Below are 144,179 nucleotides of genomic sequence, written 5' to 3'. Positions count from 1 at the left end.
ATGGGCTCAAGGGATTTAATCCACGGCCCAAGGTCACCCAGAGGGTAAACAGAGGCTTGGATATGAATGCACATTTTATAAATTGGGATTCCTGGAAAGCCATCCCTGGGGCAAGCACTTTCCCAAGCAACGGGTAATTTTATTTGGAAGGTGATTCCAGGAAGTTGGAGGGAAAAGAGAGCGGAGAGAACGAGGCAGGGAAGATGGAAAGGACCTTCAAAGCTGGAGTTAGCGCGTGGTTACCGCTGTGGGCATTAGGGCCTCCAGCCAGCTGGGGATCGCTGAGGAAGCCCGCCCACCGCACCAAGATTCAGAGGCTGGGGAATGTCTCACCGACCCCGTGGGATGACGGCTGTCACCAGGGGTGTCATTTCGTCTGCATGCAGCAAAACAGACTCTGGGGGTGCAGGTGAAAGTCCCCGCATGCTGGAAAATGTCAGTATGCTAGGGCTGCTGCACAGCTGCTGGCAGGCTGTGGTGAGGCCATGGGGTGTGGGGCAGGACATCCACGTCGTCTGCCACACCAGCTCTGTGTCTCTTGCTTCACCCTGTCTGCATCAAACGCTCCTTCCCAGATGGTCATGTACCCAATTCAAACCGTCAAACGTCAGAATGTCAAGCCCTATATAAGGGTGTGGTTTTCAAAGAGGCATCCTGCACCTGTAACGTCAGCATCACCTGGGAACTTGTTAGAAATGCAGAGTCTCGGGACATCCCCCTGGAGCCCTGTAATCTGGGTTTTACCTAGCCCTGCAGATGATTCGGATGCACACTGAAGTTTGAGAACTACTGGTAGAGGTCTCAGGTTTCCCACAGGAACTTGCACTCAAAGACAGCAACTTAGCAACTTTTATGAAGATATGAAACTCTTTTTAGTAAAAAGAAAAAGAGGAAGGAAGGAAAGGAGGCACTACTGATGGTTATTAATTTTTTCTTTTCTTTCTTTCTTTCTTTTTTCTTTTTTATTTTTTGGTGGCTGGATAGTATGGGGATCTGAATCCTTGACCCTGGTGTTATAAGCACCCACTCAAACCGAGTGAGTGATGGTTATTAAATTACAAATGGGGCCCCGGGACTCAAAAAGCATATAATCTAGTCCATCAGTCAAGGTATAAAACAGTTCAAAATCACAGGGGATATATGATGATGCTGGGCATGTATAGCAAGTTCCTAATGGGCATCCAGACAAGAGGAGTTACAGGGCTCTGAGGAGAGAGGCGCCCTTGAGGGCTGGAAAGTAGCAGAAGATATCCTGGGAAAATGCCACCTCAGCTTTGTCTGTCTGGGAACTCCAAGATGGGAGGCAGCAGGACATCAAGTTTGGAAAAAGGGGACACCAGTGTGGCTAAAACACAGTGTATATGAGAGGCATGGAAGAGCTCACTTACAAGTTCTAAGTGCCAGGCTTACTCTAAAGTTCTATTACCTACCAAGATCACTTTAGAAGTTGTAAGTAACAAGTGCTCTTTTTCATACCAGGGAGCCATCAACACAGAATCAAAAGCTGGTAAAGTTCTCAATCCCCTTGCATGATAAGTACTTAATGTATCTAAAGAAAAATGACGATCAGACTTTGTTCTTTCCTCTTCACGCCCACGTTACCTGGTAATCTGAAAAAACAGGCTTCAGAATGTTGGGGCGACCATCCATTTAGATGCAAATGAAGTTCCTCCTCAGGTGTAAGCCTGGGGCGCCCTCGAGAGGCTTAATGAAATATGTTCATTGAAGAATCTGAGTTTTAAATTTGGTCTGCACAAAGGAATCACCTGCAGACCTTCAAAAACTGTTGCTGGATACCACATGTATAGGTTAATATTTAATCAGTCTTCACTGTGGGCATCAGCGTTTTAAAAATATTTCCCAGATTTATAAACATTCTTGAAATAGGGTAGTGTTAGCCCTCCAATTTTGTTTTTCCTTTTCAGCGTTTGGGCTGTTGTCTTTTACATTTCCACCTGATCTTAGAATCAGTTTATCAATTTTCTTTAATAAATGCCTGCTGGGGTTTCAACTGGGATTGCATTGCATCTGTAGGTAATTTGGAGAGAACTAATAACACTACTGACTCTTCTGACCCATGAAAATGGTGTATGTCTCCTCTGATTTAGATCTTCTTACATTTACCCTGGCGAAGCTTTATAGTTTTTAATGTACAGATCTTGAAAGAACTAGACCCCTCACACCAACAAGCTGGTGCAAATGTAAAAGGTTACAACAACTTTAGGAAAGTTTGGCGGTTTCTTAAAAAGCTAAACATGCATCTATCATAGGACCCAACCGTTCCCTCCTAGGTATTTACCCAAGAGAAATGAAAGCATACACGCACATAAAGACTGGCCCACGAATGTCCCTAGCAACTTTGGGGCACATAAGTAATCCAGCTGCCCAGATGATCCTTTATTGCCTTTCTTCCCCTTGCTGTCACCTCCCAAACCAACCACTCTTGTGAAAATTCTTGACTTGGGGTCTGCTTGTGAGGAAACCCAATTTAAGAGAAACCGAAAGCAAAAGTAATGAGTATAAAATCATTGCCCTTTATTAGCTGAAAAAGAGCTTCTCTTTTTCTTTTTTTCAAAATAACTTGATGTATAGTAGGACAGATGGTGAGAGCTTAAAGGTTGGTGTGCCTGCTAGTGCCAAGCTGCAGAAGGGAGGACAAAGGCAGTGTTCCTTCCTAACAAAGGAAGAGCCCTTATTGATCCAGGAAGAGGGGAGATGAGGACAGAAATGAGAGCCAAAGGAGGAGGGGAAAAGAGCAGGCAAAGCAGAAGACAGCTGGGGTCAGGTCGGGGAGGACTGGCAAAGCCAAATGGCATTGCCTGCGGTTCCCTTGCAAGGTGTTTCTATCACTGTCCTCCTCTAACTCCTCTTAAATGTCCCATACAGTGCACGATGCTCCTCAGTGCTCTGGGCAGGCCACATTCTGGTGCAATTCAAAGGAGGTCTTGTTTCAAAGGAGTTTCGCTCATCCTAGGGCAGAACAGTCTAGAAGTATGGGAAGAAAGGCTGAAGGCTGAGGAGACCCCATGAATGTAAGCCTCCAGAAATTTTTAGACAGTTGTTTAGATTGGGTGGGTGTTGAACAGCGACCAGTTATGGCCATTGATGGTGGAGCTAGTTTACCTGGATCTGATCTCTGGAAGGCAGTGTAGAAGAGACCGTGATCAATGAGCTATGCGAGAGCATGACACTTCCTTCTCCATTACAGGCAAATCTATATGAGATAGGGGGGAGTATGAGTCATGCAGAGCAAGGCTGGGGATATTGATCCGGGCAAGGCACAGGGATTCCCTTAAGGAAGGCAGAGAAAAGAAAATCTGGATGGAAAAAATAGTGAACTCGAGTCAGCACCGCAAAAGGAATTCACATTCAGGACAGGAAACAAAGAAAAAGGTCAGAAAAGGAAATGGCTCTGCTCCAGATCTGAGTCTCGGTATAGTGATATATATCACTACGTTTCCTATTTCATAGCAACTGTAAGTTAGAAGGACGGGTTATCTTCGAGGGTGCTGATGTGAATATGAAAGGGAAATACACCTGTTTTAAAGCATTGCTAATGGACCTAGATGATTAGGAATGGAGACCTCACAAAATTTAGCCCTTGATAATCACAATAATATTCCAGGCGATTGAGCACTACGTCTTTGAAATGACTTGGTTTCTCAGAACAGATTTTCCAAGAAACAAACTACATGAATACATGATATAATTTTTCACAATACTAGAGAATTGGCACTCTAATTATAACGTGGCTATAGGGTTGTGAAGTATTTCACAGAGAACTACTTCTGTGAATTCAGCAAGAGAAATGGAGTTTTTGTCAGCACCACGCTCAGCCAGTGAGCAAACCGGCCATCCCTATATAGGATCGGAACCCATGGCCTTGGTGTTATCAGCACCGCACTCTACCGAGTGAGCCACGGGCCGGCCTGCTAGAGAAATGGAGTTTTTGAACCATGGAAGGCATACACTTGGCCAGGAGTCTGGGCCAAGTCTCACAGTAACTTGAAGGTCACAGTAAGGAATTTTTCTCTTCTTTAGAGAACAAGGAGAGAGTGGAAGGGTTTCCTTTGGGAAAAGGCCTGGCTTCATTTGCAGCTGGAAACTCAGGGATGCTGTCCAGCCTGGAAGGCAGATGCAGAAGGGCCAGCAGCATTTGCTGTATAGGCAGTGCCAATAAACGGTGCTTGCTTCCTCTCTGCCACACTGGGACTATCCTCTCTCTTGTTTCTGTTCTTTCCCTTTCTGAGTCTGATCACAAGTTCTTTGGGGGGGCTTTAGTAAGACTTAGAGATGAACTTCTGCTCTGTTATCTCCTACCGCACCATCGACTCAGGTAGAAAATTCTGCACATGTGTTAGTGGCGGCATCTCCTGGTAAAATGTGGTATTGAATGGTTTGTTCCCTAAAAATAGCAGTTCTCCATTGCTTTGCTCATAGATCTGTCTACAGTGTTAAAAATTATGGAGGTCCCCAAAAAACTTTGTGCATGTGGACCATACTGTCAATATTTATAATACTATCAACTTGGGTTGAGAAAATGTTACTATTAATTTATGTATTAAAATGAAATAATAAACCCACTACATATTAACATAAATAATATATTTTTGTGAACAGTAACACTGTTTTAAAAACAATAAAATTAGCGAGAAAAATTGCATTGTTTTAAATTTTTGCATATCTATTATATAGGGATTTTTTAAAAGACATCTGAATTCTCATATCTGCTTCTGTATTCAATCTATTTAAATATGTTGTTTTGCCTAAATGCCCATCAATAGATGAGCAGAAAAAAACTGTGGTATATATACACAAAGGAATACTATTTGGCTGTAAAACTATATAAAATCCTATCATTTGCAGCAACTCAGATGGAACTGGAAACCATCATGTTAGGTGAAGTAAATCAAGCACAGAAAGACAAATACTGCATGAACTCACTCATATGTGGAATCTGAAAAGTTGTTTTCATAGAATTAGAAAGTAAAATAATGGTTACCAGAGCCAGGAAGGGAGGGGGAGAGGAGAAGTGATGGACTAATGGGTACAAAACTATGCTGTCTTTCCTAAGTGAATCATGTGCAGTATATGTATGTATTGAAACAACACACTGTACCCCACAAATATGTACAAGTAATTGTTAAAATTAAAAAGTCAAAGTAAAAACAATTAAAAAATAAATATGTTGCTTTGGTTGACATGTATGAAGAAAATCCAGCCTCACACAGGTATATAGACTTTTCAAATACCTTAGACCCTCCATATCTGCAGCTCCCACACCTGGGAATTCAACCAACTGGGAATCAGAAATATTTGCGGCAAAAGCACTGTGTCTACGCCAAACATGTACTGACTTTGTTTTCTAGTCATTACTTCCTAAACAATACAGTATAACACTTTTTACATAGCATTTACATTATATTACGTATTATAAGTAATCTAGAGATGATTTAAAGTATACTGGAGGATGTGCATAGGTTATATGTGGATACTAAACCATTTTAAAACAGGGACTTGAGCATACACGTATTTTGGTACTCGTGGGAAGTCCTGGAATCAATTCCCCCCACACACCAAGGGACAACTGTAATTATGGATATTCTTCTTTGATACTACATCAAAACTTGATAAGTGAACGTTTCTTGATGTTTAGTTGCACCGTGAAATCTGTAAACATGTTGGACGGAGTGGGACTGAAGCCATGTGAGGACCTAAAATCACGTGAGCTGCAGGCAAATTGTAAAAGGACACAGTTTTTTTCTTTGGCATGCATTTCTCTGAGTTCCTTTTTTTCCCATGGTTATTTGATATTTTGAACCTTGGTTATGGAGCAAGATGGCATTATTTACACGAATGTAAAGTTGTTTTCCAGCCAGCCTGGAGCTGCAGACTTGTAGACCCTGGGAAGTCAAGGAAGACATCAACAAACTATGCTGATTCCAGCCCTCCAGCAGGACCATGAGATAACAGCAAGGACAGTAGCAGAAACCAGACAGAGTCTTGGTGAGACTGCACCTGAGACCTTGCAGGAAGCCCTCACTGCTCAAGACCCCCCTCCTCTTGTTTTTCATTTCCCATATTCCATTCCCTCATCCCCCTCTTTAAAAACCGCTCAGTAAATCTGAGTCTTGGAGATGGCTTTAGTCTGGCCTTCCTCCTTCACATTTACTGGAGAGGTGGGTTAGCCCAACATCTCTCTGCAGATCACTGGCATTCCTGAATAAAAGCTGACTTCCATTTCCACCAACGTTGGACTTTTGAGTGGTTTATTTCCAAAGAGCAGCAGGCAGCTGGACCTGTGTGCCTAGTAACAAGCATGTCAGTGAACCTTTCCTTCTCTGTTAGGTTAAAATCCATTGGTCTCTCTTGCACTTGGAATAGATCTTTACTAATGCATGGTTTTGTAACATCACCCTTTGGGCACTTGGAAAATTCCGGCTACTGAGGTATGTAGACCTCCCAAGTGTAAACATATTACACAGCAATTAGAAAAAAAAATTGATTTAGTAATTTCACCACCAAGCTCTTCAGAAAAGTCTTTAACTTGAGAAATGTCAAGCTCATTATGAATAGAAGTTTCCTAAAAGTCTAATTTTTGCTTAAAAGCTTAAATTTTATCCTTGACAAGTACCAAGTGGTTTCCTTTGAAATGGCAGATTCAGTTTGGTGATTTTTGAGAAAATGCCCAATACCCACATCTAGAAAACCTTACTTTAACTGTCAATTGTTATTTCCAATAAAAAGGGCATTTCATGAAAAACTGACTAGATCACTTACTAATCACTCACTACTCAAACAATCTTTGTTTTCCCTCTGGACAAACGTGATACCTTGGTGTGCACAGAGGTGCTCTGTGCCAACTTCCGATTTCATCATGCAGAAAATTAAAAAGACATGCACGTAAGGACCATTACTTAATACAATTAATATCTTTTCCTGCTTCTTCAAGGACATTCTTCAGTGAAACTGACATTTTAAAAACACAATCAAGACATTTTAATGAAGAATTCTCCATACTCTTGATTGTTGTTAAAACCGCTAGAGTCTGGTGTAAGAACAGAACCACTCTGTATATTTTAAGCAGGAAGGGTATTTAATACAGGTGCTTACAGAGTCTGTGCAGGGACTAAAGGAGGAACTTCTAGGTTGGGCTTCCAGGATCGTCCACTGTTGAAACATTGCAGAACTGACGTGCCAGGGGAACTGCCTCCTCAGAGACCACCCCTGGAGTTCTCCCCAAACCTAGAAGCCACTGGTGTCTATGCTGCTGGGAAATGGGAAAGTCTACTGGAAAGATACTGCAGAATCTCCTTGCTTAACAACGGAGACAGCCAAAACGTTTGCAGGAGGAAGACCTTCACTTCACTCCTGTGATCCAAACGTCATGCGAGTCCATATAATTGGCAACACCTAAGTTGTATTCAGAACTACAATAGCAAAGAAGTCAGGAAAATACAGTGTTGGTTTTCTAACCTCTGAAACTTAAAGGTGAAATAAAGGCTGAGGAAGCCAAATTATTGTTCTAGAGGTACTCAATAGAAATTTGTTCACAAAAGACACTGGTAACAAATGGTAGATTATTTATTGCTTTTTCTCCAAATGATGGAAAATCCTGCTAAATAATAGAGAGGGAGTTTTCTCTTTTATACTTTTAACCACTGATTTTGAGAAAATCATGCCAACTGTATGCAACCTAGACAGAATAGCATGTGATATGACATGTAGGTGGGGATGTCATTCCCAGGGAGACCTGGCTTGACCCTGACAAGAAACCAGGACCTTTGTCTGGGCATCCCTGGAAGGGCATAGTAGAAAAACCAGTCATGTTCTAGCACGTCTGTTAAAATCCCCGCCTTCTAGCCTACTTTTAAGCCAACAGTTCTCAAAACTTGCTATTGCGTTAAAAATGTGGGTTAAAATATGTAGAGTCCTGAGCCTATTTTGATTTTGTATGTCTAAGATAGACATCTTGATTGATTGATTGATTGATTGATTGATTTTTTGGTGGCTGGTCAGTATGAGGATTCGAATCCTTGACCTTGGTGTTATAACACCATGCTCTAACCAACTGAGCTAAGCAGACTATCTGAGGTCTTGATTCAGTATGTCTAAGGTAAAGTCTAGAATTGCTTTAACATTTATCTTTTTTTAAATTTTTGGTTTTTTATTTATTCGTTTACTTAACAGTTTACCTCAGAAGATTCTGATGCAGCCCGTTCATTGATCACAGTGTGAGAAACACTGTTTTAAGACACCAGGTCCTGATCCTGCTAATTCAGACCGGCGTGGAAGACAATTTCTTCTGGTGCAAGAGAGTCTTCTCTCCCTTTGTGACCAGTTAGCTCTGCCTCTCAGTGGAGTGACGCCGACTGATCTTCCATCATTTTAAAGCTAAAGAAGTCATTTCCCACCAAAGTCCAGCTAAAATTCGTATACTGTTTTCCCAGTTTATCTTAAAATTATTACTGCTTTTCTTAGTTTTGTTTTCACAATTATTTTGGGCTGGATTTTATTTAGGTATATAAGATAAAGCAAGATCTAACTTTTTTCCCCTATGCTATTTCATTGTTGATTTGGGATGTTTCTTTTATCTTATTTTGAACATTTTAAAATTTTTTAGGATCTCCTTCAAGACTCATTATTTTGTTTCATTAATCTGTTTGTCAGGTTTTCATCCAGTGAAATACTATTTTAATTTTTGTAGCTATTCATTTTAGTTTTATATTAGGAGGAGCGCATTTATTTAGTTTTATATTAGGAGTATTCTCACTGTTCTGTCTCTTTAAAAATTTTCTGGTTGTTTTTACCAATTACTGTTTTGTTCCTCCCAGAGGAACTTGTGGAGTAAATCTATATTAATTTTTCCTTCTCTTTATTTATTCTTTTAAATTAGGCAAAGCAGACTTCTCAGACTCTTTATTACTTTCTTCCCCTTACTTAGGATAACTACTCATGACATATCTAATAAGTCAATTTCTTTTAAAACTATGTTCAAAAGTCACATTTTCTCAAAAAGGACTGACTTTCTCTCATGCCTCTCAATCTCTCTAAATTTTTCTCACCTTGACTTTGAATAAGGGCAATAAAAAACCCTCAAAACTTAAGAGTTTTTAAGAAATGAATTTTTGGTAATTGTATTTATCTCTCTTTTATTCTCTAAAAACAAGCTATCCATTTTGTCTTCAGTACAACAAATGGAATCTATAATTATCTTCACAACACCATTTAGATCGTGCCTTCTCTGCCCCATATTGACACTGCTTAAGTATTCAAGTATGGTTTTGTATGCCGTCACCACAATCACCAAACACTTTTTAAATCAGTCCACAACCCCTAAATCACCCACAAGCTAAGAAAATTGCAAGAAAACAAATCGAAAGGTGTGCAAGTTGAGCCGGGCCATTTACATCGTTTGTTCATACACCTAAGTAATGTGCAGAGATGCAGTGATGCCTTTTGGAGTGTTTGTTTAGTTCCCAAACTTATGCTGTTTGTAGCACGCAAAGCCTTAACTATCACCACCACTCTGTAGCCATAGGTGTTTGGGTTTGGGTTTACCAGTGAAGCCAAACTGGGCCAATAAGATCGTATCTCTTGTAAGACTTTGGAGGAGTAATTCCAAGATACCATGAATCCCTGGTGATGATCTGATCACTAAGCTGTGCCATTTTCACCATTATCCATAAACGCTCAAAGTCAGAGGGGAAAAAATGTCCACAGAGAAATGATAATAAAGTAGGAAGTCCGAGAACTGGAGATGAGAGGGATGGAGGGAGAAGCAGAGTGCGAGTTAGGTGGCTTGTTCTTGGTGGGCCTCCATCTCTGGCCCTCTCACACCTGCCTGCCTGTCTTCCTGAAAGCCATGTAACAGGTTGTAATTTTCACTTATCCTCTTTGTGCTGTCCACCTGGGAGACAAGAAGAATGCAAATTAAAACTCATGATTTAATAAGATTCCCTAAAGTAACTCAAAACTCCCCTATCAACTTCAAGTGTGTTCATTCGTCATACTCTACTGACATAAAATATAATATTTGAACTAGGAGGGATGCAAGATAGCTGACTAGAAGGAGACACTGCTCGTCTCTCCCACAAGGACAGAGAGTACATCGAAAGTGCAACTAACATTTGGACGAGAAAAACGAAAGGAGAAGGAACACATCGAGGGAGTAATGGAGACTTAGGTGAGTGCAGAGACTCAAGATAGTTGCAAAGAGAATGGAAAAATTCTCCTTGGCCAACACTGCACCATCCTGCACTCCAGAGTGGCAGGGACTCAGGAGGGGTTTCTGACTGTGGGCGCGTGAACAGACCTGCAACCCAGCCCATGAGAGACTCTGAGCCACCCCTGTAGCTGTGCATTCAGTGTCAGGAAACTGGGCACGAGCACCTGTGTTGGCCTGGGGCAGGACACCCCACCCCCACCCCCTGGGTCCCAGAGTGCTGCAGCAAGCTTGGGACCAGGATTACCCTTGGTTTCGGCCCATGCCCTGGAAACAGACAATTCAACGTAGTGAGAGTGTCACCTTCAGGATGGAGGGTGTCAGTGCATGCTCCCTGCAGACCCAGAAGGCACCTTTTTCAGGCCTGGTGCCATGGCCAGTGACCCTGTCTACATTGGCAGGATGCACATACAATACATCTGTGAGGAGGGGGGAGAAGACACACGCTTATCTCAGGTACAGCCTCTGTAGCCAGACACCTGGCACAGAGAACTCCTGCTGGCACATGCATCCGAACTGAACCAGGGAAGGGCACATGCTAATCTATTCTTACCCCACAAGCCCCAGACTTCTGCAGCAGTTACGGATTTGAGATCAGCCCCCAAACCCGAGACCATATCACTCTGTCCCCAACAGAGGTCTCACTCCCATGAGGCTTCATCATTGCACCAGGTGGTCCACACCCATAGCCACATGGTTCCTACACCCTGGGAACAGGTGGTCCAGTACAGCGAGGGTGTCACCCTTAGAATGGATGGGGCTGGCATGCACACTCTCCAGAGTCAGAAAACTGCGTAATCAAACCATCTTGCCGCTACTGGCAACCCCACCTTCACTGGTGAACTGTCCTTGCATTTTGTGCAGCCATGAAGAATTAGTGCAGGACTCACACACACTTCTCAGGCACAGGCAAACACCTGCTGCCCCTGCCCCCAGCTGGTCACCTCAGCAAGGGGGCTTCAGAGGGATCCAGCATTTCTTTTGGGGGCACAGAAGCCTACCCACAACACTAGCATCCCCATGCAGGTCAGCCCACCCCAGCTGAGAAGATCCAGAGTGTCCCAGTAATGCTCTTAGAATCACAGGAGCCTGTCTGCAACCACACCAAACTCACCCAGAGTTGTCACTCCAGCTGAACAGCTACAGAAGGCCCCAGCATCCCTCTTGGAGGCAAAGGATTCCACCCAAAACTGCTAACACATCACCCAGAGTACCTCACTTCAACAGAGGTGTTGCAGACCACCCCAGTGTCCCTCCTGAGAGTATAGGGTCCCCCAAACAAATTCAGTAACCCCAATGAGCATAGCTCACTTGAACAGCAAAGCTATAGAGTACTCAACTCCTCCCCTGAGGGTACAGGGCACTGCACAAAGCCCCAGGGACACCATTAAGTCACCCACTCTAGCTGAGGGGCTGCTGAGCAACCCCCATTATCTCCCTCAAATCCTGTGGTCCTAACCTGACCCCTCAGGATCTCCACCCAGGGTCATCCATTTAAGCTGAAGAGCTTCAGACCACTCCAGAGCACTTATCAGGGCCACAGGTCAGTAGCAACAGTGCCAGCAAGTCCACTCAGGATCACTTACCTCAGCTAGGGAGTGACAGGGCATCAAGGCACTTCTCCTCAAGAACCTGAGATCTCACCCATGATCTCAGTGACCCAACCTACTGTCACTCACTTCCGCAATGAACTACTGTGTGCCCCTGTGCCTTGGCCACAGAGGCACTCACACAAACTCCAACATTGAATATGGCCCAAAGTAACCACAAAGAGACTATGCTACTGAGTATACCCAGAACCAAAACTAAAACACCTCACTCAGTGGTCAATATAAAACACATCTACAGATAGGAGTTTCTTTTCTCAAAAGCCACTCCAAAGTAATAGAAGAAGGTAAACTGCTCCACCAGATGACTGGACATCAATGTAGGGCAACTAGAAATACAAGAAAACAGAAAAATATGACACCACCAAAGGAACAAAATAATTCTCAAGTATCAAACCCCATACAGCAAGAAACCTTAAATGACTGAAAAGGAATTCTGAGAAACAATCTTAAGGAAACTCAATGACATACAAGAAGACTAAGCTAGACAACACAATGAAATGAAAAGCACAATCCAGGATGTAAAGGAAGAAATTCACAAAGAGATAAAAACCTTTGAAAAGAATGTAGAGGAACTCATGGAACTGAAGAATTCATTCCATGAAATACAAAAATACAATATTGAGCAAGCAGAAGAAAAATTTTCTGACATCAAAGATAGGCTTTTTGAAATAACCTAGGCAGACAATAAAAAATTTTTAAAAATTAATGAAGAAAACCTATGAGAGCTGTCAGACAACCTTAAGCATACAAACATCCGAATTATGGGTGTTCCAGAAGAGGAGGAGAAGAATAAGCATGTAAAGCTTGTTTAATGAAATAATAGCAGAAAACATTCCAAGTATTAGGAAAGATATGAATTTCCAGATGCAAGAGGCTTAAATATCCCCAATCAGATTCAATCCAAAAGGGTCCTCTCTAGACACATTATAATCAAACTGTCAAAAGTCAAAGACAAAGAGAGAATCCTAAAAAGTGTCAAGTCATCTACAAGGAAGCCCCCATCAGAATAGCAACAGGTTTCTCAACAGAAACCTTACAGGCCAGAAAAAAATAGGATGATATATTCAAATAACAGAAAGAAAAAATCTGAGAGCCAAGAAAACTAGATTCAGCAAGGCTATTCTTCAGAAATGAAGGGGAAAGCATATATTTCTCAGATAAATAAAAATTGTGGGAGGTCACCACCACATGATTAGCCCTATAAGAAATCCTAAAGGGAATCCTGCATCTGGAATCCAAAAAATAACAATCAACATCATGAATAAACATGATAGAACAAACATCACTGGTAGAGAAAATACACAATTGAGAAAGAGAAAGAAACCATACCTTACCACTTCAAAAAACCAACAAACACTGAAGAAAAACAATAAAATGGAAAGAAAGGAATGAAAGATATTTAATACAACCAAACAAAAATTGATAAAATCCCAGGAGTAAGACAATACCTTTCCCTAAATGTAAGTGGTTGAATTCCTCACTCCAAAGACATAGACTGGCTGAATGGATTAAAAATAAGACTTGATTATATGATGTCTACAACTAACCCACCTCACCTGTAAAGAGTCACATAGACTAATAATGAGGGGATGAAAAAAGATATACCATGTAAATGGAAACCAAAACCAGGCAGGAGTAGTTATTCTTATATTGGATAAAATAGACTTTAAACCAAAAACAATAAAAAGAAACAAAGAAGGTCATTATATAAAGTTGAAGGGATCTATCCAGCAAGAGGATATAACAATCATAAATATATACACACTACACACCCAACATTGGAGCACCTAGATATATAAATCAAACACTGTTAGACCTAAAGTAAGAGATAGAACCCAACACAATAATAATTGAGGACCTGAATGCTTCACTCATAATATTGGACAGATCATCTAGGCAACAAATCAACAAAGAAAGACAGGATTTAAACTATATGTTAGCCCAATCAGACTCGGCAGTTATCTACAGAATATTTCATCCAACAACTACAGAATATACATTTTTCTCATCAGCACATGGAACATACATACTCCGGGATAGACCACATAGTAGGTCACAAATAAGTCTCAACTAATTCTTATTTCTTAAATTTACTTTTTAAATACCTTTAAAGCACATTCTCACTTTTTCTTTTTTCTTTTTTTACACCTGGCTGGTTTGTGGAACCGAACCCTTAACCTTAGAGTTACAAGGCTGTGCTCTAACCAACCAAGCCAATTCTCAAACAATTTTTAAAAATTGAAATCATTCCAAGTATCTTTTCAGATAAAAACAGATTAAAACTAGAAATCAACAACAAGCAAAACTTTGGAAACTACACAAATACATGGAAATAAACAATATGCTCCTGAATGACCTATGGGTCAAAGAAGAAATTAAACAGGAAATCAAAAATTTTCTTGAAAATGATGAAAATAAAGACACATCATGCCAAAACCTATGGGATACTACAAATACAGAACTAAGAAGGAAATTTATTGCAATAAATGTTTTCATCAAAAGAATAGAAAGATTTCAATAAACAACCTAATGCTACACCCCAAAGAAATAGAAAAACAAGGACAATCCAACCCCCAAATTAGTAGATGGAAAGAAATATTTAAGATCAGAGCAGAACTAAATGAAGTAGAGACCAAGAAGCAATGCAAAACTTAAATTAAACAAAAAGTTGTTTTTTAGAGAAGATAAACAAAACAAACAAACCATTAACAAGTCAAAGTGAAAAAAGAGAGAAGACTCAGATAACAAGAATCAGAAATGAAAAAGGAGACATTACAACAAATGCCACGGAAATACAAAGGAGTATTGGAAACTATTATGAACAACTTTATGCCAACAAATTTGAAAACATGGAGGAAATGGATAAATTTCTGGAAACATACAAATTACCAAGACTGAACAAAGAAGAAATAGAAAACTTGAACAGACCAGTAACAAGCAATGAGATTGAAGGAGTAATCAGCAGTCTCCCAATGAAAGCAAGCCCAGTACCACATGGCTTCACTGGTGAAACTATTCTAAAAAATTGGAGCATAGGCTGTTCTTTCAAAATACCAAAACCAGACAATAATACAACAACAAAAATTACAGGTCAATATCCTAGATGAACATAGATGTAAAAATCCTCAATAAAATATTAGCTAACAGAATACAACAGCACATCAAAAAGATTATATATACATCATGACCAAGTGGGATTCATCCCAGGGATGCAAGGATGGTTCAATATACAGAAGTCAATAAATGTGATATACCACATTAACAAAATCAAAGACAAAAACCATATGATGATCTCCATAGATACAGAAAATTGTCAAAATTCAACTTCCCTTCAGGATAAAGACTCATAAAAAATTACATGTAGAAGGAAGGTGTCTCAACACAATAAAAGCCATATATGACAAACCCACCACCAATACCATCCTGAATGGGGAAAGGCTGAAAGCCTTTTCCTTAAGGACAAAACCAAGACAAGGATATCTACTCTTATCACTCCTATTTAACACAGTATTGGAAGGAAGTACTAGCCAGAGTAATCAGGCAAGAGAAAGAAATAAAAGCATCCAGATAGAAAAAGATGAAGTGAAATTGTCCCTGTTTGCAGATGATATAACACTATATATAGAAAAATCCAAAGACTGCAAAAAAACTTCTTAGAGCTTATAAACAATTTCAGTAAAGTTACAGGATACAAAATTGACATGCAAAAATCAGCAGAATTTTTATACTCTAATAACAAACTAGGGAAAAAATCAAATACCCAGCCATCAATTTAATCAAGGAGGTGAAAGATTTCTACAATGAGAACTACAAATCACTGCTGAAAGAAATTAAAGAGGACACAAAAAGGTGGAAAGACATTCTGTGCCCTTGGATTAGAAGAATTAACATTGTGAAAATGTCAGTACTACTGAAAGCAACCTACAGATTCAATGTAATGCTTATGAAAATACCAATGGCATTCTTCACAGAAATAGAAAAAACAATCCTAACATTCATATGGAATAACAAAAGACCTCAAATAGCCAAAGCAATCCTGAGCAAAAGAAAAATAGAGCCAGAGGCAAAATACTACCTGATTGCCAAATTATACTTCAAAGAGATAGTAACAAAAACAGCATGGTACTAGCATAAAACCAGACACTTGGACCAATGAAACAGAGTAGAGAATGCAGAAATCAACACGCTTACTTACAGCCAATTGATCTTTGACAAAGACACCAAGAATATGCATTGGGGAAAAGACTGACTCTTCAATGGTGCTGAGAAAAGTGGACATCTATATGTAGAAGAATGAAACTAGACCCATACTTCTTGCCATGTACCAGAATAACCTCAAAATGTATTAAAGGTTTATATAAATATAAGACCTGAAACTATGAAATTCCTAAATGAAAACATACAGGAAACACTTCAGGAAGTAGGATTAGACAAAGATTTTAAGAACGATATCCCAAAAGCACAGGCAACATAGGAAAAAATAAACAAGATTATATCAAGCTAAAAAGCTTCTGCACAGCAAAAGAAACAATTAACAGAGCAATTAGAAAACCTCCAGAATGGGAGAAAATATCTGCAAACTATGCATCTGACAAGAGATTAATATCCAGAATATACAAGGAACTCAAACAATTTAACAGTGAAAAAATAAGCAACCTAATTTAAAAATGGGCAAAGGAGCTAAACAGCCATTTCTTAAAGGAAGATATACAAATGGACAACAGACACATGAAAAAATGTTCAACATCACTAAGCATCAGGGAAATGAAAATCAAAACTGCATTGAGATGTCATCACACACCTGTTAGATTGGCCATTACCAAGAGGACAGATAATAACAAATGCTGGTGAGGATGCAGAGGAACCTTCCTGCACTGTTGGTGGGACTGTAAATTAGTTCAGCGATTATGGAAAACAGTGTGGAGGTTCCTCAAACAACTATGGATAGAACTGCCATATGATCCAGCAATCCCACTGCCGGTACACACACAAAGGAATGAAAATCTTCATGGCGAAGGGACACCTGCACTCATCTTCATCGCAGCTCTATTTACAATAGCTGAGAATTGGAACCAACCTAAATGTCCATTGATGGATGACTGGATAAGGAAAATGTGGTACCTATACACAATGGTATACTACTCAGCCATAAAAAGAGTGAAATTCTGCCATTTGCAGCAACATGGATGAACTCAGAGAAGACTATGTTGTGTGAAAAAAGCCAGGCACTGAAAGGACACCACATGTCCTCAGTCATAAGTGGGAGCCAAAAAAGAAATAAAGAAATAAGGAAACAAAAAACCACAATAATACATGGAACTTTCAGAACAGAACTGTGGTTACCACAGGTGGGAAAAAGGGAGGGGGAGGAAGGTTAGGGAGAAATTGGGTCATGGACACAAGGAATAATATGTTTTGTAATGATGTATATGCTAACAACCTTGATTTGATCATCTCATATTGCACACAAATACTGATAGTCAACTCTGTACCCCACAAATATGTATAATCAATTATGTTTCGATGAAACAAAGAAATATATCAACTAATGTGTCAGCCTTATTTACAACCTGATTCAAAAAAAATCTGTAAAACATTTTATGAGATAATTGGGCAAATGTGAACACTGGATACTTACTGATGCAGTAATTTGGAACTGTAAAATTTTAGGTGTGGTAATGATATTACTGTAATTATTTGTAAAGGTGTTCTTATTTAGGGGAGTAACATTTAAAAATATAAGAGAAGCAATGATAGGATATCTGGTATTTTCCTTAAAACAATCCAAGGCGGAGAAGGTGGAGTTATAGAAGAAGGTTCACACCTTGTATTTGGCTTTTATTTCTCAACTCATAACACTCCTCCCTTTTTTAATGAAATTGATTTAGTGGTGAATTTGGTCATTTTCCCTGTAGAATGTTCCACAACCTGGATTCAAGTGATTTTTTCATCATGTTGTCTTTTAATTTGTTTTCCTGTCTTCTGTATGTCTTGCAAATGCGAGATAGCTCTAGATGCTGGATTAGATTTAGGTTCAGTTTTTCGTGTGGTGCTTTCGTGGGTGGTGCTGTGCGCTTCCTCTCGCTGTCTATTCCTGTTGACAGACATAGCATCTGTCATCCCACTTTTAATGATACTTACTGATGTGTGGATTCAGGTGATATCAACTAGGTTTTCAATTCGTGTGAAACTGTTTACAGTATTCCATAAATCTTTCCATAAAATATATATATAATATACGTATATAACTAAAACACATATACTATAATAATCATTGAAATCTAACATGAATGAATTCCCAACAAATCAATTGTTTCAAGAGCTATCTCCAACAGCCAACAAAATTTGGTTAAACATACCATGAACAGTTATACCTTCATGCTTAAAGTTTTAATGTAGTTTTTATTTTGGTTTACAAAATAATACATGAACCTGGCTAAAATCTGAAGGAACAGAGAAGTCAAACTGAAAATCAACAGTCTCCTGCCCACCCCTTCCCACTCTACATCCCACTGTAAGAATCAATAACCTTCAATCATTTATTTTCTTAGTCCAACAGTGATTACCTCCATATCTTTAATTAAAGTGATTATGTCACTTTCTTGATTCATCATTGTTGGGAAAAATTACTGCTGGAACAGAAAATAACCCTCTGTCAGCAGTGGGCAAGCTCAGACCAAAGAAAGAGGCAGATGACTCCACGTTGGTAAGTAGTCAAAGGTTTATTCAGGGGGAACTTACAGATGAGGTAGATCTCTGAACTTGCAATGCACACCTGTCTTACCTTTCATACAAAGAAAGAAAACAGAAGGGGAAGGTGGCGGGGGGGAAGGTCACTGATGATGTGTTAAACCATCTGGCTGCCTTTTAAATCCATTTACTCTCTGCTTAAAGAGATGGTTTAAGTTCCCTACAATCTGGTCAACATTCCTAAGGAGAGGGGGAAATGTTGCAACTAGTAGCAGTTTGTTGTAAGGGTATGTAAATGCAACTGGTGCTTGTCTGTTGATTTTGTATCCTTCAAATTTGCTGAATTTGTTTATTACTAACAGGTTTTTGGCTTGGGTTTTTTGGGGTTTTTTTGGCTTTTTCTGGTGGAATTTTTAGGGTTTTTCTTTTCTTTCTTTCTTTTTTTTTTGTTTCTTTTTGTGACTGGTAAGGGGATCGCAACCCTTGGCTTGCTGTCACCCACACCGCGCTCAGCCAGTGAGCGCACCTGCCATCCCTATATAGGATCCGAACCCACAGCAGGAGTGCCGCTGCACTCCCAGTGCCGCACTCTCCTGAGTGAGCCACGGGGTCGGCCCAGGGTTTTTCTACATGTAAGATCACATCATGTGCAAACAGAGATAATTTTACTTTTTCTTTTCTGAGTTGAATGTCTTTTATTTCTTTTTCTTTCCTAATTGCTCTGGCTAGAATTTCTAATACTACATTGAATAGGAGTGGCAAGAGTGGACATCCTTGCCTTGTTCCTGATGAGGAAAAATTTTTCATTTTTTGCTATTGAGTATGATGTTAGCCATGGGATTTTCATATATGGTCTTTATTATGTTGAGGTAATGTATGATCTTTATTATGTTAAGGTAATTTCCTTCTATTCCTAGTTTGTTGAGAATTTTTATCAATAGAGGATTTTGAATTCTATCAGATGATTTTTCTGTGTTTATTGAGATGATGATGTGATTTTTATCCTACATTTTGTTTATTTGGTGCATCCCATTGTTTGATTTTCATGTATTGAGTCATCCTTCCATCCCAGGGGTAACTCCCAGTTGGTCATGGTTTATGATCCTTTTAACATACTGTTAGGTTTGGTTTACTAGTATTTTATTAAAAATTTTTGCATTTATATTCATCAGGGACATTGGCCTGTAGTTTTCTTTTCTTACAGTGTCTTGTCTGGTTTTGGCACCAGGGTAATGCTGGCCTCATAAAATGAGTTTGGAAGTATTGACTCCTCTTCAATTTTCTGGAAGACTTTGAGAAGGATTGGTGTTCATTCTTTTTTATTTTTCCTTCATTTTGTTTTTATTATAGCATGTTTGCTTAATTTACAGCAAGCAGAAAATAAGCTGTGTCTTTTTTTATCCAAACATTGGTGTTTTAAAGGTTGTACACAATATTTGTTAAAAAGAACATATAAAAATACCTTTTTAGAAGCTTCTATAAGAAAGAAAATACACAGTTTAACCCTAAAACTTTCCTCTTTGCTAGAACTGCAAACTACTGCTATAGTTTCAAATAGACTTTTCATTGTTTAAACCAGAAAAATCTAAAAAAAAAACTAAAGAAATGTGCATATAAATGATTGCATAGCAGAACATGAACACTAACTGCAAACAGCAAAGAAATGAAAGTTAGAAATATTATCAAATATATAAAGTCTAAAATCAATCCTTTAAACACATTCTACAAACGGTATTTATAAACCATCTTTTTTATTAAAACTAAAAATGTTTATTAATTTTTATTTCAAGCTAGATAAAGGCCACACATACAGACTTTCTAAAGTACATTGTTATATGCTATGTACAGACAGAATAAAAAAACCAAGTTCAAAGCAATTCATGTTCATATTATCCATGAAAAAAATTAATCCAAGAATGTGAGTTTGATAGAACAAAACAAAACAAACAAAAAACAAAAAATTCAAGAAATAACAACAATAACAACACAAAAAGGGTCTTCAAATCATGGGGGCACCTGAACTTTAGAAAATTATTTTACTTATGGTACTCAGAGACTAGGGCCTGTACTAACTTAAAATCTGTGTATATTCTTCAGTGAGGCTCTGATACTTACAAAATATAATTCAGACTGTTCTTTTTAAAAATATCAAAAAAAAATAGTGGAAATGCTGGAAATATTGGAAGGTTCAGACTGGCAGTATAGCAGCCCATTTTTTTAAAAATCTTATTTTTATACTTAATTTTGCTAAAATACATGTAAAATAAAGTTTACCATCTTACCCATTTTTTTGTATTTGTAAAATAATTTTTTTGACAAATGTTGGGTTTTTTTACAGACTAATAAAATTGAAAAACTATAGGTAAATATTATTTTTAAAATTATACATTTGTATTATATAACATATATACTATATAAAATTATAGTAATCAGATAGTGTAGAGCTAGCACTGAGATGAATAAATAGACCTAGTAGAACTACATAAAATGACCCTTGTCTTTTGCATACTTATAAGTGACAAAGATTACACTGCAGAAAAGTAGAAAAATGACACTCTACTGAAAGCTGATGGGACAATGATGTACCTGTGTGCCAAAAAAAAAAAAAAGAGTTCTTTTTTACCTCACACCACAGAATAAATCATTTCCTTTTACATACCTAAATATAAAAACAAACTATAAAACATACATAAGTTGTTATAGAAAACGGAATTATTTCTTTAAAAGTTACACGAAGCAATATGTAAAAAGAAAATAGTCATATATCGAACTCTTCACACTGTGCTGGGTGTGTGTGGAGGGGCAGATGAATTTTTGATAAACTATCTTTTTGTTCTTTACAGGCAAGGCCTAGATTACTAAAACCAAAATGAAAAAAGTAATCCTCTAGAAGGAAACAACAATATTTCTTACTTATATATGCAAGCAAGCAATCTGAGATTTTTAAGTTGCTAGCTTTTTATTCTGAAATGAGACTGGATATGTCAAGTCACTTTTATTGCTTCCAAAATGATCTTGTTTTGGATGGAAGGTTCATCCTGGGGGAAAGAAGGACAGGGAAATGAAATAAGTATAAAGAGCTTGTCTTCTGGGAGAGAAAGAGTGAACACATAATAGTCTTGTTCGGGACTAGGTGTGATTATTATTTTATTTTAATTTAGGAATAAGAAAATATTTATTTTTATTTGCTTGGAATTAATACTCTGTGCTGGATTGACAAAATGTCTGCAATTCTTTTGCCCTCCCTGCACCCACACCCTTTGCAATGGGACTTTGCAACTCCTCCCATTGTGAGGAGATTATTTACACATACGATGGAATGTGCCAGAAAGGTCTGCAGGCCAGTTCCCAGCCTAAGCCGCAGGAGACTCAGAGCATTTCTACTCATGCTCTTGGAAGCCTGCCTCCACCATGGGCACACACCTGGGATAGCCTGCTGGAGCATGAGGGGCCATGTGGAGCAGAGCAAAGTTAACCCAGTAATCCCAGATCAGGCCCCAGACATGAGAAAGAACCCACCCAAGATCAGCAGAGCCACTACCTGACCCCCCTTACCACAAATGATGGAGCGCAGCCAAGATTACCCAGCCAACCTGCAGGCTGGTGGATTCAATGTGTGCATACTAAATAAGACACTAAGCTTTGGTGTGGCATGTTAAACAGAAATAACTAAATCACATGCCCCATGAATACAAAATCTATGAATTAAAATGTATTGATAACCAGAAAGAAGATAAATCATCATTAAATGCTAATGATATAATTGCAGAGATGGATAACCAAAGAAAATCATCTGAAAAACTATTTTGGACAAGAAGAGAAATCAGTGCAGTGGCTGAATAAGCACAAAATCTACACTTTCGACAACCGAGTGGAAAATGTAATGGAATAGCCTATTTGTAATGGAAAAAAAAATGTAATGGAAACTACCTAGGAAATAAACTTAATAAGAAATAAGCAAAATATAGATGAAGAAATATTTTAAAGCCTTCTGAGAACTATAATGAAGACCTAAGTAAACACAAAGAAATGATAAATGTTTTGAGGTGATGGGGAAAAAAGAAAGATCTAAGTAAGTCAAAAGTGTAATGCTTGATATTGTAAATATTTAGTTTTCTCCAAATTGATATGATATTTAATGTATTCCCAATTCAAAGTTTCAACATGACGTTTTAGTTAGTACACAAGCCAACTTAAAAGTCTGCTTAGAAACATAAACATGGAAGAGCCAGCACACTTCTGTAGAAGAAGGGGAACGAGGAGACAAGAGGTATTAAATGCTGTAAAGATGGTGGGGGCTGTGGCCACACAGCTGTTCCTGTCTTGCTCCCAGGAGACCCCCCCTGACCAGCACACCAGAGGTGGAGCAGAACCAAGGCCAGGAAGAGAACCACATAGAGCATTTGATCATGGCAGATGGTCAAGTCAGTTGGTGAAAGATGATTATTCTGCAAATGGGGCTGATAGAACCAGACAGTCATCTGCCAAGCAAATGAATGCACAGTTCATTCCCCAGTCGTTCCTTCCAACTGCACAAATTCCACAGGGGGCCAGCAGGTACAAGGGACACTTCTGAACACTATGACCGCCAGGACAACCATCGCTCTGGACGCTCTGGACCCTGATGACGCATCCAGGGAAACTTGGCTATGTTGGGAGAGGGTGCTGGATGCCCCATTAGGGCGGGCATTCGGGGAGTTCTGCTGAGGGAGGCCCATGTGACTTCCAGGCTGTGAGGCAGAGTCCCGTGTGTCTGTTCCCAGATTGGCACGATGGCTTTGAGGTGCTTACGAGGGATGTGGGAAGCAGCAGGCTTGCATAAAGGGCATTCCTGTACACTGCTGGCAGGAGTATAAACCAGGGAAGCATGAACAGAAGCTGTGAATGCGGGCTTTCTTTTCAGTCTGCTCCTTAATTTTTAGGCTGCTGGGAGCCACTGGAGACTCGGTGGAGGCTGCAGTTGTGGTGACACTGGCTGTGGTAGGTGGGGAGAGGCCAGAGTGGATGCCGCATGAGCCATCAGGATGTCACATGAGTCCAGATGGAGCCAAGGAAGAGCTGCTGGGAGATGGCCATGGGAATGCAGTTCAGGGTAAGAGAATTTTATTCATCATTCATGCATTTGTGTGTTCATGCATTCATTCATTCAATGTGTTTTTGAGTGATGAGTTTGTGCTAGCCCCTGGGGATGCAGCTGTGAATAAAACAAAGACCTGCCCCATGCACTTCCATGCCAGTAGTCTTGGAGAGGTGTTCTGAATGACCCAAGGGGACCTGGTGATTGGGCACAAGGGATGAGCAAGAGGAAAGAAGCAAGGCTCAGCCATTCCTTCCACATCCATAGCCACACGAAGTGTCCGCAAAATGATAACAACATCAACAATACCAGCAATGTCTGTGTTAGCCACAGGATCAGAATAGGAGGGGACTGGTAAGAGCTCCTTATCAGAACAGCCAGTTCTAGGGACTTGAGAAGAGAAGCTCCTGATCACAGAACCAGCAGAAACCAGTTGAGACCAGACCCACCAAGTTCTGGGGCTAACATACTGAACTTGGAGTGAACTTTGCTCATTACAGTACTAAATGCTCCACTGGGGTGGGGGGTTACTGATCTCCGTAATATGTGTGCATGAGCAAGCATGGAGATGAACTGTGCCTGTGTGTGCTGACCTCAGTAAACTAATGCATGTTCGTGTTCACCCTCAGTGTGAGAAGTGCAACCCTCCCATTGGGGAGACGCTGCTTTGGGAGCAATTCCTGCTGTACTCCTTGCCTGTGACAAGTCACGAGCCTTCCTTCCTATCCAGAATTCTGGTCTTGGTTGCATTTGTTGATTGAGCTCACTGAGAAATGGACCCATTGAGTCTGGTAACATTTGTTGAATACTGTTTAAGCTCTCTCCCTGAATTATCTCTTTTAATTATTATGACCACCCTGTGGATGAGAACTACTTCATACCCATTTTATGAGTGAGAAGACTGAGGCACACTGAATGTAAGTAACTGTCCCATAGCCACCCAATTGGTAAGTGGTGGAGCCAGACATGAGGCCAGACAGTCTGACTTTGCTGTCCCAAGGGACTTAAACGTCAGGTACCAGAGCCAGACCCAGAAAGCAATAAAGGGAAGACAGCCTTGCATGCTTTGATGGAAGTATGACCAGAGGAGTGACATCCACATCAGCCTGGGCAGCGGGGTGGGCCAAGCAACCAGTGATCTCCTGGAGGAGACCACTTTTGAGCAGATTCCAGGAAGACAAGTCACTGTTAACAAAGTGAAAAATAGGGGAAGAATATTCATCCGAGTGGAGTCCCCCACCTAGACTGAGCTAAGGCCGGGGTGCTGGAGACCTGGGCATTAGGGCAGCTGGAAGCCTGAGACCCCTGTAAATGTTGGGCCCGCTTTGTTGGAGAGAAGAGGCCACGTGCTCTAGGGAAGGTGAAGAAGGGGAGTCCCTGGCTGAGAGCTTGGCCGCTCCTCTGGCCCCAGACACACAAAACAAACCCAGACAAATCCAAGTCCCTCAGGAACCTGCAGCCTCCTTCAAGGGCTCAGGGACCCTCCCTTCTGCAAAGAGTCCTAATAAACATGCCTTTCTCATCCTCACCATAATTCAGTGAGATACATTTGTGTTCCTGGAAGATGGGTGGCCCGGGAAACCACCTGACTGATTTCCCACATTTGTCCCCTCTGAGCCCGGGGAGTTTTAACAGTTCTACTTGGCTGCAGAGAGCAGTGTTCATGGGATGTGAAGGCTGAGGATACAAACCAAGCTGTATTTCACTCTCAAGGAGATGCATTTGCCTGAACTACGGGGAACCATGGAGAAGCATTAGCAGGACAGGAACATTCATCGATTGCAACGAGAGAACTTACAAAATCACTAGAATTAAAGAGTGGGTGAGAATTTTAGAGACCAGCTGGTTGAGCTTCCTCAGCACGTTCACCTATCTGAGTTGGCAGTTTGGTGGCCAAGTAATATCTTCCAGCAGAGCCACTCCAAGCCTGTGGCTGCAGGAGCATTAGGCAAGTCCACGTAACCTTGCAGCTGAGTATCCAGTCTTTCTGACAGCTACAAATTATGATCCCTTCCATTTTAAATCTCAACATCTTAAAATATTACACCCATAGATGGATGTCTCTTAGCAATAAACCTGTTGTTCCATGGTGCCAGTGAAGAGTCCATGGTGAGGGTGGAACTGAGACTTGCATGGAAGACTGAGGGGAACTTGGCGGCTGACTTTTGGGCTTTCAAGAGACAGAATATGGACCCCCAGAGGGGTGGTGAAAGGAAAGGGAAGAAATGAGTCTCTTTGGGGCTTGAGGAGTTTCAGTTCATAGTGGACTTTCGAACAAAATTGCAGCAACCAGTTAGAAATATAGATCATACATCAAAATAGGGACCTGGAATGAAAGTATATGGGGGTCACTTCTACAGAAGCGTCAAATGTGGCCAAATTGCTAGTAGCTGAGAGTGTAGAAAAGGGGTTCTTAATAAAGGGTTCATGCCAAGGGATCGGATCCAGGGATCTGTAACCATGCTTAAGTTATATGCAACATTTTAGGTAAATGTTATTGAATGTTAAAATGGAATTTTTACATTACACACCTTTCTCATAGGGGGTCCTTGCATCTGCCAGAATAAGGGAAGGAATACAAGATCAAAAGGACAGGGAGGATGTGGCATTCTGCACACTGCCAGCCTGCCCCCGCAGGGCCAGGAAGGTAGGTGGGTGGCAGGAAGAGACTGACCAAGAGAAGCCCTGTGAGTGCATCCAGGTGGAGGACCAGCCACCTCCATCTCCTGGACAGGCCTCTTTGATTCTGCCTTCTTGCCTTGTGGCCTGGGAACTGAGGGGGCTGGTCAGGTGTGGTTGAGGTGACCAGGAAAAAAGCAGATGGGCTGTGCACTGAGGATGGAAAGGAACATTGCCAGATCTGCACAGCAGTCAGCACACACGGGAGACACTCCACGATCAACCCCCAGGGGTGTTAACAAGAGGCCCCCAACCCTGACCCCCATCCTGCCCCGCCAAGTGCTGGATGCTTACATATTATTTCTTGTCTTACAACATCTCAGTAAGAGAGGTATAACACATGTGTCTATGTCATGAACACTCTAAAACAGACAATAGAAAAACTTTCAGATTGCTCAGACCATTTTACAGAGCACTTACTATGTGCCAGATTCTGTTTCAACTAGCAGCAGTGGGTGGCCATGAAAATCAGAGATGAAAAATAGTGGCTTAAACACACAAGACTTTATTTTCTTCTATAAAAGAATTTTGGATGGCAACATAGGGCTGGCATTGTGAATCCAAAAAATGATGAGGACACAAAGCACCAGGCTTCTTCCATCTTTCTCTCTCTCATCCCCAGAGCTGGCTTCCATCCTCAAGGTTACTTCATGTTCGAACATACCTGCTGGAGCTGCAGCCATCAGGTCCTCATTCCCAGTAGCAGAAAAGGCAAAAATGACTCCTCCTAGCTGAGTCAGCTCTTTACAGGGCAAATTCCCACATGTCTGAAACAAGAATTTCACTTGTATCTTGGTCATGTGGCCACTCTCAGCTTTAAGGAAGGCAGGGAAATGCAGTCTTTATTGCAGGTAGTCCCACACCCAAACAAAAAGTGCGGTTCTCTTACCGAGGAAGAAGAGAATGAGCAGGCTCTGCTGCTGGCCCTTACTCAATCACCAGAGCAACCCACCGAGAACAGCTCTGCTGTCCCACTTACAGCTGCCCCAGTGCCCCGGGGGTGCAGTGGCCAAGCAGGCCTTACAGCAGGCCCAGTGATGCCCAGCTTCCACTTTGCCATCATACCCGCATAAAAATTGAGAGCACCCTAGATGCACAGACAGGAGGCCAAGACAGAGCCCTTCCACAATGTGCCCTCCATCAACCTCCACAGGGCTCCAGGAGAGACCCCTGAAGTCAATGTAGCTCGCTCCTGGGGTCCCTCCTCGCCTTCCCACTCCTCTCCCCTGCTTTGTGAGTTCTCTCACCTGGATAAAGGCAGAGGGTCTCTCCTAAAATGATTTCGATGGGGAGTGGGGGTTGAAGGTACAACTGTCAGATCCCTTATACTTCCTGTAGGAAAGGTTCTCACCCATGAAGGGGACTTCTAAGGTCAGCAGAGATGTGTGGCCTAGGAAGACCTTTGGTGATGACTCTGCCTTTTTGTTGTTTTGAAAGAATGCAAAGAAACTGTCCCATGCGAAGGTGCAGGTGAGGGTAGCTGGTGTCTGAGGGTGCTGTGAATCTGTGAGTTTCAGTGTGAGTGTGGGCGTTTGTGTGGGCAGGGGTGTGGGCGTATGTCTCTGTGTGTGGCATGTCGGTGTGTAGGTGTGTGTCTGTGTGTTCTGGTGTGAGTGTGGATATGAGGGGGACTGTGAGTGTCTGTGAAGGAAGGCCTGGGGGGTGTTAGGAAAGAGACCCTCGTTTCCTTGTTACTGGCCTCCCCTAGGAAGCACGTGGAAAAATCTGGCTGATCATTAATGGAAAAACTTGAAACAAGCATCTGGCCCTTCCAGGTACCTCTTACCTGCACTCACTTGCATCGCCTCCTGGGTTCCCACACACAGGAACCATCACTACCTGTCTCTACATTGCATCTTTCCAGATAGCACCGTGAAGGACTTTATAGTAATAACATATGACTGCACTGAGCTGACGTCGCACTCTGCATGCTACCAGACAGGAGCGCCAGCCTCTGCCACCCGCAACTGCCTCCTGCTCCACTTGGACAGCAAGGTCAGGGGCTCTTGTAGGGTCTTACCTTTAGGAGACCAGAGTCACCAGCCAGTCTCTGTGCCTCATGCTTGAAGGTGCACAGCCTTTGCCCTGCTTTTTCACCTCCTCTTCCTCCAAAACATCTATGAATGAGATGTGCTCACTCTGGGATTTGCTGACACTCAGGTGTCATCAGCTTTCAGAGGTAACACTCTCTCACTCCACACTTTTCTGCCTGGTCCCCCAGCTCCTCTGTGCTCTGGGGAAAGGCCATCCTAGGGCTGGCCTTCAGGAGCCAGGTGAAGGGGCAGAGGCTTCCTGTGCAGACAGTCCCTCCACAAGCTCACCTGTTCATGCTCCACTTCCTAGGACCCAATAGTCTCCGTATCTCCATCAGTTCCTGTCCCCCAGACCTTCTGTGGTCCCTGCTCAGGGGAGCAGCTCAGTGGACAGAAGCCCCTGGCCTGGCTTCCAGCAAGATAATGCTGGGTCCACAGGAGACTGTGTGGTGCTGGGGGTGCAGCCCCAAAGAGAAGATGTGTGTGTGTGTGTATGTGTGTGTGTGCGTGCGTGTGTGTGTGTGTGCGCGCGCGCCCCTCGATCTTATGCAAAAAGAAAAAGAAAGTGGGAGTGAGCTTGCCAATCACTGCAAAGTCCCCCCCCCTCATGTTCAGCTGTGGGTAAAGGCGGAGGACGGGAGCTGCGCGTGTCCACTACAGGCTGCTCTGAGACCCAGCCAGGGCAGGTAGGCTCAGTGTGATCCAACCAGCCCCAGGAGGCCAGGGGAGGGCTCTTAGCATTCCTTCCCAGCTGAGGGATGATGGCCAGACCCTGGAAGGCTCTACAGCTCCTGCTGGCCCTGATGGCCCTTACCTACCAAACAAGGAAGAAAACCTTTATCCGTGTCCAGGAAGTGTCTGCAGTGGAAACCTATGCAGCGGACACCTTGCGGTTTGTCACTGATGAGTATAATGGGGAAAGTGATGACGACTACAACTTCAGGATCCTCTGAGTCCTGAAAATCCTGAAGAAGGTCAGTGTGGCTCCCCTCCTCTCTCCTCGCCATTCCGCTATGCCAGGGGACCTCTGGAACTCAGGGGAAGTTCCCACTTTCACTCAGGGGAAGTTCCCACTGCCAGGAAATTTGGCCTCACTTAGTCTGAGGTGGGCATTTTAGGAGAAGCATAAATTTTCTAGAGTGGATGAAGTTAGGTCACTTAATACCAGGAATCAGCAAATTACATCCCAATGGCCAAATCTACCTGCTGTCCACTTTTGCAAGCAGTGGTATAGGAACCCGGTCCTACCATTTGGTATGTATTGTCTGTGGCCGCTTGCATGTTATGATGGCAGAGTTGAGTCATTGCAACAGAGACCCTATGGCCCACAAGCCCAAAACATTTGCTCCCTAGCCCTTTACAGAAAAAGTTTACAGACCCCTACCCCAAGCAATTAGCATCATTTGTGTTATCTGAGGAATGGGTTTGCATATGGATCATATTTCTAGTGGTGTCTTTGAATGACAATGAGGCATGAGGTCAGATAGGGGAGAGAGGAGCCTACCAACCTGTCCAGGACTGAGTCCTTGCCCTTGGGCACGGTGTAAAGTGATCCTGTGCACAGAAGCTCCAGAGAAGGGAGCAGAGGTCATTCTACAGCTCCCTGCCACTCACTGCCCACAGATAATGGATCATTTGGAGTATCACATCGACGTGGAGTTGCAGTGGACCACCTGCAAAAAGCTGGAGATGAAGGAATGTGTCTTACAGAAAGGAGAGCTTTACAAAGTACTGAGTAAAAAGCGCATTATCTTAATGGGTTTTTTCTGGGCTTTTAGGATGAGGTGGGGTAGACTTATTTGGGATTTGTTCAAACTCACTTGAAGAGAATGTGTGGATAATACCTCTCACCTTGGAGAGGAAAAGTGAAGGTGAGAGTGGCCGATGCCTTGCTCTTTTTAGCAAGTAGGTGAATTCACAAATGTGGAATCCATGAATATAAGGAATGTCTGTATTTTCAAAGCCGGTTACTACAATGCAGAGTGAGTTTGTGGAGACTTAGTTCTTCTGGACGGATTAGGAAGAGCTGCGAGCACCACACCCTAAATAAGCCAGGGGCTGCCCAGTCCAGGGAGGGGAAAACCCTCTCGCTTTTCAGGACAGACCTGAACATCTCCACAAGAGACAGATTTGATGCAATTCAAATAATGCCACAGTGGGAAAGTTGCATAAATTTAACGCAGTCAACTACTGACTATTAACAGTTAATTACAAAGACATTTAGCAACACACAAAACATGTATTTCATAAACAAAACATACAAACTACAAATATACAAGGGGTCTTCAAAAAGTTTACGGAAAGATTTGTATTATCTCTTAATTCCATTTTCCATGAAAAATTTAAAAGTACCCTCGTACACCCTAATTATATCTACATATTTGTAACTTTGATGGGTAAAAGTTAGATAAAAACACATACACATAAAATAAAATCTGTTTCTTTGGGTGGATACAATTACAGATGAATGTCTTTTTTTCCTAAAGTTTCTTTCAAGTAACATTAAATACTAACGTGAAAGGAAGTCAAAGAGCATGTGAGAAATAAATCATTTTTCTCTTTAAGCAATTATGTCTGCAGCTCAGAACCATAACTTTGAGGCCTTTATTAAACACAGATGAGGAAGGTCTTAGAATATATTATATAAATAAAAGTCATCATCTTTATTTTATGCTCATTTGCTGTAATTAAAAGCACCAAGTTTATTTCAAAATTTGTTGCAGGCTTTCATATCAACTAATGAAAAGAATAACATTAACTATTGACAATAATTTGAATAATGTGTATTTTCTCATAAGCATTTATTTTAACTTACCATTTTTTGTGTTTCACCTAACAGATATTTGTGTATATTCAATTTTACCTTTTTTGGTCTAAATTCTATGGAATAATTTCTTAAGGAAATGTTAAGTAATATTTAAAAAGCTGCATTTGGGAATATTTGCAGAAATTTTGACACAGTGTGGAATGTCACCCTCCCAACACAAACACACATAAAAAATAATGTTTCAAAAAGTTTTATAAAACTTTAGAAAAAATACCTATCTAATCATTTTTCTGAAATTTGCCATTCAAATGCTCTTGGGTTTTTGCAAGTTCATATGGAAAATAAAAAGAATCACTGTAAACAGAACAATTAAATTCTGTTCTTAAAGCTGCACAACCCCATCCAGACCAATGGAGGACATTTGTTTCCATTATTGCATTACTTTAATGATTTTCCATAAAGAGCCTTCTGGAACGGACTCTTTTCTTCCCTGCCTTCTACAGCAGAGCACCCTGCTTCAGAAGTGATCTGGCCTTATCTGGAGGCCTCTGAGCCACTCTTACGTTGCAGGCAGGACCGAGGCTGAGGTGTCATTGGAAGAGGCAGCAGAAGGCCCCAGAAAGGCCCCTTGGAGCAGCGGGGCCAGGTGAGGTGAGGGAAACTCCTCAGCCTGGGAACTCCAGCTTTTCAACTTTGTCAACGCAACCAGAGTGGACCAAGGTGGGAACTGACTCCCTCTAACCTGACTGTGATGGTTTTAAACGTCTGCAAATCCTTTGAGACCTTTCCCATCAAGAGATGGCGTTTAATTCCCCTCCCCTTAAATGTGGGTGAGCCATGTGAATTTGCTTCAGTGAAAGAGAAGTGACGCCCCATAACTCTCAAGACTAGATCATAAGAGGTGTTCTGACTCTGCCTGGTGCTCTCTCTCCCCTTCTGTAAACACATGCAGGGGACCACACCTTTTTTCCCACATTGGCCATTTTCTGACCCTATCTCTCATAGAGTTGGGAGTTCTCCAATAGCTTCCGCCCTGTCTTTGTGGACCATCTCTCAGGGTGGGTGGGTGGATTTATAACATCTTAGTCTAGATTCCTGTGTGTTGATTCAGTCTGTGTCCGTGTGTCCACCCCAGTCTGCACATAGGGAGTGGCCCGCAGGTTCTGTTCAGTTCTGCCTTATTCTGAGTGCGGGCTCCTCCTTTCCCGCTTCATCTTCTCAGAAACTGCCTGAAGTCCTTTTCCTCTTTTCTCCAGAGCTGCTGAAAGATAAGGCATGTATCAGGCAGTTCTGTCTAGAACTCTGTGCATTGATAGAAATGTTCTATATCTGTGCAGTCCAATATGGTAGCTGTCAGCAACGTGTGGCTATTGAGCACTCGAAATGTGGCTGGTGTAACTAGGAAACAAAATTTTATGTGTCATTTAATGTTATTTATTTTAAATTTAAATGGCCACATATAGCTAGTGGCCTCATGCTGGACAGCACAGGCTCAGGTGATGGATCCTTTGGATCTTCTCCAGGTGAACAGCTCCTTCTCTAGGTGCTTCCGCTCTTTTCCTGGCCCACAGCAGGTGGGTGGTTCCCCTTTTCTTTCCCTCCTGCTTCAAGGATTCCTCATCCGTCTCTACCAGGCCTTATTCTGTGAGATTTGTCCCTCTGCCCTGCCCCTTCCCCTCCCCTAGCCTCTGGGAGAAGAAAACATTTGGATTGAAGTTTTTCTCCTGCTTTGGTGTAGACTGAAGGAAGGGTGGAAGTGCCTGCAGGTTTCCCATGAAAAAGAAGAGAATGAGAGAATTAACCAGAAACAACCAAAAATGTCAAGATATACCCCTGCCACCCTTAACTGCAACTCCTAGTTTAGAGGAGGCAGGCCATTCCAGCTTCCTTTCAGCTGACTACAGATTTGAGAATTCAGAATTGTTGTTTGCTTTAGAATGGGGGTAAAGAGTTATGTTAGGGTTCTCCAGAGAGACAGAACCAATAGAATATATAGAGAGAGATAGAAGAGGGGATTTATTAGGGGAATTGGCTCATGCGATATGGAAGCTGAGAAGTCCCATGACTAGCCATCTGCAACCTGGAGACCCTAGCGTGCTTGCAGTGTGGCTCAGTCCAAGTCCAAAGGCCTCAGAACCCAGGGGGGGTGAGGGGTGGGCAGCAATAGTGTAAGTCCTATAGTCCAAAAGCCGGAGAGCCTGGAGTTCTGATGTCAAGGACAAGAGAAGGAGAGTATGTCCCAACTCCAGGAGAGAGAAAGAAAAATGCCTTTTTGTTCTATTCAGGCTCCCAGCTGGTTGGATGGTGCTTGCCCACACTGAGGGTAGATTTTCTCCACTCAATCCACTGACTTACACCCTAACCTCCTCTGGAAACACCCTGACAGACACACCCAGAAATAATTCTTTACCAGTTCTTTAGGTATTTCTTCATCCAGTCAAGTTGACATCTAAAATTAACCATCATAAGAGTTTTTAAACAATTGTACACTTTCTAGACCCCAACTCCAGGAGATCCTCATACCAAAAGTGAGTGATCTAGGAATCAGTATTTCTTAAACATCTCTTAGAGCTTCTGCATTGAACCAGGCATGGGAGTGTTATAGACGTCGGGAGAAAATCGCCCTTGGAGACTGATATAGAAAAAAGAGAAAAAGATTTTTATTTGCAGCGGCTGGGGCCGCACCAGCCAATTCAGGGTGCGGCGGGGGTGGGGGGGGGGAGGTCGCCTTTGTTCTCGGTTTTTAAAGCTGCAAGCGCGGCAACTCTGTCCCGACCCCCTGCGCTGGGAGTTAGTAACCAATTCAAACAAGCTAACAGTACATAAGCTAATTTGCAGTTAGCGGACCTCCTCCCATCCCATCCCCACTTTCCCGCCTAACTTTTACATAACGGAGGGGCTATCTTAAGTGGCCTCGGTCCTGGTCCGGAAAGAGGGCATTATACGTCAGGAGCTGCTTTAATTGACACACAGTTGCACTTAGGAGCTTTTGAGTTGGCCCTATTCCATTACATCCCTGTAGACTGCCTTGCTTTTCAAATGCTTATACCCACTTTTTGCACTTTTTCTCTCTTCACTTCTGCATTTACTGCCGCCTCCAATTTCCTGCCTCCTTCTTCCCCCATACTTCTCCAAAAGCTAACAAATCAGCTTTCTTTCTTTCCTTTTTTTTTTTTTTTTTTTTTTTTTTGCTGGCTTGCTGGTACAGGGATCAAACCCCGGACCTTGGTGTTATCAGCACCACACTCTATCCAACTGAGCTAAACCGCCAGCATTCAAATCAGCTTTTTGAGGTTAGAAAAATGCATGTAGTAAATAAACTGCATGAACAGCTAAAATTTCCTTCTATCTCTACAGCGTCCTGCCATGTATGAATCTGTGACATGTGCTTTAGTAACCTTTACTAGGTGCCTGGCTCCTGTTGCCTTGCTTTCTAAAGACAGGCTCCATTTTCTTAGATAAGTTTTAGGCGCCAGTGCCCACAGTTGTTTTAAATTGTCACAAATTCTTATCTGTCAGTGATTCTCATATTTGCCTCACCACCTTTAGTATTGCCAAGTGTAAATGGTCTAGACATTGTATTAAAAAATAACTCTCTCTGGGACAGGCCTGGAATTCGCGGGCACAGGATTGCATCTATCTACGGATACTTCTAGGAGATTAGAAGTCTTCCTGGCAGGCAGGAATTTTGTCCCAGGAGATCTACCCGCTATTATATGCCAGCATTATGCAAAGGATGCGTTTTCAATGGCTCACATCCATTAAATAGAATTCAGTCAATTTAGAATGGATTATGCATACATTGCATTTACAGAACTCTTTTATAATCAACGAAGAGAGGACCAACAGAAAGTTGCAGTTTGGGCAGACTTAAAACTAACCCTTAATTATATTGGGGAAGATGATACATTCTTAAACATCTTGCTGTAGGAGATAAAAATGGGTCTTTCTGCTAGCTGTTGCTCCTTTTTTGGTGGGTGGCATCGATCATATGATGCCATTGCTTTCTGTGGCTGCATTAGATTCCCTTTCGCAGAACTTGCAAGTAGGTTGAGCATTCCAAGCTGCTGTTCCTTGTTCCTTCACCCATCCCACTTCCACGTCAGTCGTGTTGAGCAGGAATTCCTGGTGCTGCGTACTTTAGGTGAGCTTTACTAGAAGCCACGGGCCTTTTTCTATTTCCGCACACTTAAAAGATTAAGGTCCACCTCGGCGCAGGACCCTCCGATGGGTCACGCTCCTCGCGCCGCAGCCCCGGGAGCCAGCATTCTGCAAGCTGAGCTCACACACGGCCCGGCTCTGCGGCCTTCTGGGAAGTGTAGTCGACAATTCCCTCATCCCCGCCGCCACGGCAGCGCCCCAGACTACGAATCCCGACAGGCCCTGCGCGCTGCGCCTGCGCACCCTTGCCTGCGGGGGAGGCAAAGGCGCCCGGGGCTCGTCGCTGCCAGCTCTGGAGGCTGTGGCGGCGGCTGTGGCAGGCAACATGGACAACGCCGGTGAGGAGCGCGAGGTGGTGCCGCTGATGGCGGAGGCCGAGGAGCGAGTCAAGGCTACCCAGTCCTTCCTCCGAGGGCTGTTTGGGTGAGCGCCATACCGCGCGCGCCCTGGTGGGGGCGCGGGGAGGGGTCTCCGTACCGGGCCCCCTTCCCGCTGCTGACCCCGGGAATCCCCCACGCACCGCCTGGGTCCCCCGAACCTCCCAGAGGCCGTCAGCCTTCGGCATCCCCCTGGTCCCTCAAACGCCCCAGGGACCCTCAGCCCCCGTTCGTCTCCCGCAGATCCTCCTAGATCTCTCAGAGCTCCCCCGGATCACCCTCAACGCGTTTAGGGGCCCCAAGCGCCTTCCGGGGATCCCCTAGAGCCCCCAGCGACCCCTGGATCCCCCAGAATGCCCAGGACCCCTCAGCCCCCGCTCGCCCTCCAGAGTTTGCAACACGCCCCCCTGCTATCCCCAGAACCTCGCAGGGGTGCTCAGCCCACACACGCACCAGAGAACCCGTAGGGCCCCCAGAACCCTCCACACGCCTCTTGAAATCCCCGCAATGCCCAGGATCCCCTCAGCCCCCGCGCGCCCTCCAGAGTCCCCCAGGACCCCCGAAGCCCCTCGGCTCGGCGCTGGCCCCGCGTCGGCGCAGCGGTCCCACGGCGTCGCTGGTCTGCGGGGCGCGGCAGCTCGGGGTGTGCGTGGGTCCCCCGCCGTGGCGAGTAGGACTTACTCTTTCTCCACGTAGGAGCCCGCATAGCTTGGGAAGAGTCGGGGCCGGCCTGGGGACCCGCCCCCGCGCCTGGAGGGGCATCTGGGGGCGTCCCGCCGGGCGGTGGGTCCCGTGGGGCGCGGACGGCCGCGGCGCGGGTTCTAGCGGCCGGGTGTCCCTTGGCCTCGCCAAGCGCCTTGAGCCGAGTAGACATTTAGTAAATACTCGTTGGGTCGGCCTGGTATTTTTTCTTCGCCAGAGATGGGTTTATAGCCAGGGCCTCCTGTTTAAATCCGCGTCTTTTGGGAATCCCGTTAATTTCCTGTAATTCTTCCATGCTCTCCTAGAGAAGGTTTTAAATTCGGAGCTCTCAAGAAGCAGAGCCTGTACTGACAGCTCCTGATGGAGTTCTGGGCTGTTGAGTATGTGAATGATTCAGCTATTTAGGACGAGAGAGGCAGAAATTGCGTGTGCGTGTTTTGTTTCATTTTTTCCTTTTGAAAGTGAACGATCCTTCACTATCACCCAGACCAGATTTTCAGTCTTGAGAAAGATTAGTGATAACATATTTAACTGCTGCATTACTAGACAATTTTATTCCTGTATAAATTCAGTTTGTACTCAGTTCAGAAAACAAACGTAATGAGCTTGTTTGCCAACTTCATTCTTTTGGCTATAAATTATAATACTTTCGTGTTATTAATACATCTCCATGAAATGCTTAAGGGCAAGTTTCATGCGGTGTACTGTAGCGTGGACCGCAAAGATGCATAAAAGTAAGGGTCCCTGTTCTCAAGAACCTCTCAGAGGGCATTTATCTCAGCTGGTTTCTAAATTTCTCATGTGATATGTAGCCTGAAGATAGAATAATGAATTATAAATTTTGTTTCCCCTTTAAGTTAGGACAGTACATAAGGAGCAGTACTTAAAACTTGATGCTAACACCAAACAATAACTCCTTTCTCTGATTCATGGAACGTTTAAAATTAATTCATATAAAATTTAGTATCGTAGCACCTTGTGCCAGGAGGTGATCTTAATGTCACAGTGAATTTCAAGTCAGGAAGTGCTTTCCTGGGAGAGCGTTTGCAACTGGCAGAGGATAAAGCATGACTGCACTTGATGCTTGCCTTAGGTGAACACTCCTTTTGGTGAAGGGGTGTTTTGTTGTTGTTTTTAGGAAACTAGCACAGATCTTGAGCCTATAATCCTAAAAAGATTTTGAAGATCATTTTTTAAAGAAACTTCTCTCTTTCCATTGCCTGTGTCATTGACGGGTTATACGGGAAGACTTTCACCTTCACCATTCACTCTCGGTTTGCACAGAAGTCATTGAGTGTTAGGTCTAACCTGCGTACAGCGGGATACAGTCAGTTTATTATGCAAGCTCTAGGACCTGGACTAAGTTACTTAGCTTCTCTGTGCCTCAGTTTCCTGTACTGTAAAACGAGGATAATAATAGTACAAGTCCATTTCATAATTTGTGTGGGTTCATTGAATTTACATTTGTAAAACATTGAGAACTATGGATGTTGAATATGATGTTTATGAGATATTAATTAGCATATTTGTAAAAATTGTCATCTCCAATTATTTATCAAGAAGCAGACAGCCAGACAGATTAAGTAACTTTTCCATGATTTCAGAGCCAAAGACCTTTTGAACTGATCCTTGGTCTTTTAATGAGATAAAATATCTGAAAGAGCTTTTAACCAGCTAAAGTACCCTGCAGGTGTTATTTATACTATGAGGCCTGTGTTATTTCCAGTAATACTTGGCTTTGGGAAAGTTTGGGGGAAGGAAAGTACTGAGTTATGTGAGTTTTAATAATATTACATAATTATTCGAAGCCCAAAACCAGACCTAGTTCTCTGTGAGCTACAATTGGAAGACTACAATTTTGCATCAATTTTAGATGTTTAAAATCCTGCTTTATAGGTAGCATCACCTTTCTGGACTGGAATATATGTTACTCCACCTTCCCTCCCCCTCATTTTTGTTCCTAATTGTCTACATGTTATCATTTATTTGAAACACAGTGTAGTCCATTTTCATATTTGACTCCTGGATTAACATAACACAAAATTAACAAAACACACAAACCAACATGAGTATTATCAGAGTTCACATATTTAGGAACTGATCAGCTAGTGCTTGAAAGGGGACAGGAGATGCCATTTCGAGGATGTGGCAGCCATTAAAAGGTGCTTGGCATATTGCAGATATTTCATATCACAGCCATTCTCAATATCCCAACTGCAAATTAAAGCCTATCATGAGCTCACCTCCTCCTTCAAGCAGCATTTATCCGCCACCCGCTGGTTTTGTGGCAATACTGTATTCTCAGTACTATTCTACGTCTCTTGCTTTTTTGTTGCTTTCAGTAAAATTAGATGAAAATATGCGTGTATATTCACAAGAAAGCATCAGTCAAATATTTCTTCTGCGGGTAAGGGACAGATCCCATGCCTTGTCAGGCAAAGTGTCAGTGTTCCCTCCGTACAGTCCTCCCCGCAAAGGAGCTGACAAGAGAGGCAAGCATTGCAAGAAACCACTGTTGCTGCTGTTCTGTTTTTCTGCTGCACTGCCGGTTAGTGAAATAGTGATACATTTTCGTAGTTGCGGAGTTAAATTAAACCTTACTTTTTCTGAAGAGCATAGTACACTATAATAAAACTACTACCAAAAGAGTTGTATTGTCACTTATTTCATTGCCAGAGATGAGCTATCAAATTTTGTAGTTAATTTCAAATTCTAATGTAGAATCTTAATGAACTGCTAATATGATCTTAAACTGGCCTGAGTGTGACAGATAGTTTAGAATTGTGAAGGCCTGTTACTGTTCTTTCCATCTTGTTGCTAGGAGACCACAGATGGGGACAACCTGCACAATGTACATCGAAGAAAGTGGTGTTTAAGAATGACAGCGGAGAGATGTTCTTGGTAGTAGTTAATGCTGTCTTCCCTTGCTTTTCAGTGTTCTTCAATCTTAGAATTATAAATCTGGCAGTGTCAATGCAAAATTAATGAAAGACCCTGTTGGGTTATTTTGAAATAATCATGAATGTATAATTTATTAGCTATTTGTGAAAATTGAGAATATTTCTTAAGCATTGTCAGCTGTTAATGTCAGTACTCTACACTCACATTTATTTCAACAAAAATTGTGTTTTAAGTTTTGCTAAAATATGATTGGGCCCATGTGATAGATTTTGTAAAGCTTTTAGCTCTTATTTCAGTTACAGTTGATATTCAAATGCAGATTGAACTTTAAAAAATCATTAAGCTCAGATTTACTTATAGAGACAGATGGTATAGTGTAAGAAATCTATATGTTTATTTCTTATAATAATGTAAGAAATAGGGTAATCTATATATTGGGTCATTATTTTTATATACAGTTGGCCCCCCATAGCTGCGGGTTCAGCATCTGTGGATTCAACCAATTGGGGATCAAAAATATTCTAAATCAAAGAAAATAAAAAATAATATAAATATTAAGAATGCAGTATAACAACTATTTATGTAGCATTTACATTGTATCAGATATTGTGAGTAATCAAGAGATGATGTAAAGTGTACAGAAAAATGTACATAGGTTATATGCAAGTACTACACTCCTTTTTATAAGGGACTTGAACGTCTGTGGATTTTGGTATCCACTGGGGGCTGGGGAGGGTGGTATCCTAAAACCAATCTCCTGAGGATACCAAGGGGCAACTGTGTTATACATGTTACTAAGAAATATAATAGTAATAAAAAAAGAAATGTATTAGAAGACCAAGTATAGGCTCTAGTTTTGTCGTTTACTAGTTTAGTGATCATAGTCAAATAAATCATACTTTGTTTTTTAAGCTTTCAAATGGGCAGAGGGACAGAATCTACTTTTCAGGGTTGTAAGAGTTGAACGAGGTGTCAGAATGCTTATTCAGCTGCACAGAGCTATATTACTGTTGTTATAATCATTTAGTTTTCTAGTTTTAGGTCAAGTTACAGTTTGGGTATCAAATGATAAACCATTACCAGATTCGCCTTTTTCTGTTTGTATTTTTTCAGTATTCACCATATATTCTCTCATTCTTTGAGACCTGTGAGGTGCAGAGTTTCTTAGAAGAGGTAGGGAGGACCTGGTGGTAGTGTGTGGCTCCCTGGGAGGCTGTCCTATTGTGTTGCTATGGCCCAAGACCTCACCCAGCTTGTGGCATGAAGTCGGTACTGGGTGGCTAATTGGTAGAGAGAACAAATATACAAATGCTGGGGTTTTTTTTCCTCTTACTTTTATCTGGTTTTCAGGAGCAAAGGTGTGCCAAGCGAAGGGGAGTTCATGTCACTTTCTTTTATGTTTTATTTAAATATTTGTTTATAAACATAGTAGCTACTCATGGTAGAAAAATGCAGAGTACAGAGTGGTTTTAGTTGAAAACTAGAATTCTCTCTGAGTCTTCCCTCTCCTTAATCCCCAGAAGTAACCACTTTAAAAAAAATTTTATTTATTGAATCAAAATTGATTACACATATTTTGGGGGTTCAACATTGAGATATGTTGATCAAATCAATATTGCTAGCATATATATTGTTACAAATCATAATTATTCATATGCCCCTTATCCAATCTCTCCCTATCTCCCTCCCCCATCCCCTCTCTAATTACCCTAGATTTCTGCCCCTGTCGTCTGCAAGACATGAGGGCCCGTTCCTCTGAGTGGCCCCTGCTGTCACATTGTTCCACCGCGGTGTCCTGTAAATACAGTTGTGACCCACGACGGTGGTCTTACTTCTTCCTTTTCTTGTGTATGAGTTTGCACTTGGGAAGATGGTTTGGAATTGGGACACCACTCTCTGGAGCGGAGAAGTGTGTGGTGAGTTTTATTCATTGCACTGGTTTTGCGGAATTGCCCCTTTCCTCATGTGAGAGCACCCAGTCACAGATCCCACGTAGGAGCCCGCTAACTACTTTGGGTGACTCAGACTCACAAGTCATGTCCTTATATTAAAGCAGCATTGTTAGGAGCCACATGTAGGGCTGTGTATTTGCTCAGGATGGAAGTGAAGAAGGATCGCTTCCTCTCTTTGTGTTCTGCAAGACGTAGGCCAAACTTTGGAACTAGGGAGGAGGTCCAGGGAAAGAACGTGAAGCTGGAGGGACTTAGAAAGTTCAAGCAATGGTCAGGGTCGGTAGCAAAGAAGGACCATGAGTGATAACGAATTTCTTCTTAGATGCCTTTGCTGTGATTTCCATATTTTTCACATCGGACTTGTAATACTGTTAAAAGCAGGAAAAAAATTAAAAACATATAGTGAAAACTAATCTGTTGAACAGAACACAAAGCAGGCAGCAGAGCAGTTTTAGGAACTGTGTGCAAGAATATGTGTATATTACAGGAAGATGCTCAGGCGGTTAGGGAAGCAGGCTACTTTCCCATGCTGTACCTTTTCTGATTTACACATCATCTATTAATGGTTTAAAATATTAGAGATCGAACTGGTCTATATTGGCAAGAATAAGGAGGACGTGTGTGTTTATATAAAGTTCAGATTCAATACAAATTAGAGAATACTGTATAGGGTTTTTTTTTTTCAGAATGAGAAAATAACCCTCTTCAGAGAACTTGAACTTCAGATAATATTTGACACCATCAAAGCAGAGAAAGAACACTTTATAGAAGTTAGGATTTAAAAAAATTTTTAATTTAGGAGTTTATATAAACTTGAGGGAAACTATTTCACTGACATATTTACCCCATACAGTGCGATTTGCAGGGCTGCTTAGAGGTGGGTGAATTGACACGGTCATTTGCTAGCATATTATAATTCTCTTAGTCCTTTGTTCTAAATCCTTATGAGCAATTGGTAAAGTTCATAAGTATCTAGAGCCTCTCCTTTTATGGTGAGTGGCTTTAGATACTGGTTGGTGGATGGTTTTTTGTTTTTTGTTTTTAAAGATGGCACATGTAGCATTTGAGACGTGGGGCATGAGAGGGGTCCTCCTTAGCACATTCTTTCTGATTTGCACACTTACCTTTGGATCTTACCATGAACAGGTGGCTGCTAGATATCTCTCTTCTTCCCTGGGTGAGAAGGAAAGTCCAAGGCTTCCAGATGGGCTGCTCTGTGGCTGAACCAGCCCTTAGGGACCCAGGTGGCCCCACTTTTGTGTGCCGCATCACGTTGGTCATAAGGCTACCTCACTCACATCTCCAGGGAGAGGGAGTTTGGCTTCCGTGGCTCTCTTAAGAACGAGGAGTAACACTGGTGCCTCCAGCCAGGCCAGGTGATTTGGGAGATGGCCTCCCCCACCCCATGTGTGGCAGGCGCAGCTTGCCTGCTTCTGCTGCCTGGGGGCAGGATGGCATGGGGGCTCAGGGAGGAGAGGTTGTGGGTGCCTGGTCGGTGGAGGGCATGTGGGAGCATCACCACACAAGCAGCATGCCACCTCTACCATGTGTGGCTCATGCACTGGTGGTGGTGCTGTCAGTAGTGGAGCCCAGGTCTCTGCATTTTGTTTTTAAATTTTGAATGAGCGTTCACTGTGTGAAGAAGTAAATGACCATGCTGGTGTGCTCTCCTGTCATTAGCCCAAGCCATTCTCACACTGTCCTCCCACTATCACAGCTGCCTCTATTCTCCTGCTAATTTGGATTTTACTAGAACCTGAGCTTTCTCAATGAGTATTCAAAACAGTAGCCTAGGATTCAGCTCACAAAACGTCAAAACATGCTTTGTGTATTTCAGACAGGACAAGAGGAAAAGCAATAGTAAACCATCCTATTTTAGCAATGACTTTTAAGGTTTTTTTAATGCCTCATTATCAGAAACATGCCAGGGATTCCATTTGTAAATATTCATTAATAATAATACACCCTCTGTATTTTTGATATGTTTTAAATTATTTGCTGTACTCACACATATTCACACAGCTACTTCTGTGCTCCAGGTCTGAGCAGACAAAAGAGTGAGCATCCTGAGAAAGGCTCCAGCGAGGCAGTCCTGTTCATGCTTGGGGTCCCCACTCCAGACCGCTCTGCTCTGCTCCATCCTCCGCTGCCACCGGGGCAGTTGCACTGTCGTCCGTGCCGCTGCCTCACCCTCGTCTCCACCACTCCCACCTTGGCCCTGTTACTGCCCGGCAGCCGCACTCTCATCCCCGCCGCCCCTGCACTCTCATCCGTGCTGCTGGATAGAACCAGAGATAAAATAAAATCACAATGGAGCTCAGAGTCAGCAGGCCAACATTCCAGTCAGTTCAAACACAGCAATATCTCCAAGTGCTAAGACACACCCATGAGGACAGAAAGGATCATCTTACCCCAGTTATCAACTAGACAGAAAATAACAAATGCTGGTGAGGATGAGGAGAAAAGGGAAACCACCTACATCATTGCTGGATATGTAATTTGGTACAGCCATTGTGGAAAGCAGTCTGAAGGTTCCTCAGAATACTAAAAGTGGATCTACCTTACAAAACAGCTATCACACTACTGGGTGTATAATCAAAGGAAATAAAATTGATATGCCAAAAAAACACCTGCACTCCCTCATTCATCACAACGCTATTCACAATAGCCAAAAGATGGAATCACCTAAATGCCCATCAGCAGATGAATGGATTAAGAAACTGGTATATATACACAATGGTATATGTACACTATTCAGCTATAAAAGGAAATGATATCCTATCACATGCAGCAACATGGATGAAACTGGAAACCATCAGGTTAAGTAAGGTATGTCAGGCATAGAAAGACAAGTACCACATGATTTCACTTATATATGGAATCTAAAAAAACAAAAGTGGTTCTCATAGAAGTAGAGAGTAGAATAATGATTACCAGGGGCCAGGAGGGGAGGGGAGAGGAGAATTGGTAGACTAACAGGTACAAAAGTATGCTGTGTACCCTAAGTGAATCATTGTTCAGTATATGCACGTACTGAAACAACACACTGTATGCCACAAAAATAAGTATAAAAATTTTAAAAAGAAATAATGTGAATGAAAAGATAATCAGATCATTGTCATTGTCATTTCAGAATATAGTTCTATTTACTGAAGTGGAGCAGAGAGTGCAATTTCATCTCTCTTGCTGTATTTATGCTTTAGAATGAGCATATGAAAACCCATTGAAAACAAGCAGTAGATAAATGATTCTGAAATATGCAAAAAAACCTATGTAAAAGATATCATACAGCATTGCTAATTCAGAATGTAGTTAAATTTACTAAAATAAAGCATCACAAAGAGCATCTTTCATCTATCTAGTTATATTCTTCCTTTTGAATGAGTATATTAAAACATTGAAAGAGCATTAAAAAAAAAGTTTCAGAAATATGGAAATAAAACTTATGTAAACAATAATCAGACATCATTCCCAATTAATACTATAGTTCACTGAAAGCAGCAGCATGGAGTACATCTTTCATCTAGTTGTATTTCTGCTTTTGTTTATTGTTTTTTGTTTGTTTTTGGTGTTTTTGTTAGTTTGGTTTTAGTTAGTTTGGTTTTTTTTCTTTTGGCAGCTGGCCAGGAAGAGGATATGAACCTGTGACTTTGGTGTTGCCATCACCATGCTCTCCCAGATGAGCTAACTAGCCTATTTCTGCTTTTGAATAAGTTTATGAAAACCCGTTGAAAAGAAGCATTGAATAAATGGTTCGGAAATATGCAAATAAAAACCTACTTTAACAATAATTAGACATCATTTCTAATTCAGACCACAGTTTAATTCATGAAAAGGAAACAGCACACAGTGCATCTTTCATCTATCTTGCATTATTTTTGCTTTTGAAGTATATGAAAACACATTGAGTACAAGCATTGGATAAATTGTTCAAAAATATAGGAATAAAACCTATGTAGAAAATAATCAGACATTGTTTTACAATTGAGATTATAATACTTTAATTCACTGAAATGAAGCAGCACAGAATGCATTTTTCATCTATCTTCCAGCATTTCTGCTTTTGAATAGGTATGTGGAAGCCCACTGAAAATGACCATTGGATATATAGTTCTGAAACAGAATAAAACCTATGTAAAACCTATGTAAAAGATAATCAGACATCATTGCCACACTGAAATGTAGTTTATTTCACGGAAATAAAGCAGCAAGAGTGCATCTTTTGTCTATCTTGCTTTATTTTTGGTTTTGAATGAGTATAAGAAAACACATTGAAAACAAGCTATGGATGAATGGTTCAGAAATATGCAAATAAAAACTATGTAAAAAATAATCAGATATCATTTTCAGTTAAAACTATAGTTTAATTCACTGAAACAAGGCAGCACAGAGTGTATCTTAGATCAATCCTCCTGTATTTCTGTTTTTGAACAAGTATGTGAAAAACCATTGAAAATGATCATGGGATAAATGGTCCAGATATATGTGAATAAAATACATGTAAAAGAAAATCAGATATCATTGCCAATTCAGAATATACTTGATTCAGTGAAATGAAGTAGCACAGGGTGCGTATTTCATCTACCTTTATTTCTGGTTTTGAATGAATATAATTAAACACATTAAAAACGAGCATTAAATAAATTATTCAAAACTATGAAAATAAATCCTTTGTAAAAATAATCAGGCATTGTTGCAAATTCAGAATGTAGTTTAATTCACTGAAATAAAGCAGCACAGAGTATATCTTTTACCTGCCTTGCTATATTTCTGCTTTTGAACCAGAATACAAAAACTCATTGAAAATGAGCACTAATTAGTGGCTCAGAAATATGGGAATAAAAATGGATGGAAATGATAACCAGACATCGTTTTCAATTCAAACCATAGTTTAATTCAGAGAAGTGAAGCACCACAGAGTGCATTTTTTTATCTATCTTGCTGTATTTATGCTTTTGATTGAGTATGTGAAAAATGTTGAACATGAGCATTGAATAAATGGTTAAGGAATATGCAGACAAAACCAATTTTTAAAATAATCAGATATTGTTTTCAATTTAAACTATAGTATAACTCACTGCAATGAAGCAGCACAGAGTGCATCTTTTCTCTCTCTTGCTATATTTCTACTTTTGAATGAGTAAATGAAAACCCATTAAAAACAGGCATTAGAAAAATGATTCAGAAATATGCAAATAAAACCTGTGTAAAAGATAATGAGACATCATTGCCACAAGAACATTTAGTTTATTTCACTGACCTGAAGCAGCACAGAGTGCTTCTTTTATCTATCTTGGTGTGTTTCTGCTTTTGTACGACTATATAAAACCTTAATTGTAAATGACTATTGGATAAATTGTTCAGAAACATGGAATAAATCCTAAGTAAAAGATAATCAGACATCATTTTCAATTCAGACTACAGATTTTTTTCATTAATTTTTGTTTAAAAACATTGATTTACATATTTATAGTTATAAATATGTAAATATGTATAGAGTTATATTTCAATACTTATTCAATGTGGAAATTAGCATTTTCATCATTGGGAAACAATCATTTTGTGATGTGCACATTTGATCTCTTTTCTAGTCATTTGATAACACTCAATAAATCATCATTAATATATAGATTCCTGGGTTGACTGTACGCCAGTACAGTTTATTTAATCTATCTAGCTGTAATTTTATATCCATTAAACAGCCTCTCACTTCCCTCCCCTTTCCACCTCTAGTAACCACAGTTTTTCTCTCTCCTTTTAACAGTTCAACTTGTAACTATTGCTGTTAATTGTTTTTGCTGTTTTGTTCTTTTCTTTACCTGCCTCATATGAGTGAGAACATGTGGTATTACTCTTTCTATGCCTGGCTTATTGCACTTAACACAATTTTCTACAAGTTTATTCATGCTGCTGGAATGGTAGAATTTCATTCTTTTTATGGCTGAGTAGCATTCCATTGTGTATATATACCACATTTTTTATCCAATTGTCTGTTGATGGACATTTAGGTTGGTTCCATAGCTTGGCAGTTGTAAATAGAACTGCAGTAAGCAAGGAGTGCAGGTATCCCTTTGACATGATGATTTCCGTTCCTTTAGGTATGTACCCAGTAGTGGCATTGCTGGATGGTGTGGTAGTTCTGTCTGTAGTTGTTTGAGAGACATCCATACTGTTTTCCACAATGGCTGTATTAATTTACAGTTCCACCAACAGTGTACAAGCCTCTCTTTTCTCCACATCCTTACCAGCATTTATTTTGTCTTTTTGCTAATGGTCTTACTGAGGTTTGATTCTGTCTCAATATGGTTTTGATTTGGATTATCCTGATGATTACAGATGTTGAGTATTTTTTCATGTACCTGTTGGTAATTTGTACGTATTCTTTGAGAAATTTCTTTTCAGCTCCCATGCCCATTTTTAATTGGGTTATTTGGGTTTTTTTAAATTATTGAATTGTTAGAATTTCTTGTATATTCTGTATATAAGTCCCTTGTCGGATATGTAGCTTGCAAATGTTTTCTTCTATTCTGCAGGTGGTTACTTTCCTCTGCTTATTTTCTTTGTTGTGCAGAAGCTTTTTAGTTTGATAAAATCACATATATTGATTCTTGCTTTTGTTGCTTGTGCTTTTTCAGTTTACTCATAAAATCTTTGCTGAGTCCTACATCTTGAAGCATTTCCCCTGTATTTTCTTCAGGAAGTTTCTTAGTTTCAGGTCTTACATTAAAGTCTTTAATCCATTTTGAGTTAACTTTTGTATGTGGTGAATGATAGGGAGCTAGTTTCATCCTACTATACACAGATATCTAGTTCTGCCAGCACCATTTATTGAAGAGGGTATTCTTTCCCCAACATATGTTTTTCAGCACCTTTGTCAAATATCAGTTGGCTGTAAGTACATGGATTTATTTCTGTATTCTCTATTCTACTCCATTGAGAAGAATATGTCAGTGCTGTGCCATTTTGGATACTATAGCTTTGTAGTCTATTTTGAAGTCAGGTAGTGTAATGCCTCCCACTTTATTCTCTATGCTCAGGATTGCTTTGGCTACTTGAGGTCTTTTGTTTTTCCATATGAATGTTAGATTGCTTTGGGTAGTATGGACATTTTCACAATATTCATTCTACCAATTCAAGAGCATGGAATGTCTTTCCACTTTTTTGTGTCCTCTTTAATTTCTTTCATCAGCATTTTGTAGTTTTCATTGTAGAGATCTTTCATCTCCTTGGTTAGATTTATTCCTACAAATTTTATTTCTTTGGTGACTATTGTAAATGTGATTGCTTTCTTGATTTCTTTTTCTGCTAGTTTATTGTTGTTATATAAAAACCCTACTGATACTTGTATATTGATTTTGTATCCTGCAACTTTACTGAATTTGTCAGTGCTACGAGTTTTTTTCATTTTGGCTTTTTTTTTTTTTTTTTTTTGGTGGAGTCTAGGTTTTTCCATATGTAAGATTATGTCATCTGCAAAGGACAATTTGACTTTCTCATTTCCAATTTGAATGCCCTCCTTTCTCTTGCCTAATTGCTCTGACTAGAACATCCAGTACTATGTTAAATAGGAATGGTGAGAGTGGGCATCCTTGTCTTGTTATGGTTCTTAGAGGAAAAGCTTTCAACTTTTTACTGTTCAGGATGTTAGCTGTGGGTTTGTCATATGTGGATTTTATTGTGTTGAGATACTTTCCTCCTATACCTAATTTCTTGAAAGTTTTTATAATGAAGCAATGTTAAATTGTATCAAAAGTGTTTTCTCCATCCGTTGAGATAATCATATGGTTTTTGTCCTTCATTTTGTTAATGTTGTGTATCACATTTATTGATTGCATATGTTGAGCCATACTTGCATTCCCAGGATGAATCCCACTTGATCATGATGTATATTCTTTTCAATGTGCTGTTGGATTCTGTGTGCTAGTACTTTGTTGAGAATGTTTTCATTTAAGTTCATCAGAGATATTTGCCTGTAGTTTTCTTTTTTTCTTTGTCATTGTCTGGTTTTCATATCAGGGTGATACTGGCTTCATAGAGTTTGGGAGAATACCCTCTGCCTGATTTTTTTTTTTTGAATAGTTTGAGAAGGATTGAGAGTAAATCTTATTTAAAAGTTTGGTAGAATTCAGCAGTGAAACTGTTTTGTCCTGGAATTTTCTTTGTTGGGAGATCACTGATTACTGATTTAATATCATCAGTCATTATTGGTCTGCTCTGGGTATTTATTCCTGTTTCAGTTTTGGTGGTTTGTTTGTGTCCAGAAATTTATCCATTTCCTGTAGATTTTCAAATTTCTTAGTGTATTCTTGTTCATAATAGTCTTTAATGGTCCTTTGCATTTCTGTGGAATCAGTTGTAATGTCTCCATTTTCATTTCTGATTTTTGTTATTTAGGTCTTCTCTTTTTCTTGGTTAGTCTAGCTAGTGGTTTGCAAATTTTGTTTACCTTCTCAAAAAATCAACTTTTAAATCAATTCCTTGTATCTTTTTTGTTTGTTTTTTGTCTCTATTTCATTTGTTTCTGCTCTGATGTTTATTATTTCTTTTTGTGTTCTAATTTCAGAGTTGAATTGATCTTGCTTTCCTAGTTCCTTGAGGTGCAGCATTAGGTTTTAATTTGAGATGTTTCAGTTTTTATGATACAAGCACTTATTGCAATAAACTTCCCTATTAGTACTACTTTTGCAGTTTGCATAGGTTTTGGTATGATGTGCTTCTATTTTCATTTTTATTTTCGAGAAATTTTTTGATTTCCTGCTTTATTTCTTCTTTGATTCATTGGTCATTCAGGAGCATGTTGTTTAATTTCCACATACTTGTATATTTTCCAAAGTTTCAATGATTATTAATTTCTAGTATTGTTCCGTTATGGCCTGAAAAATAGTTGACATGATTTCAGTCTTTTTAAATGTGTTGAGACATGATTTGTGGCCTAACTTGTGGTCTGTTCTACAGGATGATTTATGTGCTGAAGAGAATAACATATTCTGCATTTGTTGGATGAAATGTTTTGTACATATCTATGAAGTCCCTTTAGTCTAAAGTGCTGTGTCTAAAGTGCAATTTAAGTCCAATGTTTCCCTTCTAATTTTTTTTAGCTAGTTTATCTAGCTAGTGCTGAGAGTGGGGTTTTGAAGTCCTCAAATAATCATTGCATTGCAGTCCATCTCTCCATTTAGATCCAGTAATAACTGCTTTATATACCTGGGTGCTCTGATGTTTGGTGCATATATATTTATGATTGCTATAAATCTAGACTAGTTGATCCCTTTATCATTATATAGTGTCGTTCTTTGTCTCTTTTATAGTTTTTGGTCTAAAGTCTCTTTTATCCAATATAAATATATCTATTCTTGCTTGTTTTTGGTTTCTATTTCCATGCAGTATCTTTTTCTGTCTCCTTTTAGTCTTTGTGTCTTTACTGGGGTAGTAAGGTTATTTCAGGCAACATATAGTTGGGTCTAGTTTTTTAGTCCATTCAGCCTGTCTATATCTTTTAAGTGAGGAATTTAACCCATTTACATTCAGTGTTGTTACTGAAAGGTATTGTCTTCTGCCATTTTATTAATAATTTTATGGTTGCTTTATATTTTGGTTGTTCCTTTCATTTCCTTTTATTGTTTGTCTTTCATGTTTGATGTTTGTCATAATGATCAGATATATTTCCTTTCTCTTTTTCATTTAAATATCTACTCTAATAGTGGGTTTTATTCTTTCTCATGAATTTATGATGGTAGTTATCACTTTTGTGATTCCAGATGTAGGACTCCTTTGAGGATTTCTTGTAAGGCCTGTCTTGTGGTGTTGAGTTTCTGCAGTTTTTGTTTGTTGGGGCAAGACACTATTTCTCTTTTATTCCTGAAAGGTAGCTTTGCTGGGTATAGTATTCTTGGCTGGCAGTTATTTTTCTTTCAGCACTTTTAATATATCATCCCCCTCTCTCCTAGCCTATAAAGTTTCTGTCAAGAAGTCTACTGTTAATATGATGGGGATTCCCTTTGGGGTGACTTAATGCTTTTCTCTTGTTTTTAGAGTTCTCTCTTTGACTTTGACTTTTCACAGTTTGGATATAGCCTGCTCAGGGAGGATCTTTTTGGGGATGGATCCATCTGGAAATCTTTGAGCCTCTTGGATCTGGAAGACCATATCTCTCCCAAGACTTAGAAAGTTTTCAGTTGGGTAGTTCCAGTCAAGATGGCGGAGTAGACGGTTCCTAGTGTTGCTCTCTCCCACAAAGCGACCAACTTGCAACTATTAAAAAGCAACAACAGGAGACATGAGATCAGCACCAGAATAGGCAGGAGCTGCACACCATGGGACCTCAGTTCAGGCCAGTGTCTGCTGCTCAGAGAGGCCTGAGAGCTGTGGGACACACATGCCCCAAGACAGCTGAGCTGGAAAAGGCAGGCACTGTGAGACCTCCAGCCCAGGTCAGTCCTCACTGCTTAGAGAGACTTAAGAGCCTCTGGGCTCACACGCCCTGAGACAACCGTGCCAGAAAAGGCAGGAACTGCAGGACCTCCAGCCCAGGTCAATCCCTGCCACTTGGAGAGACTTAAGAGCCTCTGGGCCCACACCTCCTGAGACAGCTGTGCTGGAAAAGACAGGCATCATGAGACCCCCAGCCTAGGCTAGTTCCTGCTGCCCAGAATTGGCAGTCTCCAGGATCCAAGCCAGACATCAGGGTGAAACGAGTGGACTATGATACCCCCTGCCACAATGACATAACACCAAAGGAAAGATAACAGAAATATGAATAATCAAGAAAGTACATCACCACCAAAGGAAAATAATAACTCTCAAGCTCTAGATCCTATAGAACAGGAAGTGTTGAAATGACTGACGAGGAATTTAGAGAAACAATTCTAAGGAAACTGAGATACAAGAAAACTCAGACAACATAATGAAATAAGAAAAAATATACAGGATCTGAAAGGAATGTACAAAGAAATCAATGCCTTGAAAAAGAATGCAGCAGAGCTTGTGAAGCTGAAGGATTCATTCAACAAAATAAAAAATACAACAGAGAGTCTAACCAGCAGGCTGGAAGAAGCAGAAGAGAGAATTTCTGTTGTTGAAGATAGGCAGTTTGAATTAACACAGGCAGACCAGAAAAAAGAATTTAAAAAATCGAAGAAAATCTAAGAGAGATAACAACCTTAAGTGCTCAAATATCTGAATCATTGCTATTCCAGAAGGGGAGGAAAAAGGAAATGGCATTGAAAACATATTCAATGAAATAATAAAAACTTCCCAGGCATAGGGAAAGTCACAGATCCAGGAGGCCCAAAGATTCCCAAACATATTCAACCCAAAAAGGTCCTCTCCAAGATGTAATAGTCAAACTGGCAAAACTCCAAGACAAATAGAGAATCTTAAAAGTTGCAAGAGAGAAGTGGCAAGTCACCTATAAGGGAGCCCCAATCAGAATAACATCAGACTTTTCATCAGAAACCCTAAAAGCCAGAAAAGAATGGGATGATATATTCAAAATACTAAAGGACAAAAATTGCCAGCCAAGAATACTGTACCCAGCAAGGCTATCCTTCCAAAATAAAGGGCAAATAGTATATTTCTCAGACAAACAAAAACTGCGGGAGTTCACTACCACATAACCAGCCTTACAAGAAATTCTAAAGGAAGTACTGGGTTTGATACCTCAAAAGCAACCATCCCTGCCATGAATACTCAAGAAAGAATAAACTTACCAGCAAAACAAAAATACTAACAATAAAGAAAAAACATAGTTTATCTACCACTACCATAAACCAACAAATACAAAAGAAAAAGAGAAAAATAGGAAGAAAGGAACAAAAGGTACTTAAGACATCTAAACAAAAATCAATAAAATGCTGGGAGTAAACCAACACCTTTCAATAGTAACTCTAAATGTAAAGGGATTAAATTCCCTGCTCAAAAGACACAGACTGACTGACTGGATTAAAAAGATGGCACCAACAGTATGCTGCCTTCAAGAGACTCACTTGCCCTGTAAAGACACACGTAAACTAAGAGTGAAAGGATGGAAAAAGATATATCATGCAAATAGAAATGGAAAACGAGCTGGAATAGCTATTCTTATATAAGATAAAATAGACTTCAAAGCAAAAACCATAAAAAGAGATAAAGAAGGCCACTATATAATGATAAAAGGATCTATCTGTCAAGAAGACATAACAATCATATATATATATGCACCCAATGTCAGAGCAGCCAGATTTATAAAGCATACACTATTAGATCTAAAGAATGAAATAGACATTAACACCATAATAGCAGGGGACCTGAACACCCCACTCTTAACATTGGACAGATCATCTAGGTAAAATATTAATAGAGAAACACAAGATCTAAACAACACTTTAGACCAATTGGTCTTGGCGGATAGCTACAGAACATTCCACCCAACAACCTCAGAATATTCATTCTTCTCATCAGTACATGGAACATTCTCCAGGATAGACCACATGTTAGGTCACAAAGCAAGTCTCAACAAATTTTAAAAAAATGGAATTATTCCATGTATTTTTTCCAGTCACAATGGATTAAAATTAGAAGTCAATAACAAATGAAACTCCAGAAACTATACAAACACATGGAAATTAAACAACATTCTACTTAATGACATATGGGTCCAAGAAGAAATTAAACAGGAAATCAGAAAATTTCTTGAAACTAATGAAAATAATGACACATCATACCAAAACCTGTGGTATACAGCAAAAGCAGTATGAAGAGAGAAATTTATCGCATTAAATGCTTACTTCAGAAGAATGGAAAGATGGCAAATAAACAACCTAACACTTTACCTTAAAGATGTAGAAAAACAAGAACAATCCAAACCCTAAGTTAGTAGATGGAAATAAATAATTAAGATTAGAGCAGAACTAAATGAAATAGAAACCCAAAAAATAGTACAAAAGATCAATGAAACAAAAAGTTGGTTTTTTGAAAAGATAAATAAAATCAACAAACCTTTAGCAAGGCTAACTAAGAAAAAAAGAGAGAAGACCCAAATAACAAAAATTAGAAATGAAAAAGGTAATATTACAACTGACACCTCAGAAATTCAAGAAATCATTAGAGACTACTATAAACATCTATATGCCAACAAATTTGAAAATCTGTAGGAAATGGATAAATTTCTGGACACATACAAACTACCAAAACTGAGGCAAGAAGATATGGAAAATCTGAACAGACCAATAACAATAAGAGATTGAAACTGTTATCAGAAGGCTCCCAGCAAAGAAAAGCCCAGGACTGGAGGGTTCACTGCAGAGTTCTAACAAACCTTCAAAGAGGAACTGATACCAATTCTCTACAGACTGTTCCAAAAGATTGAAACGGAGGCCATTCTCCCAAACTCATTCTATGAGGCAATCATCACTCTGATATCAAAACCAAAGATACATCAAAAATAGAAAACTACAGGCCAATATCCTTGATGAATATAGATGCAAAAATCCTCAACAAAATACTGGGTTGAACAGAATACAGCAACACATATGCAAAATTATACACCATGATCAAGTGGGATTCATTCCAGGGTCAACATATGGAAATCAATAAATGTGATACACCACATCAATAAAAACAAAGACAAAAACCATATGATCATCTCTATAGATGCTGAAAATGCATCTGACAAAATTCAACATTCTTTCATGATAAAGACTCTACAAGTTAGGTATAGATGGAAAGTATCTCAACACAATTAAAGGCATAGATGATAAGCCCCCTGCTAATATCATTCTGAGCATGGAAAAGCTGAAAGCTTTTCCCTTAAGAACAGGAACTAGACAAGGATGCCCACTCTCACCCCTCCTGTTCAACATAGTGTTGGAAGTACTAGCCAGAGCAACCAGAGAAGAGAAGGTAATAAAGGGCATCCAGATTGGAAAAGATGAAGTCAAACTGTGCCTGTTTGTGGATGATATGATCCTATACATTGAACAGCCTAAAGCCTTTACAAAAAAACTCCTGGAGTTGATAAGTGATTTTTGCAAAGGTGCAGGTTACAAAATCAACACACAAAAATCAGTAGCATTTCTATCTTCCAACAGTGAACACACAGAAAAAGAAATCAAGAAAGCTATCCCATTTACGATAGCCACCAAAATTAAAAAAACAAACAAACCAACAAACAAAAACTTAGGAATAAAGTTAACTAAGGATGTGAAAATCTCTACAAAGAGAACACTACAAACCACTGTTGAGAGAAATTAAAGAGGACACAAGAAGATGGAAAGATATCCCATGCTCTTGGATTGGAAGAATTAACGTTGTGAAAATGTCCATATTACCCAAAGTGATCTACAGATTCAGTGCAATCCCCACCAAAATTCCAATGACATTTTTCTCAGAAATGGAAAAAACTGTCCAAACATTTATATGGAATAACAGAAGACCATGCATAGCCAAAGCAATTCTGAGCAAAGAAAAAATAAATAAAGCTGGAGACATAACACTACCTGACTTTAAGCTATATTACAAAGCTATAATAATCAACACAGCATGTTACTGGCATAAAAACAGACACACAGATCAATGGAGTGGAATAGAGAACACAGAAATCAACCCATACACCTACAACCATCTGATCTTTGACAAAGGCAGCAAGTGCACACACTGGGGAAGAGACTGCCTCTTCAACAAATGGTGCTGGGAAAACTGGATATTCATATGTAGAAGAATGAAACTAGACCCATACCTCTCACCATATACGAAAATCAACTCAAAATGGATTAAAGAGTTAAATATACATCCTGAAACAATAAAACTCATTAAAGAAAACATAGGGGAAACACTCCAGGAAGTAGGAGTGGGTACAGACTTCATGAATAGAACTCCAAAAGCACAGGCAACTAAAGATAAAATAAACAAATGGGATGATATCAAACTAACAAGCTTCTGCACAGCAAAAGAAACAGAGTGAAAAGACAACCAACAGAGTGAGAGAAAATATTTGCAAAATATGCATCATTAATTAATATCATCAGAATTAATATCCAGAATACAAAAGGAAGTCAAACAACTTTACAACAAAAAGCCAAATAACCCAATTAAAAAATGGGCACAGGAGCTGAATAGGCATTTCTCAAAGTAAGATATACAGTTGGCCAACAGACATGTGAAAAAATGCTCAACATCACTCAGCATTCGGGAAATGCTAATCAAGACCACTTTGAGATACCAACTCACTCCAGTCAGGATGACTAATATCCAAAAGACTGAGAATGATAAGTGCCGGAGATGTTGTGGAGAAAAAGGTACTCTCATACACTGTTGGTGGAACTGCAAAATGGTGCAGCCTTTATGGAAAATGGTATGGAGTTTCCTCAAACAATTACAGATAGATCTACTGTATGACCCAGCTATTCCACTGTTGGGCATATACCCTGATGAATTGAAATTATTATTTCAAGGAGATACCTGTTTATTATGTTTGTTTATGTTTCTTGCAGCACTATTTACAATAGCCAAGAGTTGGAACCAGCCCAAATGTCCATCATCAGATGAGTGGATAAGGAAACTGATATATCTCCACAATGGAATAGTACTCTCCTATAAAGAATGAAATACTGCCATTCGCAACAACATGGATGGACTTAGAGAAAATTAAGTGAAACAAGTTAGGCACAGAAAGAGAAATACCACATGTTCTCACTTATTTGTGGGAGCTAAAAATAAATAAATAAACAGAAACAAATATGGGGGGGAAGAAGACACAACAGTCACAACAATTCATTGAACTTTTTAACACAAGTAAACAGATATGATGTGGGGGAGCAGGGAGAGAGGGAGGGGGAAGAGAAATGCATAAAGTGTCATGAAAATCGACTACAATGTATATTGAGAAGTTAAAATATAAAAAAAAAGTTTTCAGTTATTATTTCATTAAATAGGTTTTCAATGCATTTTCCTTTCTCTTCCCCTTCATGATACAAATGTTTGTATGTTCTAGTTTGTCTAATAGATCCCATATTCTTAATTTTTTAATTCCTTTTTTAAAAAAATCCAACTGGTCAATTCAAAAAGCTTGTTTTCAAGTTTATAAATTCTTTCTTATTCTTCTTCGAGCCTGTTGCTTAAGCCCTTGGCTGTATTTTTTATTTCATTAAATGAATTCTTCGGTTCCAGGATTTCTTCTTCATTCTTTTTTATATGTCTCTTTGCTGAATTTCTCTTCCATGTCTTGGAATGTTTTTCTGTCTTCATTGTGAATTCTATCTATATTTTCTTCCATCATCATGTTGAGTTTAAAATTGGTTTTTGAAATTTCTTTTCAAGCATTTCATAAGTTTCCTGTTGTTTAGGGTCTGGTAATTGAGAATTATTGTCTTCCTTTGGTGGTGTCATGTTTTCTTGTTTTTTCATGCTTCTCATATCTCTGCATTGATGTCTGGACATCTGGTGGCAGCAGTCCCTTCTAATTTTTCATGTACTTTTTCAAGGGAGAAACTCTTTTCTATAGAAGTGTCCTATATTGACAGTCAGGTTGGGCACTTTAAGTCTGGTTCTTGTTGAGTGTGGTAGTGTGGTCATTGTGTGACTTCTTCAGCTGTATTTAATCTTAGAGTTGTCTGTGGGTGCCTTCATGCCCTAGGCAGTGGAGCCCTTTGTTAACAGTTTAATTCACTGAAATGAGCAGTGAAGAGTACATCTTTTATATATCTTGCTGTATTTTTTGTTTGTTTGTTTTTTGAGTGAATATATGAAAGTATATAAAAACCAATTGAAAATGAACTTTGGATAAATGGTTCCAAAATATGGGAATAAAACCTATTTTAAAATAATAAGACATCATTTCCAATTTAGACTATAGTTTAATTCACTGAAATGAATCGGCAGAGTTTATTTTTCATCAATCTTGGTGTATTTTTGCTTTTTAACAGGTACTTGAAACCCCATTGAAAGTGACCACTGGATATTTAGAAATATAGAGAATATATGTATAGAAAACATATATAAATATGCAAATGAAACCTATGAAAAAAATAACATTTTTGCCATCTTCAAATGTAATTTATCTTACCAAAATGAAGGATCTACATCTATCCTGCTTTATTTTTGCTTTTGAACAAGTATATGAAAACCGTTTGAAAATGAGAATTAGATAAATGGTTCAGAAATATGGAAGAAAGCCTATGGAAATGATAATCAGACACCATTTTCAATTCAGACTATAGTTTAATTCACCAAAGTGAAGCAGCAGAGAGTGCATCTTTCATCTACCTTGCTTAATTTCTGCTTTTGAATGAGTATAAGAAAACTCATTGAAAATGAGCATTGGATAAATGGTTAGGAAATATGCAAATAAAACCTATGTAAAAGATAGCTGAACATTTTTGCTAATTTAGACTATAGTTGAATTCAGTGAAATGAAGCAGCACAGAGTTAATTTGTTTTTTTTTTTTTTTTTTTTTTTTAAAGATGACTGGTAAGGAGATCTTAACCCTTGACTTGGTGTTGTCAGCACCACGCTCAGCCTGTGAGCGAACCGGCCATCTGTATATGGGATCCGAACCCGGGGCCTTGGTGTTATCAGCACCGCACTCTCCCGAGTGAGCCACGGGCCGGCCCAGCACAGAGTTAATTTGGACCTTGTCCTTGAACTTGATCTTAACTTTAATGTTAATCCTGACTTTGACATTCAGCTTGAAATTTCTTGGAACTAGTCTTAGCCTTGAACTTGACCTAGACCTTGAAACTCAGATTGAATTTTACTTTGATCTTGACTTTGGCACTGGTTCATATTAACTTTTTGTTTCTGAGAAACATCCATATGATATATAGCCCAAATACTTATGACATTGACACCTACCTTTAAATTTGCCTTTACCTTACCTTGATTTAGACCCACATCCTGTCCAAGACAATTATTGTCCCAGACCATGTCTAGTCTAAATATAAACTTGATTTTTAACCTTGATCTTAACATTGAACTGAAATTGACTTTGACTTTGTTATTGAATTTGAACTTTTCCACAACCTTATCCATAACTCGGACCCACCTCCTGTCCACCACTATCGACTCTGTCAACTCCTGAATGTGAACTTGAAATTTACCTCAAAATTGACTTTAAACTTTGCCTAGATTTTGACACTTGACTTTAATCACATACTTAATCTTGACTGGTTCTGAATGACAGTCTGTCCCTTTTGTACTGATCAAGTCTTTGAACACAAACTTGACCTTGATCTTGAATATGACCTTAACCTGACAATGAACTTCATATTGACCTTAACCTCAGTGCTGGTTTAGACCCTCATCTAGTCCTGACTATTATCCAGATAATATCTAATCCTGTGGTTTTGATCTTGATCATGACCTCAACCATGACTCATTCCTATTTCTTGGTCCTATCATCCAAAACATGTCCAGCCATGATTGTGAGCTTAAATATACTCCTGGTCTTGGAATTGACTTTGACCTTGAATTTGCTACTAATGTTGAATTTGGTATTGACTTATACCATGATTCAAACTCTCATTCTCTTCCTGCCTATTGTCCAGACCATATCTAGATCAGACTTGATGACCTTGGCTTTGGCTTTGACCAAAAAATTGAGCTTTCCATTCATCCTGATTTAGACACTTCTTAACACTATCATCCAGAGCAAGTATAGCCTTGAATGTGAAGTTTAATTGGATCTTAACCTTAGACATACATTTATATTCACCTTGACCATGATTTAAACCCATTTTTCTGCTCTTATTAAGACCCAAGAGATGGTTTCAACAGATATTGACTTTAATTTCATAGCAAGATTCATTCCAGATGAGGTACTCAGCTCCAGAACTGGGTTTATACTTATCTCAGCCTCAAGTGTGGATGACCACCCCAGCACTGAAGCTGGATTCCTGTCTGCAGCAGTATTCATCCCTGTGAAGAACATTTGGGTTTATCCCTGACAATGCCCTATGATGCTATCACCTATGATGACCTTACCCCCATAGAAAAATGCTTCCCCAATGTTGACCTCAGCCTTAAATCAGGGATCATCCTATAGCTAGGTTCATCTCTGAGGATGACCTCAGACCTACACTGTGATACCTTCAATTTTAAAGCTGTGTTCAGTCCTGATTACCTCATCCCCACAGAAAAATTCAGCCCAGGCTGATGATCTCAGCCTGGCAGAAAAATTCATTCCAGAAATTGACCTAGTTCTAGCAGGATGATGTACTCACCCAAGGTACTGAATTCATCTCCACTGTGGAATTCAGCCTCACAGAAGTATTCACCCATAATGATAACCTCAGCCCTGTAGTTGAATTCATCCCAGATGTTGATTTCATTCCTGAAGAAGGATCCATCCTGATGATTTTAGTCCCCATTCCTATTTCTTTTTTTTTTTTTTTTTTTTCTTTTTCGTGACCGGCACTCAGCCAGTGAGTGTACCGGCCATTCCTATATAGGATCCGAACCCGCGGCCGCTGGGAGCGTCGCCGCGCTCCCAGCGCAGCACCCTCCCGAGTGCGCCACAGGCTCGGCCCCCCCATTCCTATTTCTATCCTTAGCCCTAGCTCTTGCCCTGGTCCTAACCCATCTAATGCTATTTTAGAATCATTTTTTCTCATGAGAATGAGTTAGGTCTCTGTCACTTGCAAACAGAAGGGTCCTGAGAAATAAAAAACATCAGGCAGGAAATATCTACACTAGGACATAGTCTCTGGAGGGTTTTTCTTATGCAAAATGCCTTTAGTTTCAAAAAAGGGATTTGATTTCTAGAAACTTTGTTGGTCCCTATGGGATCCAGGCACCAGAGACACCAAATCTCTGAAGAGAAAAACCAAGAAATCTCTGCCAAGGAAACCCTTCTATTTAGTGGCATGGAGGCCACTGAATAAAATTCAATGTGGTAGTCATAATGAACCCTCATAGTGGAGTGGAAAGCAATCTGATCTGGCAGGCAGATTGCACTGTATAGTCTCAGTTCTCCCACAATTCCCACACTACTCAAGTTCCTTCCTTAGAGAGTAAAACTTACTGAAATACTCAATATTTTCATTAAAGTCTAGCTCACTCCTTGCATTAGTCCATTTTCTGCTGCTTGTAACAGAATACCTGAAACTGTGTAATTTATAAGAAAATAAAATGTATTTCTTACAGTCTTGGAGGCTGGGAAGTCCAAGACCCAGGGGGAACCTCTGGTGAGGGTTTTCTTGGAGGGAACTCTCTACACAGTCCTGTGGTGATGCAGGTAGTCACATGGCAAGGGCTGTGTGAAAGTGCTTTATAACAGGCTCACTTGCTCTCCTTATAGTCACCAGTCCACACCCATGATAACCCATTAAACCACTACTCCGTGAATAGATTAATCCATTCACAACAGCATAGTCCTCATGATCCAATCACCTCTCAAAGGCCCCACCTTTCAACACTGCCACATTGGCAATCAAGCTCCCACATGAGCTTTTGAGGGGACCAACATTCAGACCATAGCACTCCTCATCCCCACACCAATTTGCCTCTTGTCCCCTGTAAGTCTTCCATCACAAAGACTCCCTTGTCCCTAAATCCAGTAGACATCTTTAAGTCCTTATGGATCTCTATTAACATTAGACACTAATGATTACTTTCTCCTTCCCTAAGGTCTCTTAGAATACAATATTCCCTGTTTTTTTTTTTTTTTTCCCTTCTCTCTCTTGTGGTTTTTTTCTCTACCTCTACACTGTAGGATTATTGTTCTCTAACTGGTCATTCAGTGTTGCAGGAACTCATGCTTCAGTCCTGGGCCCTCTACTTTGCCTCCTGTTTACCTATAATAAAGTTCTTCTACCTGAATGCTCTACTTCCTACCCTCTCCCTCACCCCCAGACTTCTTCAATCAATTCATTATTAACTCTTAGTCATCCTTGGATCTCAGCCTCAATGTCATTTCCTGATGAAAAATCTTTCCTGAATACCCGTCTTGGTCTGATTCCTTTACTGCATGCATACCTTGGGTCTGAGCCAGACCGCCTAAGTTCAAATCCAAGCTCCACCACTCACTACCTGTAGAACCTGGGAAAGTTAAGAAAACTTGTAATGTCTCAGTCTCCTTTATAAATAGGGATGATAATAGGATCTACTGCATCAGGTTGTTATGTGGTTGTTAGAGTTTACACAGTAAAATGCTTAGAACATGACCAGACACACAGTAAGTGCTCGATCAATCTTAGATCTCATTATTATATGCTTCTACAGCACCACATGCTTGTCTTTTGCAGGATTTATCAGAGCTAGAAATTTAATCCTTGTTTGTGTGGTGTTGATTATTGATTGTCTCCCTCAGTAGATACTCGGGAGAGGGATGATGAGTGCTTTGTCCACAGCTGTATCCCTGGTATCTAGCCTGGGGCTTGGCACATAGTTGTGCTGGATATTCTCCACTTGCCCCTCCAGATCCATCCCCACCTTCACCTGGTCCTGTGCCCCAGGAGGCTGGGACCTCTATGAGCCATCAACTGGTTCCCCAATCATTGAACTTCTGGTTGGGTTTGGCCAATGGGAGACACTGGCAGATGAAAGCAGGGGACAGAGTATGAGGTTGGCGTATTTATTCTCCTGGCTCTCTCTGCAAGACCACAAGCTGGTGGTAGCTGTGTTTCTTTACTAGAGACCAGGGCTCATCTCAGGCAACCCCAATCCCAACCATTCTCCAGGTCAGGTGAAGGCCTGATGCTAACAGCCTGCTCACTGTGCCCGGCCCCAGGGTGCTTCACCCTTCCTATTGCTCCCATGTACCTGTAACTGTCCCTCCCTTAAACACTGCTCAATTACTCCAGTTAGTGTGCAGTTCTTTCCTTCTGGGACAGACTGATATAAGAGGTTCTATATCAATATTTGTTGAATGTTTTGCCACATAAAGGTAATCATCCTCAGACCAAACCATGGCTAAAGTTGTTATGATGAGTTCATAAGAAATAGGAAGTAAACATACTTAAAAAAAAAAGTTCTGGAGCAGTGGTTCTCACACACTGAGTGTGCATGAGAGTCACCTGGAGGGGTGGCTAAATCCTCCTGATGGACTCCACCCAAAAATATGCTGATCCAGCAGGCCTGGGGTGGGGGTGGGGTCAACAGTTTGCATTTCTAATAAGTTTCCCAGTGACTTGATGTTTCCAGGCTAGGGACCACACTTTGAGAAACACTGCACTGGAGAAATACCAGAGGTTTTTGTTACTTATAGACCCCATGTCTCATGGTTGCATTAACTATTTTCAAAGACAAGAAAGGCCAAGTGCAATATAACCTATGTTTTATTTTATACCTCTCTGATCATTGAAATCTAAACAGAGGTTTTTTGCTAATAATGAAAAAGAAAAAGAAAAAGCAATGACAACATTAAATGCTGGGAACAGATGAGGGGTGGGCAAGGCCCCATCCTGGGAGGGCTGCACACACTCACAGGGTGCACCACCAAAGTGGTCGACAAGGCTGGGACCTTGTGAAGACAGCAGTTAAGCCACAGCTTGAGAGTCCCAAGGCTTGGGGACAGAAAGGACCTCCTTCTTGCTTCACCCCAATCCAGGCTGCATGGCACGAACCAGAGCAAACACACCCTGCAAGGCATGCTGGCCTGGCACACAGACACACATTCATGCCCAGGCACACATACAAGCCACACTCCTGACTTCAGGGCTCCATCACTGGCTCAGAAACCAAATCCGGAATTGAGATGTGTGCCAGTCTCCTTAGCAGATGTACAGAAGGCCACTGCAGAGGCAGGTATCAACCAACCCAAGGAAGGCAACCCAGCAAGGCAGAAACTGTTCTGTGCCCCTCTGGCATGAGGGAAAATTCTATTGAGCAACTGGAGCTGGCCAGGCCCAGTCAGGGAGGTCCAGTCACTAGTTCTGAGACACCATCCAGCTCTGCTTTGCTCCTCAGTAACCAGTCCATGAGGAAGCAGAGTGCCAGAAGGCCAGTCCCTAGCAGGTCCCCCAGCCCTGTGAGGTAGGGGATGCAGTGGTTGTCAGGATCCAGAGCCTGGTGCCAAGTCAGCCGAACCATCACTTCTGCCAGGTACAGTAGGATTGTCACCTGTCATAAGAGCAAGCAGACATGAAAGAAGACCAAGTCAGGCAGCCAAGCACAACCAAGAAACACGTTGAGTTTCAAGGGCAGATAGCAAGGTGGACATATCAACCCCAGCCAGTCCCCTTCCTCCATCTTCTCTTGGGGTCTGTCATTCAGGTCTTAGCTCACGCAAGTGGCTAGAGAAGCCAACCCTCATCTGCACTTTCCGAGCTTCCTATCCTGTGGTCAGGCCCTGCTCCTGACATCCTGAAGTGCCAGACTGACCTGCTGCCACTCCCCAGCTGTGATCCTCTGTGCGGAACCAGACTCCATTCCTTGGAACTTGCTGGGACTTCCATTTGGGTTTACTTGAGGCCCTCTCCTTTGGAGCTTTGGACGGTTAGCACTTACTGAAGCTGCCATGGGGTAGTCCACACAGCCCCAGTCAGGTCTCATGGCTCCTCGGTCCCTTACCCAGGCTGACCCCAGCCCCTTCCTTCTCCCTAGCTGGAGCCATACACTGCCACTGCCGCTCAGGACAGTTTCTTGGCCAACCCCATGCCTACCTTTCAGGGTCAGGAACATGCTGCAATTGCAAATGCCATAAAGTTGGGGAGCTTAGAAAATGCTAGTCCCTAGTATGGCACTACCTTCACGGAATTGCCCACCAGTGCCCAGAGTTCTCCTTGCAGAAGTCCCTGGCCCACTGGGAGCATCAGCCAGCTGAAGTCTTGGCAGGTAGACTGCTGAATACCATCAAAGCAGGCACAGCTTAATCTCCTCCACCACTGTCCTCATCGCCATCCAGCCCTGACCAAAGTCCATGCATGACTTTCAGCAGCACCCCAGCAGGGGCCCCTGGTCCCCACCCACCCACCATCTGTGAGGCAGTGCACTGCTAAATGCACTCACCAGCCTGCTCCATGGGGACACACTGCATCCTGAGGGCTGCTTCTCTGATCCTCTAATGATGAGTGTGCATTGTGCAGTGCACAGTGTCCAACATGCAGCATACAGTTTGTAGCATGCTCTGTGTGGTGTCTAGTGTGCAGTGTGCAGTGCATAGTGCAACGTGTGCAGAGTGTAGCATGCAGCATGTAGCATGTCATGTGCAGTGTGTAGCATGTAATGTCTAGGAAGAATTGTGTAGCATACAGTGCATATTGTGAGGTGCACAATGTGTAAAGTGCAATGTTTAGAGTTCAGTGTATAGTTTGCAGCATGCAGTGCGTAGTGTGCAGTGTCTAGAGTGTAGTGCATAGTGTGAGTGTCCAGCGCATAGTGCAAGGCGTGGGAAGCATGTAGCATGGTGTGTACTGTATAGTCTGTGGTATGCATCGTGCAGTGTATACTGTGTGGTGTCTACCATGCACTGTGCAGTGTGAGGTGTACAATATGTACTGTGAAATGCACATTGTGCAATTTGAGGTGTGAGGTTTCTAGTGTGTACTGAAGTGCAGTGTATAATGTGCTATGTGAAGTGCATAGTTTGTAGAGTGAAGTGCATAGTGTGTAGTATCTAGTGTGTAGTGTGAGGTGCAAGGTGTCTAGTGTGTAGTATCTAGTGTGAGATGTGCAGTGTAGTGTGAGGTGTGCAGTGTCTAGCATGCATTGTGTAGTGAAGTGTGCAGTGCATAGTATGCAGTGTGTAGTGTGCAGTGAGTTGTGCAGAGTGTAGTGTGAGGTGTACAGAGTCTAGAGTGCAGCATATGTAGTGTGAGTGCACAATGTGTAGTATGATGCATGCAATGTGTAGTGTGGAGTATGTAGTGTCTAGCTTGCAGTGTCTAGCATCCAGTGTGAGGTGTGCAGTGTCTAGCGTGCAGTGAGTTGTGCAGTGTCTAGCATGCAGTATATAGTTTGCATCATGAAGTGTGTGTAACATGCACAATGCAGTATGCAGTGTGTGGCATGCAGTGGCCTCTGTGTCTGGAACATGCCCTTGGGATTGAATATGTTGAATAAGCTGACTCAACTCCCAGAAAAAGTGAGCCTTGCATGTCCAAGAACACCCACCCCACCCCAGCCCACTCAGCATCTCACCAAGGATGGGGGACGGAGCTTGCTGCCTGAGTACCCAGCACCTGCTGCTCTCCTGCCGCTGCAGTCATCCTTACCTGGATCAGGCCTGCGAGCAGATAGAGCACCACGAAGGTCTTGCTGTCTGTGACTGACTGACCTTCCACCAGGTGGATGACATAGAAAAAAGTCAGATGACCTGGGACCACCAGAAAGAGCAGGACTCGGGCTGAGATGGAATTGATTTCTGGAAGAAACAGATGAAGAAGGTTGTGTGACCTGCCTGGCAGGAGAGGCCACCTTGGCATGTGGCAGTCAACAGCGAGGCATCTACGTTCACCTATCCATTGATTCAACAAGTTTTACTGAGCACCCACTATGTAGCAGCCACGTTCTAACAGATGGGGAGAGAATCCTGCCCCTTCCTTCATGGAGCTGACATTTCAGGGAAGAGAGACAGACGACAATCAAGTAAGCAGAAACAAACCCAAAAGGTCATGTCAAACTCTGACTAGTAATATGAAAAAAATTAGCCAGGGTAACAACAAAGTGTGAAGTGAGTATTAGTGGAGATGAGCTCCTGGAGATGAGAAGACCTCTCGAGGAGAAGACATTTATGCTGAGGTCTGACTGTGGGGGAGAGAATTCTGGACAGAGGAAAGAGAATGTGCAAGGGGCTTAAGGTGGAAGAACTTGGGACTGTTGAGGAACATTCCCACACTCCACTCAGGTGTGGAGACAGTAGTCTAGGGAGAGCAGTATACTCACGGGGGGCTTCAGGCAAGCCTCTGGGACGCTGTCAGCACATCTGTGATGTATTAGTGAGCCCCAAGTTTTCCTTAGGCTCCCACACTCTGTGAGTTCGAGACTTTGCAGTGACTCACCCTGCCCCAACCATAAACACTTCTTAATACTATAACATGTGAATGCAACTGACTTCTCAAACTGAAATAGTTCCAATGAAAAGTAAATCTCCATTTGCCTCTGAGTATTTCACCAAAATTATAAGGAAAAGGAGGAAAAAGAATATGTAGCTTAGAAGCTAAAAAGTCTACCATAATTAATAAAAAGATCCTTTAAAAAAAAAAAAACTTTAAAAGGAAGAAGCGAACTATTGGAGGATGCTACTATTGGCAGAGGGCATGAAAACTCAAGAAAATCTATAGAGAAACTATATAAACAATAAGATTCAGTAAAATGTTTCAGTGCATAAATAACATAGAAATACAGTAAGAAAACATAATGGGCGGTCCACTTCTGGACAAGATGGGGAAGACACACTTGTTCCCATTTCTCCCACTAAGTCCAACCAAATAGCCTGGACATTACATATAAAATAAATAAATAAGATCCTAAAAAGTGGGGGTAAAAGGCAGGCTTAGCTAGGAAACTTGTGGCATAATGAACAACATGGCGGTGAGTTCCCTGAATATTTTTATTTTTATTTTTTTTTTGTCTCTTCTATCCCAGATAGATGTCAGCAACCCAGAAATGTCAATAGGAGTAGACAAGAAAGACTCCATAAAGTATGCTCCCTTTATTCAAGGTCTAGGAAGGGGGCAGCCCAGCACAGTAAAGAACTTTTACACAATAATTGCTCTACTCTAGCCAGACACCATAGGAGAAACGGCAGCCCTGCTCCCATCAGCAAAGGCCAAATGGGAAGCTCAGATCTCCACCTTCATCCAGGTGTAATGTGGTACCCCCCAGTGGCTGAGGTGCTGTAAGAGAAGGCCAAGTGGGGAGCCAGGACTTTTATCCTGTGCAGTGGTAATGAGGTCCACAGCTGTCAGTGAAGCTGTGTGGGGAGCAGTAATGAGGCACCCCTCCCCCTCCCAGCCAGGGTGCTGTAGATGAGGCCAAGTCAGGAACCTGGACGCTTGCCCTGCCCAGCAGTAAGGAAACAGTGTATTCCCTTTCCTGCAATGGAGCAGTGTCAGAGGAGTCTAGCTAAAACAGAAGAGTTTCAAAAAAAAGGTCCAGAGTCTCAAAACATAATACCCAAAATGTCCAGATTCAATCTAAAAATTACTTGTAACATCAAGAGCCAGAACAGTCTCATCTGGGACGAAAACAGATGACCAACAGACACCAAACTGAGGTGATGCAGTAGTTAGTATTTCTTGAAAACAATTTTAATGAAGCCATTAAAAAATGCTTCCACAAGCAATTACAAACACACTTGTAATGAAAATATAAAAAGTGTCAGCAAAGAAACAGAAGATACAAAGAACCAAAGAAATTTTAGAACTAAATAAAAAAAACACCCAATAACTCAATGGGTAGACTCAACAGTAGAATAGAGAGAACAGTGGGAAGAGTCAGTGAATTTGAAGAAAAAATGATAGAAAATAGTTTTCTAAAGAGAGAGAAAGTACACGGAAAAAAAATTGAAGAGCTTCAAGGACTTTGGGGACTTGACAGAGTTTGGATGTGTTGTCCCCCCAAAACTCATGTGGAGATCTGATCCCCAATGGGGCAGTGTTGGGAGCTGTTTGAGTCATGGGGGTGGATCCCTCATGAATGAATTAATGCTCTCTTCAGGGTGTGGGGGTGAGTGAGTTCTCACTTTATTAGTTCCCAAAAGAGCTGGTTGTTTATAGGACCCTGGCACCTCCCCACCTCTCTCTTGCTTCCTCTTGCCATGTGATCTGCTTGTACTTGCCAGCTGCCTGCTGTTTTCTGTCATGAGTAGAAGCAGCTTCAGGCACACACCAGATGAGGCTATCCCAGAATCATGAGCCAAATAAATCTCTATTCTTTATAAATTACCCAGTTTCAGGTCTTCTATTATAGGGAACACAAAAACAGACTAATACAGGACTATAACAAAAGATCTAACATTCATGTCATTAAGGAAAGGAGAAAGATAATGGGGCTGAAAAAGTATGTGAAGAAATAATGGCTTAAAATTTTCCAGTTTTGGCAAAAGACATAAATCTATCCAAGGAGCTTAGCAAACTGCAAATAGGATACCCCTAAGAAATCTACATCAATACACCTCATAATCCAACTTCTAAAAACTAAAGGAGAAGTCCTGAAATAAGCAAGACACAAATAACACCATACCTATACAGCAAAAACAGTTCAAATGACAGCAGATTTCTTATCAGAAACTATGGAGGTCAGAAGGAAATGGCACATTTTTCAACTATTGGGAACAACTATCCTGAATTTTATAGTCAATGAAATTATCTCTCACAAATATGCCAGCAAACTCATCCTAAAAGATGGCTAAAGGCAATTCTTAAAACAGAAAGGAAATGACCCTAGAAATTATAATAAGAGAAAAGATCCAATTTTTAAAAGTAACAAAAAGATAAAACACCTCCAATGGCTTCCAGTGGCTCTCAGGATAAATCCAGTCTCCTTCCTGAAGCAGCCAGGCTCTATAGGATCACCTCCTTCCTACCTCTCTCTCTTCCTTCATCCCCTCATGCCCAGTATGCTCAGGTCTCACTGGACGAAATTCCACTCTTCAAAGTTGCCAAGCTCCTTGCTGCCTCTGGGCCTTTGCTCAGGCTGTTCCCTCTGTCTTGAACATTCCTCCTCCCCACCAAGCCCTGCTCATCCTCAGAGAGAAGCTGTGCATCCCCAGCCTGTGATCTCTCTCATCCTTTTTCACTGTGCCCTGTGCTTCTGCCCTTTGGAACAAGTTACCATTTGTAATTATGTGCTCATTTGTTCTGTGTTTATCTGCTCTTCTAGACTGTCTACTTGAGAGGGCAAGAAACCAGCTGTCTCTGTTTTGGCCCTGTCACCTGAAACCTAGGACCTGGTAGACATTCAACAATACTTGGGGAATGAAAGACTGAATGAAAAGCAGGGCTGGGGAGTCAGGTCTCTGTGAGAAGGAGCTGGGACCTTGAAGGTGATCTGTGCTGAGCTCATCACTGGCCTCAGGCATCCATTGCTACAAATACCACATTCTAATGACATCAATTTTTACTTGTTTAAAAAAATGATCACGTGGCCTCTGAAAGACACCAGACCCACCTGAGGTGCAGAAAATGGAACATGGGTTAGGCCAGAATTTTTTCATCCAGAGGGGTAGGACCCCAGGCATGCTCCAAATGTGCAGGTAGGTGGAGATGCGGCTGGTCTGAATGGCCACCAGATTGCCACCAATACCTGCAAGGAGGAAAATAATCTGGTTTCCCCTTTCTTACACCAGTCTCTGAGTTCTATCCCTTATTTTAAGTCCACTTCTTCCAGGAAGCCTTCTTTGATTGATTTAACACTTGAATTTTTTTTTTTCCTTCCCTCCCATTTGGCCACGCATCTTGTTTGGCACCAAGTAAGGGTGACCCAGGCCTTGTGAGTGAGGTATAGAGGTAGTAAGTATATCACCTTGATAGCATCTCTTAAGACAGGGAAAGCAGGTTCTGAATAAATATCTTTTGTCTGGCAAAGCAGGCTCTGAATAAATATTTTTTGGCCAGAGGGAGGGTGTAAGGGAGAGAGGGAATTCAGGAAGGGGGTGAGGAGGTGGATGGGTGGGTCTAAGACAGCTTGCTAAACCACTCAGGGTAAGAGAGTTAGAGCCATAGGAATTGACAGGAACCAGACTACAGTCTGGAATGTTTGAGAAAGTGAAAGGGGTCTTTTCATCTCAAGGTGGGAAGGAGAGGAAGAGAACAGTAGGTAAAAGTGGGGAGGGGCGAGGTGGGGTGAGATGATCCTATGGTGATAAAGGAGGCTTGTCCTAGGAAAAGCACCTCGAACACCTCTTGGCTGGCCAGCTGGAGGGCTTTTAAGAAAAGACATTTTCGGCTAAACTATTTCAATTTGTGTGTTTTGTGAGTCCCTCTCTGGGGACCCCAAAAAGTTAGTGCAGACTCCAACACTCACAGATGCTTTGGGTATGTGCACGGAGGGGTCTCTTTAGGGAAAGTGTAGGTGGGGGCAGGGGTCATGACAGGGTGCTGAACACAGACAGGGCCCAGAAAGGCAGAATCAGGACGCTCAGCCCACCATGAGAACGCTCCCCATCTGGAAACTCTGGGGCTTCTTGGTGAGGCTCCTGGTTTCCACAGTGTGTGGAAAAGGTTTCAGGCTCTGCCAGGGCCAAATAACTCACCTGACCAAAACCCATGTTGAGCCCCTTCTGTGGGGCAGGCATGGGGTCTGACAGAGAACAGGGCTCACCCATGCGACAGCTCCCTTTGGGGGGTGGTGGCTGCCCCCACCCCCTTGGAGAACTACCCCTAACTAGGCCAGATGTGTGCCAGGGACCTGGGAGAACCACCTCCAATACCTACCACAGATGACGGGAGAGAATATGGCCATGCCTTTGTACTGCTGTTTAGAAATGGTTTTGCTCAAGATGAGCCCTCCAAAACTGTGGAGAGATCAGAGAGCAGTCAAATGATCAGAGAGGTCACACTTACCGTGGCCCTACAAACCTCAATGAATTGCCTGACCAGCCTGTCTTCCCAGCCTCAGCAAACACTTTCCTTTCCCTACACAAGTATCTGCTGCAGCTGAGCAGGTCTCCCCAGGGTCCTCTATACCTCGCACATGCATTTCCACCTCCACCTCTGTTCTGAGTCTCAGCTGTTTCAGAAGGCCCTCCAGATAATGTCAACCCACTACTAAAAAAACAAATGCCTTTCCGAGGTTCCGCAACTGGCTGGGATCTGCCATGTGATGGCTCCTGAGCTACGACTGAGGTGCTCTCTAGCACAAAACAGAACTTGCATGAGTATCACCTCATGCTCCTTTTTTTCAGAAAATATTGCAAGACTTTGCCCCCCCCACCCCACTCTTGTAGTTAAGCAAAGACCTTCCTACCCCTTGAAACTTCTCATAACCCTGGAGAAGTTAGAGCAATTTGTATAAGAAGCCTGGAACCTTCTGGAAACAAGGATACCTAAACCATAACCTCTTCTCCCTGAGATTCAAAGTTAGGAAAACACATCAGAACAGACTCGGTGGCCCCATCAAAGTCTCCTAGCAGGAAAAGGTCCTCAAGAATGGGGCTGGAGGGCAACAGAGTTGGGCTCAGCTGAAAGGCCTAAGGGTCTGAGGTGGGGACTAACCTCATAGCCCTCTAGGTCTCACCAGCAGCCATGCTGTGGATGGTGACCAGGCACATGAATGGGTTGACAGAGCTGTTGTCTTGAGGCTAAGATGAGGCACCCTGCAGTCTAAGCAGGGGTTGGGCCAGTGGAGCGGTGGCAGTCATGGACTGAAAACTGGTATCCCACAGCACTGTGACAGGGACGGGGCAGGGGGCTGGGGCCCCAGTGCATTCATCTGACATTTCCAGCTTTGGCTCTTCTTGGCTCCCTGGTGCTCTGACAATTATGACCAGGGCAGCCCCTCTTGGAATGCATAAGGGGTAGGGTTCTGGTGAAAGAGACAAAAGAGGGGAACCTCACCAGTCCTTCAGAGTTAGTGAAGGAGCCCATAGCTACATTTCACTCGGACCATGACCCGCAATGCCTGAGTGCCATCCCCACTCCAGGGGGCTCCGCAGCTCTCGGGGAGGGACAGGGGCTATAGCCTCGCTCACCTGCTGATGACCATCGCAAGGATGATTGGGAACCACCCGAACTTCAGGATCTTCACGACAGGTGGGCTGTGCTTGGCAATGAGGACCCACAGAGGGGTCAGTGCTATGAAGCCGATGCAGACCAGTGGCATCAGATACCAACTGTCTGGAAAGAAAAAGGGGATGCATGTACTTCATGTGGCCAAGGTCCCACAGGTGAGAGGGGGGCTGGGAATTAAGGGTGCTAGAAGTCTGAGGAGACACTTCTGTCCTCATCAGTTTAGGGTGGACTGTCCTCTCATATCTTCCGAAGAATTTGCACCATCCCACTGAGCAACTGGAAAAGCTCCCCCATGTCCTCAATCCCTGCCACATTCACCTCCACTTCTCTGACTGTTTTGCTACTTTGCCGACATAAAGTACTCTCCTGGGGCTCCTCCCACCCCAATGTCATTGCTATAATTAGCAGTGCTGTCCATGGGACAGTGACCATGCACCAGCACCATGCTCAGCACTTCATGTGCATGATCTCATCTCATGTTCTTAACAGCCGTCCTCAGACTTGCACCACGAGGAGACAGATGCATGAAGAGGCGGCTGCCCAGGACACGCAGCCAGCAAGAGTCACTTTGGGGCTACAGCCTGGGTCTGTGGAAGCCAGAGCCAGCTACACGATGCCAACCCTGCTGCTGGCTGAAGCAACTGCTTTGGTATCACAGTCAGCCTGGTAGCTACTTGTGTCCCTGTATCACCTTCTTCAACTGGCGGAAGGCCAGTGAAGATGGACTGGGGTCTAGACCAGTCAAGTGCTATGCGGGGCCAGGCTGAGGCCGACACACTCGGCACCTCTTGCACTCACTCCCTTACTGTCTTATACCCTGTGTGAGTTCACCTTCCACATGTGGCCAGAACAAGACACTGGCTTTCTCTAGAACAGTCCTTCCACTCCCGGCCCACCCTCCCAAGGGCAGGGTCAGGAGGTGCACACCCCTCTTGCCCTGGGTTCCCCAGCACTCAGTAGTGCACAGGCAATGAATGATCCTGGCCAACTCCTCTGCCATGGGTGCCTGAGGCTGGCTACAGAGCACTTCATGGTGAATGTGGCTGGCCCCTGCACCATCCCAGGAGACAGCAGACTGCAGGAGCATCTCCCTACAGGACATTTTAGAGCCCAGTCCAAGTTTTCCATAACCACTCACAAGCCCCCTAGAGGTCCACTTCATGCACACCACCCCTGCGCATGGCTTGTCTTCCTTCCCAATGGCACTATCAGGTGCAACGGTCACCTCTCACTCCTCAGAGAGTTAGGATTATCTAACACTGGCCAGGCCCAGTGACTCCCCTGAGCGTACCAGAGATAAGTGCATAGTCTCACTGGAGAGACAGACAATCCAACAGTGATTTAAAGTCTAACTCAAGCCATGTGTTAAAATATGCACACGGTATGGTAGGGGGCAGAGAGAAAGGACCTGGAGAGGCCTGGAACTCTTATTTATTTTGCAAATCAAACTCAAATAATTAACCTGTAGGCAAATCTTCTTGTTTTAAATTCAGTTTGGCTTAAAAGTAAAGTTAGGTCACCTTATTTGATTCCTACAGATCTTCATTGCCACTTACATGCACTTTGAGAATCTCCCAGGTGATTAAATATTGCTGGTGGCAGACAACACACAGGATGGCAGGAGACGGTCCCAGAGCTGGGACAGAAAGGGTCCCAGTGCCAGTTCCCTCTAAGTCAGAGCTGTTTTGTCTGCTTCAGTTGTCAACATGTAAAAATAGGGTGATTGCTCAAATCCATGGGTCCATGTTCCCATGAGGCAGTGACAAATTGCAGCTTTGCTGAGGCTGTTCCCTTTGTCTGGGGCATTTCCTCCAACAACCCTCACCACAGGCCCACCCCACCCAACCCCCATCTTTATCCCTGTGAGGGCAAAAGGCCAGCCCAGCCTCAGGCCCGCCCTCCCGCCTGCCTCTGCACTAAAGGTGGATTCACCAGCCACACGTGTGCAGACTTGAGTTGCTCAACCTCTCACATGGTTTGGAGAGCATGAGGCACTTCTCAAGGACAACTGACCTTGTTGAATGACCTCAGGCTTTCCACAACACCCTGGGTTCCTTTCTGTGGGCACAATGCCTGATTTGAATGCCACGAGCTGGGTACAAATGTTCCCACTCACCCTTGGTGGTGGCCTGTCCCAACCCCTCCTCCTTGGAGTCCTCCCTACCTTTGTGTCTATAGAAGAAGCTGCTAACTAGAGCCAGGATGGACAGTGTAATGAGGTCTCCCAGGCTGGCTGCAATGGGTGTGGCGATGTTGTCTGGGTTGACCCCGAGCTTTCGAGCACCAATCACTATACAGACCATCAGCACTCCTGCAGAGAGGACAGAGAGGAGACTCAGATCCCAGGAGTCAGTGGGCCTTGGGAAGACTCAGTGGCACAGGGCTTGACAGCATGTGTATTAGTCCATTTCTGTTGCTTATAACAAGATACCTGGAACTAGATGATTTATAAAGACAATGAAATTTATTGCTTACAGTTTCAGAGGCTGGGAAGTCCATAGTCCAGGGAACACATTAGTGAAGGCCTTGGTGGTGGTAACAGTGACAGCAGGGTGTTACACTGCGAAATGGCAGAGTAGAAAGAGGCTAACCTCCTCATGTGCTACCCTTTTAAAGACCTTAGAACCATGCCCCTGATCACCATTATTAATTCACTCACTGCAGCATGGTCATGCAATCTAATCACCTCTTCAAGGTCCCACCTTTCAATTACCATAACAGGACTTCCCACTCTCAGCACTTAAGTGGGAATTAAGCCCTAATGGGGTAGGGGGAGGGCATCCAATCTACAGCAGTCTAGGAGGAGGGACTGGCAGATGGGCAGGAGGCTGCTCATCACTTGCCTCTGTCCACACAAGCTGAGGTGTGGGGCCAGGCTGCCGACCCTGTGAGTCCCTCCCACCACACTGGAGGCCTGAGAAGGTTGGGAGACTTAGACTCCACTTTGTGACCTGTGAGACTGATGTTGAATGTCCCAAAAGCTCTGATGACACACTCAGGCAGGGCACGTGGCTCCTGGGCTCCCCAATCAACTGGTACCACAAAGACAGGAAGTTTGCAGCCCCCCACTGCAGAGAGGGCTGCTCCAAATATGCTCTGAGCCACGGGAGCCCCCAGGGTCTGGGAATGTGGCCTCCCCTGCTTGCAAGGGTCCTCTGAGTAATGGAGGCCAAGATGGAATCAGCCATGTGAGAGATATATTAGGGACAAAGCCCATGGGGGAGTATGGGGAAGGAGGTGGGAGAGCCAGGAGCACTGGCAGACCACGACACAATGCAGGTGGGGCCCCAGGGGAAGGAGAGAGGGGAGGAAGGTGGGGGACGTGTGCTAGACGGCACTGTAATCCAGGTGAGCTCAGCAAGGCTGTCAGAGGCTGTGAATCCAGAGAACAGGCCCATCTTAGGAGCTTGGCAGGGCTGCCACTGGGAAGCAATGTGTGGCCAGAGTGCAGGTGGGTATGGATGTCAGAGTGTGGCACTGAGATCTGAGAGGTCACCATGCCTCCTGAGGTCCTGCTTTCTACTCCAACTCTGTTCTGAAGGCAACTATCACATGTGATCCTCCAGTCCACTATCCACTGCCCAGGGCTTGATTCAACAGATTCTCACTCGGTTCTTTAAGCAGATATTCTGTATCTTGGCTATTCGTATTTTAGCATTTTACCCAGGATCTGTAACTCTAGAAATAATTACAATCATCCCCACAATGCCATCCTAAAGCCACTACCACCGGCCAGTTTGTTCCCTGTCTTGTGACCAGGTCACAGCCCCTATATGTCCTTTTAAAACGCCAGTTCGAAGTGAATCTGCATTTGCATGGCAGAGCTGCTGAGCTGGTGACAATCTTGCAGGAACTACACAAAGTGACACCACTGGTTTGGGAGTGCTTATTCAAAACCACCACAATGGGGCTTTATGTCACAGCCACTGTGACACACAGGGTGAACCACTGGCAATGTTTCTGAATATCTTTGGACAATACAGATAATGGCCAGGCTGCTGAGCTTCACCCCTTCTCTTGAAAGTGGGGAGCTAGGAACGGTGATCTCCTCAAGGCCCTACAAGGTCACGGCTGACCTGAATCATGAGACTGTGCTGTTTTCAGAGACTTCATGCTAAACGTCTCCTGGGCTCTGCTTCTCTGGAAGGTTGGGCAGATTCATCCTACCCCATCCTCTGACCAGACTGGGTCATGGCATCCCCCATTCATGTGACATGCCCGGGCCATGACCAGGAGCTGGCTTCAGCAAACATCCTGACTGGGAAAGCGAGGTTTGTGGGCACACATTCCTCTTCTTGCTGACCCTCTATGTTGGCTGCAGGCACCAGCACAGGAATGTGGCTGATCGGCCATGTGGTAGGAATGAGAAACCCCAAATAACCCACAGGGTAACCTCCACAGAGCTGAGCCCAGAGAGCACTTAGTGCGTAGTCAGGTGGGGACAGAAGTGTTAAGACAAGTCCAGTTATGAAGTTATCAATTGTTCCTTCTTTCACTGCTCAAAAGCAAGGCACAGGGTCTACAAGATGCACGATCCAGGAGAGAACCAGGATAACAACCACTCATTCAGCCAACACTGGGAGCTGGGTATCAGCCTGGCCCTGAGCTAAGTAGTGGCAATAACCAAAAGGCTCTGTGCCCAGCCAGGAGACATGCCTGTCAGGCAGAGGACTGAAGTAAACAAGACAGGAAACTAACAGAGCATGGCCAGGAGTGGAGGCTACTGCACAGTCTGTGAGAGGAGGCTCCATGACAAAAGTGACATGTGGCACTTCACTCGAGCTATGTGTATGCTCACATGTTTTGTCCACTGGTGTATCCGCAGTGCTCTACATGGCTGGGCACCGAGCTGACACCCAGCAGCTACCAAATCACGAACAACTGGATGACATGGCCTGGTCAGTGCTCAGCAACTGTGCTTGCCCACCATGCATGTGAGCCACCGTAGTGGTGCCATCTCTCACACCTCCAGGAAGTGGAGACACAAAGCACTGAAAACAGAGCCTGAGGCACGGCACCTGAGAGGAGCCAGGATGAGGGCACCGGGGAAAGGGTAGGACAGCTGGGGGGGGCACACAACAGGGGCACAGCTCACCTAGGGCGAAGGCCGCGAGGAAGGCGGTGACTACACTGCTGGCACACAGCAGCTGCACCTTGGCCAAGTCTGATTCTTCCCTAGACACAGCACCCAGCAGCAGAGCGACAATGGCAGCCAGGAGCCCCATGACAGTAGCCTGCACCTGCCGGGGGAGAGATCAGAAGCATGAGGGAGGGTCCCTCTGACCCCCTCCACCCCAGGAAAACACCACCAGCACCTCCCTTCAACCCAGTTCCTTCGCAAACTCCTGCTTTCCACCTCTGCTCCCTTGTTGGATGCCATCTTCATTGCAGAATCTAATTCTTCATCTACTTAGGCCTTGGTCAAGGACTAGCCAGTCTCTTGCCCACATTCAGCTATCACTGGTCTGGGCAAAAGTGCTCTGTAACTTCCAGCAGCACAGAAAACTGCCCTTGCTCCCCATGTGGGAACACCCCAGGACTCACAGCAGCAGCCCCAGTGACCTCAGCACACACGTGAGGCCTCTGATCTGCTATTCCTCCTTGGCACTTGCCCATGTGCTGTGTCCGTGGTTTGCTCCACCCCAGGTGGCACTCCTGGCTCCATCCCACAGAGCACACACCCTGCTCTGCTCAGATTCAGCACCCATGTGGTGTCCCAATCTGAGTATTGATAATGGCACTTCTAATTCAAAATGTCTGAAGGGAGACACATGATGTTATAGAGCAAGTTGAAGAAGTAATGAGCTCCACACTTGTGTTGATGACAAGAGCTCGCTCTTCACAGATGAAAATGCTCACGTTAGGCTGTGTAAGTCCAATCAAAGTCCCAACAAGACTTTCATGGCGTCTGAGAGTTCACTTTAAATCTCACAATGATGAGTAAGTGTGTGAGAACATCCAAGATGATTCAAAGAAGGCCAAAGAGGAATTTTGCATATTCATCATCAATATGTATTTTAAAGCTATAGAAATCAAAGCAGTGTGGTAATTGGCAGAAACAGACACAGAGATTAGCAGGACAGAATAGAGCCCAAGAATAGAATCATGGATATATAAAACTTTTTAATTTAATATATGAAAATTTAATCATGAATATATGAGAATTTTATATGGTAAATGTGGCATTTCAAATCAGTATGGAATGAGGGAATACTGACTAAACTAGATATCTATGTTCAGGGGAAAAAAAATAGGTCCCTACTTCATACCATTTACACACATCCCTGAACACAGAAACCCAAAGTGTGAAGTAAAAGGACATATAGGACAATATTGTTAAGATTCTCGACTCTTCTCCTAAAGGTACAACATGCAAAATCCATTAAGAAGTACTGATAGGATGAATGTATGACTTCTGTATGATAAAGGACACCACAAAAGGCAAAGAAAAGGATAGAATGGGAGAAAATATCCTCAACATATATAACGAACACAGGATTCTTTTCCATAATAATGAAGCCCAGTTTATAAATCAATAATAATAATAAAATCTGACTGAAAAATGCACAAGGGATATGGGTAGGCAATTCACAGAAAAAGAGATACAAATGGCTAAGGAGCATGCAAAAAGATGGTCCACTTCCCCAGTCATCAGGATTCTCTACAGAGAACTTGCAGGCATCTTACTCATGTGTAGCTGATGCTGGCCTTCCTCTTTCAAAAGATAAGTGCTGTCTTAGTTTCTGCTGGGTCTCCAGCTCTAAGGACAGAGGCCGGCGCTCTGCAGGTACTCATACATTGTTGCTGAATGAATGCATGAAGGGATGTGCTTTTTCTTAACCCATCAGACTAGGTAAGATTAAAATGTAAAAGGCTGATAATATAAAATATTGACAAATATGTGGGAAAATAGTGTGCTCTTATACCTTGATGATGGTAAAAATTGGTACAGAAACTTTGGGGAGAAACTTGGCTGTAAATTATCCATATACCTTATGATCAGCATTTTTCCCAGAGAAACATTTGCATATGTGTACAAAGAACCATGTAATAATGATAATAAAAGTGATGATTAGCAGCTGATACTTACTGCATGCTAAATATCTGCCATGCTCTGTTCTAACTTTCATTCATTACATCATAACTAAGAGAAAAGTACAAGTAACAGAATTATATGTACAGTATAAAACTTTTTATGTTAAAAAAACACAGAAAACCATATCATATATTATCTGTGGGCACATACATACATATGAATATGGTGAATGCAAAAAGAAGTTTAGAAGAATGCTTTCAGTGAGGGTGAGGTCATGGAGAAACTAATTCAAATATAACTCAAATATTAATGCTAATGCTGATAATTTAATACTAAAAATCCAAAATAGTTTGTAGTCCTGGGAAAAATCAGAGCTTTAAACTGTTCATACCCTTTGAATTTGTGGGAAGTTATCTTAAGAAGTTCAGGCAAACTGTACTGAACAGTTCATTGCAGTATAATTTATCAAGACAGTCAGACTGGGAAGAACTCCAGGCACACCCCCAGGGCGGTGGCTCAGGGAAGGGGGCAGGGCTGGTGCTGAGTAGCCCCCAGTACTCTGCCGGGCCAGCTCTCGGCCACCCTTTGGTCTTACTGCTGAGTCCCCATGCCCTACCAGCTGAAAAAAATTTTAAATATCACTCTTGGTTTCACATTTGTATGATAGAATATGCTGAAGTTATTAAAAAGTCCAGTTGCAAAACTTACTGTACCATTTACAATTGTTTTAAGCTTTTTTAAAAAAATGGAGGAGACAAAATTATATCCTTGCTATGATTAGAACTATGTGCACAGCCAACGCCTGGCCAAAAATGGGTCTTACTAAGCATTTGTTGATAACCCATTATGTGGAAATATGCACACATAGGAACAAGGATTTGGTGGAAAACAGGGAAGTGAAGCCAGTGTGATTTGCAGCAGAGGCATGTATTGCCTGTGCCCTGCCAGACCTTTTGTTGGGAGCATGACGAGTGCCTCCTGTATCTCTGTAGCTCCTCAGCCACAAGACATGGTCCTGGCCCTGAGATTCGCCTCAGGTGCAGCAGGCAGACATCTAAACACAGAGCTGCAACCTGGTCAGCGAGGGCAGCCACAGCAGCATGTGCACAGCACCAAAGAGGAAAGGAGCTGGCACTCAGAGCTGCGTGGAGTTGTTCACGCACTTCACTGGCTGGTGAACTAGAGGAAAAGACATTCCAAGGAGGCAGCTGTGTGTGCAAAGGCGGGGAGGGGTGAAGGGGGGTGGGACCAGGCCACACAGCACCTTTACAGCCAGGCCCACCCTTATACAAGGGGACCCAACAAAGGGGCTTAAGGAGGAAGAGGCACGATCAGCTCAGTTTTAGAAAAGGCCAGCCAGGTGGCCACACAGGATAGCTGGAGGCCAAGAGCCTGGCAGCCTGAGAGGAGAGCAAAGGTCTGAGTCGTCAAGGCTGAGGATGAGGCGGCCAAGCAAGAAGGAGGAGCAGCAGCAGGACTGGACTCAAGCACAACTCCAAGGTAGAATCCTCGGGGTCTGCATGTACGGAAGCAGCTGAGAACAACTCGGGGTCGAGCCATCATGATTGAGGGCTGGCCCAGTGCTGGCCAGATGCCACACGCCTCACACGATGGAAACCTCACCACCACCCATTGCACAGAGAAGGTGAAGAGACTCGCCGCAGGTCCCTTGGCTGGTTGACTCCCAGAGTGAGCTTCCAATCTTCAAATGAGGCAGAGCTGGGGACTCCAGAAGATAAGGAAGATGATGAGGCCAGATCTGCTGTGCTTTGGGGTTTGCCTCTGGGACAGGCAAATGAAGACACCCAGTAGAGAGTTAGATGTAGAAGTTCTGGAACCCAGGTGAGAGGTAAAGAGGGTATCATCCTAATCTGATGGACAAGATGTGGCCCTGCCCAAGGCCACCCAGTTGAGAGATGATGGACCATGTGACCTCAGAGTCCATGTTCTCTGTGTTGCCACAGGCTACCCCTGCCCAGAGAAGCCCAAAATGTTCTTGGCTAGAGCTAACTCCTGTTTAGGTCCACGCCCAGCCTTCCCTCTTGCCCCTGAGCCAGTCTCTTCCTCATCTCCTCCCGCCTTGGGTCTCCTGACCCTGTAGTACTCTGTACTACATTTCCAGGATGAGACTAGAGCTCGGTGAGGGTCTGGCAGAAGGAGGTACAAGTTTGAGAGGAGCATGAAGCACTTGCAGGGCTAAGAGGCTCTCTCAAGGGCTGAGAAAAAACAAGCAGAGGCAGGAGCAGGGCCATGGGGGAACTTCCAGGCAGGAATAATCCACAAATGCCCCAGAAATACGAAGTATGATCACATGCACAAGGCAATCACAGGGTGCATTAATCTGGGGAACACCAAAGACCCTGGCGAGCACAGATGGAGTCAAGACAGTGTGAAGAGAGCCTTTTAGCACTGCACAGGCCACAGGAAAGAGAAGGAGCCAGCACAGGTGAAACTCTCAAGAAGTTTTTTGGCTAGGAAAGAAGGGAGTAGGGAAGCTGGAGGGACTTGAGTCCCAGTGGAGGCGTCTACTTCAGGCGGACGTGGTAGTGCTCTGGAGGTGTTGCATGAATGTGATCTAGTAGACATGGGGTGTACAGGTTGCCACGTGTTCCTAAAGTTCAGTACAGAGTGCAGGGACAAGGGCTCACTTAGCCTTCACCCTTCCTACCTGGAGCGGACCTGGCTGTGGATTCAAAAGGGAGGGAGCAGATTCATCAATCTGACACAGCTGAGATTCACCTGAATGAGGGCGAGGTTGCTGCTGATGACTCTGTGTTGCTCCTGGGGGTCATCGATTTGTCCAGTGTTGGCCTAGAAGGAAGAGAAAAGGACACAGCATAGGTCTGGTGAGGGCTCAAAGCCAGGTCAGTCCTTCCTGGAGAAGGCAGGCTCTCAGGAAAGAAATTACCAAATGCCATCTCACAGAAGTCAAAACAAGTTGCTCTGCTCAGATTTCCAAACAGTGACTCAGCCTCTTTTGTGGGGATGGAGGACAAGTATGATACAGGTGCCTCTGAGAACTGGAGGGTGTCATGAACCATCCCTCCCATATTCAAGCATGGAGTGCGCACACACACACACACAGAGGCACACGCACACAGAGGCACACATATGCACGCACGCATGAGCACATACAGAGGTGCACACATGCATGCACACAAGTATACATGGAGATGCATGCATGCACACAGAGGCATACATGCACACAGAGGCATACATGCACACAGTGGCACACACGCATGCACATACATATACACAGAGGCACACACACACACAGAGGCATGCACACACAGAGGCACATACCATACCACACATGAACACACATGCACACACAGAGGCACACATGTGCAGACACAAAGGGACACACACACACACAAGCACGTGTTGCTAGTAATTTCAATGCCATCTCCAACACGCAAGTTCATGTGCGGACCTCAGGCTAGGGCCTCCCACTGTGGAATCAGGTCTTTGGGCTTGGTCCCCTCATTGCCTACAATCCCTTTCTCAACCCTCCAGCCAATGACCACCAACCCCCAACCTCACCTCTGCACAATTATCCCATTTAAGGAATGCATGTAAGTCCCTCTTCTCTTAGAATGAAAAACGAGATCAGAGATACAATTTTCTCCTTTAAAAATGGTAACTGGCACCTAACACCACAACGCTTGTCAGCAAAATTCAAGACATAAATAAAAAAGGTTTTGAAGCAAACATATTTTCTTAGCTCTCTCATACACAGTTCATTAAGTTCCTGAACTCCAAAGAAAAAATATATAAAAATGTGCCTACTGCTAACAAACCTCGTAGTTACTTTTCTTTTTGCAAAGGGGAGGTTTCTTGCTTTCAGCATGACTGATGAGTGGGACATGTCACTTAACTGCCTCCAGGCCTTGATCTAGCACTCCTCAGCGTGGATGCAATGGTGCCACCTTGGGCATCTTGCAGTAACAACAGGGACCAAGGTGGAGCAGAAGACAGCCACAGGGCCTGAGATACCCCAAGCACAGAGGCCATGGGCTCACTACTCCCTGCTCCTCAGTCCCGGGTGCTCACTGAGATTCAAGGGTGCCTGTTTGCTGTTTTAAATAACATATTCCATTACCCGACCACTTCCAACCTTGGTACTAAGCTTATCAGCTAAGGGGTTGCTGCTGTCCCATATGACCTCTGAGCATCCATCAATCAGAAAAGGCATTACTTTCTCAAGATATTTTATGTCCATCAACTAAAAAACAGTTAAAGTCAATGTACAATCTGTAACCTATCCTATCCATTTCCTTCCCTCCTCGTCGCTGGCTCAGTTGGTTCCTTGCAGTCCTGGGACACTTACCATGGCCCCTGAAGCAGCCCAGCTTTTACTCTGTGTGAAAGGGCCTGTGGAGTCCATCCCTGGCCTCCAGTAACACTTTTCTGAGAGAAGGCAGAACAGGAAAGGGAGCAGGAGCAGGAGGCCAGGCAGGCAGGAGTGGAGGCTGGGAGCTCAAAGACCCACAGAGGTGGGGGCAGAAGAGCACCAGAGGGGGAGAAGCTGGGACAGGAGGGGGTGTTAAGGGATTAAGAATTCAGGGTATTCTGAGCATTTCTAGGCCAGGGGATGAGAGTGGGTGGCTGAAGTGAACTGGAGGTGAAGTCGCTGGAGCTAATGCCACCCAAAAGGTGCGAGGCTTGGGTTTCCAGTGAGTCATCCAGGTGGATGCTGAAATCGTGCAGGATGGTGATGGGATTTGGTGTAGATGGCACCTTTCCCAGGATTGTAGGGGACTGACTGGGCCTGCGATGAGGAGGGAAGGAAGGGGGACAGGACAATGAGGAAGGAGCATGCCGGCCAGGCCAGCGGGAGCCGTCTCCACGCAGGCAAATCATTGTCAGGCTATTCTGACACTTGTTTAAAACTGCAAGGAAGACTTTATTCAAGGCTATTGCAACAGGTGCTGGGAACCATGCCTCTCCCTTCTTCCCCTTTAGGCCTACAGTGATAATTACACCCTGTTGTCAACAGGTCTGGGATGCTTTGCTGGCCCCTCTTGGTTTCCTTCAACTCTGACCACAAATTTTCGGTCCTTCCTTAAATTCTATTCCCTGCCCATCTGTGTATGCCACCTTTCCTGCCTCCTGGATCCTGACCTGTCCTATGAATTATCTCTGCAGGAAGATGTTTAGCCCACTCACATTAAAAAACAATTTATCACTACTTGGTGTACTTTATTTTTTTCTAATAACAACAAAAACATCCTGGATTAAGATGGAAGGCTGAACATACATTTTGCTACCTTTCTCCTCCCCCAAATTGGAGGGTAGGGGGAGAGAGGAGACAATCTTAACTATTTCTCTTCAATTTGAGACTTTAGAAGAGTTCTAAAATCAACAGAGTCCCCACACACCCTCCATCCAGCTTCTCTTGATAATCTCTTATGTAACGATGGGACAATCACCAAAACTAAAGAACTAACACTGGTGCACCATGATTAACTAAACTACAGAATGTATTAGTTTTTCCACTAATGTCCCTTTTCTGTTCCAGGACATAAATCAGGATCGCCCACTGCATTTAGTCACATCTCTTCAGTCTCCTCCAGTCTGGGACGGCTTCTCATCTTCTGTCATCTTTTGTGACCTTGACACTTTGGAAGAGCATGGGGCAGGTATTTGTTTGATGCCCCTCAATTTGGGTTTGTCTGATGTTTCCTCGTCATTAAACAGGTTGTGGGTGGAGGGAGAAGACCACAGAGGGGAGGTGGACTCCCTGCATTGCCTCAGGGCACACGCTCCAACCTGGCTCATCACTGGCCACGCTGAGCTGGATTGCCGGCTAAGGTGGTGTCTGCAAGGTTTCTCCAGTGCAAACTTACTATTTTTGCCCTTGCCATACTCTGTTAGTTAGAAATGGGTCGCTAAGTCTAGCTCACAGTCAAGGAGAGGGGACTAAGCTCCAGCTCCTAGAAGGCGGCCTATGTTTGAGGACATACATTAAATCTACCACAGCAATCCATAACTATTTGGAGGAGACACTTTGAGGCTATGCAAAGATTCTATTTCTCCGTAAAGTTCCCATGCACTAATTCACCGGTGGACCTTACCTACAACAATTATCCTGTGGTTTTCTAATGGTGATTTTATATTTCTCTCATTCTTTCTACATTCATTAATTTAGATTTTTCTGTAAGATAAGAATTCTCTCTTCTCCCCCATTTATTTATTTATTCAATCATTTATTTATGGTATATGTGGACTCATGGGTGGTTATTTTATTGCGGTGAAAAGCCAACACTATGACTATAACAAGCTGAAATTGTCCCAGCTGTGGGCATTGGGAGTGCATCAGGCTGGCTCCTGCTTCTACCTGACATACCCCACCCCCTAGGACACTTCCTCACTTTCTGGCACTAGCAGATACTACAGGTGTACCTTGCATTTTCCTTGTCCCAGCCCTAGAAGGAGCCATTTTCCCGAGGGAGCTGGTTCCTTTTACTGTAGAATGGAATTTAGAAAACAGGGAATAAGCTGGTTCCTTTTACTGGAGAATGGGATTTAGGAAACAAGGTGTAAGTACTAGATGCACTTGCTGCTACTGAGGTGTTACTGCTTCTAGGTCCTCTCAGTGGACTGAGCCAGGAAATATATTTTTGTGTACTAACCTATGTGTGCACACATATCCATATTTATTTTTGTATCTACCTGCATATGTATTACAATAAACATGAGTTCATGGTGATTTCTGACTCCAATCCAGTATCATAGGATTCATCTAGCATTGAGGAGATCATTTTCAAAATTCACAAGAGTGCTGGAAAACAAGAAGAGGTATCTATATGTAACACAAATGAAGAGGAAATCCTTAAGCAATGGAAAGCTGGTGAACTGGGCTGATAGAAGAATCCATCTGTAACTGAAAATGATAGTAGACATGGTCCACTACCATCTTAATCCATTTTCTGTCACTTATAACAGAATACTTGAAACTGGGTAGTTTATAAAGAAAAAATTTATTTCTTACAGTTTAGGAGGCTGAAAAGTTCAAGGTCAAGGGAACACATCTGGTGAGGGCTTTCTTCTTAATGGGGACTCTCTGCAGAGTCCGGAGATGACATGGGGCATAACACAGCCATAGGGTGAGAGTGTGTTCACAAGCTAGCTCAGGTCTCCCTTCCTCTTTTTATAAAGTCAACATTTCCATTCCCACAGTGACCCATTAATCCATTAACACATTAATACAAAAATGGATTAATTTATTCATGAGGGCAGAGCCAATTACCTCTCAGAGGCTCCATCTCTTAAAACTGCCACACTGGGGATTAAGCTTCAACTGGAGTTTTGGAGAGGAAATCGAACCACAGCAACTACAAAAGGAAGAGATGGTCCTGGGGTGACGAGAGCAGAAGGGAGCACAGCAGGAGCTTCAGAGAGGGCTGGCCTCTCCCTCACCTGGTGTGTGCCAACCACGGGACCCTTGGTCACCTGGCTCCAAACAGAAACAGTGAGTATCTTGGAATCAGAGAGGCAAGGAAGTGCCCCAAGTGGCCATGATAAGAGGGACATAGAGCCCTATACCCATAAGAAGAATTACTGACACACACTCCAGGAAACGCATTCTAACTCTCTCCCCACCTCCTATCACTAGAAGTAGCCTGTCCTTCTGGAGAAGGACAGCATTTACATATCCATGGGGTAAGAGTAAATCTAAAACAAAATGATGCTCAAGCAACCAAGAATCACTGTTCACTCAAGGCAAGCCACAATCATAAAAGAGACTCATCAAACTCAACAAATAGAGAAGTACAAAAATCTAAGGAAACAAGAGTCGAAATAGAAAATCGAATAAGACTACTAAGAGACGTGAGAAAATGTTGCCTTCATAAACAAAAAAAAATTTGAAGTTCTGGAAAGGACAAACTCAATCTCTGAATATAAAATGAAAAACCAAGGCAAAGAACCTTCTTACTAGATGAATTCAATAGCATAGTGAATGAAAGAGAAATGAAGAGTGAACTTGAAAAAAAAAAAAAGTCAAGTAGAAGTATCCTTCCAGAATGAAGCACAACTGGACAGAGAAATGGGAAGTATAAAAAGAAAGTTACAAAACTTGGAAGGTAGATCCAGAAGCTACAATGTGCACCCAATAGGAGCCATGGGAGAGGGAGGTGGTGAATATGAGTAAGTATCAAAATATCAGAAATAACAATAACAGGAAAGAAGAGATTTCCATGGAGCTGAAAACAGGAATGCCTTTAGATTGAAAAAAATCTGAGTAAGATATAATGAGAAAAAGCCTATTCCAGAAACATCATGGTGAAATTTTGGAAGACAATAAAGAGAAAATCCCAAAAACTGCAGATAGATAAAATAAACAGACTACCTAAAAGAAATGAGACTCAAAAAGACATGGGTCTTCCATAAGCAACAATGAGAAAAATACAAGAGACAGAACTCAAGATGCTGAAAACGTAACTTCAGTATTGAAGGAAAATAATCATGTACATTGCATTCTCTAGCCAGATAGGTTGGCATTCAATGGGGAGGACGAAGTAAAGCATTTTCATATTGCAAATGTCCAGAAAATTTAATTTCAACAAATCTTATCTGAAATGATTACCAGAGGATGCACTCAAGAAAACAAACAAACAAAGTAAAAGGAGGCTGAGGGGGAGTGACATAAGCAGAATCATGAACCCCAGGCCCTCGTTATCCCACAGACACAGCAAGTAAAAAACAACAGACCATCCTAAAAAGCTTGAGGGAGCTCCAGAAACCAGTTCAGGAACTGCAGCAGCCAAGAGAATGCTGAACCAAGAAAAAGCCACATTCAAACCTGCAGGAAATTCCATAGTGCTCCTCATTGCCTTGCCCCACTCCCTCCTCTGCACAGCATGATGCACTTGGGAGAAAGCTGCCCAATACTTCATTCCTCCCCTAGGACACAAGGAAACAACTGAAACTTGTTTGCAATATTCTGGCTTGTCTGAGGGCTGCCCAAGGTACTGGTTTCAGTCTCAACTGACTTGGAGGTGATATGGAAATGATGGCATAGTTTGGATATCAGCTGCACGGGGACTGTAGGTGCATGGGTGTCTGGAGACAAGAGCTTATGAATGCAATAGAACACATCTAAGGCCCTGAGAAGAAGCAGGGCTGAGACTCATAGGGAAATTAAGACATTTAAAAGCAGCCAAGTATATGAGAAAATTGGGGGGGAAGGGGGGGAAAGAACATATATAGGCCCAGAGAAGATGCATGTCTAGAAACAGCCTGAAAAGACCTTAATCCTTCATTCCAGACTGATTAGTTAAACTCTTTCTCTGCACAGAGCCAGTCTGCAAAGGCTGGGAGAGGTGGCTGTTTTTTCAAATACCCAGTTTTCAATAAAAAATGAGAAGGCATACAAAGAAATGGTGAAACATGGCCCATACAAGGGAAGAAAATAAATCTACAGAAATTGGCCCTAAAGAAACAAAAGCTTTGAACTTGGGAAAGACTTTTTAAAAACTGTCTTAAATATGTTCAATGAACTAAAGGAGAACATGGATATATAGCTAAAAGAAATCAGGAAAATAAGATAAGAAAATGAGAATATCAAAAAGATAAAAATTATGTTCTACTTAAAAGAACCAAACAGAACTATTACAGCAGAAAAATAAAACAACTGAATTGAAAAATTCACTGGAGGGCCGAGCCCGTGGCGCACTTGGTAGAGTGCTGCGCTGGGAGCGCGGCGACTCTCCCGCCGCGGGTTCGGATCCCATATAGGAATGACCAGTGCGCTCACTGGCTGAGTGCTGGTCACGAAAAAGACAAAAAAAAAAAAAAAAAAAGAAAAATTCACTGGAGAGGTTCAACATAAGATCCAAATATGCAGAAGAAAGAATCAGGGAATATGAAAATGGGTCATTTGAAAGGAAAAAAATAATCATCTTGATAGACACAGAAAAAAAGCATTTGATAATATTCAATATCTCTTCATGATAAAAAACTCAACCAATTAGATATAAAAGGAAAGTATCTCAACAAAATAAAGACCATATATAACAAACCCAGTTAACATCATACTGAGTATGAACAAGTTGAAAGCTTGTCCCCTAAGAACTGGAACAAGATGAGGATGCCCACTCTCACCACTCTCACTCAGCATAATACTAGAAGTCCCAGTAAGAGCAATTAGGCAAGAGAAAGATATAGAGGGCATCCAAATTGAAAGGAGGAAGTCAAATTGTTGCTGTTTGCAGATGACATGATTTTATACAGAGAGAAACCTAAAGACTCTACCAAAAAACTCTTAGACCTGATAAACAAATTCATTAAAGTTGCAGGGCTTTAGAATACAAAGTCAACATACAAAAATCAGTAGCATTTCTATACATCAAAAACTAGCAGAAAAAGAAATCAAAAAAGCAATCCCAGTCACAATAGTGACAAAAAATAATAATAATAATAAAATACCTAAGAATAAACTTAACTACGGATGTGAAATATCTCCATAAGAAAAACTATAAAACACTGATTAAAGAAATTGCAGAAGACATAAAAAATGGAAAGACATCCCATGTTCATTAATTAGAAGATTTAACATTGTTAAGATGACCATACTACCTAAAGCAATATTCAGACTCAATGCAATCTCCATCAAACAACCAATGACATTCTTCACAGATATTAATAAAAAAAAATTTTTTTGAATCCTAAAATTTGCATGGAACCATAAAAGACCCCAAATAACCAAAGCAATTCTGTGCAAAAAGAACAAATTGCAGGCATCACTCTCCCTGATTTCAAAATGTACTACAAAGCCATAGTAAGCAAAGCAGCATGGTACTGGAACAAAAACACACAGAACAATGGAACAGACCAATGAGCCCAGAAATAAATCCATGTATCTACAGCCAACTGATTTTCATCAAGGCACACAAGAACAAACATTAGGGAAAAAAGTTTCTTCAATAAGTGGTGCTGGGAAAACTGGATATCCACATGCAGATGAATAAAACTAGACCTCTGACTCTCATCATATACAAAAAATCAACTTAAAATGGATTAAAGACTTAAGTGTAAGACTCAAAACCATGACAGTACCAGAAGAAAACACAGGGGAAATGCTTCTGGACATTGGACTAGCCAAAGATTTTATCAGTAAGACCTCAAAAGCATGGGCAGCAAAAGCAAAAATAGACAAATGGGATTATATGAAACTAACGAGCTTCTGCAGGCAAAGGAAACAACCAACAGAACAGAGAAACAATTCATAGAATGGGAGGAAATATTTTCAAACTATTCATCTGACAAGGAATTAATATCTAGAATATACAAGAAACTCAAACAACTTAATAGCAAAAAAAAACCCCAAAACAAAACAAAACAAAACCCCAAATAATCCAATTAAAAAATAGGCAAATGAACTGAATAGACATTTCTCAAAAGAAGACATACAAGTAGAAAACAGGTATATGAAATAATCTCAGCATCACTAATCATCAGAGAAATGCAAATCAAAACCACAGTGAGATATGATCTCACCCCAATTAGAATGGCTATTATCAAAAAGGCAGAAAATAACAAATGCTGGCCAGAAAGCAGAGAAAGGGGAACTCTTACACATTGTTGGTGGGAATGTAAATTAGTGTAGCCATTATGGAAAACAGTATGAAGTTTTCTGAATAAACTACAAATAGAACTACCATACGATCTAGCAGTCCCATTACTGACTATATATCTAAATGAAAAGAAATCAACATGTTGAAGGATAGCAGCACTCTCATGTTTATCATAGCTCCAGTCACAATAGCCAAGGTATAGAACCAATCTAAATGTCCATCAATGGATCCCTGAATTTAAAAAAAATGAGGTATACATATACAATGGAATACTATTCAGCCATAAAAAGAACAAACTTCTGCCATTTGCGGCAACATGAATAAGTTTGGAGAAAATTTATGTTAAATGAAACAATCCAGGCACAGAAAGAGAAATACTGCATGTTCTCACTCATATTTGAAAGCTAAAAAAGTTGATCTCATAGAAAGAGAGAGAAGAATAGTGGTTAGTACAGACTGGGAAGGGTAGGGAGGAGGGGGGATAAGGAGAGAGTAGTCAATGGGTACAAGATTGCAGCTGGATAGGAAGAATAAGTTTTAGTTTTTTATAGCACTGCAGGGAGACTACAGTTAACAGCAATTTATTGTATAATTTCAAGTAGCTAGTAGAGAGGATTTTGAATGTTCCCAACATGAAGGAATGACAAATGTTTGAGGTGATGGATATGTTAATTACCTTGATTTGATCGCTGCACATTGTATACGTGTACCCAAATATCACATTGGAATATAATATATATAAATATATATAAATTTATATATAAATATATAATTACTATGTGTCAATTAAAAAATAAATTTAATAAAAAAAAGGAAGAAATGGGTAAGCACTTTTGTCTTCTGGGGTATTTTATTTATTTATTTTTTTTTTTTTTGAGCTGGCTGGTATGGAGATCCAAACCCTTGACTTTGGTGTTGACAGCACCACATTCTACTGAGTGAGCTAAATGGCCAGCACAGGTAGGCACTTTTGATGTACATTTTAAAGAGAAAATTATGAAGCATTTAACTTGTCAACTTATTATTAAGAGCATAACAGTTTACTCAATAAATAAATGAATAAGTTTAAAAAAATAATTATAAAACTACTGTAATAAGTGTACGATACAAAACTATATAATTTGTAACATCAATAACAAAGTGGGGGTAGAGCTGTAAAGGAGTACAGTTTTTGAATGCAACTGAAGTTAGGTTGGTATCAGTTTAAGAAAGATCATTATAACTTTAAGAAGTTATATGTAATCCCCATGGTAACTATAAAGAAAATATGTATAGAATGTAACAAGAAAAAATTGAGAAGGGATCAAAACATCTTAGTCCAAAAAAATCAACTAACCACAAAGGAAGGCAACAGAGAAAAAATAAGAAACAAAAGTCTATAAGACAGACAGAAAACAAATAAAATGGCAATGGTAAGTCCATCCCTAGTGGTAATTACCTTTAACATAATTGGGCTAAATTCCCTAATCAAAAGACATATAAATGCAGAATGGATTAAAACAAAATCCAACTATATGCTGTCTATAAGAGATCACTTTAGATTTAAGGACACCCATAGGCTGAAAGTGAAAAAAAATAGAAAAAAGATATTCCATGCAAATAGAACCAAAAGAGAGCAGGGGTGGCTATACTAATATCAGACAAAATAGTCTTTAAAGTAAAAAACTGTTACAAGAAAAAAAGAAGGACATTATTTAATGATATGAGTCAAGTCATCAAAAAGATAAAACAATTATAAACAACTTCACCAAACATCAAGGAAACACTGACAGAAGAAATAGATGGCTCTACAATAATAGTTGGAGTCTTTAATATCCCAATTTCACAATGGATACAACCAGACGGTGGATCAATAAGGAAATAGATTTGAATTACGCTATATACCAACTGGACTTAACAGGCATATAGAATACTCCACAATAGAAGAATACACATTTTTCTCAAGTGAATATGGAACATTCTCCAGGATAGACCATCTGTTAGGTCACAAAACCAGTCAATAAATTGTTTAAAAAGACTCAAATCATACAAAGTATCTTTTCCAGTCACAAGCAAATGAAACTAGAAATCAATAGCAGAAGTACAAGTGGACAATCTTCAAATACATGGAAATTAAACAACACACATGAAGGTTAATTCTAGGTGTCAACTTGGTAAGATTAAGGAATGCCAAGAAAGCTGGTAAAGCAATCTTTTTAGGTGAGTCAGTGAGGGTGTTTCCCAAAGAGATTAGCATGATGAGATCATGAGTCGACTGGGTAGGAAAGATCCACCCTCAATATGGGCAGGAACCATCCAATCTGCTGGGGGCCCAGAGAGAACATAAAATGGGGAAAAAAGCTCTCTTCCTATCTTCTGGAGCTGGAATACGTTCTTCTCTCCTGTCCATGGACATCAGAGGTCAAGACTCTTCAGCTTTTGTGTTCTAGGACTTATACCAAGGACACCATTGGCTTCCCTGGTTTCGAGACCTTCAGACTTAGACTGAGCCACACTACCGGCATCCAGTTTGTGGAAGGCCTATCATAGGACTTTTCTTCGCAATTGTATGACCTAATTCCCTGATAAATCCCGTCTCATATATTTATAACCTGTCCCATTGATTCTGTCTCTCTGGAGAACCCCAACTAATACAGATTTTGGTACCAGGAGTGGTTCTAGAGAAACAGAATCTTAAAGATAAATTTCTTCAATTGGTTTTGGGGCTTTAGACCTAAAAATGCTAACAGTTCAACTTCTAATAGTACAGAGAGCACTGATAGTCCATAGTGTGAACTGTTTAAAGAGACATGCAAAATAAATCCATTTGATACTCCTGATTCTCCCACTTGTAAAAGGCAAGGGATTCAGTGACTCTATACATAATACCTTTGAGTATTTGTGGAAATCCAAGGAATATAGTGATGTTGGCTGGTTGCTCCTAGCATTGCTGGACAAAGTGAGGAAAGAAAACGAAGAGTGCAGGGATATGAATTCTTGGCTCAAGTGCCACATAGATGACCTACTTTGCAGACAGCCTATTGTGGGACTTTTCTTCACAATCACATGAGGTAGTTCCCCTAACAAATCCCCTCTCATATATTTATAACATATCCTATTGATTCTGTCTCTCTGAAGAACCTTGACTAATACAACACCCTTGAACAATAATGGGTCAAAGAAATTACAAGGGAAATTAGAAAATATCTTGACAAATGAAAATTAAAACACATCATACCAAAAATTATGGGAGCAATAATAGTTTTAAAAGGGAAATTTGTACCTGTAAGCAATTACAATGGAAAAGAAGAAAGATGTCAAGTCAACCACCAAAATTTACACCTTAAGAAAATAAAAAATGAACCACAAACTAAACCTAAAGCTAGCAGAAAGAAGAAAATAATAAAGATTAGAGCAGAGATAAATAAAATAGAGAACAGAAAAATAATGAAGTCAGTGAAACCAAGAGTTGGGTTCTTCAAAAGATCAACAAAATTCACAAACCTATAGCTAGATTGACTAAGAAAAAAAGAGAAGACTCAAAAAACTATAATCAAAAATAAAAATGGGGATATTACTACCAATTCTACAGAAATAAAAAGAAATATAAGAGTACTACAAATAATTGTTGCCAACAAATTAGATAACATAATTAAAATGGATAAATTCCTAGGAACACACAATCAACCAGGAATAAATCATGGAAAAAAAAAAAAAGAATCAGAACACACCGATAACTAGGAAGAAAACTGAGTCAGTAATCAAAAACCTGCCAGAAAAGAAAACAGTAATAGAAGGACCAGATGGCTTCACTGCTGAATTCTACCAAACACTTAAAGAATTAACACCAATCATCTACAAATTCTCCTAAAAAAATGAAGAGTGAAGAACACTTCCAAATTGATTTTATGAGGGTAGCATTACCCTGATACCAAAGCCACACAAAGACAGTATAAGAAAACAAAACTAAGGACCAATATCCCTGATTAATATCAATGCAAAAATCTTCAAAAATACACCAACAATAAAACAACATATTAAAAGGATTATACACCATAATCAAGTTGGATTTGTTCCTGGAATGCAAGGATGATTCAAAATACAAAAATCAATCAATACATTGCCTTAACATAATGAACAAAAAACAAAACACATGGTCATCTCAATTACTGCAGAAAAATCATTTGACAAAATTCAACACCGTTTCATGATAAAAACATCCAACAAGCTAGTAAGAGAAGAAAACTACTTCAACATAACAAAGGCCATATGTGAAAAGCCCATGACATTTCTTCTAAGATCAGGAACAGGACAAGGATGCCTTCTTTCACCACTTCTGTTCAACACGGTACTGCAAGTGCTTCCCAGAGCAATTAGGCAAGAAAAAGAAATAAAAGGCATTCAAATTGGAAAGGAGGAAGTACAATTATCTCTGTTTACAGATGACATATGTTGAAAACTCTAAAGATTACATACACAAACACACACAAATGTTAGAAGAAATGAATTCAGTAAAGTTGCAGGATATAAAATCAACACAAAAATCAGATGTTTTTCTATACATTAACAACAAACAATTCAAAAAGGAATTAAGAAAACAATTCCATTTATAATAGCATCAAAAAGAATACAATACTTAGAAATTAACTTAACCAAGGAAGCAAAAGGCTTGTACACTAAAAACTACAAAATTCTGCTGATGAAATTAAAGACACAAATAAATGGAAAGACATACCATGCTCATGAATTAGAAGACTTAATGTTGTTAAGATGTCAATACTACGCAAAGCAATCTACAAATTTAATATAATTTCTATCAAAATCCCAATGCTGCTTTGCTGAAATAGAAAAATTCACTCTAAAATTCATATGGAATCTGAAGGGACCCACTCTAGCCAAAACAATCTCAAAAAAGAAGAACAAAGTTGGAGGTCTCACACTTCATGATTTCAAAACTTATTACAAAGCTGCAGTAATCAAAACAGTATGGTGATGGCATAAAGACAGGCATACAGACTAATGGAATAGAACAGACAGCCCCAAAATAAACCCTTACATACATGGTGAAATGACTTTCAACAAAGGTATCATAAGCATTCAATGAAGCAATAACAATCTTTTCAAAAAACAGTACTGAGAAAACTAGATATCCACATGCCAAAGAATGAAGTTGTTAAACTGACCTGACACCATATATAAAAATCAACTCAAAATGGATCAGAGACCTAAACATAAGAGCTAAAATTACAAAATTCTTAGAAGAAAACATAAGGGAAAAGCTTCATGACATTGTATTTGGCAATGATTTCTTGGATGACACCAAAAGCACAGGCAACAAAAGTATAAGTAGATAAACTGAACTGCATGAAAATTTTAAACTTCTGTGCATTGAGGAACACAATAACAGAATGAAAAGTTGACCTACAGAATGGGAGAAAATATTGCAAATCATATATCTGATAAGGGATTAGGACCCAGAATATATAAAGAACTCCTACAACTCAGCAACAATGAAAATCCCCATTGAAAAATGGGCAAAGGACCTGAATAGACATTTTTCCAAAGAAGATATACACAAATGACCAATAAACACATGAAAAGATGCTCAACAACAGTAATTGTTAGAAAAATGCTAACAAAACCCACAATGATATACTACCTAACATACCCATTATGATGGCTACTATATTAAAACAAACAAACAAACAAACAAAAACCAGAAAATAACAAGTGCTAGTGAAGATATATGGGGACACTGGAACACTTGTGTACTGTTGATGAGAATATAAAATGATGCAGCCACTATGGAAAACAGTGTTGCAGTTCCTCAAAAATTGAACACAGAATTACCATATAATCCATCAATCTCACTCATATATATTGAGTATATACCTAAAAGAGATATACCTACCTGAAAGAGATAGTTATACACACATGTTCATAGCAGCATTATTTGTAGTAGCCACAAGATGGAAGCAACTCAAGTGTCCGTTGACAGATGCATAGATAAACAAAATGTGCTTATTCATACAATGGAATATGATTAAGACTTGAAAAGGAAGGAAATTCTGACATACTACAACATGGATGAAGCTTGAATACATTACATTAACATTAGCCAGTCACAAATGGACAAACACTGTATGATTCAACTTATATCAGGCACTACAGTAGTCAAATTCAAAGTGAGTTTTGCAAGATGAAAAGTTCTTTGGTCGTGATAGTTGTGCAACAATGTGGATATACTTAATGACACTGAACTGCACAAATACAAGTGGTTACAATGGTAACTTTTAAGTGTTGGACATTTCACTGCAATTAAATTATTTTTAAAAAGACCCTGTTAAGGGAATGAGGTCACAAGCTACAAACTGGAAGAAAATTTTTTCAAACCAGATATCTGACAAAGGACTCTCAAAACTCAAGAATAAAAAAACAACTCAATTTGAAATAAGAAAACACATAAATGGCCACTTCACTGAAGATAAAATGTGACTGGCCAATAAGCACATGCAAAGATGTTCAACATCATTAGTCCTCAGGGAAATGCAACTTAAGACCAAGATCAGATATCACTACACACTTATTAAAACAGCTAAAATTAAAAATGGTGATGATACCAAATACTGTGGAGAATGGTGAAAGAATGGACATCTTTAAATCATTGATTACAAAATTTTCTGGGAGTATCTTTAACAACTGAACAAACACCATACCATCCAGCAATCTCATTCATAGGCATTTGTCCCAAAGAAATGAAAATTTTTGTCTCATAAAAAACTATACACAAATGTTCCTGACAACTTTATCCATAACAGCAAAAAACTAGAAACAACTAAAATGTCCTCTAGCACATGAATGGTTAAACAGACTGTGGTACATCCATACCATGGAATACTACTCAGCAATAAAAAAATGAACTATTGATATACACATCAAACCCTGTGATGGACTAAATGTGTGTGTCCCCCTGAAATTCGTATGTGGAAATCGAATCCCAGTGTGATGGTGCTCGGAGGTGAGGCCCTTGGGAGGTAATCAGGTCATGAGGATGGAGTGCTGAAGACTGGGATTAGTGCTCTTAGAAGAAGCAGCCAGAGAATAACTCACTCTCTGCCATGGGAACATATGGGGAGAAGACAAGTATGCTTAACCCTGCAGAGGGCCCTCGCCAGAATCCAACCATGTGGGCACCCTGATCTCGGACTTCCAGCCTCCAGAACTGTGAGGAAATTAATTTCTGCTGTTTATAAGATACCCAGTCTATGGCACTCTGTTATGGCAGCCCAAACGGACTCAGACAGACCTCAAGGGCATTATGCTGAGTGAAAATATGCCAATCTCAAAAGGTCACACACTACAAGATTTAATTTAGGTAACGTTCTCAAAATGATAGAATTTTAAAGATGGAATCTCAGGGAATCTATGGTGAAGAAACAGCACTGTATATTGATTGCCATGATGGTTACACAAGTCTACACATAACAAAATGACACAGAATTAGACACAAGCATTGTGCCAATCTCAATTTCCTGGTTTCAATACTGTCATATAATTATGTAAGATGTAACCATTGGGGGAGACTGGGTGAGGAGTACATGGGACCTCTCTGTGCTATCTTTGCAACTTCCTGTAAATGTATAATTGCTTCATAATAAAAAGTAGGGAAAAATCACAGAAGAACATCCTGTACTTGAATCTCTGGTCACATCTGTTTTCTTTAGGACAAACTACCTGAAACAGAATTTCAGTGGTAAAGGGTTTATGCATATGAGGGTACTTCAAAAAGTTCATGGAAAAAGGAATAAAAGATACTTGAAGTATCTTTGTATTTCAGGTTTTACAAACTGCCCTACTGAAAGACTGTAAAATTACACTTTTCACCATTAGTGCTTGAAAATTATGTCCCACACCATTGCCAGCAGTGGACACTCACGTTCACATTCATCTGTGCCAACCTGCTGTGCAATAAAACAGCACTGGCTCATGAACACCCACTGATGACTAGCATGACTGGAAACTGTTCTATATTGATCTACATTCCCATTTACTTGTGAACTATCATTCATATTCTTTGTTCAATTTTATTTTGGGGGGTTCTCTTTGCCATGATACATAAAAGCTACTTAGATACTTAAGGATATAAATTCTCTGTTAACTTTATATATGATAAATTTTTCCCTTACTGGTCATTCCTCTTTTAAATGTAAGAAAATTGTAATGGGTAGAATTGTGACCCCATAAAGATAATGAAGCCCTAAACCCCAATATCTCAGTATGTGATCTTATTTGGAAATAGGATTATAGGGAAATAGGGTTTTGCAAACATAAGTAGTTAGATGAGGTCATACTGGAGTAAGGTAGACTCCTAATCCAATATTGATATCGTTATTTAAAAAGGGGGTGAACAGACATGCACAGAGAGAATACTATATGAAGATGAAGACCAAGTTGGGTGATGCTTCTACAAACCAAGGAACACCAAAGATTGCCAACAAACCACCAGAAGCCAGGAGAGAGGCCTGGGACAGATTCTCCCTCACTCCTCAGAAGGAACCAGTCCTGCAGGAGAGAGGCCTGGGACACATTCTCCCTCACTCCTCAGAAGGAACCAGTCCTGCTGATACTGTGATTTCAGACTTCCAGCTCCAGAACTGTGAGACCATAAACTTCTGTTGTGTAAGCCACAGTGTGTGGCTCTTTGTTATGGCAGCCCTAGAAAACTAATAGAGAAATTATGACAGCTTCCAATTTAATTGAGATATTTTTCTTTTGTGGATTTTCTATTTGTTCTTCTACTCAAAAAGCACTTTCTTATGACAAGATTCTAAAAATATGGGTGTGTTTTTGGTATCATGCTTTACATTATACAATCTATTTAAAATATATATTGATGTATAACATCAAATAGAGAAAAATTAAAGAATTAACCAATTATCTCAACACCATTTATTAGCAACTTATCTTTTCTTCACTGATGTAAAATGCCAGTGTTACTATACAGTAAATGATATCTACATATATCTGAGTTTATTTCTGGATGTTGTTTCATTGACACTGCTTGCAGAATATTTTAATTACTATAACTATATTACATTTTAAAATCTAAAAATAAAATTTCAGCATTAGTACGCTTCCCTTTTTCCTACCAGTATTTTCTTGGTTATTCTCACTCATTTGTTCCTCCAGACAAATTTTAAAATAATATTGTCAAGTGTTCTCCAAAATCTCTTTGGCATATTGATAGCAATTGCATTAATTTTACAAACAAAAAAAAAAAGAATTGATAATTTTACAACATTCACTTTTCCCATTCAGGAACTTCATCTCTCTCCAAATTTGTATTTCCCTTTATAAAGTTTTGTAGTTTTATTTGTATAGGTCCTGCACATTTCTTTTTGAGGCTTATTCTGAGGATATTTTGAAATTGGTTAATAGTTTGGAGGAAATCTCTTTTTCAATTATATTTTGTAAATGATTATTTCCAGTGTGTACAAAAGTATATAGATAAATATTTATATATGTGAATGTGTATATTTTATTTTATCTAGATATTTTGAAATTGGGCCACTTTCCTGAGTGTTTATTAGTTTAACAGTTTCCTAGTTGATTTGCTTAGACTTTTCAAGAAGACAAGCATATCATTACAAATAAGTTTTTCTCCTCCTTTCTAATACTTAAGGCTACTTTCTTTTCCTAGCTTATCACATTAGCTAGAACATCCAGAACAATACAAATATTCTTCTGTTTCAAAGTTACACTAAGTATATTGTCTTTTTAATCATGAACGGGTGTTGAAGGCAAAACTAATCTACAGAGACTGAAGCTGGATCAGAGGTGGCTATGGTGGAGGGGTGGACAGACTGGCCTGCAGAAGAAACAGGAGCTTTCCAGGGGATGGAAATACCTTATATCTCAACTGGTATTGTAGTTACACAGTAGCATATATTTGTCAAAAGTCACTGACCTGTACACTTAAAACTTGTGAGTTTTTATTGTATTGTATTAATTTATACCTTAATACAGTGATTTTAAAAAATAAAGAATGGGTAACAAATGCCTTTGAAGGTTCTCATGTGATAATGTGGCTGTCCTCCTTTGGCAGACAATGAATTACGAATGAATTTGGCAGAGTAATGAATTATACTAATAGTTCTTTTTTCCTCCCATGTTGTATTTTAAAAGAATCAAAACACTAAGATATGATCATTGTAGAGAAGTTTTTAAAATACAGTTAAGCATTATGAAATAAAAACATAACACCTGAAATGCCCTCATGACAGAGATTACTATCAATATATTTTTCCCTCCTAAACACTGACCAAAATAATCATTCCTTCATGTGTTCATGTGTATATGTGTGCATGTGTATGTGTGTGCATGTGTATGTGTGTGCATATGTATGTGTGTGCATGTGTGTGTGTGCATATGTATGTGTGTGCATGTGTATGTGTGTGCATATGTATGTGTGTGCATATGTATGTGTGTGCATGTGTATGTGTGTGCATGCATTTGTGTGTACGTGTATCCACTCATGTTATCAGAAGCTTAAAACATTTCATTGTCCTGCAAGGCTTTACATGATCTGGCCCCACATGTTAGTTTCCTCTGGCCGCTTGCTGTGGACTGAATGTCCCCCCAAACTCACTGAAGCTTAAGTTGTGTCCCCCAAAGTCCCAGGTATTGGAAACTTGGCCCCCACTGTGACAGTGTTGAGAGGGTGGGAAATCCTATTATGATTACTGAAAGGTGGGGCCTTGAAGAGATGATTATATTGTAGGACCATCCCATAGTGAATGGATTAATAATGGTGGTCAGGGTGTGGTTCTGAGGGCTTGAAAAAGAGAACACATCAGTCTCTCTCAGCTCCACCGTTTCTGTCATGTGAGACCCCTGGGTCACTGTCACCACCGCCAAGACTCTCACCAGATGTGTTCCCTGGACTTTGGATTTCACAGCCTCCAAAACTGTAAGCAATCAATTTCATTTTATGAATCACTCAGTTTCAGGTATTTATGTTATAAGCAACAGACATGGACTAATATACTTATAACATATTTAGTGGCTTAAAACAACAGAATTCTATTCTTTTATGGTTCTAGAGGTCAGGAGTCTGAAATGAGACTTATGGGGTCCAAATCAAAGTGTTGGCAGAACCATGCTTTCTCTGGAAGCTCTAGAAGAGAAGCTGTTTCCTTGCTGTTTCGCATAGAGAGCTGCATTTCTTGGCTCATACCCTCCCTCCTTCTAAGCAAGGTGCACATTATGTTCTCTCTGGACTCTGCTTCTGTCACGTGGCCTTCTACTGTCTGCAACATACCTCTGCCTCCCCTTTTTAAGGACCCCTATAATTACATTGGGCCCATCTGGAAAATCCAGGAGCTCTCCCGTTTCCAGGTTCTTAATTCAATCACCCCTGCAAAGACCCTTTTTCATACACAGTGACATCCATACATCCCAGGATATGTTTGGGGGCCACAGTCCAGCCACTCATCCCACCTGTCTCTCCATCCAGCACCCCACACCACCCCCACCCTCTGCACATCTGCTACGTTGCTCTTCTCAGTTCCTTGAACACACCATACCTCCCCTTGCCACAGTCCTTTTCGCATATGGGATGTTAAATGGACACCAGAGAAAGGGAGCAGCCATTCCATGTATTAGAAGGAAAAGGATTTCAGTCTCCTGGGCCAGCTGGGAAGGAGTGGGAAGAGGTGGCAAAGCTAGGAACCGTGCTGGTTAGAGGAAGACACCTCCAGTGATGGGGTATTCAGGGCGTCATTGTGGAGAACAGAAACTGCTAACAGGGATTGTTAACTTGGGTGATTAAAACCCTTCCTGTCTCTCTACAAAATTCACTATTGGGACCGCACAGCTTGTGGGGCTTCACACATTCGGACTGTGAAGGGGCCAGGCTCAGGCTGCAGGTGCTGTGGGGTGAGCAGGGTAGCAGCAGACTCAAGGGCCAGGGACATTCAAGACCAAGGGACAGGCAGGCTGAGGGAGAAATGAAGTGCACACAGGGCTTGGCTTGTCCAGTCTAGCCATGGAAAAATGGGATGGCAGGCTGGGAGGGTGACCAGGGACAGCACTATGAGACAACAAAACCTGACAACTCTGTCTTCAGAGAACCCAACCCCCCATCCATGAGCCTCTGAGGAGACCAGAGTGGGGAGCACGTCCATCCCAGGGGGCCCTAGAAACAGGCGTCAACTTACAGCTGTGGAGAGTCGAGACGCCAGCGTCATCTCCAGGTTCCCCTTCAGGCCCACCAGGGGTGGCACCAGCGTCAAAAGCTCTTTGACCTCCATGAACACAGGCCAGTGCTGCTAGGGAAAGAATAGGTGGTGAAACACACATTGGCATATTTCTGGAAATTTCTTGAAAGAAACTCCCGTAATTTCTTATAAAATGAATAAGTAAGACTAAGTACTTTCTTAAACGACTTTCAACTAAACACAAAATCATGATGAAGCTATGAAATCTTCTTAATACCATTTAGTGGAGTTGCACCAGCACCACAAGCAAGCCCCTCTTTCTCTGGCCCTGAGTGGATGGGAAAACTGGGGGCTGGGCCAGGTCAGAGGCCAACTGCTGTGTCCAGCCTGCAGTCAAAGTATGGGGCATTTCTCATAAATTGGGAAACCTGGTAACACCTGGCGAGACCATCTGGGGCTCAGGAGTGACACTGCTTTCACTGGGCCTGCAAACCACAGGGCATCACAGGCTCTGCCCCCCTCGGCTGCCAGGCACTGAGGCTGACAGTAAGTCACCACTGAGCACCTTGTTGGGCTCTGGATTTTTCAAAACAGAAAAATCTATCTGATAGAGACTCTATGCCTCTAGCAAGCAAATAAATAAATAAAAGAATGAAAGAGATGCACATTTCAAAAAAACTGAAAGACAAAAGAATCATTTTCACCTCCAAGAATAAATTTTATCGTTTAACATGTAATTAGATGTTCCCCCAAGTCAGCTTTTAGTATCACACCCGATCCTACTGATTTATTTGGTCTGCCTGGCCCCTATAGATATCTGTGACCCCTACCCTAGAGACTCCTCCTGGTTTTGGAATTCTAGACTTAAAAACAATTCCCTGCTGTGTCAGTGAGGAGACAGGCAGCCTGGGGTCTTTCTCTGTCCCCTCAGACAAGTGTGCAAAGGTGCACAAATCCACATGGCCTCTAGGGGACCCAGGACAGTCCCTGCGAGCAGCCTGGCCACGTCTTTCCAGGCACGGGGGTAAAGTCATTGGGCCAGAGGCCTTTAAGGCACCTTCATGCTCTCAGATCAAAGAAAGATGACCCATTGTTTACAGCTCCCTCTCTCCTCAGTTTCCCCCTTTACCCTATCTATGAAGCTATGAAATTCAGATTCCAGTCCCAGCCCTGATGGAGTTCTGAGCCTGCCCTCAGCTAAGACTCCAGAGGAAAACCACTTCTTGGGTCAGGGGGCAGTGCCTCCCTGTCCTCGGTGCAGCTGTCCTCTCAGCCCTGCAGCCTCCAGAGCGCGGGCGGGGCTCCCTCCACACTGTGACCGGCTGACCATCATGCATGACACCATGCCTCCAGGTAGCAGCCCCCGCCACCCTCTCTGTGGGTGGCACGGTCCTCCCTGCAGTATGTCTGAGGCAACTGCTCTGCCAGGCACAGCTCTGCACTCTCTCCCTCTGGCCTCCGCTGTGGCTCCTCTGCCTCCTCCTGACCTCTCAGTACTGACTCTCCCACAGGCTGCATGCTTGGCTCCCCTTCCTCCCGACCTGCTCCCTTCCAAGGCCTGCATTACCTTCCATGCACACCTTGTGTCACGCTCAGGCGTGCTGAGAGGAGAGATGTCTTCCTGTGCTCCACCTTGAGCGAGGTCCCAGTTGTAAAGGACTGCAGACCAGGTAGGGACAATTGACAGGACAGAGGGGATCAGGGTTGTGCTCCACACAAGGAAACCGTGGAAGAGGTCAAAAAGGGAAGACTCAGGACCCGGTGGCCTTAGGGAAGGGGTAACAAGCCCTCAGAGCAACTCCAGAGGCAAAGCTACCAGGGAGAAGTGATATGTATCCAGGTTGCCACGAGCTTCCTGACGGTGAGCTGGTCGGTATGCAGCCGGCCACCCCAGCTCCAAGAGGGTTTGAGTATCCCGTCCACTGAGTTGTGCAAGCAGAGGCCACCTGGAGGCACCAGGAGCCAGCACTCAGAGGCCAGGTAGCCTGGCAGGAAATGACCCCCCTCTCCAACTTGGAGAGAGGCGCACAGGGAGATGCTGGGTGGCACTTAGGAAGGAGATGCCATGTCCACTTAGGAACTTGAAATGCTATCTAGGATGTTGTCGTGGGTTAAAAAATTTATTTAAGGGGCTGGTCAGTTAGCATGGTTGGTTAAAGCACAATGTCATAACACCAAGGTCAAGGGTTCGGATCTCCATACCAGACAGCCACAAAAAAAAAAAAAAAAGAAAAGAAGTGAAAAGGAAATAGTTTTCATAGATGCACAGAAAAATGTTGATAGAAATTATGGACACCCTTCCTCTGTCACTTATGCATATTTTCTAGTTTTTCTAAAATAACACACTAACTCTATAATAAACATTTAAGTAGACAAAGCAAAAACCCCTCAATCATTCAAATACGTTACTTGAACCAAGCCCAGAGTTGCTGAACACCTCTCAGCATACACCTCTACCAGATGGAGACCGCCACACCTCTTGCTCGCCAGCACCTGCCCCCGGCTCTGAGCCTCATCCTTCCACCAAGGAGCTGCACAGGGATCCTGGCGGGGGTGGGCCTATCACAGCTCTGCCTGGAGCCAGCAATAACTGCCACCCAGGGGAGACACACACACACGCACCCAGTGATCTGGTCCTCACAACTCTGTGGGGTGGGTGTTTTCATTAACCCTGTTTTACAGATGGGGAAACTGAGGCAGAGAGGGACTAAAGAGTCCCCTCCACTGGTGAAAGGCAAACCCCGCCTACCGAGCCTGGATCCCAGTAAAGAAGTGGTTTGAGCTCCCTGGGCCAATGAAACTCACACAAGGTAACTTGTGGAGGGTGGTAGAATCTTCACCTCTCTGTGGATCTCAGACACTGAGGTAACCAGTGGACCTTCTGTCAGCTTCCCTGACACCAGGACTCCTGGGCAGGAGGCCGAGGTCAGGGATGCTGCCCCACACTGGAGGTCCCACATCCTCAGCCTGCCCTATCTGGTTCCTACCCCCACCCCCACCATCACCACCCCCTCTTGGCCGCCCTCACGCACTTGGACAGTGTTCATCACCAGGCCAGTCGCCATCATGCCCAGGCCGGAGAGCAGAACAGGCAGCACAACCTGACACGCAATGCTGAGGGAAGTCTCAGGGAAGACCCCATTGGGGGATCGGGTGATCTCACAGCTGAAGCCTCGCAGCTTCTTGCCCTGAAAGCGAAACTCCAGATTCAGCTGGGTGACCGCCATCATCAGCCGTCCAGCACATTCGCAGCAGCAAGAGGTCCAAGGTGGGTGCCTCCTGTCCTCTCTCCTCCTCGTTCACACCAGGATGCTTTTCTGAACAAATCCACACAAATGGAGGCTTCCCAGTTGCCAGGTGCCTTGTGCCTGGGGAGGGCTCCCCGGTGTCCCCTCAGCCAAGGGCCAGAGCAAACAAGGGAGGAACAAAGGCCAGTGTGACTCAGAGCCTTTGCCAGCTCCTCTGTCCACTCCCCACAGGTCAGGATCTCCGCAGACAGTAGCTGCCTGTCAGCTGGGACCTCCCTCTGCCAGCCTGCACGGAGGCTTACCGTCCCTCGGCCTTGACCTTGACGGTGTACAGCAGCCCAGCCCACACTGGCTCAGGCTGGACAGGAGACAGAGCCCACGTGGGGCCTGGCCTTGGGAAGCACCCACGCAGAGGCCTGCCGCCTCTCTCTGCACATGTGCCCTGGGCCACTCTACTTGGCAGAGAAGGGTCTGGAGATATCTCCACAATGAAGGACCTACCTCACGCCAGCTCTACAGGCCCAAGGAGATTTATTCCTCAAGGTCAAGCAGTCTGCGGGTCCCCAAGAAGGAGGGGCTCATGGCCATAGGAAAAGGCTGTGTTCATGGAAGAAACATAGCCCTGTTCTCTCTTGAAGGCCTGGAAGACTTTTAAACATGCTTCCAAAGTGACCTTACTTTCTTCTCTTCAAAGGTCAGACCCAGCCCCACTGACTACCCTCTGATTCAGGGCAGAAGGGGCTGGGGAGCCACCTTTGACTCCCAGGATTCTGTTGCTGGGTGTGTCCCCTGTGCATTCCACAGGTGCTGGGAACAGAATGTTCAGGCCCAAGGGCAGGCCAGAGCAGGGACAGAGGCCACAGCCAGCAGAATCCCAAAGCTGAGGGTCAGACTCACACCTACTGACTCCAGGGGTACCTGCCTGGTCTAGGACTCACTTCCAATTACTGAACCATTGCCCTCTCGGGCATCAGATAGTCTACCCCACACTCAAGTCCAAACCCCTTAGCCTGGAGTCCACAGCCCTCGCCAGTCTAGATCTGTTGGGTCCGCCGCCGGCCGACCCGAACAGCCCTAGCCTCGTTCCTTTATGGTGGGCGAGTGAATGGCCCGGGATTCCTCTTTCCATCCTGTCCCCTTTGGAAGGAGACGGGGAAAGAGAGCCGTGAAGAGAGGTGAGCACACCGCCGGCCCAAAAACAGCCCGGTTAAAGGACACTCAGACGCGGCAGGTGTTCTGTGGAGCAGTTCCGTTTATTATCACACAAGCACTTGCTTTTAAAGGCAAATGGGGAAGGGAGGTTTTTTACATAATCTTATCAGCTTAAAGGTCAAGAGAGTATGCATCCTGTCTCAATGCCTAGCTATTGCAACCTCGAGCATGGAAGCGTGTATTTGGCCAATAAGGGCTAAGGCAAGGTTCCCGCAGACACCCCCACCCTACTTCCTCCCGGCACTGTCTTAGGCTGCCACATTAATACCCCCTTGTGGGCCTATAATGGCGCCGCTTGTAATGTCACTTAAGGCGGCATTAGTTTTTAAGGCCCGACATAGATCCTGCTGACCTCCCAACAAACTCCAGCCAAACTTCTCCAGCAACTGCTCCCTTAGGCCCCTGGTGCTCCTGTCACTGTGCCTTTGCTCATGCCTTCTCTTTCTCATTTGGCAGACACTTCTGAGCCCTCAGAAGGCCAGGCCCTGAACTGCCGTGGTGCCCTCCGCACTGATAGCCACAGCTTCTGTCCCTGTCCTCTACTCAGCAATGGCTTGACCAGCAGGACACAGTGGAAGAGACGCTGTGCCAGCCGGTTTCTGGGCCTGGATCTTAAGAAACTGACAGCTTCCCCTTCCTACCTCTTTGGTGCTCTTGCTTGGAGCCCAGCTACCATGCTGCAAGGAAGACCAAGCACTCACACTGAGATGCCACATGCAGTGATCTGACAAATGGCCTCAGCTGAGGTCCCAGTCAGCCAGCAGCAACTTGCTGGCTGGGCAAGTAAGCCCCTGGATGGGGCTAGCAGCCAGCATGCCACCCGCAGATGCTGCACAAAGCCATGCTCACCGAGCCCTGCACCGACTGCCACAACTTTCTGGTGTGCTTTGTCACATAGCAGTAGATGACTGGGACACTGGGGAACCTCATCCCCACCCGATTTTGCTTATTTCAGATATACCAACAACTCCCAAATCTCTTTCCAGCCCAGACCTCTCCTCTGAGCTCTCAGACACATATCTAGGACAAGGACCTCAAACTCATCCAGTCTTTTATGACCATTTCTTCCAAACCTGCCTCCACCAGCTTCCTGTCTTGATGAGTGGTTCTGCCAGAAACGCAACCCCACATCCACCCTGCCTGTCCCCAAATCTCTCCCACTTCTGTTCCCTCTGCTCCAGCCCATGGACACTACCTTCACCATGACCCTCCTCACCTCTAACCCATCTCCATGCCCAAACCGCTGCATGCTCCTCACATCGGCAACCCTTACATATGTGTACTCTAAGGAAGCTGCGTACTTGTATATCCTCATGGCTGTCAGCTCATTCCTGAAAAAGAGCCATTCAAGGCCCTTCACAATCTGGTCATGGACCGCACACCACAGAAGCACTTCTTAGGGACCCCCACATGGGCTGTACCTGTGCCCCCCACCCCTTTTGCAGGCCAGCTGAGATGCCTCCTCATCTCTGAGGCCTCCCAGTTTCCCAGCCCCAGCCTGACAACTCTATCCCCAAAGATCCCCAGGAACTCTTTCTGAACCTCTCTGAAAGCAGATGCCACATCAGCTTAACCGCAGGAGTGTCAACTCCCCCTTCCTGGAGTGTGCTCCTCCTGAGAATGCAACAGATGGAAATGAAGGACAGTGCTCACAGCCTGCCTCTGCACCTCGGCTGGCTGTTCAGCTCCTCCTGCTCCTCAGGCAGGCCTCAGCAGGTCGCCTAGCTTTGTGTTCCTCACAGACCTCACCGTGGTCTCACACTGATGCATCACTCAACCAGGAGCACTGCTAGGGCAGTGCCTGTCTGTCACATGCACCCTAGCTCCAGGCATAGTGCCCGGATCCGGGCATACAAGGTACATGTTGCCTGAATGCATGAATGAACAAATAAGTAAACAGAATTATAGAAACAAAGAGGAGAAAAACCCAGGCAGCCTTCCCTGGGTTGAGTGGTGTGAGGCTGAAACGATGGCACTGCTGCTGCCTGGACGTCTGGTGAAGAGCCAAACTGCAAGTTCCCCTCCTGACTCTGCCCCATGGATAAGGTCCCCAGGCAAAAAATCCTCCTTCTCACAGGGCGGGCACTGTCCCTCACCCCTGAAGGGCAGGGTGCAATCCCTGCCAGCCACGGGACTGTTAAAATGCACCAATCATGTCCTCCAGGAGCCAGGGGCTGCCACCCTCCCATCACTACAGAGCCTGCCTCCCACGGTCCTGCTGGTTTGTGCTGCTCCCAAGGGCAAGCTCCTGTGCAGCCTGCGGGGCATCCAGTGCCCTCTTCCCCAGGCTGTGAGCAATTGGGTCAATAAGCAGCTGTCATCTCACCTGTCCAGTGCTGGTGTCATGTTCACCATCCCCATAACCCCAGGGGATCTGGAATCCCTCCTTCACCAATGGGGTGAAGAGGAGGCAATCAAACAGGCTGGCCTTTTCCACTCCCACATTCCCTACAATCTCTCTGGCCTCACATAACTTCCCTGCCCACTTGCCCTCCTAGGCTTGCTGGGCTGCTGTGATTTTGTAAGGCCATGACCCCTGCTTCAACACACTCCCTGTCCTTCACAGCATGTATACAAAATGCTCATCCCACCCCACCCCCATGTGGCCCAGGATTCCTGACCACCACCACCCCCCCCTTCTCATTTCCTGGAGACTTTTGGCATTCCTGCCTGGTCACTGAATTCCAGTGAGTAATTCTGCTGGAGTTTAAGAAAAGGAGATTAACTTGTGTGAGCCCGGTCTTGCCAGGTGAGCCCTTAGTAGAGAGGAGATGCTTCCTGAAGTCAGAGATGGAGGAGAGAGTGTTCCACGAAAGGGAGGTTTCTCCACTGCTAGCTTTGAAGATGAAAAGACCACGTGGCAATAAATAGGAGTGGTCTCGAGAAACTAAGAGCAGCCCCCACCTGACAACCAGCAAGGAAATGGGAACCTCAGTCCTACAACCACAAGGAACATAGCCATAAGGAGGCAAATTCTGACTATAAGAATGAGCTTAAAAGTGGATTTTTCCCTCAGAGTCTCAAGAAGAGGACTCTGCGGGCCAGCACCTGGATTTCGCCCTTGGAGACCCTGAGCACAGACCCACCCACACTGTGCCTGCACTTCTGACTGACAGAACTGTGAGCTACCTGCTGTTTCAAGCTGCTAAGTTTGTGGTAAATTGTTACGCAGCAATAGAAAATTGATGCATGGACCAAGGATTGCAACATCTTCTGATTTTTAAAGAGGAGCTGAATATATGGACTTCTGAAGAAAGCTCCCATTTAAGTGTTTGCAACTAACTGAACATTAACCAGCCCAACATACTCCCTACAGACCAGCACCATGCCTGATGGCCAACTCTGAGACACATATGCAGAGATGGTGGCAGGGGGATTCCCTTATGTTGTACACTCCTTAATCTCTAACATGTGTGCCCTGTGCAGGCCCTTGCAGGGTGGGGACCTGTAGAAGAGGCAGCTTCTGTTTCTAAGGAGGACACAGGTTCAGAGCCTTAAATGAAAAATTATGAATTTGACTGCATTTTAAAAAAAAATGCATGTATGCACAGCAAAAAACCACCAAAAGAAAAGTCAAAAGATAAATGGAAAAAATGAGAAACATATTTATAATCCATATCACAATTAAAGGACCAATATCCCTAATATATAAAGAGCCCTTAAGCAACAATGAGAAAAAGGACTACCACTCCATAGAAATTCTGAGCAAAGAATACAAACAAATTTCAAAAGATACTCAAGCAAATTTCAAAAGATACTTTGCTCATAAGAAATGCAACTGCACCACAATGAACGTAGTGGGAAGCAGCCCTCGATGGTGGCCCCCACTGATCCCTGTCTCTTGGTACTGATGCACTCATGGATCCACTTCCCCTGGAGTATGCGCTGAGCCCAGTGATCTGCTTCTAGCTAAGAGAAGCAAAGCTGAAAGTCACTTCTGTGACTGTTTCGTGTTCAGACTGCACTTTGGTGAAGCAGGCACCATGCTGGAGATGCCCACTTGGGAAGAACTGAGGCTGACCTCTGGGCAAAGCAGCAGCTGAGGTCCTCAGTCCAACAACCCGCCAGAAGCTGAACCATGAGAATGAGCTGGAAGATGACCACAGCCTCAGGAGAGACCCTGAAGCAGAAACCCCAGCTAAACTGCACCTGGATTTTTGAGCCACAGCAATCGTGAGATAATAAATGTGTGCTGTTTTAAGCTGCTAAGTGTTGGGTAACTTGTGAGGCAGCAACAGAAACTAATACAATGAAACGCAGTTGCCCATCTATCAAACTGTTAAAGATCAAAAAGGTTGAAAATAAACTCTGTCGATCAGTGATGGAGAACAGGCATTCCACTACGGTATTGGAGGAAGTGTAATGGTTCCACCCCTACATAGGCGAATTGGTGGTGTTGAAGTCACAAACGTACACACTCTTTGACCCAGTAATTCTACCTGCAACAATTTATCCTACTGATTTACTCACACACCTGTGAAATGACTTACATCAAGACTATTCATTGAAGCATTTGTTAGTAATACTATTTTAAGCTGTTGTTATTGACTGAATTGTGTCTCCCCCAGAATTCTTATGTTGAAGTTCAACCATTTTGGGGGAACAGTGTCCTTAAGAGATGGTTAAATTAAAATTAGGTCACTAAGGTAGCCCTGACCCAATCTGATGGGTATCTTTATAAGAAAAGGAGATTAGGACACAGACACACAGAAGAGGGCAGACCACATGAAGACACAGACAGAAGACAGCCATCTCGGAGTCAAATAAATAAATTTTGGTATATTTTTACAATGGGATCATGCCATATCTGAAAGGCAACCTATTAGATATTTCAACTGTATGAGCTAATAAATTGTCTTTTTAAGCTGAATTTGGAAAAATCAAGTCTCTGTCACCAGTAACTAAAAGGATCTTGCCCAATATACAGAAAAAATGGTATTTGAGGCAGCCCTGCCCCATGTTCTTCAGGCTGAACCCCATGTGTAACTGCTTGCTTTTGGGGCTGACAGTAGACAGTTGAGTTCCCTCTTACCTGGAAATAGTTCAAAAGCATGCCAGCCCAGGACAGCCCCAGGCCTGCAAACAAGAAGGGCACTGCCACCTGAAGGCCAATGGACAAGGCGGTCTCCCTGCTGGGCTCAGTCTCCAGTGCTTTGGGGGCCACCCGTGGGCTCTCAGAGACCTTCAGAAGTCCATCTTCTGAGGCTGTAGGGGGTGACCCTGTGCTGAGGGTGTGTGGCAGCCCCAGTTCCTCTGGCCTACCATAGCCTTCCAGCCTCCGTTGTCGGATCTCTGTCCCATCCATCTGAGCACAGCTGAGCCCCTGGCAGCCCTAACCTGGGAGACACAAAAGAACAGGGATTGTAAGCCAGAATTCCTGACTTCCATGGGCCCTACAACCTGTAAGCTCTCAGAACCTCTGCCCAGAGGTCACATCATTCCATCTGATCTGTAGCCCTTCACTCAGTGACTGTTCCACACAGCCTTCTGCAACCCAATTTATAAGTTTATTATTCAAAATGCACATGGGTGAGAACAAAACATGCATACAGAAGAGACCGTTAGATGTATATGAATTGATGCAAGCAAATTCCAAAAATGGAGGAGTAAGCACCTCTGAAAATTCTCTCCTCCACAAAAGCAATGAAAAAAACTAGCAAAACTGTCAGAATCAACTTTTTCAGAACTCTAGAAATTAATCAAAGGTTTTTAGCAACCTGGGGAATATCTATTCAAGAAAAACTGCTGAATCTCAGCAAGAGCAGTGACATTGTAGCATTTATGACATTGGTGACATTCTAACTTGCGTCCGTCCCACTGCCTGCACTCCAGCTCTGATGTAGCCTTGAAAACTAACAGTCCACAACTGTGGTGAGAATCGGCAGCTTGGAGGACACAGAAAGGGGCTCTTTCAAATCCCCATTCCCAAAGAACTGCCATCATTTGACCCATCTGGGGTTTCCTGGAAGACCCTACTTGTAGAGATGTCTGTATTTTTACCCAAATTGTAGTTAACTTAGTGCAAGAAGCCTTTGCTCTGAGCGGTGTTAAAAAGAAATAATTACAGGCACATCTGTTTGCCTGCTGTTAGTAACAGCGGGAGTAAACAGTAGACTAATGAAAATGCTTAAAAGGAAAAGCTGGGGAGTGAGGTGTCCACAGGAATTTTGAAAAGTTCCCACACACTCCTGGGACTCCAGAAGGCCACCATGCACGGCACAGTGCTCACACCCAGGCCTGGGCACGAGCTCAGGAAATATCCAAGAAGGTGCCAAAGCTTTCACCCTCTCTGGAGGCTTTTCACAAGCAGGAGGGGACGGCGAAGGAAGAGGTGGCAAGGACCAGACTGAACATAAAAGGTGCACCCTGATAAATACACAGAGCCCCTTGGTAAACACTGAGAGACTTACTGGTTCCAGGCATGGAGTTCAAGGAAAGCTCTAACCAGTCATCAGCTGGCTACTAAGCAGGGATTCAGTGGCTACAAACAACAAAGATGATGTACATTTATAGAATTAGTTCATAAAAGTCACTAAACAAGAAACAACAACAACAAATCCTGGGGAAAGGAAATAATCTTATTTCCAGAGTTGCACATTATATTACGTAAAATGTTCAGTTTTCAACAAACAAATATGAGACATGCAAAGAAACAAGTATGGCCCGTACATAGGAAAAAAGCAATTAATAGAATTTGTCCCTGAGGAAGTACAGGCATTGGTCTGACTAGACAAAAACCTTAAATTGACTATTTTAAATATGTTAAAAGAACTTAAAGAACCATATCCAAAGAACTACTGGAAAGCATGAGAATGCTGTCTAGTCAAATAGGGAATATCAATATAGAGATAAAATTAATTTTTAAAAGTAACCAAATAGAAATTCTAGAGTTTAAAAGCACAAAAACTGGAAAGTAAAATTCCCTAGAGGAGCTAACACCTGATCTGAGTAGGAAAAATAAAGAACCACTGAACTGGAAGGTAAGTCAAGAGAGAGTATCAGATCTGATGAACGGAAATTTTTAAAAATGAAGAAAAATAAATAGGGTCTCAGAGAACTGTGGAATACCATCAAGCATACCAACATAAGTCCCAGAAAGTAAGGAGAAAGAAAAGGGGACAGAAGAGTATTTGAACAAATAATGGGCAAAAATTTTCCAGATTTGATGAAAAACATTAATTTTTATCATTAATTTCCACATCCAAGAAGTTTAACAAATTCCAAGTAGGACAAACTCAAAGATATTCCACACCCAGACTCTTGGAAGCAGAAAAAGAGCGGCAGCTCATCATGCACAAAGGACTCTAAATAAGATAAACAGCTCGTTGTTCATCAGAAGCCACAGTGGCCAGAGAGCAGTGGGATGACATTCCATGTGCTAAAAGAACAAAACCGCCAACCCAAACTTCTATTACCTGAAAAATTATCCTTCAAGAATGAAGGAGAAATTAAGAGATTTCCAGATAAACAGACACTGACAGAATTGATGTCTAGCACACATGCCCTGCAGGACGCACTAAAGGCAGACAGACATTCCGGCTGAAATGAAGCGTCTGAGAAAGTAGCTCCAATACACATGAAGAAATGAAGAGCACCAGGGAAGGTAACTACTAGACAAATACGTATAAAAAGTATAGATGTATTTTTGTTAGTATCTGTTCTTTCTCTTATCTGATTTAAAGGCAACTGCATAATGCAATATTTACAAATCTGTGTCAATGGGCACATAACAAATAAAGATGTAATCTGTAAGACGATGAGAGCACAAAGAGGGAGGGAACAAACCTATATAGAGACACAAATTTTTTATATACTAGTGCAATTAAGTTATTATTAATTCAAACTACAATATTATACACTAAAGTACTAATTGTGATCCTCAGTGTAAGCACTAAGAAAATAACAAAAAAAAAAAAAGAAAGGAAAGGAAATGACAAGGAAATAAAAATGACACACTAGAAAAAAACTGTTTAATACAAAGCTATGCTAAATACCCTAAGTGATTCAATGTCTAGTATATGCACGTACTGAAACAACACACTGTACCCCACAAATATGTACAAATAAACATGAAAAAGAAAAAACTTATTTGATACATGAGAAAGGGGTAATGGAGAAATAGAAGAACAATTAAAAAAAGGCATAAGACATATAGAAAACAAATAGCAAAATGGCAAACATAAATCCTATCTTATCAATAATTACATCAAATGTAAATGGATGGATAGCTTGGAAGTAAAGGGTTTTAAGAGATATATCATACAGTCACCAAAAGAAAGCAGGAGTGGCTTTACTAATAACAGTCAAAACAGACATTGAGACAAAAAATGTTACCAAAGACAAAGGATAATTGATAACAATAAATGAGTCAATCAAGAAGACAAAACAATTATAAACATGTATGTACCTAACAACAGAGTCCCCAAATACATATTAAAACCTGACAGAATTGAAGGGACAAAACAGTAAGTTAACAATAATAGCTGAAGACTTTAATACCCCACTTTCAATAACTGATAGCACAATTAAACAGAAGATCAACACAAAAACAGAGAACTTTAACAACACTATAAACCAATTAGATCAAACAGACATCTATACAACACTCCACCCCACAACAGCAGAATACACGTTTTTATCAAGTGTACATGGAACATTTTTCAGGATTGACCTATGTTAGGCAAGAAAATGAGTTTCAATGAATTTAAAAGGATTGAAACCATACAAAGTATGTTCTCTGACTACAATGGAATAAAATCAGAAATCAGTAACAGAAGGAAATTTAAGAAATTCACAAACATAGAAATTAAGGAACACGCTCTTAACTAATGGGTCAAAAAGGAAATCAAAAGAGAAATTTAAAAATTCTTTGTGATGAATGAAAATAAAAATACAGCATACTGAAACTTATGGGATAGGGTGAACACAGTGTTTAGAGGGAAACTTATGGCTGTAAATGCCAATATTTTAAAAAAGACCTTAAATTAATAAGTTAATCTTCCACCTTAAGTAACACAGAAAAGAGGAGAAAACTAAATCCAAAAAAATAAATAAATAAAGTAGAAGGTAGGAAGCAATATAGACTACAGTGGTAATAAATGAAATAGAGAATTGAAAACCAACAGAAAAAAATCAGTAAAACCAAAAGTCGGGTCCTTGGCAAGATCAACAAAATTGACAAACCTTTAGCTAGACTGATCAAGAAAAAAAGAAAGAAGACTCAAATACTTAAAATAAGAATGAAAGAGAAAATATTACTATCAAACTTACAAAAATTTAAAAAATTATAACAGAATACATTATATAATTGTAAGCTAACCAATCAGAAAACCCAGATGAAAAGCACAAATTCCTGACTCAGAAAGAAATAAAAAATATTAATAGACCTACAAACAATTAAAGAGATTGAATTAGTAGTAAAAAAAAAAACTTCCCACAAAGAAAAAGCCAAGACCACATGTCTTCACTAGTGAAGTTTACCAGGAGTTTACAGAGGAATTAACGCCAATCTTTCACAAACTCTAAGAAAAAACAAAAAGAAGGAGGGAACACTTCCTAATTTGTTCTATGAGATCAGTGTTACCCGGGATACCAAAATCAGACAAAGACAACCCATGAAAATTACAGACCAATCAATGTAATGCACCATATTAATAGAATAATGGCGGTGGGGAGGGGAGGACATGATCAATTCAATAGACACAGAAAAATCACTTGGCAATATCCAAGTCTCTTTCATAATAAAAAGTAAAAACTCTAGAAATGAAGGGAATTTCCTCAGCCTGATAAAGGGACTCTGTGAAAAACCCATAGCTAACAATACTCACTGATGAAAAACTGAAACTTTCCCTATGAAGATTAGAAATAAGACACAAACATCTGCTTTTGCCACTTCTATTAAACACTGTACTAGCCTACACAGTTAGGCAAGAAAAAGAAATAAAAGGTATCCAGCTTGAAAAGGAAGAAGTAAAACTATTTCTATTTATAGATGACACAACCTTACATATAGAAAATCCTAAGGAATCCATACACACACAAAATAGACAAGCTCAACAAGACTGTAGGACACATAATCAACACACAAAAATCAGTTTTATTTCTCCGCACTAATAATGAACAATCCAAAAGTTAATAAAGAAAACAACTGCACTTGCAATAGAATCGAAAAGAATAAAATACTTCAAAATAAAGAAGTGTAAAATTTGTACCCTGAAAACTATAAAATATTATTTTAAGAAATTTTTTTAGAACCTAGTAAGTGAAAAGATTATCCTGTATTCATAGATTAAAAGACTTACAATTGTTATGATGGCAATACTCCCCAAATTGATCTACAGGTTCAATGCAATCCCTATCAAAATTCCAGTGGCCTGTTTTTACAGAAAATGACAAACTGATCCTAAAATTCATGTGGAAATGCAAAGGAACAAAGAATCCTAAACAACCTTGGGGAAAAAAAGTTGAAAGCGCACACATTTCCTAATTTCTAAACTTACTATAAAGTTATAGTAAGTAATTGAGAGGTGGGGACTTTAAGATTAGATTGTGAGGACTGGGCCCTTGTGCATGGACTGATCCATTCATGGAGTAATGGGTGTGGTTCTGATGGCTTTATAAGGAGAGCAAGAGGATAGCTCTCCTGCTCAGCCCATCTTTGCCATGTGATACCCTGTGTCGCCATAGAGAGTCACCCCACCAAGAAGGCCCTCACCAAATACGCCCCCTGGACAGTGGACTTCCCAGCCTCCAAAACTGTAAGAATTAAATTTCATATCTTTGTAAATTACCCACTTCAGGTACTCTATTGTAAGCAACAGAAATGGACCAATACACACTCACCAGGTATTTTTTATTTTTTTTATTTTTTTATTTTATTTTATTTTATTTTTTTAAAGATGACCGGTAAGGGGATCTTAACCCTTGACTTGGTGTTGTCAGCACCATGCTCAGCCAGTGAGCGAACCGGCCATCTCTATATGGGATCCGAACCCGGGGCCTTGGTGTTATCAGCACCACACTCTCCCGAGTGAGCCACGGGCCGGCCCCCACCAGGTATTTTTTAAATCGGTGTTCTAGATCCTGGTTTTTTCCTAATCTGATAAAATGTATACATCTTTCCACCCCTATTTTCAGTATAGATGTAATTTTTATGCCTCTCTTGTCCTTGATACCTGATCTCAGTTTCAGGCAAGAATTGGGGTGGTGAGCTAACTCCACCCAACTGCTGGCAAAACTTTTTCCCCACAGGATTTAGCAATTCAGGAAGAACTGAGGGAAGAACTCAGCAGGGATATGTTGCCACATGTTTTAACTTGTAGCAGCAGGTAGCTAGAGGTCACCCATGCCTCCTGTGACCCCACCCCCTGCATTTCTTATGAGCATGAGTGAGTTGTGAGTTGTGAGCAGTGAGTTGTGAGCCATGAGGTATACAATGTGAGGAGCAGGTGCCTCCGGTCAGCAGAGGAGCTGCCAGGCCTGTGAGGAAGGGAGCAGGGGGAAGCCTGCCAACTTTATGGGGCACCCTCCAAAGTAGGAAGGGTCCCCAACCACCCAGTCTGGAGAGCCTGAGCCCAGGCAGGATCAGCTTGGCTCACAGAGGCAATAAACAACCAAAACAAAGGTGAGACAAAAGTGTGTGTTGTGATGCAAGTCCCACCTTCCTAAAGGACCCTCTGGCCCCTCCGGCACTTCCACCCACCCCACCCACTCCTGAGAACAGGAGCTGCTGCTCTCCTGATGGTCAATGTCCAAGTCATTCAGTCATTCCTTAGAAGGTGAGGGCAGCAGCCCCCTGATGCTCCTTCCCAGGGCCTCTTGTCCTCAGCCCTCCTGCAGACCCACCACTTTCTTGAAATTCCTGTCACAATGTCTGCAGCAGTACTGGTGCACCGAGTCAGGCCCACCCTCGAGGCCAGGCCGTAATGGAGAGGCAGGGAGCAGAGAGAAGAAAGGAGAGGAGGGGGCTCCAATTCTGCCACTACCAGGGGGAACCAGGACCACACAGAGCTAGCAATGGGTTCTCCAGTCCCCATTCTGCTTCTCTGTGTGGCTCCCCAGATCCACCAGGAGGAAGGCTATTTAACAGAACAGGGTTGGGGTCCTTGGATCCCCACAGTGCCAGATCCTAATCTCGTCAGAAAATACCAGACACAGCTATGATGGCCTGTGTAGTGCTCCTTTGTCTCCTTTAGTCCTCACAAGACCCCAAGAAGGTCACACTATTATTGCCCCCTTTACACAGAAGAGGAAACAAGGGTTAAAGAGGATCAGGAGAGATAACCCCTCCCCTGTACCCTGGAGCCACCTGTGCCCTCTCAAGGAGTCCCACCCATCAAGGATCTCCTCTCTTCTGCATCCTCGGTCTCTCCCTTGCACTTCTATGAGATCATCTGATGAGAATAGGAACTAGTTCTAGGATCTGCCTCTAAAACACTGGAGACATCATCTCACCCAGAGAGACTGGCCATTATTAAAAAGAACAAGAAAAACAAATGCTGGCGAGGATGTGGAGAAAAGGAACTCTTTATACTGTTGGTGGGACTGTAAATTGGTGCAGCCATTATGGAAAACAGTATGAAGTTTCATCAAACAATAACAGATAGAACTGTCATACAATCCAGCAATCCCACTGCTGGGTATATATCCAAAGGAATAGGAATCATCATGTTGAAGGGACACCTGCACCTCCATGTTTACTGCAGCTCTATTTACAATAGCCAAGAGTTGGAACCAACCTAAATGTCCGTTGTCAGATGACTGGATAAGGAATGATGGAATACATACATGATGGAATACTACTCAGCAATGAAAAAGAATGAAATACTGCCATTCACAGCAACATGGATGAGCTTGGAGAAAATTACGTTAAGTGAAATAAGTCAGGCACAGAGAGAGAAATACCACATGTCCTCACTCATAAGTGGGTGGTAAGAAGGAACAAAGGAAAGAGCGAGGGAGGGAAGGAAAGGAAAAGAAAAGAAAAGAAATAAAAGACCACAATAATACGTTGAACTTTCAGAAGGAGAGAACAAATCTATGGTTACTAGAGGTGGGAGGGGGCAAGGGAGACGGGGGTTGCGGAGAGACTAGGTAAGGGCAAAGGGCATAAAGAATACTTACAACTTGTAATTATGGATATGCTAATAATGTTGATTTGATCTAGACATGCTGTACACAGGTGATGGTAGTCATGGTTGTACCCCCCAAATATGTATAATCAATTATGCTTCAAAAATAAATAAATAAATAAAACACTGGCCTTGACCTCAAGCTACTCTCTAGCTCTCATCCCATTTCCCTTCTCCCCTTCACAGCAAAATCACACAAAGAATCATCCCTACTGTGTGCTCTCACCTCCCTTTCTCTCTTCCTGACACAAACTGCTCCAGCCGAGGCCAGTGTTCACCTGCACAGTGGCACTCCAACAACTCCCCCCAAGACCTGGGTGCAGCCGACTTTTCAGCCAAATCTATTGTGGTGTGAGAGATTCTCAAGGATTGAGAATTCCCCAGTATATCCTTTCCACGTCCCTGACCCTGCAGCTACCCTCCCCAACCTCTATCTGCATGTGACTTCATCCTCTTGCTCCTTTTCATCTCTCTCAATACTCTTAAGAACAACGCCCCTGCTCCCATTTCTGAAATTAGGTGTACTTGGGAGCTCCCTCCTGTAAATGTAGCAGAACTATGACCAACTCCTTCCTGCTAATGACCCATAAGACATCCTTCCCACCTTCCCCAGTTAGAATGTCCTTCTGGAGCCTTGTTGTGCCCAGCATTCTAGAAATAAGGCTATGCTAACAGTGCTCTGGCTAGCTTTCTTTCCTGTGGGTCTCCTTTGAGACCCTTTCTTCTTCTGGCTTAGGTTTTGCCAGACTTAGCAAATAAAATGGGACACTGAAATGCTAAAAAGTGATTCGCTGTTTATCTGAAATTGGCATTTTCCTCGGCATCCTGTGTCTCAGCTGGCGGCCCTTCCTGGGCCTGTACAGACCACCTCAGTATCCTCTTACCTCAATGGTAGTGCCTTCTCTGTCTCCTTCCTTGGTGCTACTTCTCCCCTGCCTGCCAATGCTGGCATTCCACACTCTGTCCTCAGCTCTCTTCTGTCTACAGCCTGTATCTGGATCTCACCCTGGCTGTGATGTGCTGTTACCTCTCAAATTTGTATCTACAGCTTGGACCTCACCTGAGATCCAGACCTGGAGAGACAGCTTCCTACTTGAGAATCTATCAGGCATCTTGGCCATCACAAGTCTAGCACAGAACTCGTGATTTTCCCAATTCTGTCCCTCCCAGTCTCTTCCTTCTCGTAAAGGGCACCATCCGCCCAGCCAGTCAACATAGGAGAAAGGGCTTGGGGTGGAAGAGGCATGAAGATAAAATCCTTTGTACTTCGTACACATCTATATTGCTCAGACTATTCCCCAATAAACGTGCACTATGTTTTGTATTTTTTAGAACAATTAATGTGCAAACAAAAGTAACTGATCTACTATCATCTGTGCATACTAAGAATCACTGTTTCATCATTCATTCAATAAATCATGTTTTATTCCTTTAATGCCAGGCATTTTCTAGACACCAAGAATACAGTAAAAAGCAAGACACAGAAGTCCTGCTCTCGAGAAATTTACATTCTAGAGGCAGAGATAGAAATAAACAAGCAAACAAATAAATGAACAAGACAGACACAAGTATGAAGAAAACTAAATACGGTGAACTGACAGGGACTATCTGGGGAAGGTGGAGGGGATGTTTGGATGGATGATTAAGAAAGGCCCTAGAAGAGAGGGTGACAATTCCACTGAACCCTAATTGACAAAAATGGTGCCATCTGTGCAAAGGTCCTGGGAAGAACCTTCCAAGCAGAGAGGGCAGCAAGCACAAAGGCACTCAGGTAGTGACATTCTCAGTGCTGGCGAGGAAGGACAAACGAAGAGGTGACGTGTCTGAGACCCGTGGAGCATGAAGGATGGCAGGAAGGGAGGTCAGAGCTGCGAGTAGGGCCCAGCACACGGGGCCTCACAGGACCGGTGCAAGGAGTCCGTGTGTCCTCCTAAGGTTACACACTGGTGAAAGCACTGGAGGTTTGAGCAGGAGGGCAACATGATAATGTGCTATGTTTTCAAATGACCACCATTGCCTTCCCCACTAAACAGGTTCAGGGCCTGTGAGTGACCCCAGCTAACCTTCATGGAGCCAGAGATTCACCCCAGCCACCCACAGAACACTGAGAAATGATGAATCGTTGTTGTCAGCCCCTAAATTTTGTAGTCCTTTGTTAGGCACCAAAAGATAACTAATACCTTCCTTCTCTGTGATTCCCAAACAGTAAAACCCACCTTTTCTGTGGCTGGGAAAGAGTAGAGAGCAGAGGACTGCCAATGCAGGAGAGAAATCTTAGCTACCCACAACACCATGCACTTGAAGGACACTTGGTTACATGACAACAAATGGCCAAAAATCAACCCTACCCTTAAAAACAAAGATATATTTTCTGGTTCCAACACTTCTAAAAGCAGTCCAAAGAACAGGACTTTTCCCCACTATGGCACCCAAATTTTGGTCTTTAATATGAAGAACCAGAACTCTCGGAGGACAATGAATTCTATAACTTGGGGTGGAAGAAAAATCCTGATGGCTCTGGAACATTCTGCTCTTGCAAAAAACAAGATGCTTTCAAGGGTGTCAGAAGAGGGGCAAAAATGACAAAGGATCAAAATTGTCAAATGGTGACAACTTCAGCATCAAATAATAAATATAATATAATTACCACTTTTCAAATTGAATCTGCAAAAGGCCATGAGTTTATCATGATATCAAAAGAAAACAGTAAAAATCCATACAGAACATATAAAATCAATGAAGAATGAGTTAAATAAAACATATAAAATCAATTACCAATTAAAATCCAAACAGGTTGAAACAGCCTATTTTAGATGCTTTCCTTGCTGGCTGGTTTAGCTCAGTTAGTTAGAGCGTGGTGTTACACCACCAATGTCAAGGGTTCAGATCCCAGTACCGGCCAGCTGCCAAAAAAAAAAAAAAAGAAGCCCTCCTTTACTTTAGTAAGGTGGATATGACCGCACAACCAGGTCTCTTGTTAATTCTAGCACATGCATGTTATTCACAAAGAGACAAGTGCATGATAAGCAGGAACAGGCAGACAAGTCAAAACAGTGCTAGAAAAAGTAGGAACTGGACCAAGAACAAGAAAACTCAACCAGCACTCATGGTCATAGGATAACCAGGCTGAAGGAGGCTTCAACAGCTGAAGAGCATGGATGGTCAGAAAAGAAAACCGATGATAAAGAGGTCCCCAAAGCGTTTTCTGAGAACTGGGCAACCAGAGAAACATGAACCATGAAGACTCATTCCATCATCCCCCGGTGAATGAAGCTTCTGGATGACCTCAGTAATGCTACTGAGATTCAGGTAAGACACAAATGAATTTCCAAATACACTAAGAATCTACGTCAGGACCCGGAGGCACGTGCTGTCAGCCAGAAAGACTCCAAGTTTCAAGAAAATCAAATCAGGGCCGGCCCTGTGGCGCACTCGGGAGAGCGCAGCGCTTGGGAGCTCAGCGGCGCTCCCGCCGCGGGTTCGGATCCTATATAGGGATGGCCAGCGCGGTGTGGCCGGTCACAAAAATGACAAAAAAAAAAAAGAAAGAAAGAAAAGAAAATCAAATCATATCTACAAGAAAGAAATGAATCCAAAAGTCTCATAGCAAACCAACTAAAACTGTGTGATAACACAGGCTCAGCCTGAAGACACACAGACTGGAGTGACCCTGGAGTGCATGGCCACATCCCAGTTCCCCCCAGAATCAGTCAGTTTATAACCAGATCCTCCTACAGAGGCTTTAACAAAGACATCCAAGTCTTACACACAGGAACAAAGAGACAGTCTCTGCTTTTTCTGGGCTCCCTCTTCTGGCACAGCAGGGTTAGGACATCCTGAGAAGCCAGGGAAGTAAACAGATTTTTGACCCTAAATCAGGAATTTAAACCCCTAAGGGCTAGAGCACGCACATACACATACATACAAAATCAAAAGCAAAAATCAGAGAGAAAAAATGACTAATTCAACTACCCCAAAGTAAAAAGATTCTGTGGAGCAAAATTTCTCAACAAAATTTAAAAGCAAGCAAAAGCCTAGAGGAAAATATTTTGAACCAGTGGAAGAGACAAAGGATGAGTATACAAAAAAATGAACTGCTGCAAATCAACAAGGAACAGAAAAAACAATGGAGAACCAGGCAAAGGATAGGAACAGGAGCTCAGCAGGGGAAATACAAACAGCCCCAGCCATCTGAGCAGGGACCGGGGAAACGACAATTAAGAGAGGCAGTGAGACGCCTCATCTCCCCACCAGGGGGTGGTCAAGGGCCCTTAGCTTCATCAGGAACATTAGAGCATTTTGTGAGAAGGTGCTCAAATGTCACCCGTGTCATTAAAAAACAGTACAGAGAAACAAAGCAAGTCCTCAAGGATGGGCTGAAGGAGGCTCCTATCTGGAGACTGGGCAGAGGACGCAGGAGAACCTCCGTCCTGCAGCCCGAGGGAAAAGTGGGTGCAGGAAGTCCTTGACCTGAGCACAGCTTCTCCCTAGGGGACATCGAGCAATGTCTGGAGTCATTTCTGGTTGTCATAACAGGGACGGAGTGCTACAGGACAGCCCCCCACAACAAAGAACTACTCAGCCCAAATATCAGAAACCCTGCTATAGGGTGGTAGTGGTTAGAGACCCTCCCTCTTGTGAGCAGGCTGTGAGAGGGATTGGGGCCATGGACCCTCTGGGGTCACGTCACAGCCACCCCTGAGTCTGTAGGAGGCCACCGAGTCCCCCAGCTGCCCACATGGGGTGTCTATCCATGCCAGATAGAGGAGGACAATGACACTATGTCACCTAGATAAATCCTGGTCACCCTGCGAGGCAGATCTTGAACCCGGGCCTCTGGGCACCCGTTCAACACCCCAGTGTGAACACATCCTGCTCTGGGGCCTGGTCACAGCACCTTCTACAAACTGTTCACCCAGAGGGAGGCCTGCATGACACTGCAATAGAAAAAAAAAGGGGGGGGGGAGGCAGGGCCATTTTTGAGCATGCATCCCTCAGGCCCAAAGTCTAGAACCAAAGGTCTCCATTCAGCTGCCCACTGCCTGGCAGCAAGGCCACAGCGCCTCTCGGTTTTACCTCCTCGACTCCACAGGTGACCTCCAGCTCGGAGGGAATGTTCTGTTGTGGGACCCCAGGACTGGGATCCCAGCTCCTCCCCTTCCTAGATGTGTAACCTTGGAAAAATTAAACTGTGCCTCCATCGCCTCATCTGCCAAATGGGGATGACACGACCTACTACTGCCCAGGGTTATGAAGATTAACACCCCGCCCTTCCCCACGGCCAATTCCGACTCTTCAAAGCTCTAACGTTTGATATCAGTGGTTCTTAAACTATGCAGCATCATCAAAAGCACCAGAGAACCTGTTAAAGACAGGTTTGGGTTTCAGAAGGTCTGGGGTTTTGAGTTTGGGGTTCAGAAGGTCTGGGGCGGGGCTGGAGAATTTGCATTTCCAAGGGAACCACCTGCTTAAAAGATTTCTAAAACAGCAAAGATTTTAAAGAGACTGTCCCACGGGCTCTCCTGGATAGAGGGATGTGTGGGGCTCTGAGCAAGACCCCCTGTAGGGGTTTTTCACCGGAGGCTTTTACTGACCGAGTCCACCCAAGCCAGGTTGCCGAGCCCCTGGTGGGGATTAGCAGGAACCTCCCGCTAAGGCAGCGAATGTTCCCTGGGGTGATGGGGAGTTTGGGGAGGCGGTAGGGGAGTCACCCGTGTGACATCCACAGGTAAATCATGCCCCTGAGCGCCCTGGTGTGGAAAATGAGCAGACCGCGGAGTGATGGAGACCAGGCCGGTTAAGTCCAGACACCTAAGGCGGGAGGGAAGCCGGCCTCGGAGCCGCCTAAGCAGCAGCACCGCCCCGGCCCACCGCGTCCCCGACCGCCTGTCGTGTGCTGCCCCAGGCCACCCCCGACCCCTCGGGTTTACCTCATTTTCAGCGCCCTCTCCCGCCCCGGCCCCCTCTCCCGCGCGACCCCCGTCCTGTGTCCCCCGTGGACCCCCCCCCGGGCACCCACCCCAGTTCACCCCGTCTTCCGCCGCGGGGCCGCGCTTACCCGGTCCTCTCCCGGGCGGTGGCGGAAACCAAGCGGGCGCCGGGGAGGGCCCCGCGGCTCGGGGACGGGCCGAGCGGCGCGGAGGCGGCGCCGGGCCCCGGGAGCGGAGTGGCGGCGCTGCGCAGACGGGCTGCGGCTGTCGTGCAGCCTTTTACGGTGGAAGGTCAGAGCCCGAGAGCCGACACAGCAGAACATGGCTCCCGCGCCCGTCCCCCAGTGCACATGGCCCAGGCTGCTTTTCGTTCGGTTTGTCTTTAAATCTATGGCTTCCCCCCCAAAACACGCCTTTTTCCTGGAGTAATGGCTGCTTTAGCCAAGCGGACATATTTCATCTTTAAGTACTTGAGTATGTCATTTAACAATAAGGTCTGTTTTCAAACATCACCATGAGACTGTGAGCACGCCTCACGGGATTGGTGACTCCCAGTCGGCCTCAGTGTCCCTGGTTGACGGGGGCGTCCCAGGCGGGATCCAGAGAGCGACGCCTACAGCCACCAGCCATCGCGCGCCCGACCCAGGGGAGCGCAGGGCGGCTGCGACAGTCCCGTGCGGAGCCCCAGACATCTCACCAGACCTGGTGAGACACTCCGTTCCGTTACCTCAGCAGAAGACAACGTTGCATGTTAAACAGAGGGAGACTCTCCAGCCTGGGAGAAAATAGCACGGGTCTGCTCGTGGCACCCGACACGGAGGGAGAGGCCACCTCAGCATGAGCTCGTTACCAGGTTTCTCCGGCATGGTGAAACGTACCCCAGCTTGATGTGTACACAGACCGTCGCCTCGCTAAGAGAAGGCCCTTGTAACCAAGCCTCTGAGCCTCAGCCAGTCACAGCCACTAACCTCAGCCAGTGGGAGGCTGACACTGCCAGAGCATGACCGTAAAGCAAAGGCCGGCTGCAGCCAATCAGGGTGTTTCCATATGTCGCCTTTTTTTTTTTCCCCCCCGCCTGGCTGTAAAAAAGGACTGCAGGAGGGGGGATGGAGCATCCTGAATTATATTTGGTCTGAACTGCTGCCTATTGTGAAATCATTTACTGAGTTCTCAAATAAGCTTTGTTTATCCTCAACCAGGTGATTATTTCACTTTGGTTGGCAAGCTCCATGCATGCACACACGTGTGCACTCACACACTTGCCCTATCCCGTTTTTCTATGAGTGTGCAGCCTTCTTGCTCTATATCTGGTTTCAGTAGTGGCCACACACCTCCCCGGGCCCCTGGGCTTCAGTGGGCCATCCTCCAGTGCTCTTACAGCCAGGCCACCCCATGGAAGGTTTATGTCTGCTGGGAGTCAAATTCCCACCTCCAGTTTTCTACACTGTGCTACAGCTATCTGGGACCTGGGAATTCCCTGTGGCTCCAGGTCTCTTCTAGGATGTGCACCCAGATCAGCACTCCCCAGTAAGAACAGCTTGAGAGACACTGGGTGTGTCTTCCCAAAGCTCCCATGGACCTCCAAGGAGTCCAAAATTTCTCCATTTGAACCTAGCCTCCCAAATCGTTGTGAAGGTACATTTGTCAAGGCCAGCGAATAGAACAAAGTCTATTTTACACTTTGTTGGTTTTATTTGTACTTTTTACATATTTAGATGTATGGTTTGTGGGTCCCCATTTGTACTCTTGCCCTGGGCTCTGCAAATTTTGAGGTGGGCCTGTCTGGTTTCAGTAGAGTTGTGGGTACAAGAAATATTTCATTTTCTTCTTAATTCTAATGCAAGAAAAATAAGCCGGCAAAAGTATAATGATAAACAGCAACTAATAGTTGACCTCAGTAGTAGAGAAAACACAGGAATAATGTGAACACTTCGGAAAAGGGGGCCACCAACCCCTGGGTAGTTGCCACACCAGGACACAGAATCCGTTTTGTGGAACCTGGTAAGTGGCAGGCAGCGTGCACCAGTTCCTACAAACTGGCTCAAGCCCCTCTCTCTCCCCCTCACCCACAGGCAGGTGCAAGTGCCAGAGCATAGGCTCAGGAGTCCAGAGGCCTGGCTGGATTCTAGGCAGTGAGTAGCTTGCAAATACTTGCTATACCAGAACTGTAGCTTTCAGGTAGAAATGAAAGATGTGATAGACAGAAAGGATGTTTGTACATGGTAAAGTTCCATACAATGTTAGGGAATATTATGAACTGAATTGTGCCCCCCATTCATGCCCCCCAAAATGGCTGTACAGTAGTTCTCCCTTATCAACAGGGATAAGTTCCAGTGGATGTCTGAAACCAAACTCTATTTATACTATGTTTTTTTTCTTATATAGTCAGCCCTTCGTGTCTGTAAATTCCGCATTCATGGATTCAACTAACTGCAGACTGAAAATATTCAAAAATAAAAAATTAATAAAACAAAAATTAATACAAATAAAAATACAGTACAACTATTTACAAAGTATTTACATTGTATTAGGTATTGTAAGTAGTCTAGAGATTATTTAAAGTATACAAGAGGATGTGCATAGGTTATATACAAATACATGCCATTTTATATCAGGGACTTGAGCATCCTAGGATTTTGGTATTCGTGGGGGTCCTGGAACCAGTCCCTGGTGGATACTGAGGGATGATGTACAATCATACCTATGATAAAGTTTAATTTATAAATTAGGTGTAATAAGAGATTAACAACAAAAACTCCAAGGTCAAGGGTTCAGATCCCTGTACCAGCCAGACACACACTCACACACACACACACACACACACACACACACAAAGAGATTAACAACAAGAGCACACTCCCCTGGGCCTCCTTTCTTTCAACCCCTAACACATAGTTATACGTCGTCCTGCTAATTCAGTCATGCGTTAACTTAACAACAGGTATACATTCTGAGAAATGCGCCATTAGGCAATTTTGTCATTGTGCAACATCACAGAGTGCACTTATACAAACCTAGATAGTGGAGCCTACTACACACTGAGGCTAGGTGGTGTAGCCATCATAATCTTCGTGGGCCACCATGACATATGTGGTTGGCATTGACCAAAATGTCATTATGTGGCTCATGACTGTACAATATTAGGTTTGAACTTGTTGCCTCTCAGCCTGTGAGTTCCCTAAAGGGAGGGAATGTCAATTTATCTCGGGTCCCCAACACATCACTAGTGCAGAGCAGGCACTTGCTTCAGGTGGGGCTGCCCTACTCCCAGAAACAACCTTGGGACAAGGATTCAAGTGCAAGTAGTTTATTTGGGAGATGATCCCAGAAAACACTGGCAGAAGAGTGAGGAAGTGAGACAGGGAAAGGATAATGGCCAAGAAGTTGTCATTATCACACAAGTTACCACCGTGGGCACCTGGAGCTTGGTCCCACTGGAAATGTCTGGGAACCTCAGAGACATCTCACCAGAAAGAGGAGAGATCTGGGGTGTTTAAACACCAACTGCTGTCACTCTTCTGCTGAGGGCCACTTCTGGGGGACCTAAGTCCCCTGGCCTTTCAGGCCTGATGCTGGCAGCAGAGTTAGGCAGGTATGCCCCAAGGCTGGAGGGCCAGCAGGTGGGCGCAGGCAACAGCAGGGACCTCCACAGTGCTCAAGGTCATTTGCTGACAACATGCATAAAGGAATAGGTGCAAGATGGAGAGTGAAAGTACAGCTCGCAGGCACCTATGCTGGGCACCCTGTGCTTTCTGCACACCATCGCTGACCCTCACGGCAAACCTGTGCAGTGAATCTCTGAATGCTCTTTTCACAGATGAAAAAAGTGAGGTCCTAAAGAGTTCTTCCACTTGTCAAAAGCCACACAGCCTTGAGTGGCAGAGTGGGAATTCAAACTCTGTTCTGACACTTTCCATTACAGCAGGGTGCCTCTCTTGAACAAGCAAATGCTGAATGAATGAATGCGTGCTTACGGAGGGAGATGCTTTGATTAACCCAGTTTCAGTTAAAAGATCACTGCTCTATGGATTATCTGCTTTTGGTATTAAATTTATAATATCAAATTTACATGTGAAACAGTAAAATTCCAAGGAATGAAATTTTATCTCAGTTGATTCCAAAGACATTTCAAGATCATTCAGGGCTTGCCCTTCAGTGTTCCCCCTTGGGCATGCTGGATAACCCAGAGCTGGTTTAGAGCTCATCCCCACAGCCTGTCCACCTAGAATGCAGAGGCCATCCGAGGCTTCACTCTCGTACACATGGGGAAGTGGTCCATTGTTATTGTGTGTCCTGCCAAGTCAATGGGCCCTATTCAGGAGCTCTGCAGAGAACCAAGACCCAGCCACAGCAGGAGGAACCTGTCTGGGTCTCAGGGGGAGCCAGACCTGCAGCAGTTCACCCCCTACCCCCACCCCCCACCCAGGCCCAGACCACCGCTGCCTTTGTGCATCCTGGCTGAGAGCTACTAGGAAGGAAGACAGTGCTATCACTAGGAACCCACCTGCAACTTGCAAAACCATGAGCATAAACAAAATTTCATGTCTCAATGGAAATGGTTCCCTGCATTTTACTAGGTCTTTACAACACACCCTCACACCCCTGGTATCACATAATCATCATGACAGACCGAGGGAGCAGGCAGGGCATGCATTACAATTCCTGTCTTCAGATGAGGAATCTGAGGCTTGCCTCCCTGTTACCGTCTGGTAGTGCCAGACTTACGAGGCTAGGGACACCCCGCCTCTGTTAAAAAATCTTCCTACAACAGGACCTAAGATTCTTTTCCACCCTCAAATTGCCTACAGGTGACAGCTAGGGGCAGACTGTGTTCCTTCTGTAAAAGCTCCTGCAGGAGGACTTACAACACCTCTGGGGCATGGACTCTGCTATGGTGGCCTCGCTGTAGCTGTTGGTTCTCCCTGGAGGTAGGAACGTCAGGAGCAGCTAGTCCAGCTTCCAGGACACAGCATGGCCCAGCCAGGGTCCTTGGGAAGGAGCAGCCCCACGAAGGACAAGGACAGACAGAGCATGTGTGCCCAGCTGCTGCCACCCACAGGGACAGCACCCCAGGCTGCTGGGAACTCCCCTCAGGGCCCTGACCTGGAGTGCTTGAGGAGACTGACCCTGCCACTAAAAATAGGTTTAGCCAACTTCATTCTGAGGAGGAGCTGGCAATGGGGAGGAGAGGTGGAGCCAGCACTTCCCGGAGGCAGTGAGAGCAGCCAGCATTCCAGCCCCAGGGAAAGGAAGGGCAGGGGCGTGGTCACAGGGTTCCTTTCACGGATACTTCTTTTACCTGGCAGACGGCCTATAACCTAGGTGTCCCTCACATGGGAAATTTGTCCATACTGGCAGACACCCTGTGGCTCTTATCTGACCCGTGTCCAGTTTCTGCCTCCCTGACCATTGCTCTGGCACTGGGAGCCCGACCTTGTGTCCTCCCCCATGTCCCCAGCCAAGCCCACCTGGAGAAGCCCCTCGTTCTTCAGATGGAAGGCACAAATCCAATCCACCACCATGACAGCCACCACGGTAGGAAACAAGTTCAGATTTTTACTTACAGATCTGGGCAGGGAGGACACAGTGAGTCGGAAGGGCAGCCCTCTGTTCTCGGGTCACAAGAGGCAGACTGAGAGCCAGAGAGAGAGAGAAGAGCGTGTGGCAACTAGCAACCTACATAAGGGCACGGGGTGTGGGTCATTGTAAGTTCACGGGCAAATAAATGCCTGAACGGTCCAGTAAAGGAAGCAGCAGGGAAGCAAGCAGCCCAGCCTGCTGGGCAGGAGAGATTCCTCTAAGTTCTATCTCTGGCCACGGCTTGAGCGATCTGTGTGTGGTGTGGCACTGGAAGCTGTGTCGAGGTGACAGAGCCCTGCTTCTGGTGTGAGAAAGTTAAGCTTGTATTCAGGATGGATGCTGAGGCAACATGAAGTGGTAAGAATCTGCTACACAGGGTTACAAAACTTGTGGTATGTTTCAAATGTTTACATGGAACACATAAGTGCTCGGAATATAATGTAATATATGGTGTGCCAGCATTAGGTCACTGCAGGATGTATCAAAACGTTTACATCATTGTGTGCTATGTAGTAAAAGGGCACAGATTTTAAGTTGAAAAATGTGCATCTTTTTCCTTTTGACCTGTCATTAAAAGTCTCTGCTTGGAAGAGTTTCAGTTTTGCAAGATGAAAAACTTCTGGGGATGGATGATGGTGTTGGTCGCAAAACAATGTGAGTGTACTTAATGCCACTGAACAGTACACTTAAAGATGGTTAAGATGTTCAATTTTATGTTGCATATATTTTACCACAATATTTTAAAAAAGTCTACGTTTGAGTCTTCTGTGAATGTGGAGCAGGGGACTAGGGCACTCTGGCTCCCCTGGGACCAGCCCTGATTAGCCCTCAGCTCCCTTTCAGTTGAATCCCTGGTTCCAGCTTCCTGTGAGAAAAATCAGAATTCATGTCAGTGCTCCAGAGCCTGGGTGGAAACTGACCTACATATTGACACACGTGTAATTTTACTTAAAAATCCCTTTCCTTTATTTCTCATTTATATTAAAGTGAAGGAAATATATTGACTTCATTTAGACTATGTGCGGAAGAGGTAATATGATCTATGAATTTCATTAGAGGATATAAAGAGGGTGATTTAAAAGATTTATTATAAAATGAAGATATTAGAATGGATAGGGTTGAGAATCATTGATTTAACTCTTTCCCTACTGCTTGCTCCAAAAATCTATAATTTTGTTACAGCTATGCTCAGAGGAACACCCATCCATGACTGTAGCAGTCAGGAGAAGCTACGACTGTGAACTCTCGGCAGCTTATGACCACACACATCCATTGTGGGTCGGCAGAAGGTCTCTGCTCCTTGGAGTCACCCCAGGTTCCAAGCAGGCAGAGCAGTCCCTCTCAAATATCTCTGGTTACCATGCTGGAGAGCACAAGGATCTCAGTCCAGCCACCCATTGCTGGCCAAGAAGTGAGGCTACAGGAGCCTCAGATCTCACTGGACAGAATTGGTCATATGGCTCCACCCACCGCTCGAGGACCAGGAAGCAGTTTCCAGGTGTCTGGAGGGCAGGGAGAGCCACAGGTTGGTGAACAGCCCTAATCACTCCCACTGTCTCACCCTTAACTAGTCTCTTGGGATAAAATTTGAGAAGTGGGATGACTGAATCAAAAGCTCCTGATTCCTACTGACAAATGTTTTCAGCTTATATGATTATGCTGCCTCGATGTATGCCCTGATATTGTCTGAAAACAATGATAATTTGGTCTTTGCCTTGGCAATATTTGTCCTTACTCCTTGCTGTGGTGCATTGGCCAAAACTTCCTAAACGTTTATGTAGAGGATTCATTAAGCAAATGTACTTCACAGGGCCTGGTTTTCCAAAGCCTTGCAGTTTCAAATATTGACCTTGCAAAGGACAGGAAATTTCCCCCAGGGCATTGAGTCTCTGTTGCAAGATAAGAATCGCCACACAGCAAGGCTGCTGGTTCTAGGACAGACAAGTTACTAATTGATATGTAAAGTTACTAAAAAACTGCTAGAGGGAAAAGCCTTTATTAGTGGATCTGCTTAATTGCCTAACAGAATGTCATCTGACTTGTTTTTACTGAATGTTACCAGCTTCTATTGTAAAACTTGTTAAACTGTACTTAACAAAACCCCACCTATGTCTCTTACTGTAACTTCTTGGTCTGGAGAATAAATGCAGGAAGAGAACCCCAATTCGTGGTTAATTTCCAAAATGGAAGGAATGCCTCCTGCTTGAGGAAGTTCCGGGAGATTAACCCCTTTCTGGGGCTTCTCACTGCTCAAAACAGATGGGCTTTGAGTAATCTTTGGTGACTCCGGCACCCAGGGGAAAAGGGGTGACAAATCCGTGGGAAGCGAAGCAACAGATTAAAAAATGGTGGTGCTGGATGGTTAGCCTAGTTGATTAGAGCTTGATGTTATAACACCACGGTCAAAGGATCAGATCTCCTTACCAGACAGCTGCCAAAAAAATTTAAGAAGTGGTGGTGATGTCAAGCAATGATGTTCCTCCTCTGAATGAGAATACAAGTTCAGCCTTAATAATGAACTGTGGATGGGATTCTCTTATGCACTGGGTTTCATTCCTCTAACTGACTTGGGGCATCACTGTAGTGATTGTTCCCTCTGCCCTGCATCATAACATCTCTCCCTCTCTTCAACAGGCAGCATGTTGCACCCCACATTTTTCAGTCCATTTTCTGCAGACACTCTGGAAGGGCTGTCCATACTTGCCTTCCCAATGTCTCCTCCCATTCTCCGTGGAACTCACTCCAGCCAGGCTTTTGCCCTGACCACTACTCCAGAGCGACTCACGTCAAGATCACCAATGACCTCCCTGTTGACAAATCCAGGGGTCAACACTTGTAGGTCATCCTATACACCACTTGACACAATGGCTTAATCCCTCCCACCTCCTTGAAGACCCTGTCTGCATTTGGCTCCCAGGACATCACTTGCCTGGCTCTCCTCTGGCCACTTCTCATTCACCTTTGCTGTCTCCACACCATGTGTCACCTCCCCAGACTTGAATCCTCCTTAGTCTGCCCCTCTCTTCATCTGCACACATATGCTAGCTGAGTTCATCAGAGTCATGGCCTTAAATATCATCAATGGCGATGACTCCCAAATCTACATCTGCAGCCCGGACCACTCTCCTTAATCCTACCTGTGTGTGTCTCACTGTCCCCTTGACATCTCTGCATGGATGCTTAATAGGCTTTCAAATTACACACGTCCAAAACCAGCCCTCTTAACTTTCTCTCCCGTCTCCATCTCACTAAATGGCACTTACATTCTTCCAGTTGTTCAAGCCAAACATTTTGACATTATTCTTGACTCTTTTCTTTCTCTCATACACCACACCTAAATCATAAAATCTTATTTGTTCTACTTTCAAAATATGTCCAGAAAAGTAAGTCTCCATCACTTCCACCACTTCTGTCTGTCCCAAGCCACCAACATTTCCCACCTGTGTCAGAGAAACAGCCTCCTGATGCTCTCCTTGCTTCTGTGTCATTCTCTACAGTCTAATTTCCACACTTTGTGAGACCCATGCACCATGCGCAAATCCCATACACACCAGGATGGCTCACCTCACAAAGACCACGAGACTGAGACCGCTGCAATCAAGCAAGAGGTTTTTATTCCAGCATGCTGGGGTCGCTCCGTTTTCAGGACAGAAGCGGCCCCGAGCTCTTAACTCAAGCATTTTTTATACAGTTTGGTAGGCAGACTTTGGCAACAGAGTGAGTTGTACACAACTTATTGGCCATCTGGGGTGACTTTTAATTTCATTGGTGGCCTTCATTGGGATGGTACACAGACGAGGAACTGGGGAATTGACTAATAGCCCACCCCTTTTGTAGTTAGGCCCCTCCTGGAACTGGGTGAACTTTGGGCTCTTCGGAAAGTCCCTTCCCCCTGGCAGCGGAAAGTCCTAATCTTCTGGCGACGGAAAGTCTCAAGCACCTGGTAACGGAAAGTCCTAAGTATCTGGTATTGTTTACCAAAAAGGTTGGGGGTTCTCTCTACTTCTACAACTTAAATAGAGATGCAGATCTTCATTTCTTAAAATCATCTGTACCAGTAAAATCATCTATACCAGTTAGCTCTAACTGCATAAAAAACACCCTAAAACTTGGCGGCTGAAAACAACAGTCCTTCATTCATCTCATGATTCTGTGAGTCAACAATGTAGGCTGAGCCCAGCTGAGTGGTTCTTGTGTTAGCTCCATGAGGACTTATCATGCATCTGCAGTCAGCTGATTGCCATCTGGGAGGCTGACCTCTGGGACTGGCCATGCTGGGCCACCTGTCCCTCATCATTACCAGGTGGCTCTGGCTTGCTCACATGGTGGGAGGATGGCTCCAAGCACAGCAGGAGGGAAATCTACAATTCCTCTCAAGGCCAAGGCTTGGACCTGGCTCAGTGTTGCATCTGCCACATTCTCTGGTCTTTCAGCAAGACCTATCCAATTCAAGAGGTTGAGAAGTAAGCTCCATTTCTAGATAGGAACAGCTACAAAGGAGTGTGGCTATTTTTATACAATCTACCAGACCATCGAAGAGCATCCTGCCTCATTCCATCTCCCTTCAGTGCTCTGCTCAGATCCCCCTTGTCAGAAGGGCCTTTCCTGAGCACCCTATATAAACCAGCACCTCACCCCACTCCACTTTCATCCCCAAGCGGCCTCTCTTTCCCTCATTGCTCTATTTTCCTCCAAACACTGACCACTATGTGATACTGATATATACTATAGTTATTTGTTTACTTGTTTGTTTTCTGGTTTTGTTTTTGGTTTTTTGGTTGTTGTTTTTTTCCCCCACTAGAAGGTACGCTTGATGAGGGCTGAAACTTTTTCTACTGGAACAGTGCCCAGCACATGGTAGATCCTCAGTATATATTTGTGTAATCAATAAATAGACGGATACATGACTGAGTAAGCTTTCGATTTAATGTGATGATAATAATAATGGTGATAAAATCAGCTAACATTGAGCAGTTACATCTCACACAAACATGTGCTCAATAAACACTTCACATTCATTATGTCTTTTAATTCTCATAGTTATGCTGTGAAGGACCATAATTATCCCATTCTGTAGATATGAAAAACTAAGGATCAGAGAGGTTAAGTAATTGATCCAAAGCCATACAGTTAGAGTGATGAATCTATGATCTAAACACAGGTACATAAAAATGACTTTTCATTGTCAGTAAAGGTCATTTGATATTTTCCTTTAAGCCATCCTTATATTCCTGGGATGCACACAATTTGGTGATAACAAATTACTCTTTATATTGAGTTGAATTTAATTTACAGATATTCTATTGAAGATGTTAGATGTCTTGCCATTTGTGGGTTTGAGCTACAGGTTTAGTCTTGTGTATCTTTGGGCAAGTTTGGGTACTAGAGATGTGATAGCTCTGTAGAAAGAATTAGACAAATTTTAATTTTTTTCTGTGTTCTATGTCTTAGCTTAGTCTGCCATACCAAAATACAATAGATGGGTCTCATAGACAACAGAAATTTATCTTCTCACAGTTCTGGAGACTGGAAGTCTAAGATTGGGGTGCCAGCAGGATTGGTCTCTGGTGAGGGCTCTCTTCTTGTGTTGCAGACAGCCGCCTTCTTGCTGTGTCCTCATGTGGCCTTTCCTCAGTGCCTGCAGGTAGAAAAAGAGAGAGAACAAGCTCTCTGATGTCTCCTCCTATAAAGACACTATTCCCATCATGAGGGCCCCCCCCATGACATCTAAACCCCATTACCTCCCAAAGGCACACCTTGAAATATCATAACATTGGGATTGGGGCTTCAGCATATGAATTGGGGGGTGGAAGGGGAGCACACATTCAGTCCATAATAGTCTGTTACTCTGGGATGGGAATATCTGCTTCTTAATGCCACTGCTTCTGGGCATGTGGAAGGCTGCACTCCCCAGCTCCCTGTGGCTAGCTGTTAAACTCCTTTATTCACTTGAAATGTAGTTTATAAGGGCACTCCACTCCTTGGCCCAGCCCAGCTGACTCCACAACTCCCAGCACTGTGGTTAAAGTGCCCACCAGGAACTTGTCAGGGAACAGAAAGCATCTCAGTGAATCTTTAAAATTCCCCTGGGAGAAGCAGCATTTTTGGAGGATCACTGGTGGGTGTGCAGCCCAACCAGATGCTCATATAACCAGATGTTACCTGCAGTCTTTGTTCCTGCAGTCTGCTCCTGCCTGTGACCCCTTGGCTAAAGAAATCAGCTCTTTGAATTTGCCTAAAAGGGGCAATTCCCACAAAGCACTAGGAACTATGAGGAATTTGGAGTTAGGATGGAAGAAGGGGAAGGAAGCTTCTGTCACACTCCCACACTTTCTCCCAAAGACAGTTCCCTACTCTGCTGCTGAGGGTACCTTCTCCCCCTCCCCCCAAAGCCCCTGCTTTCAGGGTCCCACCTCCTCCCTTTTCTGTCTCATTCCCACACACATTTCAAATTCCTCTTCCCTTTATAATGTAGAGCAATTCTGTGACCATCTTTTGATTCTGAATGTCCCCATGGCCCCAATTTTATGATATCAGAATGTTCTTCTCAATAAATGCAAAGCTGTCCCTGAAAAGACTTCTGGTGAGTTCCAATTTCTCCTCCATCTTAACCACATTTGGATGAAGTCTGATCAACAGAGCACTACAGACCTGGACGCAGCGTGCTGGTCACTCACCGCACACTCCCATCCCCAGGCGAATTGTTTGTACTGGTAGTGGCTTACTGCGCACTCAGTCTACCTTGGGAAGGTCATAAGAGACAGCTGTACATGACTTAGCACTCTGTGAGGAGTAATATAAGACAGCAGCCATTAGACTATAAAACACCTTTCTAGGAGGACTCGTGAGATGAATTTATTTCTGTACTAGGAACAGTTGTTCTCCAGAAAAACTAGTTTCTGTCATAAGGGCACTGTGATTTAGGTCACTGGCCAGGTTTCCTTGCACGCTGGCAGCTAGAAAGCTCTGAGCTAAGTGGTGGCACAACTTTAGAAGACTGAAATTTCTCACCTTGCAGTTTTGATACTAACTGTATGCCTGATTTTATCTTACTACCACTTCCCTCTTGGCCTCCATTCACTTATGCATATTTTTATTTTGTTTATTATACTTTTAAACCACTTAATCTCTTCTGTTAACATGGTAAGACCTGAATGCATTTAAAAATCACAAAAACACAGTGATAAAAGCTTATCTCTCAGGAAACTGTCTACTTGTAGGTCACCGTGGGTGGAATGCACCTCCATGATGTTGGGGACTCTGGCTTCCTCTAGTCCCCACCCCACAAGGGCTGCCCATATCTGCAGTGTTGGACAGTGCTCTCCACCGTGGGCACTGGCCTGCTTCCAGCCAGCCCAGGGGAGGGAAGGAGGGAAGGTAACAGCATGGTCTCCCCTTTAAAGGGCATGTGTTGGCAGTTCACGAACCCCTTTCCTTCTCATCCCATTGACTAGAACTTGGTCCCACAACCACCACCTGGCTGCAAAAGAGGCCTGGAAATTCAGTCTTTCTCCTGGGCAGCCTGTGTTCAGGTAATATAGGGGCCTCTGTGACTTAACAAGGAAGGAAACAAAGAAAGGAAATTGAGGGATACTAGTACTCTTATGCCCCATACTTTCTAGTTTCAGGAAAATTCTTGAAAGGGGGAGAAAGACAGAAAGCTAGAATTCCAGTCTTGCACATCCAAGCCCGAGGTCTCAAGTGCAGCTGTGGGCGTCCTGGCTAAAGCCAAGCTCTTTGTTATCTGTCTGAAGAGATGAGAAATGTTCTCCTTGGCTCTACTTGCATTTGAACAGGCCTGTGTTTGAGGTTTTGCCTTCTCTTCTGCCATGTAAGGATGTTCATGGGGAAGCCAGAGCTGACCCCTTGGGGACATTGGGCTGGAATTCATCTCTTATCTTGTCAGGAGGAGCTAAGAGGGCTGGCTGCAGGCTGAGGGTCGGCTGCATTAGCTTGGACTCCACTGTTGATGCCCTATTCCTGGGGGTGTCTGAAGCAAAACAAACCAGAACCCAGGAAAGGGCAGATGCGGGACTCATCTGCTGTTGTGTAAGTGCCCTGTGCTAACACAAGTCCACACCCCTTGCGACAGGAGAAGGCTTCTTCTCAGGAGAGGGTCACCTCCACCACCAGTCATCGTGAAGATCAATTCTGAGGCAGCACACAGCCCAGAGGGCTTTAAACACAAGTGAAAGGCACATCTCTTCCCTTCTGAGGGCACTGAGCATTGAGACTGGATCAGCCAGGAGTTCTGCGGGAGGGTGAGCTGGCCCTGCTGTGGGCAAGCAGGTGGGAAACAGGCAAGGAGGCCTCCCTGGGGCCTGGCTGGGTCTGGGTTTCAGGGCTCCCAGTAGCACATGGAGGGGGAGGTTCATTTTTCCTGGACCTTTAGCAAGTTCTCATGAGGAGTTGCAGCCTGATCGTGGCAGTGCCTGGGGCATTGGGAGCAGGGCCTGCTGCAGGCTCAGGTGGAGCAGCCATGGGGAGAGGAGAGCTGCCCCCAAGGCGGGAATGGGCACCATGGGGTGGCTGAGGCTTGATGGAGAGCAAAGGCACCTGGCAGTCTCTGGGTGGGGGAGTTACTCTGCAGGCAGTGGAAGATTTAAAGTCATCATAATTTGGCAAGTATGGGGAACAAGGCTTCACAGTAACTGTGTATCCTCGGGCAATTAAGCCTCTTTGCCTCAACTCCCTCACTTATAGATCGGGATAAAAAGTTCCTGGGATAATGAGCATTAAAGGAGATGAACATACCTAGAGGATCTGGAACCCTGCCAGGCTGCAGTTAGCACTCAGCACACAGCCAAGGCCGTGCTGCGTTGACTGATCCTGAGTGGGTGGGGCACAGCCTGGCCCCATTTGCTGAGGGAGCCTGAGTGGCATCACCGTCCAATGCCGCTTCCTCCTGGGTGTGTTTCCTTGGGGTTATCCCCCAGACCTCTCACACCCCTAACCCCGTTTCAGCACCTGCTATTTGGAGGCCTGAGTTGACCAACCCCATTTCCTCCTGTGTCTCTCCCCAGAGAGTCTGGCCTGCCAACGCCAAGCAACATTGCTCCTGCCCAGGACTCAGGGTGACCACACAACTTCCAGGGCCACCTGGGAGCATCCACAGATGGAGTGGAGCCATGGGGTGCAGGCAGCCTCTGCTCAGACACAGGCAGGGGGAACTGGCAGGAGGTGGGCAGGGGGATTCCACTGGCCCCAGGTGGCAGGTGCTGTGCACCCCAGGTTGGGGAGGGAAGGACAACCTGACCACCTGAGGCAGCCCCGGCCTCCCCAGGGAAGGCAGGTCAGAGTTGTGTGAACAAAGAGGTGCGATGCAGAAAGGGTCTTTCCTCTTCTGGAGACCTTTCTTCAGAACTCAGAAGTCACTGGTTTGACCCATGGGCACTTGTTCAGGGCCCTCTCCTGCAAGATGCCACATGCTTTTGGAGCTCATTATGGTCACAGTGGCTCCCCCCACAGGCCAAACATCATTCCCAGCACTGCCCACATATCATCTCACCCAACCCCTCAAGCCACTTTGTGGGGAGAGCCCTGGCTCACCCCACTTACAGGTGAGAAACTGAGGCCCAGGGAGGCCATGTACCTGGCCCAGGTATCCCTGGCTGTGGGTGGTGGGGCCAAGACTCACATCCAGGCATTGGAATACAGAACCAATTTGGATAATTGTTCTAGAACCTTCCCCAGCTCCCACCACCTCCTCACAACATTGGCAGTGGGGTGGTGGGGAGGGATGCTGAGAGGCCCCATCAGGCTGAGGGAAGCCGAGAGGTTGTCCATTGCCCGGACACATGCCCTCTGCCCACTGCTGCCCCAGCTAACTCCAGATCAAGCTGTGACTGGGCAAAGGGATACCTCTCAGGAACCCCGAGGCCCCTGGAACTCGGCTGTGCTATGTGGCTGGTGTGTCTTGGCCCTGAAACCAGCATGCGTGGCCCATGGCTCCCTGACAGCTCCCCACTAGGTGCTGTGGCTGTGCCCCTCTCAGGTCTCTGGGCCCACCCAGGTGGGCCATTTGCAGGCCTGTCACAGGGAAGGTGCTGGTCCTTTCTGAGCAGGGACCAAAGTATGGAGGGAGCTGGTAGGACTAAGGGGGAAGAGTCACAAGTGACCAAGGTCATATCCTGGGGAATGAGAGAGAGAGCAGGAGCAGATTCGCAAATGGCCAACCACGAGGACCCTTCACATGAGCAGGGGAGGACCCGCTGTACAGAGTGGGAGCATGGGAGCCCAGAGAGGGGCAGGCTGAGCCCCGACAGGCAGAAGGGCATGTGCCCACACCCAGGCAGGTGGGGCATTCACCAGACATCACGTTTTGAAGATTTGCTACAATACTTACTTGGTAAATGGCAGTAAAGTCTCTTGTTCTAATAAAATCAGCATATGGTAATTTCAATATTTTTTGGCAGCTGGTAGTAAAATGTGAGGATGAGGTACCATTTTGCAATCTGCTCAAAGGTTCTTTATAAACAAAGAGCAGGCCTGAAAAACAACACCGGGAGAAGAACCCGCAGAAGATCAAGTGAGGCCGGGGAGCCCTTGCGCCCCCTCCCGTGCAAGCGAAGTCTAACTCCTCCCCCTTTAAGCCCGGGCTGGCCCTGGTGACTTGCTTACCCAGTAGGATGTGGTGGAAGGGGTGTTCCAGGATTTGGGGGTCCAGATGGTAAGCAGTCTTGTAGCTTCCACCTGGCCTCTGTGGGGGAACCAGGCACCCAACCAGTGCCCCTAAGGCCACGATGCAGAGAGTGCCAGTGGGGAGGCCCAAGCCAAGGTGAGGACACTGAGGCCCAGGTGTGGCACAAGCAGAGAAAGTTTTGCCCCATCGAGTCCCGACCAAACTGGAGAGTCACGAGTGAAATAAAGCACTGTTGTTATTCTGAGCTACTCAGTTTTGGGGTGCTCTAGTACATGGTAATGGACCATTAGAACAGAATTCAACATGCTGCAAGAAACATACAGAGAGACCCACAGAGAATGTGGCGAGGGGAGAGAAGGTGGAAGGGAATGGCCTCTTGCTCACAGTGGGACCCAAAGCCTGCCTGGCCAGTGGGCTCTCCTTATAGGGCTACCAGAGACCTCAATGGTTGAAGAAGACTCAGCAGGTGGCCCAGGCTGTGTCCACAGCTCCCCCTAACCTGAGTCCTCCTCCTGGCTGCCCATTGACCACCTCCCGATGTTCATGCGAAGACCCCAGTAGCACATCGGAAAGAATCAGCCCCTCGAGACACAAGCAGGATTCCCTACCCATCAGCAAACCAGATGATCATGATGGGCCCAGAGGACTCTTCCTTGGCTATGAACATGTGATCCTCCATGTCCATAAAACATTTGGCTCAAAGAAGAAACCTGCAGAGGAGACGGGCCCATGGCACGCAGAAGGGCACAGGCCCCCTGATGGTCCAGCCTCCCCACCCTGGTCAGGGCCTAGGTCTCACCAGCCATTTTGTGGATGACCCTGTCCAGAAATGCAGTGTCACAGCTGCTGTATGACAGAGACTGATGG

The 144,179-nt window shown here is 43.2% G+C and overlaps 1 protein-coding gene across 14 annotated transcripts; it reads right to left on the bottom strand.

Annotated features, from left to right (window-relative positions):
- Window positions 1-63,404: 63,404 nt before the first annotated feature.
- SLC41A3 (solute carrier family 41 member 3) lies at window positions 63,405-132,723 on the bottom strand. 14 transcript variants are annotated; one of them, XM_063104832.1, is made up of 12 exons: window positions 132,655-132,696; window positions 114,441-114,511; window positions 113,063-113,367; window positions 103,571-103,678; window positions 82,534-82,605; window positions 77,854-77,998; window positions 74,923-75,069; window positions 72,719-72,863; window positions 71,463-71,542; window positions 70,198-70,332; window positions 66,300-66,448; window positions 63,405-64,206 (listed from the first exon to the last, which is right to left on the bottom strand). In XM_063104832.1, the coding sequence occupies exons 3-12, from the start codon at window positions 113,333-113,335 to the stop codon at window positions 63,997-63,999; spliced, it is 1,464 nt and encodes a 487-aa protein (XP_062960902.1). In that variant the 5' UTR covers window positions 113,336-113,367; window positions 114,441-114,511; window positions 132,655-132,696; the 3' UTR covers window positions 63,405-63,996. The 14 variants fall into 14 exon arrangements, with proteins under 14 accessions (XP_062960902.1, XP_062960911.1, XP_062960864.1 ...); XM_063104841.1 differs by lacking the exon at window positions 132,655-132,696 and adding an exon at window positions 131,956-131,973; XM_063104794.1 differs by lacking the exon at window positions 132,655-132,696 and adding an exon at window positions 127,818-128,054.
- Window positions 132,724-144,179: the final 11,456 nt, after the last annotated feature.

The sequence above is a fragment of the Cynocephalus volans genome, chromosome 1 (assembly GCF_027409185.1).
Source record: "Cynocephalus volans isolate mCynVol1 chromosome 1, mCynVol1.pri, whole genome shotgun sequence".
NCBI lineage: Eukaryota > Metazoa > Chordata > Mammalia > Dermoptera > Cynocephalidae > Cynocephalus > Cynocephalus volans.
Note: the sequence above shows the minus strand (reverse complement) of the source record. Positions and strands in the feature narration are given on the sequence as shown.

Excerpts from the sequence above, each read along its gene's own strand:
- SLC41A3 (XM_063104865.1), bottom strand. The coding sequence starts at position 113,335 with ATGGATGGGACAGAGATCCGACAACGGAGGCTGGAAGGCTATGGTAGG. Across the intron at positions 72,864-74,922 it reads CTTCTTCTATAGACACAAAG|ACAGTTGGTATCTGATGCCA; the intron begins GTAGGGAGGACT and ends TTTTCTTTCCAG. Across the intron at positions 66,449-70,197 it reads TTCCATTTTCTGCACCTCAG|AAATCAATTCCATCTCAGCC; the intron begins GTGGGTCTGGTG and ends TGTTTCTTCCAG.